Genomic DNA, 144,179 nt, shown 5'->3' with positions numbered 1-144,179 from the left:
CTTTCTACTGTTCCCTCCACCGCTACTCCCTTCTCACGCTTAGGCCTCAAAGATGACTTCTTGATTCACTGCTCCTCCACACCCACATTCATACGTTCTCTTGGCCTTCCCATGGGAAGACCCCGACACACATACCTCAGGACAACTGGCCTGGACGGTCCTGCCTCAGGGACTCCAAGGATAGTCCCCATCTCTTTGGCCAGGCCCTTTCTAGACATCTCCAACAATGCTCTTTCACACAGAGCACGCTCCTCCAAGAAGTCGATGACCTTCCCCTTTGTAGGCCCTCCCGACCTTCCTCACAGGAAGACACTGCTCTCCTCCTCAGCTTCCTTGGTTCTAAAGGGTACCCGGTCACTCCCTCCAAAGCGCAACTTTGCACCCCCACGGTTACCTATCTGGGTATATCCTTAACCCCTACACCTCGAAAACACTCACTGGAGACCGCCTCCGCCTACCACAACGCCAGCATCTCCGGCCTCCCCTCTCCCCGCCAGAACGCCGACAACCTTCTCTCTTTCTTGGCTCTCGTGGGTTTCCTCTGGTACTGGATGCCTGACTTCGCTCTCCTGGCACGACCCCTCCACAGGGCAGCCAAACCAACCCCACGGGGGCCACGGACAGACCCCTCCCCTGTCAAACACCTTTTCTCCAAACGGGAAGACTGCCTTACTCTGGGACCCGTTTCAGCTCTTCCAGATCCCCCAAAACCTCCCTACTTATTGACTGATGAACGTTCCCGCTCGGCCCCTCGCCTCCTGGTACAGCCAACAGGACCAACGGAGCGGACACGGGCGTACCTCTCACAACAGCTAGATGTCGCCGCTCAGGGCTGGCAACCATGTCTCAGAGCCCTGGCTGGGGCCGCCTCCCTGACAAAGGAGGCCCTTACACTCACTCTACAAGGCCCCTCACCGTTTTCTCCTCTCACCGCCTGGGACACAGATCTACTGAGCCAGAAATCTGTTTCTCATCTGGACCCCTCTAGACTCCAACTTGATCTTCTCCTCTTCATCGAAAACCCGGACATCTACCACCCACCAACCTCTCGTCTAAATCCTGCTCCCCTCCCGCGGGTGGGTACTCCCCCCGCGACTCACTCAGAACCCTCCCGTTCCTGCCCTCAACTCCTGCAGGGGCTGACTCCTCCACGTCGGGACTTTCCTATCAAGCCCTCCCGAAGCCTGACCGAATCCTCTTTGTGGATGGTAGTTCTCTCGTCGCCCCGGACGGCCAGAGAGAGACACGCGGCCTACGCCGTACTTGCTTACCCTCGATGCCGTCCTGGAGGCGGCTGCCCTCCCCCTCGGGACACCACATACACTGCCTCCAAATACGCCTCCCTCATCACACACACACATTCTGTCCTCTGGCAAGAGCGAGGGTGTCTTACCACCAAGGGTACCACCCATAATCAATGGGCACCTCATTTCACAACTACTGGAGACCCGCAGCCCAGACCCTCAGACCCCACAACCTCACTCAAGTAGCCACTGTCCACTGTCGTGGACCGACCCTCCGAGGACCTGGTGTCCCGAGGCAACAACAAAGCCGACTCTCCACTGCCCGACCCACTGCCTTAGACCCCCACCAGCTCCCCTCCTCTTCCTCCACACCCCACAGTCCCCCTCTTACACACACCAGGAAACTCAGACAGACACCCAAGAGGATGGGAGGAATCGCCAGGGACAAAGGCCGCATCTTCATTCCAAAGAAACTCGCTCTTCCAGACCTTTCAGCCCCCATGATCGTTTCAGACATACGGCAGTCCCTACACGTCGGACCCAAGGCCTTACACCAGTTCCTACAACCCCTTTTCCACCCTCCACATGTGCCACAGGTTACCGGAGAGGCGCCGAAGTCTTGCAAACCCTGCTCCACGGTCAACGCTCGAGGGGGAATTCGCAGGCCCGGCGGGGCCCAATCCCCAGCTCTGCGCACACCAACCTGGCGAGGACTGGCAGCCTGACTTTTCCCACGTGCCACGCCATAAATCCTTTCCCTACCTGTTAGCCTCAGTGGACACCTTTACACGGTGGATAGGGGCTTTCTCCATACCTCGGGACACTGCGGAGGCGGCGGCCACCATAGCCCTCCAACACGTCATTCCGAGGTTCGGCCTCCCGCGGACCCTACCATCCGACAACGGCCCGGCCTCATCTCCAGCATCACCCAGCAAGTCTCCGAGAGCCTACATATTACCTGGAAACCCCATATCCCATACCAACCCCAGTCTTCGGGTAAGGGAGAGCGGGCCGACGGCCTTCTCGAGGGACGTCTCACCAAACTGCCCTTGAAGCCCGCCCGTCCTGGCCACCCTCCTCCCGCTGGCTTTAACAAGGCTCAGAGCTTCCCCTAGAGGGCCGTGGGCTCTAAGTCCCTTTCAGCTTCTCGTGGGCGGCCCTTCCTGCTCACTCAAAATCTTCCCGTCACCGCCTCCTCTGCTCCTATCTTGCCTACCTTACCTAACTCTTCTAAGAGCCCTCCTGCGGGCCCATGCGACTCAGTCAGCCCGACTCCAGGGGAACCCACAGCAGATACTCCCCAAGCCCTGGCCCCAGGGGATAGCGTCCTGCTACAAGAACTATACCCAAAAACCTTACAGCCTAAGTGCACCGGTCCCGATACGGTGGCCCTTACGACCCCCACGGCCGCCAAACTCCTAGCACACCACCCGCGGGGTACACAGCTCTAAGTGAAAGCGAGGCCCCTCACGACACGGATGCGCAGGACCACCTTTGGGACCTACTCCAATACTGCTATCGCTCCATCCTCCTCCTCCTGGTCCTACCTCCTGGTCACTCCACCACTGACCCTGGGTTTAGGTGGACGTTTACATGACAGAAACCTGGCACCGGGGAATGTCCACCACTGATTGTCAACCACTGGGTTGCCAGGCCCTCATCAATTTCCCCATCCCCAATTGCCAGTCAATTCCTGTATCCACATCTGATCCTAGAATCTCTTCCACCTACGATCAAGACCCATCCTACCTGCCAAACCTACCCGGTTGAAATCCACGGATGCTGCCCTTATCGCTACTGGAATATTCATCGCCTTGGCCACTTGTGCCGGGACCCTTTCGCCGGCACCTGTGCAACCAGTGACCCATGAGGCCGCTTCTACAGAACACACAGTAACTATAGCCTAACTATTCTGGACCCTTGGGATTCCCACTGGGCGACGGGGGTAACCGCAAAATTGTACCGCTGCCCCTTTTCCTCCTACCCTACCGTCTTCTCTCCCCGCATCTACACGACATACACACGTGCGGCTCTCACTTCCACCAATCCAACCCGACCGAAGGAACCAGACTCCCACCATACGTGCACAGGAGCAACTTCTCCAAAACCACCTACAGGCTACCCCAGCTCAGGCCCGGGGCGGGGCCCCTTCTCCTAGATGAAACTTAGCCAACAAGGCACTTACTTCCCGCTCCAGCCTTTCAGGCATGGGCAATCTGTCCCACTGTTTTATCTGTGCCGCCTGGGGCAAAGCCCCCCTCTTCCCTGGCGGCCGTTCCCCTCCCTAACGCATTGAACTGCGCCAACCTCACACCCGCACCTCCAGGGCATTGCATTCTCCCTCTCTCCTGGACAATGCCTTATTCACGGACCCTCTCAACCACCACTTCCCTTTGTGTTACTCCACCCTTAGGTCTTCCCTGCGTGTAGTCACCCTGTCAAATGTGACCTCTCATCACGCCCCGATCCGTGGTCTCTCTTGGCGCAACGGGCAGCCTTTCTGAATCTCTAGGTACCTCTGCCTCTCTCCTCTGTCTGCCTGTCTCCCTGGTTCCGCGACGAACTCTCTCTAGTCAGGCAGAAGTAGCCCTCCAGGCCAGCCTCCCGGAGAAGCACAAACGAGTGATCTTTCTCCCACTACTTATCGGGGTCTCCCCGGCTTCAACCCTGGTGGCCGCCCAAGGACACGTCACTGGCGAGACAGGACCCAGGTAGGAAACCTGAACCATACCTTACTTACCCAGACCCCATAGAAAGGCAGAAGCGCTCATCGCCCCGTACCGCTTCCTCCAGTCACATGCCCCAATGCCTATCAGCCCGTACAGACACGAGCCCTTAGCACGCCCCCTTGAAAAGCCGGCTCCCCCGGCTCTGCTCCCTCTCGGGGCCTGGGAACCTCGCCCCAGATGCGCCCACTGAAAGCCTCTTTTGACCCACATTTGCCTGGCCTCTCTAGTTCATTTGCCTACCAGTCGCATGAAACCTGAGATTTGGTGCCGAAACCCGGGAGGAGTTCGAGGCCCCGCTCTGGAGGGAGCCCCTCTCCTCTCACCACCAGGACCTGAACTGAACCCCACGCCTCGAGACGCCGGGTAGGCGCCCCCTGATTCCGTGCCCCTGTCCCGCTGGTCCTGCCGGAAGCCGCGGCCGCGCCAGGGCGACTCCACAGAGCCAGCGGGTGGCTCTCCGGTGCTCCCTGGGGATCAGGAGACGTCCTCATCCTTAGGGCCACCTCTGTTTCTCTGGTGACCCTGGGCTGCAAACGGGGACGCCTGTCTTCAGTCTCCGGGTTACCCGGTGCGAATCATGGAACTGCCCAATCCCAATGGGACCCCGAAACTCCGACGGGTTGTCTACTGTCCAATTTCAAAACCCGGGGCCGGGATCCCTGGGTGGCGCAGCGGTCTGGCGCCTGCCTTTGGCCCAGGGTCCGATCCTGGAGACCCGGCACCGAATCCCACGTCAGGCTCCCGGTGCATGGAGCCTGCTTCTCCCTCTGCTTGTGTCTCTGCCCCCCACCCCCTCTCTCTCTCTGTGTGACTATCATAAATAAATAAAAACTTAAAAAAAAAGAAAAGAAAGAAAACCCGGGGCCTTTCCCAGGACCTGAAAAGGCGCCGCCTCAGCCTCATTCATTTCTCTACGGTGGCCCGGCCCCAATATTACCTGGACAATCAGTCTCCACGGCCCCTGAGGGTACTTCTGACTACCAAATTCTCACGGCCCAGGACAATCTCTAGACCTCAGGGCAAGCGGACCAAGGTCCCAGACATGCAGGCTTTCTGGGACCTCCGCTCTCGCCCCTCTCTCTGCTCCCAATGTTCCACCCCCCAGGTCCTTTCGGCGCGGGAGCCGCTCCCTCCGCCCCCTCCACCCATTCCCTCAGCTCCAAGAGCCCCCGAATCCTTTCCCCCTTCCCCTGTCTCAGGGTCCCCTGACACCCTGGCCCGAACACCTACTAGGGGAACGCCAGCCCTGCCCCCTGCCCCCTTCTCCTCCTCCTGCCTCCCAACCACACACCTCCTTACCCGTTTCTGACCCCCAACCTTCACCCCCCTACCTCCCCTCCGATCCAGGTGCACAAGATCCCACAAGGTCTCGCCTCCCCTGACCTGGCCGGCCCCCTGCGACAGGTGGTGGGAGCTGAAGGGATCGTTCGGGTCCACGCTTTCTCCCTTCAGGACCTTTCCCACATGGAAAAGGGGGCTGGGCTCTTACTCTGCTAACCCGGGACTGCAGCCAAGAATTCAGTATTTGGCCCAGGCAGAGGGCTTGCTTGACTTGGCAGGATTTGCATCTGGTGCAGACCACCCCCCTTCCACCAGAGGACAGGGAGCGAATGCAGGCTGCCGCCCGACAACACGCCGGCCGGGTCCGTTTCACCGACGGGGCTGTGCCAATCGGTGCTCGGGCGGTTCCCGCCGAGGATCCCGCACGCCCTTAGCAGACGGGCCAGGAGCGGGGGGGCCGCCGCCGCCGCCCCACGTCCACTGTCTCCACGCTGGCACGCGGGCGGTCTCTAACAGGGCTGTCTGTCAACTACGCTAGGGTCCGGCAAGTCGCTCAGAACCCAGATGAGAAGCCTGCTCTTTGCCTTCAGAGGCTCGCTGAGGCTGTAACCCAGTACCCTCGCCTGGACCCTGCCTCCCCGGCCCCGTCCAGGGCTACTGTGGTGGCGACGCGTTTTCTCTCTCAGTCCTCCCCGATACCCGGAAAAAAAATTCAAGAAGGCCGAAGAGGGTCCCCAAACTCCCATTCCCGACCTGCTGACCATGGCATTGAACGTCTTGAACACCCGAGACGAAGAGCGGCTGAACCGCAGGGGCAGGCCAGACTGCAGCTGCAGCTGCAGGTGCAACTCCACACCCCAGCCTCGCTGGCAGCCCTGCGGCCGGCGGGCTCCGGGAGGCACACAGAGGGGCACCCCACCGCATCCCGCCTGGGGCTTGCGTCAGACGCGGCACCGAGGGACACCGGGCCCGTCAATGTCCCAGGATCACGGAGCCGACGCGGCCAGGCCCGCGATGTCGAGTGACGGGCCACTGGAAATCCGCCTGCCCTGGTCTCGGGGCATCCTCGGCGCCTCCACACGGAGGCAACCCTGAGCCGCAAAGTCCAACCTTCCGACTACTCGGACTGGACCACGACTCGCGGGGCCCAGACTCGGACACCCCCTAACCCAGGCCGAGCCTGCGGTGTGGGACCCAGGGAATTTAACAAAAATCCCCTGCCCCTGGACAAGCGGAGCAGGACTAACTCCATTTTCTGCTGCACCCGCCACCTCCTGCGATGACCCCCACAGGACCTGCTTATTGCTTAAGGCGCTGCCCCACCCTAGTCAAGCCACTGAGCACACCCTTACCCGAAATCAGATCATAAAAATGTAACCGCCGCTTGTGCCCCCCAACACTGCGCGCCAATTCTGACCAGAGTGATAGGCCAGTTCAAACGGTCACCATAGGGAGGGTAAACTGGGAGTCAACTGGCCCCCAGTTGCGGGCGGACTCACATGACTGTGCAACCTTCTGTGTGTGTTACAATCCCGTGGGCCACTGGCCCCCGGAAAGCTGCTACGCCTCTGAGCCCCGGGGTCCAAGTCCCTGCTCCGCCGTGTCGGGTATACTTGGACCCAAGCTCGAGCTTGTAAAGAAACCCTCGTGTGTTTGCATCGGTGTCGGCTCCTGGGGGCTTTCTCGGATTTGCTACCTGGGGCACAACGTGGGGTCCTGCTCCCGGGAGCGGGGAAGTCCGTCTCTTTCCTGCTGGACACGGGGCGACTGGCTCCATTCTGCCTTCCACTCGGGTGCCGGGTTCCCCTCTCCAGTGGTGGTGGTGGTGGGAACTGATGGCACCTCCATCTACTCCACGGACGGGCTCCCCTCTCACCCTCCTTCCTTACAACTCCTTCCTGCCCGGCTCCTCTCCTGGGCCGGGAGATCCTACACAAACTCAAGGCCACCGTTCGTCTTTCTCCCTCACTCACTGCCTCTGCTCACCTCGTCTTACCCTTCATTTCTCCTGATCCCTCCCACTCCACGCCCCCCGTCTCCCTCTACCCCTTAACCCCCAAGTCTGGGACACCTCTAAACCAATGGTGGCCACTCACCACCCCCCAGTCAAAACCCACTTAAAAGATCAAACCCCCCCGCCTCCTCTCCTTCTCAGCCCCAATTCTCCATTTCGGAAACTCACCGACGGGGACTTAAACCTAGTACAGACCGACTTTGCCAGCACGGCCTCCTGATCCCCAACAGCTCCCCGAGCATCACCCCCATTCTCCCTGCCAGGAAACCTTCTGGAGCCTATCGCCTAGTACAAGGTTGAAGACTCATCAACGAGGCTGCTAGCCCTCTCCACCCGCTGGTGCCCAACCCATACGCCCCACTTTCTACTGTTCCCTCCACCGCTACTCACTTCTCACGCTTAGGCCTCAAAGACGCCTTCTTGATTCACTGCTCCTCCACGCCCACATTCATACGTTCTCTTGGCCTTCCCATGGGAAGACCCCGACACACATACCTCAGGACGACTGGCCTGGACGGTCCTGCCTCAGGGACTCCAAGGATAGTCCCCATCTCTTTGGCCAGGCCCTTTCTAGACATCTCCAACAATGCTCTTTCACACAGAGCACGCTCCTCCAAGAAGTCGATGACCTTCCCCTTTGTAGGCCCTCCCGACCTTCCTCACAGGAAGACACTGCTCTCCTCCTCAGCTTCCTTGGTTCTAAAGGGTACCCGGTCACTCCCTCCAAAGCGCAACTTTGCACCCCCACGGTTACCTATCTGGGTATATCCTTAACCCCTACACCTCGAAAACACTCACTGGAGACCGCCTCCGCCTACCACAACGCCAGCATCTCCGGCCTCCCCTCTCCCCGCCAGAACGCCGACAACCTTCTCTCTTTCTTGGCTCTCGTGGGTTTCCTCTGGTACTGGATGCCTGACTTTGCTCTCCTGGCACGACCCCTCCACAGGGCAGCCAAACCAACCCCACGGGGGCCACGGACAGACCCCTCCCCTGTCAAACACCTTTTCTCCAAACGGGAAGACTGCCTTACTCTGGGACCCGTTTCAGCTCTTCCAGATCCCCCAAAACCTCCCTACTTATTGACTGATGAACGTTCCCGCTCGGCCCCTCGCCTCCTGGTACAGCCAACAGGACCAACGGAGCGGACACGGGCGTACCTCTCACAACAGCTAGATGTCGCCGCTCAGGGCTGGCAACCATGTCTCAGAGCCCTGGCTGGGGCCGCCTCCCTGACAAAGGAGGCCCTTACACTCACTCTACAAGGCCCCTCACCGTTTTCTCCTCTCACCGCCTGGGACACAGATCTACGGAGCCAGAAATCTGTTTCTCATCTGGACCCCTCTAGACTCCAACTTGATCTTCTCCTCTTCACCGAAAACCCGGACATCTACCACCCACCAACCTCTCGTCTAAATCCTGCTCCCCTCCCGCGGGTGGGTACTCCCCCCGCGACTCACTCAGAACCCTCCCGTTCCTGCCCTCAACTCCTGCAGGGGCTGACTCCTCCACGTCGGGACTTTCCTATCAAGCCCTCCCGAAGCCTGACCGAATCCTCTTTGTGGATGGTAGTTCTCTCGTCGCCCCGGACGGCCAGAGAGAGACACGCGGCCTACGCCGTACTTGCTTACCCTCGATGCCGTCCTGGAGGCGGCTGCCCTCCCCCTCGGGACACCACATACACTGCCTCCAAATACGCCTCCCTCATCACACACACACATTCTGTCCTCTGGCAAGAGCGAGGGTGTCTTACCACCAAGGGTACCACCCATAATCAATGGGCACCTCATTTCACAACTACTGGAGACCCGCAGCCCAGACCCTCAGACCCCACAACCTCACTCAAGTAGCCACTGTCCACTGTCGTGGACCGACCCTCCGAGGACCTGGTGTCCCGAGGCAACAACAAAGCCGACTCTCCACTGCCCGACCCACTGCCTTAGACCCCCACCAGCTCCCCTCCTCTTCCTCCACACCCCACAGTCCCCCTCTTACACACACCAGGAAACTCAGACAGACACCCAAAAGGATGGGAGGAATCGCCAGGGACAAAGGCCGCATCTTCATTCCAAAGAAACTCGCTCTTCCAGACCATTCAGCCCCCATGATCGTTTCAGACATATGGCAGTCCCTACACGTCGGGCCCAAGGCCTTACACCAGTTCCTACAACCCCTTTTCCACCCTCCACATGTGCCACAGGTTACCGGAGAGGCGCCGAAGTCTTGCAAACCCTGCTCCACGGTCAACGCTCGAGGGGGAATTCGCAGGCCCGGCGGGGCCCAATCCCCAGCTCTGCGCACACCAACCTGGCGAGGACTGGCAGCCTGACTTTTCCCACGTGCCACGCCATAAATCCTTTCCCTACCTGTTAGCCTCAGTGGACACCTTTACACGGTGGATAGGGGCTTTCTCCATACCTCGGGACACTGCGGAGGCGGCGGCCACCATAGCCCTCCAACACATCATTCCGAGGTTCGGCCTCCCGCGGACCCTACCATCCGACAACGGCCCGGCCTCATCTCCAGCATCACCCAGCAAGTCTCCGAGAGCCTACATATTACCTGGAAACCCCATATCCCATACCAACCCCAGTCTTCGGGTAAGGGAGAGCGGGCCGACGGCCTTCTCGAGGGACGTCTCACCAAACTGCCCTTGAAGCCCGCCCGTCCTGGCCACCCTCCTCCCGCTGGCTTTAACAAGGCTCAGAGCTTCCCCTAGAGGGCCGTGGGCTCTAAGTCCCTTTCAGCTTCTCGTGGGCGGCCCTTCCTGCTCACTCAAAATCTTCCCGTCACCGCCTCCTCTGCTCCTATCTTGCCTACCTTACCTAACTCTTCTAAGAGCCCTCCTGCGGGCCCATGCGACTCAGTCAGCCCGACTCCAGGGGAACCCACAGCAGATACTCCCCAAGCCCTGGCCCCAGGGGATAGCGTCCTGCTACAAGAACTATACCCAAAAACCTTACAGCCTAAGTGCACCGGTCCCGATACGGTGGCCCTTATGACCCCCACGGCCGCCAAACTCCTAGCACACCACCCGCGGGGTACACAGCTCTAAGTGAAAGCGAGGCCCCTCACGACACGGATGCGCAGGACCACCTTTGGGACCTACTCCAATACTGCTATCGCTCCATCCTCCTCCTCCTGGTCCTACCTCCTGGTCACTCCACCACTGACCCTGGGTTTAGGTGGACGTTTACATGACAGAAACCTGGCACCGGGGAATGTCCACCACTGATTGTCAACCACTGGGTTGCCAGGCCCTCATCAATTTCCCCATCCCCAATTGCCAGTCAATTCCTGTATCCACATCTGATCCTAGAATCTCTTCCACCTACGATCAAGACCCATCCTACCTGCCAAACCTACCCGGTTGAAATCCACGGATGCTGCCCTTATCGCTACTGGAATATTCATCGCCTTGGCCACTTGTGCCGGGACCCTTTCGCCGGCACCTGTGCAACCAGTGACCCATGAGGCCGCTTCTACAGAACACACAGTAACTATAGCCTAACTATTCTGGACCCTTGGGATTCCCACTGGGCGACGGGGGTAACCGCAAAATTGTACCGCTGCCCCTTTTCCTCCTACCCTACCGTCTTCTCTCCCCGCATCTACACGACATACACACGTGCGGCTCTCACTTCCACCAATCCAACCCGACCGAAGGAACCAGACTCCCACCATACGTGCACAGGAGCAACTTCTCCAAAACCACCTACAGGCTACCCCAGCTCAGGCCCGGGGCGGGGCCCCTTCTCCTAGATGAAACTTAGCCAACAAGGCACTTCCTTCCCGCTCCAGCCTTTCAGGCATGGGCAATCTGTCCCACTGTTTTATCTGTGCCGCCTGGGGCAAAGCCCCCCTCTTCCCTGGCGGCCGTTCCCCTCCCTAACGCATTGAACTGCGCCAACCTCACACCCGCACCTCCAGGGCATTGCATTCTCCCTCTCTCCTGGACAATGCCTTATTCACGGACCCTCTCAACCACCACTTCCCTTTGTGTTACTCCACCCTTAGGTCTTCCCTGCGTGTAGTCACCCTGTCAAATGTGACCTCTCATCACGCCCCGATCCGTGGTCTCTCTTGGCGCAACGGGCAGCCTTTCTGAATCTCTAGGTACCTCTGCCTCTCTCCTCTGTCTGCCTGTCTCCCTGGTTCCGCGACGAACTCTCTCTAGTCAGGCAGAAGTAGCCCTCCAGGCCAGCCTCCCGGAGAAGCACAAACGAGTGATCTTTCTCCCACTACTTATCGGGGTCTCCCCGGCTTCAACCCTGGTGGCCGCCCAAGGACACGTCACTGGCGAGACAGGACCCAGGTAGGAAACCTGAACCATACCTTACTTACCCAGACCCCATAGAAAGGCAGAAGCGCTCATCGCCCCGTACCGCTTCCTCCAGTCACATGCCCCAATGCCTATCAGCCCGTACAGACACGAGCCCTTAGCACTCCCCCTTCAAAAGCCGGCTCCCCCGGCTCTGCTCCCTCTCGGGGCCTGGGAACCTCGCCCCAGATGCGCCCACTGAAAGCCTCTTTTGACCCACATTTGCCTGGCCTCTCTAGTTCATTTGCCTACCAGTCGCATGAAACCTGAGATTTGGTGCCGAAACCCGGGAGGAGTTCGAGGCCCCGCTCTGGAGGGAGCCCCTCTCCTCTCACCACCAGGACCTGAACTGAACCCCACGCCTCGAGACGCCGGGTAGGCGCCCCCTGATTCCGTGCCCCTGTCCCGCTGGTCCTGCCGGAAGCCGCGGCCGCGCCAGGGCGACTCCACAGAGCCAGCGGGTGGCTCTCCGGTGCTCCCTGGGGATCAGGAGACGTCCTCATCCTTAGGGCCACCTCTGTTTCTCTGGTGACCCTGGGCTGCAAACGGGGACGCCTGTCTTCAGTCTCCGGGTTACCCGGTGCGAATCATGGAACTGCCCAATCCCAATGGGACCCCGAAACTCCGACGGGTTGTCTACTGTCCAATTTCAAAACCCGGGGCCGGGATCCCTGGGTGGCGCAGCGGTCTGGCGCCTGCCTTTGGCCCAGGGTCCGATCCTGGAGACCCGGCACCGAATCCCACGTCAGGCTCCCGGTGCATGGAGCCTGCTTCTCCCTCTGCTTGTGTCTCTGCCCCCCACCCCCTCTCTCTCTCTGTGTGACTATCATAAATAAATAAAAACTTAAAAAAAAAGAAAAGAAAGAAAACCCGGGGCCTTTCCCAGGACCTGAAAAGGCGCCGCCTCAGCCTCATTCATTTCTCTACGGTGGCCCGGCCCCAATATTACCTGGACAATCAGTCTCCACGGCCCCTGAGGGTACTTCTGACTACCAAATTCTCACGGCCCAGGACAATCTCTAGACCTCAGGGCAAGCGGACCAAGGTCCCAGACATGCAGGCTTTCTGGGACCTCCGCTCTCGCCCCTCTCTCTGCTCCCAATGTTCCACCCCCCAGGTCCTTTCGGCGCGGGAGCCGCTCCCTCCGCCCCCTCCACCCATTCCCTCAGCTCCAAGAGCCCCCGAATCCTTTCCCCCTTCCCCTGTCTCAGGGTCCCCTGACACCCTGGCCCGAACACCTACTAGGGGAACGCCAGCCCTGCCCCCTGCCCCCTTCTCCTCCTCCTGCCTCCCAACCACACACCTCCTTACCCGTTTCTGACCCCCAACCTTCACCCCCCTACCTCCCCTCCGATCCAGGTGCACAAGATCCCACAAGGTCTCGCCTCCCCTGACCTGGCCGGCCCCCTGCGACAGGTGGTGGGAGCTGAAGGGATCGTTCGGGTCCACGCTTTCTCCCTTCAGGACCTTTCCCACATGGAAAAGGGGGCTGGGCTCTTACTCTGCTAACCCGGGACTGCAGCCAAGAATTCAGTATTTGGCCCAGGCAGAGGGCTTGCTTGACTTGGCAGGATTTGCATCTGGTGCAGACCACCCCCCTTCCACCAGAGGACAGGGAGCGAATGCAGGCTGCCGCCCGACAACACGCCGGCCGGGTCCGTTTCACCGACGGGGCTGTGCCAATCGGTGCTCGGGCGGTTCCCGCCGAGGATCCCGCACGCCCTTAGCAGACGGGCCAGGAGCGGGGGGGCCGCCGCCGCCGCCGCCGCCGCCCCACGTCCACTGTCTCCACGCTGGCACGCGGGCGGTCTCTAACAGGGCTGTCTGTCAACTACGCTAGGGTCCGGCAAGTCGCTCAGAACCCAGATGAGAAGCCTGCTCTTTGCCTTCAGAGGCTCGCTGAGGCTGTAACCCAGTACCCTCGCCTGGACCCTGCCTCCCCGGCCCCGTCCAGGGCTACTGTGGTGGCGACGCGTTTTCTCTCTCAGTCCTCCCCGATACCCGGAAAAAAAATTCAAGAAGGCCGAAGAGGGTCCCCAAACTCCCATTCCCGACCTGCTGACCATGGCATTGAACGTCTTGAACACCCGAGACGAAGAGCGGCTGAACCGCAGGGGCAGGCCAGACTGCAGCTGCAGCTGCAGGTGCAACTCCACACCCCAGCCTCGCTGGCAGCCCTGCGGCCGGCGGGCTCCGGGAGGCACACAGAGGGGCACCCCACCGCATCCCGCCTGGGGCTTGCGTCAGACGCGGCACCGAGGGACACCGGGCCCGTCAATGTCCCAGGATCACGGAGCCGACGCGGCCAGGCCCGCGATGTCGAGTGACGGGCCACTGGAAATCCGCCTGCCCTGGTCTCGGGGCATCCTCGGCGCCTCCACACGGAGGCAACCCTGAGCCGCAAAGTCCAACCTTCCGACTACTCGGACTGGACCACGACTCGCGGGGCCCAGACTCGGACACCCCCTAACCCAGGCCGAGCCTGCGGTGTGGGACCCAGGGAATTTAACAAAAATCCCCTGCCCCTGGACAAGCGGAGCAGGACTAACTCCATTTTCTGCTGCACCCGCCACCTCCTGCGATGACCCCCACAGGACCTGCTTATTGCTTAAGGCGCTGCCCCACCCTAGTCAAGCCACTGAGCACACCCTTACCCGAAATCAGATCATAAAAATGTAACCGCCGCTTGTGCCCCCCAACACTGCGCGCCAATTCTGACCAGAGTGATAGGCCAGTTCAAACGGTCACCATAGGGAGGGTAAACTGGGAGTCAACTGGCCCCCAGTTGCGGGCGGACTCACATGACTGTGCAACCTTCTGTGTGTGTTACAATCCCGTGGGCCACTGGCCCCCGGAAAGCTGCTACGCCTCTGAGCCCCGGGGTCCAAGTCCCTGCTCCGCCGTGTCGGGTATACTTGGACCCAAGCTCGAGCTTGTAAAGAAACCCTCGTGTGTTTGCATCGGTGTCGGCTCCTGGGGGCTTTCTCGGATTTGCTACCTGGGGCACAACGTGGGGTCCTGCTCCCAGGAGCGGGGAAGTCCGTCTCTTTCCTGCTGGACACGGGGCGACTGGCTCCATTCTGCCTTCCACTCGGGTGCCGGGTTCCCCTCTCCAGTGGTGGTGGTGGTGGGAACTGATGGCACCTCCATCTACTCCACGGACGGGCTCCCCTCTCACCCTCCTTCCTTACAACTCCTTCCTGCCCGGCTCCTCTCCTGGGCCGGGAGATCCTACACAAACTCAAGGCCACCGTTCGTCTTTCTCCCTCACTCACTGCCTCTGCTCACCTCGTCTTACCCTTCATTTCTCCTGATCCCTCCCACTCCACGCCCCCCGTCTCCCTCTACCCCTTAACCCCCAAGTCTGGGACACCTCTAAACCAATGGTGGCCACTCACCACCCCCCAGTCAAAACCCACTTAAAAGATCAAACCCCCCCGCCTCCTCTCCTTCTCAGCCCCAATTCTCCATTTCGGAAACTCACCGACGGGGACTTAAACCTAGTACAGACCGACTTTGCCAGCACGGCCTCCTGATCCCCAACAGCTCCCCGAGCATCACCCCCATTCTCCCTGCCAGGAAACCTTCTGGAGCCTATCGCCTAGTACAAGGTTGAAGACTCATCAACGAGGCTGCTAGCCCTCTCCACCCGCTGGTGCCCAACCCATACGCCCCACTTTCTACTGTTCCCTCCACCGCTACTCCCTTCTCACGCTTAGGCCTCAAAGATGACTTCTTGATTCACTGCTCCTCCACGCCCACATTCATACGTTCTCTTGGCCTTCCCATGGGAAGACCCCGACACACATACCTCAGGACGACTGGCCTGGACGGTCCTGCCTCAGGGACTCCAAGGATAGTCCCCATCTCTTTGGCCAGGCCCTTTCTAGACATCTCCAACAATGCTCTTTCACACAGAGCACGCTCCTCCAAGAAGTCGATGACCTTCCCCTTTGTAGGCCCTCCCGACCTTCCTCACAGGAAGACACTGCTCTCCTCCTCAGCTTCCTTGGTTCTAAAGGGTACCCGGTCACTCCCTCCAAAGCGCAACTTTGCACCCCCACGGTTACCTATCTGGGTATATCCTTAACCCCTACACCTCGAAAACACTCACTGGAGACCGCCTCCGCCTACCACAACGCCAGCATCTCCGGCCTCCCCTCTCCCCGCCAGAACGCCGACAACCTTCTCTCTTTCTTGGCTCTCGTGGGTTTCCTCTGGTACTGGATGCCTGACTTTGCTCTCCTGGCACGACCCCTCCACAGGGCAGCCAAACCAACCCCACGGGGGCCACGGACAGACCCCTCCCCTGTCAAACACCTTTTCTCCAAACGGGAAGACTGCCTTACTCTGGGACCCGTTTCAGCTCTTCCAGATCCCCCAAAACCTCCCTACTTATTGACTGATGAACGTTCCCGCTCGGCCCCTCGCCTCCTGGTACAGCCAACAGGACCAACGGAGCGGACACGGGCGTACCTCTCACAACAGCTAGATGTCGCCGCTCAGGGCTGGCAACCATGTCTCAGAGCCCTGGCTGGGGCCGCCTCCCTGACAAAGGAGGCCCTTACACTCACTCTACAAGGCCCCTCACCGTTTTCTCCTCTCACCGCCTGGGACACAGATCTACGGAGCCAGAAATCTGTTTCTCATCTGGACCCCTCTAGACTCCAACTTGATCTTCTCCTCTTCACCGAAAACCCGGACATCTACCACCCACCAACCTCTCGTCTAAATCCTGCTCCCCTCCCGCGGGTGGGTACTCCCCCCGCGACTCACTCAGAACCCTCCCGTTCCTGCCCTCAACTCCTGCAGGGGCTGACTCCTCCACGTCGGGACTTTCCTATCAAGCCCTCCCGAAGCCTGACCGAATCCTCTTTGTGGATGGTAGTTCTCTCGTCGCCCCGGACGGCCAGAGAGAGACACGCGGCCTACGCCGTACTTGCTTACCCTCGATGCCGTCCTGGAGGCGGCTGCCCTCCCCCTCGGGACACCACATACACTGCCTCCAAATACGCCTCCCTCATCACACACACACATTCTGTCCTCTGGCAAGAGCGAGGGTGTCTTACCACCAAGGGTACCACCCATAATCAATGGGCACCTCATTTCACAACTACTGGAGACCCGCAGCCCAGACCCTCAGACCCCACAACCTCACTCAAGTAGCCACTGTCCACTGTCGTGGACCGACCCTCCGAGGACCTGGTGTCCCGAGGCAACAACAAAGCCGACTCTCCACTGCCCGACCCACTGCCTTAGACCCCCACCAGCTCCCCTCCTCTTCCTCCACACCCCACAGTCCCCCTCTTACACACACCAGGAAACTCAGACAGACACCCAAAAGGATGGGAGGAATCGCCAGGGACAAAGGCCGCATCTTCATTCCAAAGAAACTCGCTCTTCCAGACCATTCAGCCCCCATGATCGTTTCAGACATACGGCAGTCCCTACACGTCGGGCCCAAGGCCTTACACCAGTTCCTACAACCCCTTTTCCACCCTCCACATGTGCCACAGGTTACCGGAGAGGCGCCGAAGTCTTGCAAACCCTGCTCCACGGTCAACGCTCGAGGGGGAATTCGCAGGCCCGGCGGGGCCCAATCCCCAGCTCTGCGCACACCAACCTGGCGAGGACTGGCAGCCTGACTTTTCCCACGTGCCACGCCATAAATCCTTTCCCTACCTGTTAGCCTCAGTGGACACCTTTACACGGTGGATAGGGGCTTTCTCCATACCTCGGGACACTGCGGAGGCGGCGGCCACCATAGCCCTCCAACACATCATTCCGAGGTTCGGCCTCCCGCGGACCCTACCATCCGACAACGGCCCGGCCTCATCTCCAGCATCACCCAGCAAGTCTCCGAGAGCCTACATATTACCTGGAAACCCCATATCCCATACCAACCCCAGTCTTCGGGTAAGGGAGAGCGGGCCGACGGCCTTCTCGAGGGACGTCTCACCAAACTGCCCTTGAAGCCCGCCCGTCCTGGCCACCCTCCTCCCGCTGGCTTTAACAAGGCTCAGAGCTTCCCCTAGAGGGCCGTGGGCTCTAAGTCCCTTTCAGCTTCTCGTGGGCGGCCCTTCCTGCTCACTCAAAATCTTCCCGTCACCGCCTCCTCTGCTCCTATCTTGCTCCTATCTCTATCTCCTACCTTACCTAACTCTTCTAAGAGCCCTCCTGCGGGCCCATGCGACTCAGTCAGCCCGACTCCAGGGGAACCCACAGCAGATACTCCCCAAGCCCTGGCCCCAGGGGATAGCGTCCTGCTACAAGAACTATACCCAAAAACCTTACAGCCTAAGTGCACCGGTCCCGATACGGTGGCCCTTATGACCCCCACGGCCGCCAAACTCCTAGCACACCACCCGCGGGGTACACAGCTCTAAGTGAAAGCGAGGCCCCTCACGACACGGATGCGCAGGACCACCTTTGGGACCTACTCCAATACTGCTATCGCTCCATCCTCCTCCTCCTGGTCCTACCTCCTGGTCACTCCACCACTGACCCTGGGTTTAGGTGGACGTTTACATGACAGAAACCTGGCACCGGGGAATGTCCACCACTGATTGTCAACCACTGGGTTGCCAGGCCCTCATCAATTTCCCCATCCCCAATTGCCAGTCAATTCCTGTATCCACATCTGATCCTAGAATCTCTTCCACCTACGATCAAGACCCATCCTACCTGCCAAACCTACCCGGTTGAAATCCACGGATGCTGCCCTTATCGCTACTGGAATATTCATCGCCTTGGCCACTTGTGCCGGGACCCTTTCGCCGGCACCTGTGCAACCAGTGACCCATGAGGCCGCTTCTACAGAACACACAGTAACTATAGCCTAACTATTCTGGACCCTTGGGATTCCCACTGGGCGACGGGGGTAACCGCAAAATTGTACCGCTGCCCCTTTTCCTCCTACCCTACCGTCTTCTCTCCCCGCATCTACACGACATACACACGTGCGGCTCTCACTTCCACCAATCCAACCCGACCGAAGGAACCAGACTCCCACCATACGTGCACAGGAGCAACTTCTCCAAAACCACCTACAGGCTACCCCAGCTCAGGCCCGGGGCGGGGCCCCTTCTCCTAGATGAAACTTAGCCAACAAGGCACTTACTTCCCGCTCCAGCCTTTCAGGCATGGGCAATCTGTCCCACTGTTTTATCTGTGCCGCCTGGGGCAAAGCCCCCCTCTTCCCTGGCGGCCGTTCCCCTCCCTAACGCATTGAACTGCGCCAACCTCACACCCGCACCTCCAGGGCATTGCATTCTCCCTCTCTCCTGGACAATGCCTTATTCACGGACCCTCTCAACCACCACTTCCCTTTGTGTTACTCCACCCTTAGGTCTTCCCTGCGTGTAGTCACCCTGTCAAATGTGACCTCTCATCACGCCCCGATCCGTGGTCTCTCTTGGCGCAACGGGCAGCCTTTCTGAATCTCTAGGTACCTCTGCCTCTCTCCTCTGTCTGCCTGTCTCCCTGGTTCCGTGACGAACTCTCTCTAGTCAGGCAGAAGTAGCCCTCCTGGCCAGCCTCCCGGAGAAGCACAAACGAGTGATCTTTCTCCCACTACTTATCGGGGTCTCCCCGGCTTCAACCCTGGTGGCCGCCCAAGGACACGTCACTGGCGAGACAGGACCCAGGTAGGAAACCTGAACCATACCTTACTTACCCAGACCCCATAGAAAGGCAGAAGCGCTCATCGCCCCGTACCGCTTCCTCCAGTCACATGCCCCAATGCCTATGAGCCCGTACAGACACGAGCCCTTAGCACGCCCCCTTCAAAAGCCGGCTCCCCCGGCTCTGCTCCCTCTCGGGGCCTGGGAACCTCGCCCCAGATGCGCCCACTGACAGCCTCTTTTGACCCACATTTGCCTGGCCTCTCTAGTTCATTTGCCTACCAGTCGCATTAAACCTGAGATTTGGTGCCGAAACCCGGGAGGAGTTCGAGGCCCCGCTCTGGAGGGAGCCCCTCTCCTCTCACCACCGGGACCTGAACTGAACCCCACGCCTCGAGACGCCGGGTAGGCGCCCCCTGATTCCGTGCCCCTGTCCCGCTGGTCCTGCCGGAAGCCGCGGCCGCGCCAGGGCGACTCCACAGAGCCAGCGGGTGGCTCTCCGGTGCTCCCTGGGGATCAGGAGACGTCCTCATCCTTAGGGCCACCTCTGTTTCTCTGGTGACCCTGGGCTGCAAACGGGGACGCCTGTCTTCAGTCTCCGGGTTACCCGGTGCGAATCATGGAACTGCCCAATCCCAATGGGACCCCGAAACTCCGACGGGTTGTCTACTGTCCAATTTCAAAACCCGGGGCCGGGATCCCTGGGTGGCGCAGCGGTCTGGCGCCTGCCTTTGGCCCAGGGTCCGATCCTGGAGACCCGGCACCGAATCCCACGTCAGGCTCCCGGTGCATGGAGCCTGCTTCTCCCTCTGCTTGTGTCTCTGCCCCCCACCCCCTCTCTCTCTCTGTGTGACTATCATAAATAAATAAAAACTTAAAAAAAAAGAAAAGAAAGAAAACCCGGGGCCTTTCCCAGGACCTGAAAAGGCGCCGCCTCAGCCTCATTCATTTCTCTACGGTGGCCCGGCCCCAATATTACCTGGACAATCAGTCTCCACGGCCCCTGAGGGTACTTCTGACTACCAAATTCTCACGGCCCAGGACAATCTCTAGACCTCAGGGCAAGCGGACCAAGGTCCCAGACATGCAGGCTTTCTGGGACCTCCGCTCTCGCCCCTCTCTCTGCTCCCAATGTTCCACCCCCCAGGTCCTTTCGGCGCGGGAGCCGCTCCCTCCGCCCCCTCCACCCATTCCCTCAGCTCCAAGAGCCCCCGAATCCTTTCCCCCTTCCCCTGTCTCAGGGTCCCCTGACACCCTGGCCCGAACACCTACTAGGGGAACGCCAGCCCTGCCCCCTGCCCCCTTCTCCTCCTCCTGCCTCCCAACCACACACCTCCTTACCCGTTTCTGACCCCCAACCTTCACCCCCCTACCTCCCCTCCGATCCAGGTGCACAAGATCCCACAAGGTCTCGCCTCCCCTGACCTGGCCGGCCCCCTGCGACAGGTGGTGGGAGCTGAAGGGATCGTTCGGGTCCACGCTTTCTCCCTTCAGGACCTTTCCCACATGGAAAAGGGGGCTGGGCTCTTACTCTGCTAACCCGGGACTGCAGCCAAGAATTCAGTATTTGGCCCAGGCAGAGGGCTTGCTTGACTTGGCAGGATTTGCATCTGGTGCAGACCACCCCCCTTCCACCAGAGGACAGGGAGCGAATGCAGGCTGCCGCCCGACAACACGCCGGCCGGGTCCGTTTCACCGACGGGGCTGTGCCAATCGGTGCTCGGGCGGTTCCCGCCGAGGATCCCGCACGCCCTTAGCAGACGGGCCAGGAGCGGGGGGGCCGCCGCCGCCGCCGCCGCCGCCCCACGTCCACTGTCTCCACGCTGGCACGCGGGCGGTCTCTAACAGGGCTGTCTGTCAACTACGCTAGGGTCCGGCAAGTCGCTCAGAACCCAGATGAGAAGCCTGCTCTTTGCCTTCAGAGGCTCGCTGAGGCTGTAACCCAGTACCCTCGCCTGGACCCTGCCTCCCCGGCCCCGTCCAGGGCTACTGTGGTGGCGACGCGTTTTCTCTCTCAGTCCTCCCCGATACCCGGAAAAAAAAATTCAAGAAGGCCGAAGAGGGTCCCCAAACTCCCATTCCCGACCTGCCGACCATGGCATTGAACGTCTTGAACACCCGAGACGAAGAGCGGCTGAACCGCAGGCGCAGGCCAGACTGCAGCTGCAGGTGCAGGTGCAACTCCACACCCCAGCCTCGCTGGCAGCCCTGCGGCCGGCGGGCTCCGGGAGGCACACAGAGGGGCACCCCACCGCATCCCGCCTGGGGCTTGCGTCAGACGCGGCACCGAGGGACACCGGGCCCGTCAATGTCCCAGGATCACGGAGCCGACGTGGCCAGGCCCGCGATGTCGAGTGACGGGCCACTGGAAATCCGCCTGCCCTGGTCTCGGGGCATCCTCGGCGCCTCCACACGGAGGCAACCCTGAGCCGCAAAGTCCAACCTTCCGACTACTCGGACTGGACCACGACTCGCGGGGCCCAGACTCGGACACCCCCTAACCCAGGCCGAGCCTGCGGTGTGGGACCCAGGGAATTTAACAAAAATCCCCTGCCCCTGGACAAGCGGAGCAGGACTAACTCCATTTTCTGCTGCACCCGCCACCTCCTGCGATGACCCCCACAGGACCTGCTTATTGCTTAAGGCGCTGCCCCACCCTAGTCAAGCCACTGAGCACACCCTTACCCGAAATCAGATCATAAAAATGTAACCCCCGCTTGTGCCCCCCAACACTGCGCGCCAATTCTGACCAGAGTGATAGGCCAGTTCAAACGGTCACCATAGGGAGGGTAAACTGGGAGTCAACTGGCCCCCAGTTGCGGGCGGACTCACATGACTGTGCAACCTTCTGTGTGTGTTACAATCCCGTGGGCCACTGGCCCCCGTAAAGCTGCTACGCCTCTGAGCCCCGGGGTCCAAGTCCCTGCTCCGCCGTGTCGGGTATACTTGGACCCAAGCTCGAGCTTGTAAAGAAACCCTCGTGTGTTTGCATCGGTGTCGGCTCCTGGGGGCTTTCTCGGATTTGCTACCTGGGGCACAACGTGGGGTCCTGCTCCCGGGAGCGGGGAAGTCCATCTCTTTCCTGCTGGACACGGGCGACTGGCTCCATTCTGCCTTCCACTCGGGTGCCGGGTTCCCCTCTCCAGTGGTGGTGGTGGTGGGAACTGATGGCACCTCCATCTCCTCCACGGACGGGCTCCCCTCTCACCCTCCTTCCTTAGAACTCCTTCCTGCCCGGCTCCTCTCCTCGGCCGGGAGATCCTACACAAACTCAAGGCCACCGTTCGTCTTTCTCCCTCACCCACTGCCTCTGCTCACCTCGTCTTACCCTTCATTTCTCCTGATCCCTCCACTCCACGCCCCCCGTCTCCCTCTACCCCTTAACCCCCAAGTCTGGGACACCTCTAAACCAATGGTGGCCACTCACCACCCCCCAGTCAAAACCAACTTAAAAGATCAAACCTCCCCGCCTCCTCTCCTTCTCAGCCCCAATTCTCCATTTCGGAAACTCACCGACGGGGACTTAAACCTAGTACAGACCGACTTTGCCAGCACGGCCTCCTTATCCCCAACAGCTCCCCGAGCATCACCCCATTCTCCCTGCCAGGAAACCTTCTGGAGCCTATCGCCTAGTACAAGGTTGAAGACTCATCAACGAGGCTGCTAGCCCTCTCCACCCGCTGGTGCCCAACCCATACGCCCCACTTTCTACTGTTCCCTCCACCGCTACTCACTTCTCACGCTTAGGCCTCAAAGACGCCTTCTTGATTCACTGCTCCTCCACGCCCACATTCATACGTTCTCTTGGCCTTCCCATGGGAAGACCCCGACACACATACCTCAGGACAACTGGCCTGGACGGTCCTGCCTCAGGGACTCCAAGGATAGTCCCCATCTCTTTGGCCAGGCCCTTTCTAGACATCTCCAACAATGCTCTTTCACACAGAGCACGCTCCTCCAAGAAGTCGATGACCTTCCCCTTTGTAGGCCCTCCCGACCTTCCTCACAGGAAGACACTGCTCTCCTCCTCAGCTTCCTTGGTTCTAAAGGGTACCCGGTCACTCCCTCCAAAGCGCAACTTTGCACCCCCACGGTTACCTAGCTGGGTATATCCTTAACCCCTACACCTCGAAAACACTCACTGGAGACCGCCTCCGCCTACCACAACGCCAGCATCTCCGGCCTCCCCTCTCCCCGCCAGAACGCCGACAACCTTCTCTCTTTCTTGGCTCTCGTGGGTTTCCTCTGGTACTGGATGCCTGACTTCGCTCTCCTGGCACGACCCCTCCACAGGGCAGCCAAACCAACCCCACGGGGGCCACGGACAGACCCCTCCCCTGTCAAACACCTTTTCTCCAAACGGGAAGACTGCCTTACTCTGGGACCCGTTTCAGCTCTTCCAGATCCCCCAAAACCTCCCTACTTATTGACTGATGAACGTTCCCGCTCGGCCCCTCGCCTCCTGGTACAGCCAACAGGACCAACGGAGCGGACACGGGCGTACCTCTCACAACAGCTAGATGTCGCCGCTCAGGGCTGGCAACCATGTCTCAGAGCCCTGGCTGGGGCCGCCTCCCTGACAAAGGAGGCCCTTACACTCACTCTACAAGGCCCCTCACCGTTTTCTCCTCTCACCGCCTGGGACACAGATCTACGGAGCCAGAAATCTGTTTCTCATCTGGACCCCTCTAGACTCCAACTTGATCTTCTCCTCTTCATCGAAAACCCGGACATCTACCACCTACCAACCTCTCGTCTAAATCCTGCTCCCCTCCCGCGGGTGGGTACTCCCCCCGCGACTCACACAGAACCCTCCCATTCCTGCCCTCAACTCCTGCAGGGGCTGACTCCTCCACGTCGGGACTTTCCTATCAAGCCCTCCCGAAGCCTGACCGAATCCTCTTTGTGGATGGTAGTTCTCTCATCGCCCCGGACGGCCAGAGAGAGACACGCGGCCTACGCCGTAGTTGCTTACCCTCGATGCCGTCCTGGAGGCGGCTGCCCTCCCCCTCGGGACACCACATACACTGCCTCCAAATACGCCTCCCTCATCACACACACACATTCTGTCCTCTGGCAAGAGCGAGGGTGTCTTACCACCAAGGGTACCACCCATAATCAATGGGCACCTCATCTCACAACTACTGGAGACCCTCAGCCCAGACCCTCAGACCCCACAACCTCACTCAAGTAGCCACTGTCCACTGTCGTGGACCGACCCTCCGAGGACCTGGTGTCCCGAGGCAACAACAAAGCCGACTCTCCACTGCCCGACCCACTGCCTTAGACCCCCACCAGCTCCCCTCCTCTTCCTCCACACCCCACAGTCCCCCTCTTACACACACCAGGAAACTCAGACAGACACCCAAGAGGATGGGAGGAATCGCCAGGGACAAAGGCCGCATCTTCATTCCAAAGAAACTCGCTCTTCCAGACCTTTCAGCCCCCATGATCGTTTCAGACATACGGCAGTCCCTACACGTCGGACCCAAGGCCTTACACCAGTTCCTACAACCCCTTTTCCACCCTCCACATGTGCCACAGGTTACCGGAGAGGCGCCGAAGTCTTGCAAACCCTGCTCCACGGTCAACGCTCGAGGGGGAATTCGCAGGCCCGGCGGGGCCCAATCCCCAGCTCTGCGCACACCAACCTGGCGAGGACTGGCAGCCTGACTTTTCCCACGTGCCACGCCATAAATCCTTTCCCTACCTGTTAGCCTCAGTGGACACCTTTACACGGTGGATAGGGGATTTCTCCATACCTCGGGACACTGCGGAGGCGGCGGCCACCATAGCCCTCCAACACGTCATTCCGAGGTTCGGCCTCCCGCGGACCCTACCATCCGACAACGGCCCGGCCTCATCTCCAGCATCACCCAGCAAGTCTCCGAGAGCCTACATATTACCTGGAAACCCCATATCCCATACCAACCCCAGTCTTCGGGTAAGGGAGAGCGGGCCGACGGCCTTCTCGAGGGACGTCTCACCAAACTGCCCTTGAAGCCCGCCCGTCCTGGCCACCCTCCTCCCGCTGGCTTTAACAAGGCTCAGAGCTTCCCCTAGAGGGCCGTGGGCTCTAAGTCCCTTTCAGCTTCTCGTGGGCGGCCCTTCCTGCTCACTCAAAATCTTCCCGTCACCGCCTCCTCTGCTCCTATCTTGCCTACCTTACCTAACTCTTCTAAGAGCCCTCCTGCGGGCCCATGCGACTCAGTCAGCCCGACTCCAGGGGAACCCACAGCAGATACTCCCCAAGCCCTGGCCCCAGGGGATAGCGTCCTGCTACAAGAACTATACCCAAAAACCTTACAGCCTAAGTGCACCGGTCCCGATACGGTGGCCCTTACGACCCCCACGGCCGCCAAACTCCTAGCACACCACCCGCGGGGTACACAGCTCTAAGTGAAAGCGAGGCCCCTCACGACACGGATGCGCAGGACCACCTTTGGGACCTACTCCAATACTGCTATCGCTCCATCCTCCTCCTCCTGGTCCTACCTCCTGGTCACTCCACCACTGACCCTGGGTTTAGGTGGACGTTTACATGACAGAAACCTGGCACCGGGGAATGTCCACCACTGATTGTCAACCACTGGGTTGCCAGGCCCTCATCAATTTCCCCATCCCCAATTGCCAGTCAATTCCTGTATCCACATCTGATCCTAGAATCTCTTCCACCTACGATCAAGACCCATCCTACCTGCCAAACCTACCCGGTTGAAATCCACGGATGCTGCCCTTATCGCTACTGGAATATTCATCGCCTTGGCCACTTGTGCCGGGACCCTTTCGCCGGCACCTGTGCAACCAGTGACCCATGAGGCCGCTTCTACAGAACACACAGTAACTATAGCCTAACTATTCTGGACCCTTGGGATTCCCACTGGGCGACGGGGGTAACCGCAAAATTGTACCGCTGCCCCTTTTCCTCCTACCCTACCGTCTTCTCTCCCCGCATCTACACGACATACACACGTGCGGCTCTCACTTCCACCAATCCAACCCGACCGAAGGAACCAGACTCCCACCATACGTGCACAGGAGCAACTTCTCCAAAACCACCTACAGGCTACCCCAGCTCAGGCCCGGGGCGGGGCCCCTTCTCCTAGATGAAACTTAGCCAACAAGGCACTTACTTCCCGCTCCAGCCTTTCAGGCATGGGCAATCTGTCCCACTGTTTTATCTGTGCCGCCTGGGGCAAAGCCCCCCTCTTCCCTGGCGGCCGTTCCCCTCCCTAACGCATTGAACTGCGCCAACCTCACACCCGCACCTCCAGGGCATTGCATTCTCCCTCTCTCCTGGACAATGCCTTATTCACGGACCCTCTCAACCACCACTTCCCTTTGTGTTACTCCACCCTTAGGTCTTCCCTGCGTGTAGTCACCCTGTCAAATGTGACCTCTCATCACGCCCCGATCCGTGGTCTCTCTTGGCGCAACGGGCAGCCTTTCTGAATCTCTAGGTACCTCTGCCTCTCTCCTCTGTCTGCCTGTCTCCCTGGTTCCGCGACGAACTCTCTCTAGTCAGGCAGAAGTAGCCCTCCAGGCCAGCCTCCCGGAGAAGCACAAACGAGTGATCTTTCTCCCACTACTTATCGGGGTCTCCCCGGCTTCAACCCTGGTGGCCGCCCAAGGACACGTCACTGGCGAGACAGGACCCAGGTAGGAAACCTGAACCATACCTTACTTACCCAGACCCCATAGAAAGGCAGAAGCGCTCATCGCCCCGTACCGCTTCCTCCAGTCACATGCCCCAATGCCTATCAGCCCGTACAGACACGAGCCCTTAGCACTCCCCCTTCAAAAGCCGGCTCCCCCGGCTCTGCTCCCTCTCGGGGCCTGGGAACCTCGCCCCAGATGCGCCCACTGAAAGCCTCTTTTGACCCACATTTGCCTGGCCTCTCTAGTTCATTTGCCTACCAGTCGCATGAAACCTGAGATTTGGTGCCGAAACCCGGGAGGAGTTCGAGGCCCCGCTCTGGAGGGAGCCCCTCTCCTCTCACCACCAGGACCTGAACTGAACCCCACGCCTCGAGACGCCGGGTAGGCGCCCCCTGATTCCGTGCCCCTGTCCCGCTGGTCCTGCCGGAAGCCGCGGCCGCGCCAGGGCGACTCCACAGAGCCAGCGGGTGGCTCTCCGGTGCTCCCTGGGGATCAGGAGACGTCCTCATCCTTAGGGCCACCTCTGTTTCTCTGGTGACCCTGGGCTGCAAACGGGGACGCCTGTCTTCAGTCTCCGGGTTACCCGGTGCGAATCATGGAACTGCCCAATCCCAATGGGACCCCGAAACTCCGACGGGTTGTCTACTGTCCAATTTCAAAACCCGGGGCCGGGATCCCTGGGTGGCGCAGCGGTCTGGCGCCTGCCTTTGGCCCAGGGTCCGATCCTGGAGACCCGGCACCGAATCCCACGTCAGGCTCCCGGTGCATGGAGCCTGCTTCTCCCTCTGCTTGTGTCTCTGCCCCCCACCCCCTCTCTCTCTCTGTGTGACTATCATAAATAAATAAAAACTTAAAAAAAAAGAAAAGAAAGAAAACCCGGGGCCTTTCCCAGGACCTGAAAAGGCGCCGCCTCAGCCTCATTCATTTCTCTACGGTGGCCCGGCCCCAATATTACCTGGACAATCAGTCTCCACGGCCCCTGAGGGTACTTCTGACTACCAAATTCTCACGGCCCAGGACAATCTCTAGACCTCAGGGCAAGCGGACCAAGGTCCCAGACATGCAGGCTTTCTGGGACCTCCGCTCTCGCCCCTCTCTCTGCTCCCAATGTTCCACCCCCCAGGTCCTTTCGGCGCGGGAGCCGCTCCCTCCGCCCCCTCCACCCATTCCCTCAGCTCCAAGAGCCCCCGAATCCTTTCCCCCTTCCCCTGTCTCAGGGTCCCCTGACACCCTGGCCCGAACACCTACTAGGGGAACGCCAGCCCTGCCCCCTGCCCCCTTCTCCTCCTCCTGCCTCCCAACCACACACCTCCTTACCCGTTTCTGACCCCCAACCTTCACCCCCCTACCTCCCCTCCGATCCAGGTGCACAAGATCCCACAAGGTCTCGCCTCCCCTGACCTGGCCGGCCCCCTGCGACAGGTGGTGGGAGCTGAAGGGATCGTTCGGGTCCACGCTTTCTCCCTTCAGGACCTTTCCCACATGGAAAAGGGGGCTGGGCTCTTACTCTGCTAACCCGGGACTGCAGCCAAGAATTCAGTATTTGGCCCAGGCAGAGGGCTTGCTTGACTTGGCAGGATTTGCATCTGGTGCAGACCACCCCCCTTCCACCAGAGGACAGGGAGCGAATGCAGGCTGCCGCCCGACAACACGCCGGCCGGGTCCGTTTCACCGACGGGGCTGTGCCAATCGGTGCTCGGGCGGTTCCCGCCGAGGATCCCGCACGCCCTTAGCAGACGGGCCAGGAGCGGGGGGGCCGCCGCCGCCGCCCCACGTCCACTGTCTCCACGCTGGCACGCGGGCGGTCTCTAACAGGGCTGTCTGTCAACTACGCTAGGGTCCGGCAAGTCGCTCAGAACCCAGATGAGAAGCCTGCTCTTTGCCTTCAGAGGCTCGCTGAGGCTGTAACCCAGTACCCTCGCCTGGACCCTGCCTCCCCGGCCCCGTCCAGGGCTACTGTGGTGGCGACGCGTTTTCTCTCTCAGTCCTCCCCGATACCCGGAAAAAAAAATTCAAGAAGGCCGAAGAGGGTCCCCAAACTCCCATTCCCGACCTGCCGACCATGGCATTGAACGTCTTGAACACCCGAGACGAAGAGCGGCTGAACCGCAGGGGCAGGCCAGACTGCAGCTGCAGCTGCAGGTGCAACTCCACACCCCAGCCTCGCTGGCAGCCCTGCGGCCGGCGGGCTCCGGGAGGCACACAGAGGGGCACCCCACCGCATCCCGCCTGGGGCTTGCGTCAGACGCGGCACCGAGGGACACCGGGCCCGTCAATGTCCCAGGATCACGGAGCCGACGCGGCCAGGCCCGCGATGTCGAGTGACGGGCCACTGGAAATCCGCCTGCCCTGGTCTCGGGGCATCCTCGGCGCCTCCACACGGAGGCAACCCTGAGCCGCAAAGTCCAACCTTCCGACTACTCGGACTGGACCACGACTCGCGGGGCCCAGACTCGGACACCCCCTAACCCAGGCCGAGCCTGCGGTGTGGGACCCAGGGAATTTAACAAAAATCCCCTGCCCCTGGACAAGCGGAGCAGGACTAACTCCATTTTCTGCTGCACCCGCCACCTCCTGCGATGACCCCCACAGGACCTGCTTATTGCTTAAGGCGCTGCCCCACCCTAGTCAAGCCACTGAGCACACCCTTACCCGAAATCAGATCATAAAAATGTAACCCCCGCTTGTGCCCCCCAACACTGCGCGCCAATTCTGACCAGAGTGATAGGCCAGTTCAAACGGTCACCATAGGGAGGGTAAACTGGGAGTCAACTGGCCCCCAGTTGCGGGCGGACTCACATGACTGTGCAACCTTCTGTGTGTGTTACAATCCCGTGGGCCACTGGCCCCCGGAAAGCTGCTACGCCTCTGAGCCCCGGGGTCCAAGTCCCTGCTCCGCCGTGTCGGGTATACTTGGACCCAAGCTCGAGCTTGTAAAGAAACCCTCGTGTGTTTGCATCGGTGTCGGCCCCTGGGGGCTTTCTCGGATTTGCTACCTGGGGCACAACGTGGGGTCCTGCTCCCGGGAGCGGGGAAGTCCATCTCTTTCCTGCTGGACACGGGGCGACTGGCTCCATTCTGCCTTCCACTCGGGTGCCGGGTTCCCCTCTCCAGTGGTGGTGGTGGTGGGAACTGATGGCACCTCCATCTACTCCACGGACGGGCTCCCCTCTCACCCTCCTTCCTTACAACTCCTTCCTGCCCGGCTCCTCTCCTGGGCCGGGATATCCTACACAAACTCAAGGCCACCGTTCGTCTTTCTCCCTCACCCACTGCCTCTGCTCACCTCGTCTTACCCTTCATTTCTCCTGATCCCTCCACTCCACGCCCCCCGTCTCCCTCTACCCCTTAACCCCCAAGTCTGGGACACCTCTAAACCAATGGTGGCCACTCACCACCCCCTAGTCAAAACCCACTTAAAAGATCAAACCTCCCCGCCTCCTCTCCTTCTCAGCCCCAATTCTCCATTTCGGAAACTCACCGACGGGGACTTAAACCTAGTACAGACCGACTTGGCCAGCACGACCTCCTTATCCCCAACAGCTCCCCGAGCATCACCCCCATTCTCCCTGCCAGGAAACCTTCTGGAGCCTATCGCCTAGTACAAGGTTGAAGACTCATCAACGAGGCTGCTAGCTCACTCCACCCGCTGGTGCCCAATCCATACGCCCCACTTTCTACTGTTCCCTCCACCGCTACTCACTTCTCACGCTTAGGCCTCAAAGACGCCTTCTTCATTCACTGCTCCTCCACACCCACATTCATACGTTCTCTTGGCCTTCCCATGGGAAGACCCCGACACACATACCTCAGGACGACTGGCCTGGACGGTCCTGCCTCAGGGACTCCAAGGATAGTCCCCATCTCTTTGGCCAGGCCCTTTCTAGACATCTCCAACAATGCTCTTTCACACAGAGCACGCTCCTCCAAGAAGTCGATGACCTTCCCCTTTGTAGGCCCTCCCGACCTTCCTCACAGGAAGACACTGCTCTCCTCCTCAGCTTCCTTGGTTCTAAAGGGTACCCGGTCACTCCCTCCAAAGCGCAACTTTGCACCCCCACGGTTACCTATCTGGGTATATCCTTAACCCCTACACCTCGAAAACACTCACTGGAGACCGCCTCCGCCTACCACAACGCCAGCATCTCCGGCCTCCCCTCTCCCCGCCAGAACGCCGACAACCTTCTCTCTTTCTTGGCTCTCGTGGGTTTCCTCTGGTACTGGATGCCTGACTTCGCTCTCCTGGCACGACCCCTCCACAGGGCAGCCAAACCAACCCCACGGGGGCCACGGACAGACCCCTCCCCTGTCAAACACCTTTTCTCCAAACGGGAAGACTGCCTTACTCTGGGACCCGTTTCAGCTCTTCCAGATCCCCCAAAACCTCCCTACTTATTGACTGATGAACGTTCCCGCTCGGCCCCTCGCCTCCTGGTACAGCCAACAGGACCAACGGAGCGGACACGGGCGTACCTCTCACAACAGCTAGATGTCGCCGCTCAGGGCTGGCAACCATGTCTCAGAGCCCTGGCTGGGGCCGCCTCCCTGACAAAGGAGGCCCTTACACTCACTCTACAAGGCCCCTCACCGTTTTCTCCTCTCACCGCCTGGGACACAGATCTACGGAGCCAGAAATCTGTTTCTCATCTGGACCCCTCTAGACTCCAACTTGATCTTCTCCTCTTCACCGAAAACCCGGACATCTACCACCCACCAACCTCTCGTCTAAATCCTGCTCCCCTCCCGCGGGTGGGTACTCCCCCCGCGACTCACTCAGAACCCTCCCGTTCCTGCCCTCAACTCCTGCAGGGGCTGACTCCTCCACGTCGGGACTTTCCTATCAAGCCCTCCCGAAGCCTGACCGAATCCTCTTTGTGGATGGTAGTTCTCTCGTCGCCCCGGACGGCCAGAGAGAGACACGCGGCCTACGCCGTACTTGCTTACCCTCGATGCCGTCCTGGAGGCGGCTGCCCTCCCCCTCGGGACACCACATACACTGCCTCCAAATACGCCTCCCTCATCACACACACACATTCTGTCCTCTGGCAAGAGCGAGGGTGTCTTACCACCAAGGGTACCACCCATAATCAATGGGCACCTCATTTCACAACTACTGGAGACCCGCAGCCCAGACCCTCAGACCCCACAACCTCACTCAAGTAGCCACTGTCCACTGTCGTGGACCGACCCTCCGAGGACCTGGTGTCCCGAGGCAACAACAAAGCCGACTCTCCACTGCCCGACCCACTGCCTTAGACCCCCACCAGCTCCCCTCCTCTTCCTCCACACCCCACAGTCCCCCTCTTACACACACCAGGAAACTCAGACAGACACCCAAAAGGATGGGAGGAATCGCCAGGGACAAAGGCCGCATCTTCATTCCAAAGAAACTCGCTCTTCCAGACCCTTCAGCCCCCATGATCGTTTCAGACATACGGCAGTCCCTACACGTCGGGCCCAAGGCCTTACACCAGTTCCTACAACCCCTTTTCCACCCTCCACATGTGCCACAGGTTACCGGAGAGGCGCCGAAGTCTTGCAAACCCTGCTCCACGGTCAACGCTCGAGGGGGAATTCGCAGGCCCGGCGGGGCCCAATCCCCAGCTCTGCGCACACCAACCTGGCGAGGACTGGCAGCCTGACTTTTCCCACGTGCCACGCCATAAATCCTTTCCCTACCTGTTAGCCTCAGTGGACACCTTTACACGGTGGATAGGGGCTTTCTCCATACCTCGGGACACTGTGGAGGCGGCGGCCACCATAGCCCTCCAACACATCATTCCGAGGTTCGGCCTCCCGCGGACCCTACCATATGACAACGGCCCGGCCTCATCTCCAGCATCACCCAGCAAGTCTCCGAGAGCCTATATATTACCTGGAAACCCCAGTCTTCGGGTAAGGGAGAGCGGGCCGACGGCCTTCTCGAGGGACATCTCCCCAAACTGCCCTTGGAGCCCGCCCGTCCTGGACACCCTCCTCCCGCTGGCTTTAACAAGGCTCAGAGCTTCTCCTAGAGGGCCGTGGGGTCTAAGTCCCTTTCAGCTTCTCTTGGGCGGCCCTTCCTGCTCACTCAAAATCTTCCCGTCACCGCCTCCTCTGCTCCTATCTTGCCTACCTTACCTAACTCTTCTAAGAGCCCTCCTGCGGGCCCATGCGACTCAGTCAGCCCGACTCCAGGGGAACCCACAGCAGATACTCCCCAAGCCCTGGCCCCAGGGGATAGCGCCCTGCTATAAGAACTATACCCAAAAACCTTACAGTCTAAGTGCGCCAGTCCCGATACGGTGGCCCTTATGACCCCCACGGCCGCCAAACTCCTAGCACACCACCAGCAGTGTACACAGCTCTAAGTGAAAGCGAGGCCCCTCACGACACGGATGCGCAGGACCACCTTTGGGCCCTACTCCAATACTGCTTTCAAAGCTCCATCCTCCTCCTCCTGGTCCTACCTCCTAGTTACTCCACCACTGACCCTTGTTTAGGTGGATGTTTACATGACAGAAACCTGGCACCGGGGAATTTTCAGCACTGATTGTCAACCACCGATTCTCAACCGCCCCTGGAATGGCCAGGCCCCTACAGACTGAGTTACTGCGGGAGATGCCCTGGCCGCTGCTTCTGTTGTTCCTCCTAGTGTCACTTAGTACCTCGGACAGATAGGGGCCGCCAGTGAGCAGAGGCCTCACGGGATAAACAGCTCCCACGGAGGCTTGCACCTGCTAGGGGGCGAAGCATGTCCCACATGTGCACACACCTGAGAATCAGCATGGCCGGTCCCTCCCCCAGAAGACCAGCTGGAAGGACAGGGGAAGAGCAAGTTCCTGTCCAAGCAGCGCTAGAAGGTTCAAGGCTAAGTCTAGGCACTTACAGTATATAAAATCAGAAGATACCCCTTCTTGTTTTTTGTTTCCCGCCCCCTTTCTTCTTTTTCCTGTACTAGTTGTTTTTAGCTAATCTGCACTGAGCAAAATGACTAGGAGGAAGGATTCACCACAAAAGAAAGAATAAGAAACAGTCCTCTCTCCCACAGAGCTACAGAATTTGGATTTCAATTCATTGTCAGAAAGCCAATTCAGAAGCACAATTATGAAGCTACCGGTGGCTCTGGAAAAAAGCATAAAGGATTCAAGAGACTTCATGACTGTAGAATTTCGATCTAATCTGTCCAAAATTAAAAATCAATTAAATGAGATGCAATCCAAACTGGAGTTCCTATCCTGCTAAAAGATGAAAGGGTCAACCAAGAAATTAGAGAATTAAAAAAATTCATGGAAGCTAATGAGAATGAAGATACAACCACTCAAAATCTTTGGGATACAGAAAAGCAGTTCTGAGGGGGAAATACATCACAATACAAGCATCCATCCAAAAACTGGAAAGAACTCAAATACAAAAGCTAACCTTGAACCTAAAGCAGCTGGAGATGAACAGCAAATGAACCTTCCACCAGCTGAAGAAGAGAGTTAATAAAGATTTGAGCAGATCTTAACAAAATAGAGACCAGAAGAACTGTGGAACACATCAACAAAACCAGGAGCTGGTTTTTGAAAGAATAAGATAGATAAACCATTAACCAGCCTTATTAAAAAGAAGAGAGAAAAGACCCAAATTAATAAAATCAGGAATGAGAATGGAGCGATCACCAACACCAAGGAAATACAAAGGATTATAATAACATATTATGAGCTGAGCAGCTATACACCAATAAATTATGCAATGGAGAAGAAATAGACGCATTTCTGGAAAACCACAAACTACCAAAACTGGAGCAGGAGGAAAGAGAAAACCTGAAGAGGTCGATAACCAGGGAGGAAATTGAAGCACTCATCAAAATCCTCCCAAGACACAAATACGAGGGCCACATGGCTTCCCTGGGGAATTCTATCAAATGTTTAAAGAAGAAACCATGCAGATTCTACTAAAGCTGTTTGAAAGATAGAAAGAGATGGGATACTTCCAAACTCGTTATATGAGGCCAGCATCACCTTAATTCTAAAACCAGACAAAGACCTGTCCAAAAAGGAAATTACAGACAAATATCCCTGACGAACACGGATGCAAAAATTCTCAACAAAATACTAGCCAATAGGATCCAATGATACATTAAGAAGAGTATTCACCATGACCAAGTGGGATTTCACCGCGGAACGCAAGGCTGGTTCAGCACTCCTAAAACAATCAATGTGATTGATCATATCAGCAAGAGAAAATCAAGAACCATAGGATCCTCTCAATAGATGCAGAGAAAGCTTTTGACAAAATACAGCATCCATGCCTGATCAAAACTCTTCACACTGTAGGCATAGAGGGAACATTCCTCAGCATCTTAAAAGCCATCTATGAAAAGCCCACCCCAAATATCATTCTCAGTAGGGAACCACTGGGAGCCTTTCCCCTAAGATCAGGAATACGACAGGGATCCTGAAGTGGGATTCAAATCCAGAACCCGAGGATCATGAACTGAGCCAAAGGCAGATGCTTAACCGCTGAGCCACCCAGGCGTCCCTCATCTCTCACTTTCAACCAAAAGCTAGAAACAATTAAACTTAATAGGCATGTTGAATCCCTAGAGAAGAGGTCAAAAGCTTGGTGTGTTGTGCCAGTGAGCCAAATTGTGAATGTAAAGGAAAAGTTCTTAAAGGAAATTGAAAGGGCTATTCCAGAGAACACATAAATCCTAAGAAAGCAAAAGAATCTTACCACTTATATGGGGAAAATTTTAGTGGTTTGGATGGAACATCAAACCAGCCACAATATCTCAACGCAAAACTTAATGCAGAGCAAGGCCCTATCGCTCTTCAATTCTGGGAAGGATGAGAGATATAAGGAAGCTGTAGAATAAAAGACTGAAGCTAGCAGAGGTTGGTTCCTAAGATTGAAGGAAGGAAACCATCTCTATAACATAAAAGTGCAAAGTGAGGCAGCAAGTACTGATGCAGAAGCGGTAACAAATTACCCAGATCAAGCTAAGACAACTCATGAGGGTGCCTACACTAAACAAATTTTTTTTAAGATTTGAGAGAGAGAGCACCCACCCGCACACTCGTGAGTGCACAGTGGGGAGGGGAAGAAGGAGAGTGAGAGAGAAACTACAAGCAGACTCCACGCCGAGCACAGAGACCAACACAAGGCCCAATCTCACAGCCCTGAGATCATGGCCTGAGCAGAAACCAAGAGTAGGATGCTTAACAGACTGAGCCACCCAGGAGCCCCACAATAAATTTTCAACAGAGACCAAACAGACATATGGGGAGAAGATGTCATTTGGGACTTCATGGCTACACAAGAGAAGTCATGGCAGGCTTCAAAGGAGGGGATGACTCCCTTATTAGGAGCTCATGCAGCTGATGACTTGAAGTAGAAATCTAAGCCCATTTACCATTCCAAAAATCCTAGTGCCTTTATGAATTATGCTAAGTGTACTCGACAAATGGAGCCTGGATGACAGCACACCTGTTCACAACATGGTTTACTGCATATTTGAAACCCACTGTTGAGACCTACTGCTCAAGGGGGAAAAAAAAGATTCCTTTCAAAATATCACCGCTGACGATACACTTGGAGACACATTCTGATGGGAGTTGTACAATGGCATTAATGTTTTCCTGACTGCTACACATCTGCTCTGTAGTGCATGGATCAAGGAATAAGTATGCCTTTCAGGTCTTATTATTTAAGAAACAAATTTTGGAGGTGCCTGGCTGGCTCAATTGGAAGACATGTGACTTGATCTCAGGGTTGTGAGTTCAGGCCCCATGTTGGGTCTAGAGATTTCTTTAAAAAACCTAAAAATAATAATAAATAAATTTGTAAGGCTACAGCTGCCACAGTGATTCCTCTGATGGATATAGGCTAAGTAAACTGAAAACTTCTGGGAAGGGTTCACCATTCTAGATGCCATTGAGAACACTCTCATGGTACCAATGCAGGAAAAAAATCCAGAATAGAGACACAAAAGATGAAAGCAAATTACTATCAAAAAAATGACCAAATAATAAAGACAGCAAAAGACAAAGAAAGGAACACAATAGCAAAAGAAAACAACCAAAATGGCAATACTAAGTCTTCATCCATCAATAATTATTGAAATGTTAAAAATTAAACTTTTTTATTTTATATTTTAAAGATTTTATTAATTTATTCGTGAGAGTTAGAGAGAAGGGGGCAGAGATACAGGCAGAGGGAGAAGCAGGCTCCATGCAGGGAGCCTGACATGGGACTCGACCCTGGGTCCCCAGGATCACGCCCTGGGCCGAAGGTGGCGCTAAACTGCTAAGTCACCGGGGCTGCCCATAAACTCATTAAAAAAAAAAAAAAAAGAAAGAAAGAAAAAGATGTATTTTTCCAGAGAGAGTGCACATGCATGTGAGCAGGTCAAGGGCAGAGGGAGAAGAGAGAGAGAATCCCAGCAGACTCTCTCCTGAACGCGGAGCCAGACATGGGGCTTGATCTCCTGACCCTGAGGTCAAGATCTAAGCCAAAACCAAGAGTCAGATGCTCAACCGACTGAGCCACCCAGGTGCCCCAGCATTAAACTCTTTACTCAAAAGCCATAGAGTGGCTGAATGGATAAATAAAACAAGAACCAGTAACATGCTGTCATAAGAGACTTGTGGTATATTGAAGAATACACACAGACTGAAAGTGAAGGAATGGAAAATATTCCATGCAAATGGTAACTAAAAGAAAGGGTGGCTCTGCTTATGTCAGACAAAATGGACTTTAAGTTAAAAATGGTCTCACGAAACGAAGAATGCCATTATGTAATGATAAAAGGGTTAACCCAGAAGTAAAACATAAGACTTGTAAATATACATGCACCCCACATCATAGCATCACAGTGATAGACAGTAATCCCCCTCACCCATGGTTTTGCTTTCCATGGTTTCAATTACCTGTGATCAACTGTGATCTGGAAGCAGATGACCCTCCTCCTTCTGAGGTAAGATCAGAAGATCAACAGTAGCCTAACACTACGTCACAAGGCCTACGTTATTCACCTACTTCATCTCATCACACAGGCATTGCGTCGCCTCACATCATCATAAGAAAAGGGGTGCGTACGGTACAATAAGGTATTTTGTGAGAGAGAGACATTCACATAACTTTTTTTAGGCCATGTTGTTACAATTTTTTGTACATTAGCTTTATCGTTAATATCTCACGGTACCTAATTCATAAAGTAACCTTTATCATAGAAATAGATGTTTAAGAAAAAAACAGGATATGCAGTTGATCTGTGAACACCACAGGGTTGAACTGCATGGGTTCACTTAAATGTAGCTTCTCAAAGAGCTGCCAACATTAAGCCACAAGGCATTTATTTACAACCGCATAGGACCAAACTGAAGGCCTTTAGCACAGACGTCCCATCTGTTGTTGCCTTCTGAGTACCTAGAGAGGCTCAGTGAGGCTGCCAGCATCCGCCCACCACAGGAGGTCCCAGGACTGGGCAGGTCACATCATGTACTAATGGGGTGATTGGGCTGAACTCCTGGGGCTGGCAGGTAGAAGGCTGGGCTAAAGTAGAAAGTGCCCAGAGGGCAGAGACAGTGCCGCAAAGAGAGCCCCACACCCCTGGTGCCCTCATCCCTCCCAAGTCCTCCATGTAGTAGGTGTGACTGCAGGCCTTGGGCTCCTCCTGGGCTGGGTGTGGACTCCTCCTCCTAGTGGTGCCCTGGCCCCATGGCCTCCTGGAGGCCAGCACACTCAAGTTTGGCTACAGTAGCTGTTGACCATGGCTTGTGGTACACCAGCAGGCAGATGGGGCATCTATACTGAACCTCCAAGATATTGCTGCCACCTTTAGACCCACCCAGTGACCTACTGATGAGCCAAGGCTACCAGGCTGCAGGACATGGCCATCTCGGGGCCACCATTCCTGTCACGAGCCAGTACACTCACGTAAGTATGTATACAGTACCCTGACCCTATCTTCTCTTTTGTATTAGAGTGCAGGTGGGCAAGTTGCGGGAGGGAGTGGGAGAGAGGATCTTAAGCAGGCTCTATGCCCAGCATGGAGTCTACACTGGGGCTTGAATTCATGACCCTGAGATCATGTATGGTCTACGTTGAAATCAAGAGTCAGATGCTTAACTGAATCATCCAGGTGCCCCCACACCCTTGAAGGTAGACTCCATTGGGCGTGGAGCCCAATGCAGGGCCTGAACTCATGACCCTGAGATTGAGACCTGAGCCGACATCAAGAGTTGAACTCTTAACTGAAGGAGCCACCCAAGCACCCCTATTTTCTCTTCTTTGTGATTTTTTTAATATTTCCTTTTCTCTAGTTTACTTTACTATATAAATACAGTATATCATACATATAACATAAAATATGTGTTATTCCTGTCGGTAAGGCTTCTCACAATAGTATGCCATTAGTACTTACGTTTTGGGGGAAGACAAAAGTTATATACAGATTTCTCACTGTTGGCATCCGTATCCACCATGCTGTTCTCAAGGGTCAACTGTACTAACAAACTAAATTCAACAGCACATCAAGAGAGTCCTATACCCTGACCAAGTGGGATTTATCCTTGGGATTCAAAGTTGGCCTCACACATGCAAAATCAATGCAAATCAATGTGAGACACAATACAAACAATGAGACACAAATATTACATCATCATCATTTCAACAGACGCAGAACATGTGACAAACTTCAACACCAACTCATGTTCAGTAAAACTTCTAAAACCTCAACACAATAAAGCCCATCTGTGAAAACTCTACAGCTAATATAACCAGTGCGTTAAACCTGAAAGAACAAGGCAACGATCTCCACTCTCACTACTGCTACTCAACACTGTTCTGGAAGTCCTAGCCTGAGCAATCAGGCAAGACACAGAAACACAAGGTATAGAAGTCATAAAGAAAAAAGTAAAATTATCTATTCACAGGTGGAAAGATCATATATGTAGGAAAGTGTAAAGACTTTCCACAAAAACCTACTAAAATTCAGTAAACTTACACAATATAAAATCAACATATAAAAATTGGAGACATTTCGAAAGACTAACAATGAAATACCTAAAAAAGAAATTAAGAAAACAATTCCATCTACCATAACAACAGCAAGAATAAAATACTTAGGAACCAAAAGAGGTGCAAGACTCGTATGCTGAAAATTATAAACACTGATGAAGGAAATTTTCAAAGACACAAATAAATGGAAAGACATTCCAAGTTCCTGGATTGGAAAAATACTGTTAACCTATCCATACTACTCAAAGTGAAGCCTCCATCTCCTTGACTCCTTCTCACCGTCTCTCTCATTTCTCCGCCTGAGAGGGGTGTCCCCAGCTCTCCTCATATCTGGGTGCTTCTCAACACTCACCTATGAGTCATCAGAAGGTTCACACAGAAGCCTCAATTCCCTGATCTTCCCCACCACAACCCCCCTCAAAAAGAATAGGGGCTATAAAGGAAAACCCCAGTTCTGTCTACCTCCTTCAAAGGGAAAAACCTGGGGCTTCCCTGCTGGGAGTCTCTCCTGTGTCTCCGTTACTCTTCACACAAGTGACTTCTGACACTTTAGGCGTGAGGCGATTTTTCCCTGCAATGAGAACTCAGTCACATCACATCTCTGATACCATCCACCTGGAGATAGTGGCGGATCCCAACTTACCCGCCCAGTCCCACAAGACCGCCCCCGCCCTACTTCAGATGCCAATAGTAGTTAAGTCCCCAGGTTATACAACTTGTCTGATCTGGATGCAAATCAGAGGCTCCCATGAGCACCCCCTCGGGTTGGAGTAATTTGCTACAGTGGCTCACAGATCTCAGGAAAACACATTTACCAGTTATAAAAGGACAAACAATACAGATGAAGAGCCGGATGAAGACTTACACAGGGTGAAGTCCTGGCGGGGGGAGGACGTGCAGGAGTTTCTGTCCTTGTGGTGTTGGGGTACATCTAGGTGGAAGCTCTCCAAATCCCCTATGACTGGGGTTTTAGGGAGGTCTCCTCACATAGGCATGATCAATCATTCCATTTCCAGCCCCTCTTCCCTGCTCTGGAAGATGAGGGATGGGGCCTAAAATTCCAAGCTCGTAATCATGGCCTCATCTTTCTGGGGACCAGTCCCATCTGGGAGCCATCTGAGAGCACAGCCTGAGCCACCTCATTAGAACAAAAGATGATCCTAGCACCCTTATCACTTGGGAATTTATAAAGCTTTCAAGAGCCCTCTGGGGACTCCTGGGTGGCTCAGTGGGTTACCCTGCCTTTGGCCCAGGGCGTGGTCCTAGTGTCCCAGGATCCAGTCCCACATCGGGCTCCCTGGGCGGAAGCCTACTTCTCTCTCTGCCTGTGTCTCTGCCCCTCTCTCTCTCTCTCTGTCTCTCTCATGAATAAATAAAATCTTAAAAGAACAAAAGCCCTCTGTCAGGGATGGGGGTCAAAGACCAAATGCTGGAACAGAGGATGTTCCTAGTGTTATTACTTAGGAAATGACAAGGTTTCAGGAGCTCTGTGCCAGCAACTGAGGGCAGAGACTGATGCATATTCTCAATCATCTCATAGTGCTCCTAACTCCAATAAGCCCTCATCAGACTGGTATTCCTTCTGTCATTCTTACAGCGCTCCTTTGAAACCAGCTTTCTTACGGGTCTGCTGACTTGGTTTAGTGGGCCCCATCCTCTTTCAAAGCTAAGTTCTTGGAGAGCAGACACCCCGAATGTTTACACCGTCTTCCCGGTGAGAGCAGTTTCTGAACAAAACAGGAAGTCAACAAATATTTGAATAAATAGTTGAATGAACGCTCCGTGTTGATCGTATCACGTTCACCTATTCCTTTGATGAACATTTCATTGACCTCACTTTATAAACTAATGTTTTGAGAATTCACTCACCCAACTGCGTGTTGTTCAAAGTGGGAATACTGAAGCATAATGAAAGGGAAACTGGGTAAACAGACTAGAAGTACCAGTGTCAGGCGAAGTTGTCCTTTTATACGCAGCATCAGAACACTTGCACAGTGTCCATGTTTGACCAGTGCTTGTCGATTTCATGAAGAATTGAGCCCCAGCTGGATCCAGAAACAGCAGTCCCCACTGGAGCGTTGGTTGTGTTTTCTTGTTTTGATAGTTTTCCTTGAAGCCACACCATCCGGGAAATCCACAACCACAGCTCCAGGACAGATGCTGCTCCTCTTCCCCATCAGGTCAGCTGTGCGTTTTCATTGTCAGGCCACTGAGGTAGAATTAGTTGACTCCATGTCGGCCCGCTGGGGTGGTTGCAACATTTCCTGCAACTTGGCGTGCACCCGGGCAAGTTCCACTCTGTTGAGCTTCCCCCACCTGTATTCATCCAAGTATACAACACATTCAGCAGGAACAGGGGACTGCACACGCTTCAGCTCCTTCAACCCTCCTAACTGTTGAAGCACGTTCGTGATGCCCGATGTGGAGATGACATTGTCGTAGAACACGAGCGAGGGGAGGCTCGAGCAGCAGCACAGAGCAGGCAAGCAGGGTTCGGAGCTGGGCTTCCTTCAGCCGGCAGCTGCACAAGTTCAGGTGCTGTAGAGTGCCAGACACCTCCCCCAGCAGAACCTGGAGGGGCCCAGGAACCGTGTGGGACAGGTTATTGCCACAGAGAACCAACTCCTTCAGGCAGGTGGCACGAATGCTCTGGGACAAGTAGGTGATGTCATTCTCAATGAGCCTGCATCCATTGATCACCAGCGTCTCCAGTGGTTTTGCAGGCCATTGTGGACAGACAGACACAGTCACTTCTTGGAAACTCGAGTGTCCCACTAGATACATTTGGGAAAGATCCAGAAATCTGGCCTGAGAAATTGGCACAATGCCTACCCGAGTCTGGATGCACATGGTGGGAGCCAGGCTTCTGTAGTGGTTAAGACCACAGAGTGTGGAGTGAAACCCATCCCCGCTGGCCATGGGACCTCTCTGTTTGCAGACTATGGAGTCAGGCACCTCTCAGCCTTAGCTTCCTAATAAGCCCCATCAACACAATTATCGCACATGCTCCACAAAGTGTGGCTGAATTAATGAAATTTAGCTATAGCTCCTACACATGGTAAAGCATAGGTTTTACTGGCTGGAGAATTTGGGAAGATGGTTCCCCATGCTTCTATTTACTCAAAGACCAGGCCCCAGGAGAACAGCTCTGTATTCGGGGGGGTAGGGGGGGCAGGCTACAGAGAAGTCTGTGAGACACAAAAGAGAGGAAGGAGTTCATCAAATCAGCTGAGCTTAGACATTGGTGAGGGGGCAGTTCCCTCCCTCAAACACCACCCTGACAACCTACCATCCTGGTTCACTTTCTCTACATAAGCTCTAGGAAGACGAGACCCTGAGTTTGGTCAGAGTTTCATATCCATTCTTAGCTGTCTGCTTGGCACGGACTGAGTGCGTGAAAATGAATGAAAGAGTGAATGACAGGCCAATTTCAGACCTGCATCTTTCTCTTCTATAGCAATCGACAGCCACTGGCTGGTCCAAGACCTCAGCCTTGCAGTCTGTGTCCTCAGTGACTCTGCGGCCTCACAGGATTGGAAATCCAGGCTTGTCTCTGCTCCGACGCAGCGGGGTTCAGGGACGACTCCAGGGATCCTGGCCCCTGGCCCTTCAGAGGGACTTGTCACACACTCACTCAGCATCTTATGCAGCTGGCCCGAGAGACAGCCAAAGATGAGATGGAGCTTCTAGAGGCGGCCCAGTGGACTCAGCAAAAAGAAACAGTCTGCAGGGAAATCCCAGGGGATGTCGTTCATGATGAGGTTGCCCAGGTTGCTCATTTACCCTTGCGCGGGTAAAAAAACTGGATTAGGTCAGAACGGGAGCAGAACGTACTCCTGTAATGAAGCCTCAGCTCCCGGATGGTCTCCAGCTCCAGCATCCCCAGGATCTCGACAAGGCTGAGGAATGGCACTTGGACAATGACCAGTGTCTGACAGTGGAGGCGCAGACTGCCATGGTTCTTCTCGACTCTCTGGAGTATGTACGAGGGGAACCCAGACAGGTGGAAGAAGCCGAACAAACCACCTAGGAAAAGGTCTCTGTGTATTTCCTCGGGTTCTCGGTGATGCTAAGGCTGTTCTTTGTAACTGGGTGTCAGCTTGTCCGCCTCCGGCTCTTCTAGCATGTGAGTGATGACAAAGGGTGCAGGAGTAGCCTCCGAGCACTCCTCCCAGTTGGAGTGCTCAACGTCATGGGTAAAATCCAGCACCTTCAGCTTTGATCTCCTGTGGGGAATGAGGAGGAGAGCAGACATGAGGAATTTCAGGCCTGTAGAGCGGGGCCGGCAGGAGACCAGCAGCAGTGGCAGACCCTGGGGACCCACCACTGTGCCAACCAGCAGCCCTGCCCTCTGCCGTCCACTACGCCTTCTAGGTGCCCTCCTTGCTTCCCCACATTATATGTTGCCGGGATACCACCCAGGAACCCAGCCACACTCTTAACCACCTCAGTAGCATGATCAGCTCTGAACTATGCCAGGACTCTCTTCACGGAGGGACTCTGACAATGGCCTCAGGGCCTCATGATGACAGATGCTGCACCACCAGGAGAGGCTAGCACATGCTTGGACTCCACATCCCTGAATCCAGCTCCCACTTCTGCAATTCACTGTGCCCCTACCAGCACCCCAACTCTCCAGTTACCTGGGCCAAACTGCGTTAGGAGGAACCAATTCCAGCCCATCCAGGACGGCTTCCAAGAGGTCTTGAGTTCTTGACTGATCTCTTAACGGTCCCAGACGGAGGCAGGGAAAGGGCCAGGCCTGCACCATTGCTGTCACAGTCTTCGTGTGTCCCCCATCAAAGGCTGCTGTGGACAGAGTTGGGAAAAGGCCCACAGGGAGCTCTTCCAGGTCACGTACAGCTGAGGCCTTCTCATTCCGCAGGCTCTGTGCTGCAAGATCCAAGAGATTGAGAGGGTCTTGTCCACTCATCTCCACCAACCTGGCACAAGGTTAAGGGAAAAGCCTAAGTAGATTTTCACAGTGCTCAGCCTCCTCCTGTTGGCACAGGACACTCAGCCTCAACCACCCATCTTAGCAGGAAGTGAGACCCTAGGCGGTCCTCCACCTCTCCTGCCATCCTACAACTTCTAGTCCTAAATCTTCAGCTCTTTCTCTGCTAGGTTCACCCAGTGTCCCTTAATACCAGCTAAGTGAAGGAAAACAATTACGGCTTCATCTCCATTCTTTATTGGACTTCAGAGAGTATAAATTGTTCCAAACCTAATTTCCTGAACTTTCCCAAAGATCATCACCATCTCCAAGGTGATTTCAAGGAGCCGGACAGAATAACCCATCTCTTACCCCAGTCCAGTGGTAAGAGGTCGGGTCCTGAGGTTTTGTTTGCCTTCTCTGGCAAGCAGAGCTTCTAAAACAGTAACGGCAACTTTCCACAAGTTCAGATCTGTCCTCCTTCCTGCTCTATGGAATACGTTCCTATTCACATTCTACCAAGCTCAGAGCAGTTCAGAGACTAGAAAATTATTTTTAAAAAATCAAGACGACATAAAAAACCCCTCTTATGGGGCTAGTGAATTTTTGACATAAAATGTCAGAAAAAGACAAGAGAAGGGAAAATTAAAGCACCATCGTGGGGTGCCTGGGTGGTTCAGCTCTGCGGCTGCCTTCAGCTCAGGTCATGATCCCAGGGTCTTGGGATTGAGCCCCAAATGGGGCTCCCTGCACTCAGCGAGGAGTCTGCTTCTCCCTCTGCCCTTCTTTCCCCGCTTGTCCTATCTCAAGTAAATAAATCTTCTTTAAAATGTACCATCTCAAGTATAAGTAGATACAAAGGTCGTTACTAAAACATTACTAAGAAGAACTAATTGGTGTTCTTTGAACAGAATCACAAAGCATTTCTTCTAGGAACAAGAGCAGACTGACACATTTGAGAATCTCTCAGTGAACTTCTGATGACACATGGACAACTGAGCCTGAGTGCTCTCAGCTGCCTCCTGAAACCCTAAATGAAGTAAAGGAATAGCTAAGACCAGAAAGTCAAGGAGAATGAATTAGCCCCACTCTTCAAGAAAAGCCAACTTTTAGAATCTGAAAAAGGTGGATTGGGAAACTAGTGTGCAGACTACAGAAGCCAACACCTAAGCCTATACAGGTGGTGAAATCAGAAATCAATTGCAGAACCCACGAGGCCTCAGGAGCAACAGCCGCAGGCAGGGCCCCAGGCGAGGGCCAGAGCCACCCGCCAGCACTGTGGTACTCGAGGAGGATCTACAACCACATGCGTTTACCTCCACCACCAGCACGGCCAGCAATCCACACCCGGGCCCGACCTTCCTCTACTTCCCACCCCGACTGCTCTGCTGCTCCCTGGAGCAGTGCTCAGCCCTCACATCCCATGGCAGGCTGCTCTTCTGTGGGGCACAAGGGGAATGCGCTGGGGCAGGTTTGGTACATGAGCATTTAGAACCACCAAAACACTGGACTATGACCCAACTGAGCATGCTCCACTTATGTATGAGCAGGAAGGGGCACCTGCTCAGAGCTGAGGCCCGGGAGGCAGCTTATGGAGCAGGCAGGACAGGAGGGCACACCAGGCCCCTGTCACAACCACCAACTGTTCTGATGGCAGAGCTCCTCGGAAGCAGGAGGGCCCTTGCTGCAGAAGTGGCTGTGTGTGAACCCTCCCCTGTGCTTCTGAAATGTCCCATTTCTCTGAAGGAACAGCCCAAGAAGAGCCACATGCCTGGAACCCAGAGGGGTGTCTCTGCCCTTGCCCCTCCCTCATGCCCCTCTCACTCAGCAAAAAAGTCAGTCCAACTACTTGACTCCTCATGAGGGATGTATATTCTACTGATGGCTGCAGAGGACACAGAAAAGAGGTTCTCCAAAGGTCGACAGTGAGAACTCCCACACTCTGAGGCGACCTCCATTGCCCTCCCCCTCAGCCTGTCAGCCTTCCTCCCAAATGCCTTTCTGAGGAGGAGCCATTCCCACCTACAGCTGCTCCCACCTGAAGCCACTAAGCATCTCCCCGCTGCGCATCTGCACCTGAACGATCCTCATCAACCTCCCTCTGTAGTTGAGGTGGCTGTTTAAGCACAGTCTACTTGTCACACTGACTTCTGCTTTCTCCCTTTGTGGAGATTCTCAGCCCAAGGCCTCGGGCCTCTGCCCAGCAGGTAGGAGGAGATGAGGCCTCTGGCTTCTGAGTGCAGCCAACAACGGGTCACTCCTCTTCTCCTCCACAAAATCCAGGATCTATTGCTGGCCAACTGACCACGTGCACCGCCTGAATGCACTTCACCTATGTGGGAAGGGTCTCCCCTGAGATTCCAGTGGCCTCTAATCCTGGGGAAGACTCAGAAGAGGAAGACCAGTGAGTAAATGATGGCCTTGGCCACTGCAGCTGGTCTTGGGCTATGATGGATACTCATCTTGTCCTCCCTGCATTATTTGTTGCAGATTCCCCTCAAGGTCCCTACAAACTCTGCTGTCCTCCTCGCTAAGTTGCCAGGTGGCCTTCCTCACACCTTCATCTCTAAAATTTCTGAGCCCCAGCTCACCAGGCCTCTTTTGGCAAGGGTTGTGGCACTTGTCTTTTTACTGTCACAACGGGGCAAGGGAATACCAAGAGGGTCCTGGATGAATCTCCTGGGAGTCAAACTTATTGCTCTTTATGCCCTGGTTTTAATTTTTTTTTTCCGATTTTATTTATTTATTCATGAGAGACACAGAAAGAGAAGCAGAGACAGAGGCAGAGGGAGAAGATTTCCCTCGGGGAGCCCGATGTGGGACTTGATCCAAGAAGTGCAGGATCACGCCATGAGCTGAAGGCAGATGCTTAACTGCTGAGCCACCCAGGCGTCCTTCTATGTCCCGGTTTAAAAGCAGCCCTATCCTTTCCTAACCTGGGTCATTCACTCCAACCAAGAATGGGGGCTCCTTTGCTTGCCAACTCGGTGCTAGACACAAAGAGGATAAAGTCTTCAGGTGGCAGCCGTGGCTTCTAACTCTGTGGGACTCCTCCGCTCACCAGTGGATAGTTGTGGAACCTAACCAACGTTATCACTTGGTGGGTTTGACAGAACTTACCTCACAAGATGCAGTTCTGGGCATGCGGTCATGTCATGTCCAACGGTCTTCCACCAGGGCCCAGCAGCATTACAGGAACGGCTTTATGAAACATATCCGAGCCACCTCTGTGGACAGCATGGGTTTGCTCCAGACTCCTGGAAGGTATCGTTCCCTACCCATGATACACCCAATCTTCTGAGATCTGCTCAGTCTTATGCCCAAGTAACAAGGCTGCTTTCAACTGCAGCTTAGACTCTGCTGCTCTGCAGAGAACTTTCCTATCCTGGGATACACTCAAAAGTCGAAGTCTTTTTGGGTTCAGTCAGTTAAGAGTCTGACTTTGGTCAGGTCGTGATCTCAACGTCCTAGAATGGAGCCCTGCGTTGGGAACTTTGGCTCAGGTTGTGATCTCAATGTCCTGGGATCGTGCCCTGTGTTGGGATCCGTGCTCAGCAGGGAACCTGCTTCTCCCTCTCCCTCTGCTCCTGCCCTGTGCTCTCCTTCTTTAACAAATAAAACCTTTTTTTTTTAAGTGGCAGTCTTTTGTGTCACCTGGTATACAAGGCAGAGAAGTGTTCTGAGATGTGGAATATGTTGTCTCCAAAACCTGAAAAGTCCTCTCAGGCATTGTGCTTCCTTCTCTGCAGGAGATTCAAGTGGTAAAACTCATGTTTTACTTTGGATGATAGGACCCAGCATGTCCCCAACTGTTGGGGCACTCAAAATTGTTCTCATGTGGCAGATAATTGAATCTTCACAGGCATCTTCTCCAACAATGGAATGCACGTTTCTTACCAAGGCTTCCAATGTGCCAGACATTTCCTGTAATCTAACTCCATTGACAAGCTATCAGAGGAGCAAATCGGCACAATGTTCTTCAGATACCCAGGTGGTATGTGAACTATGACAGACTGGAAAGGTACAACCCTGGAGCAATGGGAAATGCATACTGTTGTCTGCTCCATGTGAATCCAAACGGTATCTGATAGGGATAGAAAGAAACACATTTGCCAACTAATGTTTGTATACCATGTACCTGAGAAGTCATGAATCTGGCTTGAGCGAAGAGACTACATCTGGCATAGCAGCCTCAGTTAGGGCTACTATCTGGGTGAATTTATGGAAATTTCGGCCAACCTCCAGGATGAATCTGGTTTCTGCAGGGGTAGACAGGTGAATTAAATGGAAATGTGACAAGGACCATCACTTGAATCCTTTATATCCTTAAGAGGAATAAAATTAGGGATGCCTGGGTGGCTCAGTAGTTGAGCATTTGTCTTAGGGTCAGGGAGTGATCCTGGGGTCCCAGGATCCAGTCCCACATTGGACTCCCTGCATGGAGCCTGCTTCTCCTCCCTCTGCCTATGTCTCTACCTCTCTCTCTCTGTCTCATGTGAATAAATAAAATCTTTTTTAAAAACAAAGGAATAAAAAAAACACCAAACAAAACAAAACAACAAAAGAGTAATAAAAATATCCGTCATTCCTCCTAGATTGTGATATTGTTTTATACTTACTATTTTGACCAGGGATGGAAACAGGTACAGAGGCCTCCACTTGGCCTCCACAATCATGATAGTTCTGATCCTACAAATGAAAGACGCAATGTGTGTTCTGCATGGATTTTCAAACATTCTATTCCATTACACATCTGCAAACTGAGTAATGTCACACGGTTACCATTGTGAGCTGGATCCTGACCTGGGATTCTATTTATTTGGCTCCCCATAGGCCCCATCCTAACAGTGAGCCACGATTATGTTTTGTACATCCAGAAACTAATGTTAACTCTGACCCTACATCCAACAATATTAAAATTCTTGGTATATTCCCCCTTCCCCAGTCCACTCCTCAAATTACTCCTAGAGTCCAATCCCCCTTGTTTATTTACATTTACCCAAATGTGGTAGGCAGCCTCCCAAATGGCCACAATGATTCTAGCCTCCTGGTATTCAGTCATTCCCTTGTGAAGTCCCCTGCCTCACTGAGTAAGGCAGACCTGTGACAATCTGTGACAATTGCAATGTGTGACTTCCAACGTTAGGTCATAAAAGGCATTGTGACTTCCGCTTTGCTTCCCCTGGATCACTTGCTTTCACGTCATGGAAACACCCAAGTAGCCTTATGGAAACATCCATGAGGCAAGGAATTGAGGCCTCTGGTCAAAAACTTACTGGCCGGGCACCAGGGTGGCCCAAGTCATGATCCCAGGGTCTTGGGGTCAAGCCCCACATCAGGCTCTCTGTTCAGCAGGGAGCCTGCTGCTCCCCCTGCTTGTGCATGTGAGTAAGCTGCCTTGGAAGTGGACATCCCAGGCTCAGCTCAACCTTCAAATGACTACAGCCCCAACCCACATCTTGTGTGCATTCTCAGAGACACCATGAGCCAGCACTATCTGGCTAAGCTTTAACTAGATTTTTGACCCACAGAAACCACGTGAGATAACAAAAATAGTCAATTATGCTACTAAGTTTTGGGGTAACTTATTGCACAGCTACAGGTAAAAGATATGCTGAATAACTGTACGAAAATTCCTGGAAGAATATTTATCCCCTTGCCATACATACATGGTCCTTTGTTCTGGGGACCTGGCCTCCTCTTCAAAGACTAGACAGTCCCAGGCCTGAACACTGACTAGAACTTGGCAAGGGATCATGCCTTTGTATTGAGCCGTCTTCAGCCTCCCATCATCCAGCCTTGATTTCTTTTGATAATAAGAGTACTACTCCTGGTGGCTGACCTTCCATTTTGTACGAAAAACACTGGGCTCTTCAAACCATTTCTGGAACCCTTTGTGGGTTGGTGCCTTGGCTGCCACTCCAACCTCATGGCTCACAGTAAATGGTGTAAACCTGGCCTCTGATGGTTCAATGCCACCGCCTGACCTCAAGTGCTGCAGGGTCCTGTCATCCGTTTCTATGACAGCCACTCTTACTGTTTGTCAGCACTGGCCTATGCACGTACCCCACCACTGAACTGTTTAACGACGCTGCTGTCCCTCTCATCATCATATTCCTAGAGCCTTGGTAAATGATGTGTTTGTCGGTGCTTCCTGTGGAATATATCCATTTGCTTGGGTTTTCTTACCTTAGAAAGTCATCATATGTATCCCAGCTTCACAATCCCTGAGCGGTTTAGCCTTCAGCTGCCATCTGTCAGGGGTCCAGCAATTTCAACCTCACTGAGCACGGCCGTAGCTTCCTTTCATGCTTCTAGAAGCCATCCTTGTAGCAAGTTCACACAAACTCCTGCGGTCCCTGACAGAATGTCAAACCTTGTATCTCAGAAGAATACTCCCAAAGCAGTAAATTCACCCTACCCAATCTGAATCCCCCTCTCCTTTATCAAGCACCTATACTCCAGTCCCAAACACAGTCCCCAAGCTGGTACTTGCTGGTTAGGTCGTTCAGCCTCCTTAGGGTGTAGTACCTTCATCTGCCTTCTCAGCCTGAGCGCATCTCCTGCTCTGTTATGCTGGAACATAGCCCCAGTTACACACAAGGGGAGAAACTGGAGAAGAGGGCAAGAAGAGCAAATTCTGTCTTAGTGAAGGATAGCTCTGCAAGTATTCAAATAAAAGACTTTGATGGGGTTTTTGTTTCTTAGGGGGATGGTTTTTTTGTTTTGTTTTTGGTTTTGTGCTTTGGTTGTTTTCTTTTTAGGTAGGCCTGATGCCGAGTATGGGGACAGAACTCACCCCCCAAAGTCAAGAACTAAGCCAAGATCGAGTGCAATGCTTAACCAACAGAGCAACCCAAGTGCCCTAAAGATTTTAGCTTTGCTCGTTTTGTTTTTAAGATTTTATTTATTCTTGAGAGAGACAGAGAAAGAGGCAGAGACCTAGGCAGAGGGAGAAGCAGGCTCCGTGCCAGGAGCGCTATGCAGGACTTGATCCCAGGACCCCAGGATCAAGCCTTGAACAGAAGGCAGATAGATGCCCAACTACTGAGCCACCCAGGCGTCCCAAGATTTTAGTTTTTAAGAGAGTGGGAGGGCAGCCCGGGTGGCTCAGTGGTTTAGCCGCCATCAGCCCAGGGCCTGATCCTGGAGACCCGGGATCGAGTCCCACGTCAGGCTCCCTGCAAGGGGCCCGCCTCTGCCTCTGACTGTGCCCCTCTCTCTGTCATAAATAAATAAAATTTAAAAAAAACTAGAGTGGCTTGGCCCACTCAGTCCCATGGGCTCAGGCAAGGGGCCTGCCTCTGCCTCTGACTGTGCCCCTCTCTCTGTCATAAATAAATAAAATTTAAAAAAAACTAGAGTGGCTTGGCCCACTCAGTCCCATGGGCTCAGAGGGTTAAGGACGATTTCAGATCACAGGGGCCTCAATGCAGGTAACTCCATCGACACGCCCAGGGGCCAGTCTTTCCCGAACGGGAGGACTTTAGCACAGCAAACCCGCCGTGGCTGGGAGTTGAGGCTTCTCGGGAACTCGGCTTCCCTGGTCAGTAGGTCCCAGGCAGACCCTTAGCTGCTCGGCCCGCATCCCCCGCGCCCACCAGCCGAGAGGAAGGCGTCCTGGCCGCTCCCCAGCAGCTCCCGAGGCGGGCTCTCGATCGCCAGTGGGCTCCCTGCCTCCGTGCGCCCGGCCCAGCACAGCCGTCCAACGCCGGGGTCCCCCTCGCTAACCACTTACTCGTCAGGACGCTCCCCAGAGCGCGTGATGTGCGCGGGCTCGTGCCCTCCGTCCGCGGGCCGCCCTCCCGAGTCAGCGATTCAGCGCCGCTGACGCCCTGACCCTGACCGTGGGGCCTGCGCATCCGCAGCCCGAGGCGAGGCCCCGCGGGGGGGGGGGGCGGGGGCGGCTGCGACCGGGCCTAGCACGTGCCCTCGGGCCTCGGGTCAAGGCGACCAGGCCGCGCAGGTGGCGCAGGCGGCTGGAGCCCGAGAGAACGGCTCCGCCGGCCCGGCCCGTGGTGCCGCCGCCCGCACCCCCGGGGCCGACCGTCCGCCGTCCCGTCACACCCGGGGGCGCGGGGAGCCTGGGCCAGGCTGCGGCACACCCCGCCGTCCCGCGGCCTCGCAGGTGGGCTCGGGGCTCCTGCTCCACGTGGCGAGGCCCGGTGACCCCGGAGCCCCCCGCCGCTGACCATGGCGACGTGGGGACCCGAGTCGTCCCAAGAGCCCGGAACGGAAGGCTCAGAGCCTGACCGCGGCGCCGCGAAGCTTCCTCTGGCTCCCACGGCGGCGCCGGGAGGGGCGGCTTCTCCCTGAGTCACGTGGGGTGTGGGAGGGAAGAGCCTGCGCCCCTCCCCGGGTCACGCGGTCGGCAGCGGGCACAGCCCCGCCCCTTCCGTGGGGCCCCTGCGGGGAGGGCCTGCGCTTGTGGGTTCTTTGGTGGCCAATTAGCCATCATAGAGCGTAACACCCAGTGCTCATCCCGTCAAGTGCCCCCTCAGGGCCCGTCGCCCAGTCACCCCCACCCCCGCCCTCCTCCCCTTCCACCTCCCCTAGCTCGTTTCCCGGAGTTAGGAGTCTTCATGTTCTGTCTCCCTTTCTGACGTTTCCCACACGTTTCTTCTCCCTTCCCTTCTACTCCCTTTCACTATTATTTATATTCCCCAGATGAATGAGAACATACACTGTCTGTCCTCCTCCGACTGACTTACTTCACTCAGCATAATACCCTCCAGGTCCATCCACGTTGAAGCAAATGGTGGGTATTTGTCGTTTCCAATGGCTGAGGAATATTCCATTGTATACGTAGACCACAGCTCTTGACCGGAGGCTCCTTCCATAGTTTGGCTATTGTGGACATTGCTGCTAGAAACATCGGGGTGCAGGTGTCCCGGCGTTTCATTGCATCTGAATCTTTGGGGTAAATCCCCAGCAGTGCAATTGCTGGGTCGTAGGGCAGGTCTATTTTTACCTCTTTGAGGAACCTCCACACAGTTTTCCAGAGCGTCTGCACCAGTTCCCATTCCCACCTACGGTGTAAGAGGGTTCCCCTTTCTCCACATCCTCTCCAACATTTGTGGTTTCCTGCCTTGTTAATGTTCCCCATTCTCACTGGTGTGAGGTGGTATCTCATTGTGGTTTTGATTTGTATTTCCCTGATGGCAAGTGATGCGGAACATTTTCTCATGTGCGTGTTGGCCATGTCTATGTCTTCCTCGGTGAGATTTCTCTTCATGTCTTTTGCCCATTTCATGATCACATTGTTTCTTTGTTGTTGAATTTATTTTTTTTAAAGATTTTATTTATTTATTCATAGAGACACAGAGAGAGGAAGAGAGAGGCAGAGACACAGGCAGAGGGAGAGGGAGAGAAGCAGACTCCATGCAGGGAGCCTGACGTGGGTCTCGATCCTGGGTCTCTAGGATCACACCCTGGGCTGCAAGCGGCGCTAAACCGCTAAGCCTCCAGGGTTGCCCGCTGTTGAGTTTAATAAGTTCCTTATAGATCTAGGATACTAGCCCTTTATCTGATACGTCATTTGCAAATATCTTCTCCCACTCTGCAGGTTGTCTTTTAGTTCTGTTGTTTCTTTTGCCTGCAGAAGCTTCTTATCTTGATGAAGTCCCGATAGTTCATTTTTGCTTTTGTTTCTTTTGCCTTCGTGGACGTATCTTGCAAGAAGTTACTGTGGCCGAGTTCAAAAAGGGTGTTGCCTGTGTTCTCCTCTAGGATTTTGATGGAATTTTGTCTCACATTTAGATCTTTCATCCATTTTGAGTTTATCTTTGTGTATGGTGCAAGGGAGTGGTCTAGTTTCATTCTTCTGCATGTGGATGTCCACTTTTCCCAGCACCATTTATTGAAGAGACTGTCTTTTTTCCAGTGGATAGTCTTTCCTCCTTTGTCGAATATTAGTTGACCATGAAGTGCACGGTCCACTTCTGGGTTCTCTATTCTGGTCCATTGATCTTTGTGTCTGTTTTTGTGCCAGGACCACACTGTCTTGATGACCACAGGTTTGTAGTACAACCTGAAATCTGGCATTGTGTTGCCCCCAGCTCTGGTTTTCTTTTTTAATATTCCCCTGGCTATTCAGAGTCTTTTCTGATTCCATACAAATCTTAAAATAATTTGTTCCAACTCTGTGAAGAAAGTCCATGGTATTTTGAATGGGATTGCATTAAACGTGTGCTTCTTAGGTAGCCAGAGCGTGGGAAGTGAACCAGGGCCTGCTCCCTGAAGTCCTCTCGGGCGGCCGGATGGGGCCTGATGGCATCACACTGGTCACCTGGGCAGGACTGTGGGCAGGGTCTGGGATCACTTGTCTGCTCACCCCCGTGTTGCGGGTGGCCAGCGTGCTGGGCAGGAGGGAGGAGCACCAGCATGGGCCTGGATACCTTGAGGACTGAGATCGGGCCGTGGACTGGGCGCCCAGACTCTGGGACTGGCTTGTAGCCAGCCTGGTGTGACGAGGAGACGGAGGGGGGGGTGACCCTGGAGGACCCCAGAGGCAGCTAGACCCTGGGAGGGTCCCTCTGGGAATTGGGCAGAAAGAGCTTCTGAACCCGAGGGAGGGATCCTTGCACGCAGAAGTCCCAGCACTTGGTGTAAGTTAGGGGCTGCAAGGCTGTAGTCTGAGGGACCAACATATAATAGGCAACTGAGGCATATTTTAAGTGCATTACAAGAGCAAGTCTGCACATTGTAAGCTCACCACAATCCCACTGATTGAGCTTAGGGTGACAGAGGATGGAGGTTTTCTTTCTTTTTTATTTATTTATTTATTTTTTATTGGTGTTCAATTTACTAACATACAGAATAACCCCCAGTGCCCATCACCCATTCACTCCCACCCCCCGCCCACCTCCCCTTCCAACACCCCTAGCTCGTTTCCCAGAGTTAGCAGTCTTTACGTTCTGTCTCCCTATCTGATATTTCCCACACATTTCTTCCCCCTTCCCTTATATTCCCTTTCACTATTATTTATATTCCCCAAATGAATGAGAACATATAATGTTTGTCCTTCTCCGACTGGCTTACTTCACTCAGCATGATACCCTCCAGTTCCATCCACGTTGAAGCAAATGGTGGGTATTTGTCATTTCTAATAGCTGAGTAATATTCCATTGTATACATAAACCACATCTTCTTTATCCATTCATCTTTCGTTGGACACAGAGGCTCCTTCCACAGTTTGGCTATCGTGGCCATTGCTGCTATAAACATCGGGGTGCAGGTGTCCCGGCGTTTCACTGCATCTGTATCTTTGGGGTAAATCCCCAGCAGTGCAATTGCTGGGTCGTAGGGCAGGTCTATTTTTAACTGTTTGAGGAACCTCCACACAGTTTTCCAGAGTGGCTGCACCAGTTCACATTCCCACCAACAGTGTAAGAGGGTTCCCTTTTCTCTGCATCCCCTCCAACATTTGTGGTTTCCTGCCTTGTTAATTTGCCCCATTCTCACCGGTGTGAGGTGGTATCTCATTGTGGTTTTGATTTGTATTTCCCTGATGGCAAGTGATGCAGAGCATTTTCTCATATGCATGTTGGCCATGTCTATGTCTTCCTCTGTGAGATTTCTCTTCATGTCTTTTGCCCATTTCATGATTGGATTGTTTGTTTCTGTGCTGTTGAGTTTAATAAGTTCTTTATAGATCTTGGAAACTAGCCTTTTATCTGATATGTCATTTGCAAATATCTTCTCCCATTCTGTAGGTCGTCGTTGAGTTTTGTTGACTGTATCCTTTGCTGTGCAAAAGCTTCTTATCTTGATGAAGTCCCAATAGTTCATTTTTGCTTTTGTTTCTTTTGCCTTCGTGGATGTATCTTGCAAGAAGTTACTATGGCCGAGTTCAAAAAGGGTGTTGCCTGTGTTCTTCTCTAGGATTTTGATGGAATCTTGTCTCACATTTAGATCTTTCATCATTTTGAGTTTATCTTTGTGTATGGTGAAAGAGAGTGGTCTAGTTTCATTCTTCTGCATGTGGATGTCCAATTTTCCCAGCACCATTTATTGAAGAGACTGTCTTTCTTCCAATGGATAGTCTTTCCTCCTGTATCGAATATTAGTTGAACATAAAGTTCAGGGTCCACTTCTGGGTTCTCTATTCTGTTCCACTGATCTATGTGTCTGTTTTTGTGCCAGTACCACACTGTCTTGATGACCACAGCTTTGTAGTACAACCTGAAATCTGGCATTGTGATGCACCCAGATATGGTTTTCTTTTTTAAAATTCCCCTGGCTATTCGGGGTCTTTTCTGATTCCACACAAATCTTAAAATAATTTGTTCTAACTCTCTGAAGAAAGTCCATGGTATTTGATAGGGATTGCATTAAACGTGTATATTGCCCTGGGTAACATTGACATTTTCACAATATTAATTCTTCCAATCATGAGCATGGAATATTTTTCCATCTCTTTGTATCTTCCTCAATTTCTTTCAGAAGTGTTCTATAGTTTTGAGGGTATAGATCCTTTACATCTTTGGTTAGGTTTATTCCTAGGTATCTTATGCTTTTGGGTGCAATTGTAAATGGGATTGACTCCTTAATTTCTCTTTCTTCAGTCTCATTGTTAGTGTATAGAAATGCCACTGATTTCTGGGCATTGATTTTGTATCCTGCCACGCTACTGAATTGCTGTATGAGTTCTAGCAATCTTGGGGTGGAGACTTTTGGGTTTTCTATGTAGAGTATCATGTCATCGGCGAAGAGGGAGAGTTTGACTTCTTCTTTGCCAATTTGAATGCCTTTTCTGTCTTTTTGTTGTCTGACTGCTGAGGCTAGGACTTCCAGTACTATGTTGAACAGCAGTGGTAAGAGTGGACATCCCTGTCTTGTTCCTGATTTTAGGGGAAAGGCTCCCACTGCTTCCCCATTGAGAATGATATTTGCTGTGGGCTTTTCATAGATGGCTTTTAAGATGTCGAGGAATGTTCCCTCTATCCCTACACTCTGAAGAGTTTTGATCAGAAATGGATGCTGTATTTTGTCAAATGCTTTCTCTGCATCTAATGAGAGGATCATATGGTTCTTGGTTTTTCTCTTGCTGATATGATGAATCACATTGATTGTTTTACAGGTGTTGAACCAGCCTTGTGTCCCAGGGATAAATCCTACTTGGTCATGGTGATAATTTTCTTAATGTATTGTTGGATCCTATTGGCCAGTATCTTGTTGAGAATTTTTGCATCCATGTTCATCAGGGATATTGGTCTGTAATTCTCCTTTTTGGTGGGATCTTTGTCTGGCTTTGGAATTAAGGTGATGCTGGAATCATAGAACGAATTTGGAAGTACTCCATCTCTTTCTATCTTTCCAAACAGCTTTAGGAGAATAGGTATGGTTTCTTCTTTAAACGTTTGATAAAATTCCCCTGGGAAGCCATCTGGCCCTGGACTCTTGTGTCTTGGGAGGTTTTTGATGACTGCTTCAATTTCCTCCCTGGTTATTGGCCTGTTTAGGTTTTCTATTTCTTCCTGTTCCAGTTTTGGTAGTTTGTGGCTTTCCAGGAATGCGTCCATTTCTCTTAGATTGCCTAATTTATTGGCGTATAGCTGTTCATAATATGTTTTTAAAATCGTTTGTATTTCCTTGGTGTTGGTATTGATCTCTCCTTTCTCATTCATGATTTTATTAATTTGAGTCTTCTCTCTCTTCTTTTTAATAAGGCTGGCTAATGGTTTATCTATCTTATTAATTCTTTCAAAGAACCAACTCCTGGTTCTGTTGATCTGTTGACCAGAAGACCACAGTTCTTCTGGTCTCGATTTCATTGAGTTCTACTCGAATCTTTATTAATTCCATTCTTCTCTTGGGTGTAGGATCTATTTGCTGTTTTTTCTCTAGCTCCTTTATGTGTAAGGTTAGCTTTTGTATTTGAGTTCTTTCCAGTTTTTGAATGGATGCTTGTATTGTGATGTATTTCCCCCTTAGGACTGCTTTTGCTGCATCCCAAAGATTTTGGATGGTTGTATCTTCATTCTCATTAGTTTCCATGAATCTTTTTTTTTTAATTTTTTAAAATTTTTATTTATTTATGATAGTCACAGAGAGAGAGAGAGAGGCAGAGACATAGGCAGAGAGAGAAGCAGGCTCCATGTACCGGGAGCCCGACGTGGGATTCGATCCCAGGTCTCCAGGATCGCGCCCTGGGCCAAAGGCAGGCGCCAAACCGCTGCGCCACCCAGGGATCCCCTCCATGAATCTTTTTAATTCTTCCTTAATTTCCTGGTTGACCCTTTCATCTTTTAGCAGGATGGTCCTTAACCTCCACGTGTTTGAGGTCCTTCCAAACTTCTTGTTGTGATTTAGTTCTAATTTCAAGGCATTATGGTCTGAGATTATGCAGGGGACGATCCCAATCTTTTGGTATCGGTTCAGACCCGATTTGTGACCCAATATGTGGTCTATTCTGGAGAAAGTTTCATGTGCACTTGAGAAGAATGTGTATTCAGTTGAGTTTGGATGTAAAGTTCTGTAGATATCTGTGAAATCCATCTGGTCCAGTGTATCATTTAAAGCTCTCGTTTCTTTGGAGATGTTGTGCTTAGAAGACCTATCGAGTATAGAAAGAGCTAGATTGAAGTCACCAAGTATAAGTGTATTATTATCTAAGTATTTCTTCACTTTGGTTAATAATTGATTTATATATTTGGCAGCTCCCACTTTCGGGGCATATATACTGAGGATTGTTAAGTCCTCTTCTTGGAGAGATCCTTTAAGTATGACATAGTGTCCCTCTTCATCTCTCACTACAGTCTTTGGGGTAAATCTTAGTTTATCTGATATAAGGATGGCTACCCCTGCTTTCTTTTGAGGACCATTCGAATGGTAAATGGTTCTCCAACCTTTTATTTTCAGGCTGTAAGTGTCCTTCTGTCTAAAATGAGTCTCTTGTAGACAGCAGATAGATGGGTCCTGCTTTTTTATCCAGTCTGAAACCCTGCGCCTTTTGATGGGGTCATTAAGCCCATTCACATTCAGAGTTACTATTGAGAGATATGAATTTAGTGTCATCATGATAACTATTCAGTCCTTGTTTTTGTGGAATGTTCCACTGAACTTCTTCTTAAAGGGGAATTTTAAGAGTCCCCCTTAAAATTTCTTGCAGAGCTGGTTTGGAGGTCACATATTCTTTTAGTTGCTGCCTGTCTTGGAAGCTCTTTATCTCTCCTTCCATTTTGAATGAGAGCCTTGCTGGATAAAGTATTCTTGGTTGCATGTTCTTCTCATTTAGGACCCTGAATATATCCTGCCAGCCCTTTCTGGCCTGCCAGGTGTCTGTGGAGAGGTCTGCTGTTACCCTAATACTCCTCCCCATAAAAGTCAGGGATTTCTTGTCTCTTGCTGCTTTAAGGATCTTCTCTTTATCTTTGGAATTTGCAAGCTTCACTATTAAGTGTCGAGGTGTTGAACGGTTTTTATTGATTTTAGGGGGGGATCTCTCTATTTCCTGGATCTGAATGCCTGTTTCCCTTCCCAGATTAGGAAAGTTTTCAGCTAGAATTTGTTCAAATACATATTCTGGCCCTCTGTCCCTTTCGGCACCCTCGGGAACACCAATTAAACGTAGGTTTTTCTTCCTCAGGCTGTTGTTTATTTCCCTTAATCTATCTTCATGGTCTTTTAATTGTTTGTCTCTTTTTTCCTCAGTTTCCCTCTTTGCTATCAACTTGTCTTCTAGGTCACTCACTCGTTCAACCACCTCGTTAACCCTCGTCGTTAGGACTTCTAGTTTGGATTGCATCTCATTCAATTGATTTTTAATTTCTGCCTGATTAGCTCTAAATTCTGCAGTCATGAAGTCTCTTGAGTCCTTTATGCTTTTTTCTAGAGCCACCAGTAGCTGTATAATAGTGCTTCTGAATTGGCTTTCTGACATTGAATTGTAATCCAGATTTAGTAACTCTGTGGGAGAGAGGACTGTTTCTGATTCTTTCTTTTGAGGTGAGGTTTTCCTTCTAGTCATTTTGCTCAGTGTAGAGTGGCCAAAAGCAAGTTGTATTGGGAAAAGGAGAAAAAGGAGAGAAAGAAGGAAAGAAAAGAGAAAGAGAAAAAAAAGGAAGAAAAAGAAACGAAAAAGAAAAAAAAAGGGAAGAAAAAGAGAAAGAAAAAGAAAGAAAGGAGAAAAAAGGGGGGTGGGGGAAGGAAACAAATCAAAAAGCAAAAAAAAAAAAAAAAAAGAACCACGGGGGAGTATCTTCTGATTCTGTGTACTTTAAGTCCCTTGGCTTCCCCTGGAAGTTGTCAGTCTAGCTGGTCTTCTGGGGGAGGACCCTGCTGTGCTGATTTTCAGGTGTTAGCAGTTGGGGGAGCTGCTCTGCCCCTGCCTGGTGCAGGGCTCAGTGGGGGTTGTTTACCCCGTGAGGCCCCAGGAGCAAGAGCCCTAGTGGCGGGGCAGCTCTGGAAACCTGGATTCAGCCCCCGCAGGAACTCCGGAGTGTCTGCAGGGCCTGAGGCTCCGGGGCGGGGCCACTGATCTGCTCAGCTCGGGGCAGGAGCGTCCTTGCTGTCCTGGGCCCTCCCGGCCTCTGCCTGTCCCGGGGGGGAGGCCGGATCCTGGGCTGTGTCCCGGCGCCCTGTGCTCCGGAGCCTGCGCTGTTGGATTCGCGCTCCCGGGCCGCGCAACCCCCTCCGTGGAGCCGCCGCCCGAACCTTTCCGAGCTGCTCCGGGTCCCGCCGGGTCCCGCCGCGCGCTGCAGCCCTTAGGGAGCTCGGCGCACTCTCCTGGGCGCGCAGTTGCTCTGTTACTGTCCCGGGGAGCCCGAGGGCATCCCCGCCCTCCTGGGTCCTGCTCCAACTCCCTGCGAGCCCCTTTCCCCCGGGAAGGTCGGTGCAGCTCCTGCTTCTCCGGGACGGGGCTCTCCTGTCCTGGGGACACTCCCCCGGCCTCAGCCCGGCTCCTCGCGGGGCCCCTCCCCCTTGGAGGCCTTTGTTTCTTTATTTCTTTTTTCCCGTCTTCCTACCTTGATAGAAGCGCAAACTCTTCTCACTATAGCATTCCAGCTGGTCTCTCTTTAAATCTCAGGCCGAATTCATAGATTTTCAGGAGAATTTGAAGGTTTTCTAGGTAATTTGGTGGAGACAGGTGATTTGGGGACCCTACTCTTCCGCCATCTTGCCCCTCCCTCCACTGTTCCTGTTTTAGACACCAGGAAACAGGTTCCTAGAGAGGTTTGTTGATCCTACCCTGGGTCACGTGGTGTGAAGGGCAGAGCCGGGCTTGCAGCAGACTACACAGATTCAGACGCTGCAGCATCCCCACTGTGCAGTGCTGTCTCCACTGCCTTGTCACCAGTCAATATCTGTCCTATTCACCAGGTGCAAGGAGGTGTGTGCAGCATGACCAGGTGAGTAAGAACTTCAAATTATCTGCCATCTTTGATCCTAATCATTCTCAGGAAGACACACATAATATACCCACACGATAAAAAGTCACCCACTAGGAGATCCATCAAACACATCACCTGGGCACAGCTCTGCTCAAGGAGATCTTGGGGTGGGGGAGGCTTTCTGGGAGGGGGCAAACAGTGCCTCCATCGGAGGAACACATTCAGGGTACCTGGAGCATAGCCTAGGTCATGGCTGGGCCAGGCAGTAAGGGAGACGATGTCTCTTGCAGAGGAGATGGCACTTGGATGGAATCAGGAGGTGGCAATGAAGACCACTTGCCACACACACAGCTGAATGATATTGATGTTTTCAATGGTCTCCAGGAAAACCAGACAAACATCAGCCACATCCTCCTGATGGCTGGAGAGAGCCTTTGGGCAACTGGGGATGATTTGTATGTATTTTAAAGATATAATATGGCTTTACAATGACTGGAAGCTTTACCTCATATCATGGAATCCCTGCATGTGTTGTTTCTTTTTCATCAAGTGCAAGCCTTATCAACATAGTATTTGATGAAACATCCATGACCAAAAATAGTTTTTTAACTGTATCCAAAACAGCTCTTTTCTGTGAAGATTAATTAAATAAAAAAGTATTTACTTATTTATTTTTAAGTAAGTAAATAAATTTTTTGTGGAAGAAGTTGTACATAAACAAAACACCAAAATCCACCACTAAAAAATTGTACCTATAATAAGTTTAAATTTTTTTAAGTTGGAGGAGGAATACAATCCAACATAACTGTGTCTAACTCAGGATGTTTACAGTAGGCTGTTGTCCATATCAGCCAGAGGTGCTATGTCCTAATATTCAGTATACAATTCTTAACACAATTTCTTTTTAAAAGACACTAACCTCGAAATAAGTCAATTGGAGGACAAACATTATATGGTCTCATTCACTTGGGGAATATAAAAAATAGTGAAAGGGAATAAAGGGGAAAGGAGAAAAAATAAGTGGGAAATATTGGAAAAGGAGACAGAACATAAAGACTCCTAACTCTGGGAACGAACTAGGGGGTGCTGGAAGGGGAGGTGGGCAGGGGGTGGGGGTGACTGGGTGGCGGGCACTGAGGTGGGCACTTGATGAGATGAGCACTGGCTGTTATTCTGTATGTTGGCAAGTTGAACACAATCAAAAAAATAAATTTATTTTAAAAATGACACTAACCTCTATTTTTACCATGAATGTCATGTATGTGACCTAACAGTATCATGTGACTGCATGTGGCGTTTCACCTGAGATGATTTTTGTTTACCCCAGGGATCATGACCATGGCCTGAGAATATTCAAATGAATACGGTTTGGTCACTGACTAAGGTGAAAATGGCAGCTTAGAGACCTCCCAAAACTCTCTCTTCCAACAAAGCAATCAACGTACTGGCAACAAGTGCCACCATCATTATTTTCAGAATTCTGGCAATTAAACAAAACTTGCAGCAGTAGGGGAAATACTGAATCCAGGAAACAAAAGTTTAAAAAACCCAGCTAAGCCACAGTCAGAAAGACGCATGAGATTTCTGCTGTTGTCATTTGCTTAGATCCCATTCCCTCCCCTGCAGTCTCTTGACAGTTCAGAAAAATGAGCAGCAATGTTCACAGTGCAAGTCAGCAATGTGGGATACCTGGGTGGCTCAGCAGTTGAACCTCTGGCGTTGGTTCAGAGTGCGATCCTGGAGTCCCAGGATGGAGTCGCACATCAGGCTCTCTGCATGGAGCCTGCTTCTCCCTTGCCTGTGTCTGCCTCTCTCTCTCTCTCTCTCTCTCTTTCTGTCTCTCATAAATACATAAAATATTTGAAAAAAATTTTTAAAAAGAAAGTCATTCATATGGCAGCCACTGGAGAGAGCAGAGCTGGCCTGGAGCCCCCTCACCACCTCCCTCCTGGAGAATTATAGTAAATGGGCCAATCTGGTGGAAACTGTGTAAGACCCAATCTCTTCAACTGTCCACATTGAGTCTGACTGGGAAGGTGCCCAGAATTAAAAGCCTTTCCCTGGCATAACTGTCAAAAAAGACATAAAAGAGAAAAAGAAGAGGGGCAATTGTTCAACTTGTGATTGCTTAAAGTGATGGATAACAATTTGAGCAAACAATAGGCTAACAAAAGCCTTAAGCGAGCACTAAGGGGCTTTGAGAAGCTCCAACTTCTCAGGAATCCAGAACATGCACCTTGTAGGGCTGTGTGCATGCTCCGCAAACCTGACAAGCTCCCCTACACTGGCACCTCTGGCTGACCCTGATGCTGTGCACAAGCAAGAAGTGAGGGTTGCAGCAGAGTTTTCAGCTGTTGGCTCACTATGAAAGGCCCCTTGGCACAGATGGAGCCACTCCTCTGTTTGAGGCTGCTAATGCATACCCTACCCAGTCACCGACTGACCACCAGCATTCAAGCCAGGCCTACAGTGGCCACGCATGAGCAATTTGCCAGCTTGGAGAATTAGTTTAGAATAGACACTAATATCTTATTAGACAGCAATGACAAAAAGCAGTAACATCAACTCCGGGGGAGGCATAAGGTCTGATACCAAGAGTTTCCAAGTTCTATTATTTATTATTTTATTTATTTTTTAAATATTTTATTTATTGATTCATGAGAGACACTGAGAGAGAGAGAAGCAGTGACACGAGCAGAGACACAGGCAGAGGGAGAAGCAGGCTCCATGCAGGGAGCCGGATGTGGGATTCGATCCTGGGACTCCAGGATCACACCCTGGGCTAAAGGCAGGCACCAAACCACTGAGCCACCCAGGGATCCCGCAAGTTCTATTATTTTAAAGCCCAGCCTATACTTCCCTGCCTCTGGGACAACAAGAGATCTGGAAGGGAAATACAAATTCTGGCTCTATGTAGAAAAGCATTGGCACAGAGGATTGAGATTGCCTTCCTTACACAGGCCTGGCTCTTAGGTTGGCCGCCAGCTATGTCCAGTTGTAGGAGGGGCTCTGTTCCCAATGAAAGAGCTAGGGAATTATCTGTCTTTGCCTTTTTCTAGTTTTTGGTGTTTTCTGGAAACTCAGGGCTTTCCTTGACTTGAAGCTGCAGTATTGCCATCTCTGACATTCCATGCCCTTTGTCTCCGTGTCTGTGTTTCCAAACCTACAACAGCCTACATTGGACAACCTGTAAGGACAACAGCCATTCAATTAGGGCCCACCCTAGTCCAGTGTTAACTGTATCTCAACTGGATTATATCTGCAAAGATCTTATTTCCAAATAAGAACACATTCACAGGCACTGTGGGCTTTGACTCTTCTATATGGTTTGGGGGTGGGGGAGGACACAATTACAGCTATAGCAGGGCTGAACAGCAGACTTGAGCAGGAGGAAGACAGAACCAGTAAATTTGAAGGTAGGTCACTTGACATCCAGTCTGGTAAATGGCACATTAAAAAAAAAAAAATCTAAGAGCACGGGAAGAGAATGAGTGGAGTCCCAAAGCCCAGAGACCTGGGTACTACTATCAAGCATCCCAACACAGGCACTGAGACAGTCCCCAGAAAAATAAAAGTCAGGAAGGGATACTGAGAATACATGAAGGAGTAATAGCCCAAATCGTAGCACATTTCATGCAAAACAGTCATCTAAACATTGAAGAAGTTCAACAAAGATAGGATAAATCCATCCCCTAGCACAATGTTTCAAGGCCAAAGACAAAAGCTGAATCACTGGAAGTGGCAAGAAAAAGGAAAGCATCATCATGTAGAGGCTCCTCAATAAGGTGAATGACTTATTTTCATAAACTACAGAGGCCAGAGGCATCAGGGTGACACAAAAAGGTTCTGGAGGGGATCCCTGGGTGGCTTGGCAGTTTGGCACCTGCCTTTGGCCCAGGGCATGATCCTGGGGTCCTGGGATTGAGTCCTGCATCGGGCTCCCTGCATGGAGCCTACTCCTCCCTCTGCCTGTGTCTCTGCCCCCATCTCTCTCTCTCTCTCTCTGTCTATCATAAATAAATAAATAAATAAATAAATCTTTTTAAAAAAACAAAAAGGTTCTGGAGGAGAAAATCTGTCAAGCAACAAATGTGCACCTAGCACAGATATCCTTCAGCAATGAAGGACATGTCAAGACCTTCCCAGATAAATAAAACCTGAGAGAAGCCTCTGCCGTCACCAGCTCTACAAGAAACGTTAGGGGGGAGTCCTTCAATCTGAAAGGAAAAGACAACAGAGTACCTCAATTCTCCACAGAGAAATAGTCACAGAGGGAAACATACAAGCAAGTATAAATGCCTAGGAGGGTAAGATGTATATGGAATAAACATATAAAAATATATTCTTCTGATTTTCAAGAACACTACATAAAGTAAATAAAAATGGGTGTTGATCAGCACACAAGGTAAAATGTAGGGTGTAGGACAATAATGGCACAGGGAAGGGATATCAATTGGCTAAGGTCGATGAATGCCTTGGAAATGAACCTGGTCTTAAGCCAATTAGACTGTCATACATAAAGAAGTTAACTGTAATGCCCAGGAAAGCTACTAAAACTATAAGCCACAACACATGGGAAAAGCAACATGGGGATTTAGTAATTCCTCTAGAATAGAACACCAAGAAGAGCAATAATGTAGGAATGTGAGAACAAAAAGACATAATGCATAGAAAACAGATGGAAAAAATGAGAGTATGCAACGCTACCTGAAAAGTAATTAGGTAAATTTACACAGTCCATTAAGAGGCAGAGACTGGAAGAGGGAATAAAAATCTGTCATCTCTCTGCCATCGTCCAGAGTCCCCCTTTACGTCCAGGACACAAGTAGGATGAGGCTTAATGATGGGAAAATGGGCACGAAGCAGATATTAACCCAAAGAACTAGACCAGCTTTGTTAATATAAGACAAAACTTATGGCATTTTTTACAGAAAGGAGGATGATTTATAGTAACAAAAGTGGCCACTCTTCACGAATTACGAACGTGTCACACTTAACGAGAAGGCTCCAAAATACATGACATGAAAGGATAGAATTGAAGAGAGGTACGGACCCCTCAACATAATGCTTGGAGGCTACAATACTTGACTTCTGACAACTCAGAGACTGTTATTTCTTGTTATGCTCACATCAGCACCATGGGGTGGGCAGAGTGTGGGGCTGGGGGCCATAATTTAAGGTGAAGGGCACAGAAGCTTGGAGAGATGAAGTGACTTGCTCAGGGTTGCAGCACAGATGAGGGAGGGTTCTGAGGTGGGGGCAGCAGATGGTTCCCTGGTCACCTGGATATGAGCTCATACCCTGTGCACCAAACCAAGCCCTGCCCTCACTTCCTTGTCCACATCCTCCTGCCCAGCACTGTTGCAAGGACTGCAGCTGCCCAAGAGAATGGCCCAGATCCCGAGCCATCTCTTGGTTCTGCATTTCAATTCCTGACACAAATGCAATGTCTTTCCCCCAAAGAAGACCCCCTAGTGGACTGAGGGGAATCCAAACATGTCTCCACCTCCTTCTCACTTAACTCTGCACCCACACAAGTTGATTCTCTCAGCAGCCCTGCTCTGAGAATTCCTGATTCGGGTGACCACCCTGGATGACCAGTAGTGTTCCTGACTCCCAACTGTCGTAGAACCCAGGACATTCCAAACCAACTGCACACATGACAGTTCCCCAGAGAATTAGCTTGGATCTTCAACTGACCAAACCTCATTGTGAATCCATTAATGAACGAGGACAGGGGCTCCTGGTCAGGCTGGTGTTCGGTGGCTTACTGCTTGAAGTCTACAAGCCCCCATGTCTTCTAGACTAAAATCTGTACAGCCTAGACTCAGGCCTTGTGAGAAGGCCTCGTGCAGGAAGTAGCTGCACTAGCTCTGAGTGGGCACCTTCCCAGCTCCTTCTTTCATCCCAGCGTCTAGGCTCTGCTGCACAAACTAGTTACTTCTCTCGAATCTACATACTGATTTACCCCCACAGTACCTTCAAAGCTGCAGTCAGTGGAAGTGATACTCGTGGCTCTCCCTTGTTGATGGCCAGATGCCCCTGTGGGTGCTGTGGAACCCACTGATGGGGAAATCCAGTAGAATTTATTGGCTGCAGGTGGTTATGCTGTGACTCCCGTGTTTCAACTTTATGATCTTTTTCTTCTCATAACAGGAGTCATGATCCTGGAAAATACACCAAAGATAGAACCATTAACATGCAGCTCGGGAAGACTGAGGAGGCAGGTCATCAGGGTGCCTAGGGCACGTGTGTGTGAAGCAGGCCCATCCACACCTTCACACAGGCCTCGAGGTCCCCTGTGTCCATGGAGGGTCTCTAGGGCAGCTGCACAGGGGCCTCTCTTCCACGGAAACACGTTCACACATCAGACTCTGGAGGGGTGTGCAGGCTGGCATGAGCTAAGGGACAGGGGAGCCTATGTAGTGACACCAGAGGAAATATTTGTTAACATCAACTACTCTGGGAGTCGTCTTTCAGGTCCAGCAAACAGGACAGATCCATGAAGTTTTGCACAAAGGCCTGTAAATCACAAAGGGGAGAGTTTACCTCTCCACCATCTCCTGGCTCACACTAGAACTCAGCCTCCGGGTTCTCACATACAAGAGAGGGGGGCTGTGGCCCTCAGGTCACGTCCCCTGTAGGTCAGTGACAAGCCCTACAGTCTCCCCAGCACAAGTCCCAAGAAGCTTCACCAAACAAACCCCACTTGGACATGTGGTAGTGGCAGAGGGAGGGAAGTGCAGACCTGCTGAGACCGATAATTTTCAAATAGCAAGAAAAGATGACTCCAATATAGCACAGTCAAGCTCATGAATCCAGTTCCTCTTACAATTACAGCATTCAGAAAAGTGACAGGAGAAAATCAGAGTTCTGCACAAATTTCCACTACCTTTGGGATTTCTTATCCACCTTCCTCAGCCTCCAGAGGACTATGGTCCACCCCACTGTCCCAGAAGTCCTGACCCACTGCCTGCTACCTGAGGGCTCTTCTGATGGTGAGTTAGAATGCACCCTGACTTCTGTCATTGCACTAATGATGCCCTTAATACATTTAAAATTGTTCTTTGAAATAGAAAACACGAGGCAGCGTTTTGGTAGCTTTCTCTGAAGTATACAGCACTGATATAACGATAGCAATTATCCTTGAAGTGATGAGTCAACCTCCGCAGTACCTTCATCTCTTTCAGTTTATGGGGTGTACCCGGGTGGGTGTACAGAAGCGCATTTTCTTGAATTTCCAACTGGAAGGGAGAGATGTGGCTGTGCAGGACTGCGTGACTTCTGTCTCCACCCCAACACACGTCCTGGGAAATGCACAGCAATAGGGAGCAGTGTTGGCCTACTCACTAGTGTGCTATAAGGAGGCTAAATGGGGTTTGCTACAAGTAGGGCCTGGAGCCCAGGCAAGGATGTGTGCTTCATAATTTCTCTGTAGATGTGTAGCAATTGAATGACTGGTTAAGGAGTTAGACATCTGGTCATGGGTGGATCTAGAAAGCGGGCTTGGATGGCTCCCCAGCACGGGAGGTGAAAAGATTATGAAGTTTTCCTCTGATCTGTTAAATTGTCCCACTCCAAAAGTTTATCTTCTTCTTGTTTTGTTACTCAAGCTGGAACCCACTGGTCAGTACAGAGGCAGCGTGCTGCTGACAATGCTGCCAACCACCTGTCCTCTAAGTCACTGTGTGTGGTAGAGATCTTCAGGGATGGCCTTGGAGACGATGCTGCTTTTGGATGATGTTTTGAGAGCTGCTGAAAAGACCTCCTACTGCTTCCTTCTGCCACAAATCACACAATTCAGAACATAATCTGTAAACATTGGGGTGCAGGTGTTCCAACATTTCATTGCATCTGTATCTTTAGGGTAAATCCCCAGCAGTGTAATTCCTGGGAATCAATGAGGGTGACAAAACATGAGACACTCCTAACACTTGGAAACAAACAAGGTGTGGTGGAAGGGGAGGTGGGCGGGTGGTTGGGTTAACTGGGTGATGGGCACCAAGGGGGGCACGTGGTGGGATATGCACTGGGTGTTATGCTATATGTTACCAAATTGAACTCCAATGAAAAAAATAGAATAAGAAGGGAAAAAAGGGATCCAAGTCATTTAGAATCAGTAACAATTTTGCAGTCTTGTCAAATTTCAAAACAGTAACACTTCATTTTTATTTTTTAATTTTTAAATTTTTAAAAAAACTTATTTATGATAGTCACAGAGAATGAGAGAGAGAGAGAGAGAGACAGAGAGAGACAGAGACCTAGGCAGAGGGAGAAGCAGGCTCCATGCACCGGGAGCCCGACGTGGGATTCAATCTCTGGTCTCCAGGATCGCGCCCTGGGCCAAAGGCAGGCGCTAAACTGTTGTGCCAACCAGGGATCCCACACTTCATTTTTAAAATGAAAAAAAAAAAAAAACCACACAAACTTTTTCAAGTACTGAAGACTTTTCATCCTGAGTTTGTTACAATATGAACACCCAGGATAGAAAGCAGCTGTCATCCAAATATTACCGAGGTGCCCTCCTGCAGCCACTGGGGGGACAGGTGGAAAGACCCGGTGGATTCATCACCACTGGGCCTTGGGGAAGAGCTCACAGCAAGTGGGCATCGCCAATGGCTGTCGACACCTGCTCTGGTTCAGAGGGACAGTGGCTCCTGTTGGACATGGCTGTGAAATTCTCAGGAAAGAGGAGGGGGAAGGCAAAGACATTTGGAACTGGTGAGCATCTTCCTGTGGGATTGATCTTTGTCTTTCCCAAGTGATTTATAATCTGTCCCACCTGCCTCTATGCTCACATGCCAATCGCTGTTTTTTTTTAAGGACAGTTAGGATCTTGTACCAAAGCATCTGGTACAATTTCATTCTCCTACATGCCAATGTGGAGACACTGCCCCCTCTCAGACGTCGTGACCCTCTTGCTCAGCTCTTGCTCTGCGTCTGCAAAGTGTGTTGACCACAGTGGGGAAGAAACAGTAGAGCCATTCTGTGAAATGCTTAATTTCCACTTACCATATGAGGGGCACACCTCAGGGCCCTGAGGGGCACACCTTAGGGCCCTGAAACACTGGCCTATGGTAAACTGTGTACAGACCCTGTCACGGAGATTAGAGCTGTTTACATCGTTAGGCATAAGTTACATCATGACCTAAAGGATGGAACCGAGCCTCTCCTTTGCCTTCCTGGGCTTCGCTTTCAGCCCAGAGGGGCAGTGCCCCCCTCTGACTATGCCTCTAGGGTTCCTTGCTTGGCTAATGGACAGTCAGACGGGCTCTCCATCAAGAACAGATCACACATTCCCTTTGTCACATCCCTGCCTCCTGACATCATCTTGTGGAGTGAGAGACATGTCCTCTTGCCATGCGAAGGGGTTAGCTAGCACTGGAGTCCTCTGGTTCCTTGGACCCCTGTGTTCTTCACCATTGCAGACCTTGAGACATTGGAGCACATATCAAAAATGAGCTTGCCTTTTTAATGTGTTTCCTTTCAGTCTTGGTTAGTCCTCTGGGGTTGGAAAGGAATGTTTGTATATGCCGCCCAGCTAGTTCAAAGACATACAGCATTGTACTTCCTTTGTGGTATCTCACCCCCTTGTGATTTCCTTTTTTCTTTTTAAAAATATTTTTTTATTTATGATAGTTACACACACACACACACACACACAGAGAGAGAGAGAGAGAGAGAGAGGCAGAGACATAGGCAGAGGGAGAAGCAGGCTCCATGCACCGGGAGCCCGATGTGGGATTTGATCCCGGGTCTCCAGGATCGCGCCCTGGGCCAAAGGGGATCCCCAAAAAACAAGTCTTATCAAAGTATGAAGAGATTTTAAATGCTACTGATGATTAAAGAAAGTGAACACAGGGATCCCTGGGTGGCGCAGCGGTTTGGCGCCTGCCTTTGGCCCAGGGCGCGATCCTGGAGACCCAGGATCGAATCCCACATCGGGCTCCCCGTGCATGGAGCCTGCCTCTCTCTCTCTCTGTGACTATCATGAATAAATAAATAAAATCTTTAAAAAAAAAAGAAAGTGAACACAAAAGCATACGAGAGCATCAGGCCGTGTTCAGCGCGACATCATTTGTTCTTCCAATTTCGATTTCCTAGAGTTCTGCTCTAATATTGTTATTTCTCTTCTGCTGCGTGGTTTTAGCTCCCATCGCTGTTCTTTCTCCAGCTCCCATAAGTGTGCAGTTAGCTTGTGTACTTGAGATTTTTCATTTCTTGAGGCTTCTATTGATATGTCCTCCCTCTAATACCACCCTTGCTGCATCCCAGTGGTTTTGAACCATTGTGCTTTCATTTTCATTAGTTTGCATGAATCTTATACATTCTTCTCAAATTTCCTGGTGGACCTATTCATTCTGAAGGAGTAGGCTCTTTAACCTCCAAGTGTTTGTGTTCCTCCCAAATGTCCTCTTGGCAAGGAGTTGAAGTTTCAAAGCACTGAGGTTTGAAAAATACACAAGGAGAAGTCACAGTCTTGCATCAGTTCATGAACGCTGATTTGTGACCCAGTATGTGATCTACTCTGGAGAAAGTTGCCTGTGCAGCTGAGAAGAAGGTGCACTGTGCTGCATTAGGATGGAATGTTCTGTATCTATCTGTGAAGTCCATCTGGTCCAGTGTGTCATTCAAACCCTTGTTTCTTGGTGATCTTCTGCTTGGTGACATGTGTGTCCCTTGCTGAGTGTGGAGTATTGACCTCTTCTACTATGAGGGTTTCATTATCTGTGTGTTTCTTTAATTTGGTTATTAATTCTATTGGAAAAATCAGGCATCAGATGACCTGAAGGAGGAGGAGTTGCAAAATCTGAATAGACAGAGCTGAAAGTTGGATTATTAGTCAGATCCGAATCGGACAACACGTGTGCCTATGAACAATCTACCTAATTGCCTAAAGGAAAAGGCATAAAGTGGAGAAACAGTTCTTTTTTCTTATACCAATCTTTTTTTAAAATAAATTGATTTTTTATTGGTGTTCAATTTACCAACATACAGAATAACACCCAGTGCTCAACCCGTCAAGTGCCCCCCTCAGTGCCCGTCACCCATTCACCCCCACCCCCCACCCTCCTCCCCTTCCACCACCCCTAGTTCGTTTCCCAGAGTTAGGAGTCTTTATGTCCTGTCTCCCTTTCTGATATTTCACCCCACATTTCTTCTCCCTTCCCTTATATTCCCTTTCACTATTGGAGAAACAGGTTTTTAATAGCATCATTCAAGCTTACAACTTCTAATTTTGCCTCCATCAGGAATTTGTCTACTGAGCCTCTCAAATATCCATCCACCTTCTAGGTTGGTAGGTCCACTTCTAGGTCTCCAAATGTTTCATCTCTGGGTGGTCAGAAGGAAACTAAATTGCAACCCCTTAATAAACAAGGTTTCTCTTCTAGTCTCTCCTACATCAGCAAATGACTCAAAAGTTATCCAGTAATCAAACCAGAGGACTGAAAGCTTCTTTTTTAAGCTCTTTTATCAGGACACCTGGGTGAATCAGTGGTTGAGCATCTGTCTTTGGTTCAGATAGTGATCCCAGGATCCTGGGATGAAGGCCCACTTCAGGCACCCCACAGGGAGCCTGCTTCTCCCTCTGCGTATGTCTCTGCCTCTCTCTGTGTGTCTCTCATCAATCAATAAATAAAATCATTTAAAAAACCCTCTAATACATTACCACCCACATGCAATCAAGACATTTTATAAAATTAATTATAAAATATATATTTCAAGTCCAGGTGCTTCTCTCGACAGCCACCACTTTAATTTTAACCATCATTTTCTAGTCAGGACCACTACTCCAAATCCAGCCAGTACAAACTGAAAGAGACTTGTCAGGCAGGAACTGGGATGGTATGTTGGGAGACACCCTATTTTCTTCTACACAGATATATAAAAGATTAATAAAATATTTTTAAATGATGACACATGGATGGGAGCACAATCATGAGAAATACATGTATCAAAAGGCAAAAGGAAACACCAATGTGAGCAAGGCTTAATCCACGTGCATAATGCCCACTGTATTATGAATAAGGTGAAGTTTACTGAGAGCTCAGGTCTACAGGGAGATAAAACTGAGTGATCCAGGTGAGATAGTCCGTCAGATGCAAGCTCCATGTTTAAAACCAAGGACCACAGGAAGATTCTCACTCTGATGAAAGCAGAGGTGCCAAAATGGATGCAGATAACTTTGCAGGGCTACAGGAGGCTTAGAGTAGCATCCTGGGATTTTTATGGTAACCACTAGAAGCATGATTAAACTAGAAATCCAGCTGATCCAAGATGGTGATGTAGACAGACCTGAACTCACCCTGTCTGTGGACACATATCTCTACCAACAGCAAGAGAGACAGATACATGCTCATGAAGGGAACCCCCAGTCCTGATACAACAATCTACAGTGGGGAGGGATAGTACTGAGGGGCCATGAGCAGATTTGTCAGCACTGGGGTACAGAAGAAAAGCTGGAGTTGAAAAGAGCAACTAGAATATAAAGGAAACTGTCTTACAACCCTGACAAATGGCAGGGTGGTGGCTGGGACTCTCTCCTTGTTGGAGGCGCTGGCAAGTGCTGTGGTTTACAATATCCCTCCCAACTTGACAATGTAGACAGGAGCATGAGCTGGAAGTCCTAGCACACCTACCAACCCGGACTCAGGCTCCCAGCCCACACCAGTCCCTGCCTGTCTAAGAAGGCAGCCTCAGAGCAGCACACACTGAGAAGCCCTGATCAGCACTCACTACATATCCGGTTGTCTTGCCAAGGTGCCACAGGTGTAGACAACCTCAGAATAGTCCACGTCCACAGAAATTTCTCTCCAAAAGGCTTGCTTGGGCCCTCCTCGTGTGGAGTGCCCTGAGACCTCCTGGCTCCTGCCTGCTTGGCTTCAACCATCCAGGCAGGAAGCTTTCTTCATCCAGCACCTCAGTTTCCTGGCATGAATCCCAACCCCAGCCACTCCACTAGGGTTTCTTCTCTGGGGAGCACACTAGGACCCCCCCTGGCTTTCCAATCTAGCCGAATTCCCACACCAGGGTGACCCTGGTGCTGAGTGCACTGACAGACACCAGTTTGCAGCCAGTTCACCTTCAGCTGCCTTACTAGGGTGCCCTCTGAACAGAGAAACCTGGGACCACCCTGGCTCAGACCCCTTTCAGTTCCAGCTATTCCTCTAGGCAGCCCCAGTACAAAATGCCCTACGCCTCCCAGCACATGCCATCCATAGCTCCATCCAGACAATCAGTCACCAGGTGCACAGTCTACACAGGGAATGACCATACACAAGACCATCCCTTCAAGTTAGGAGAAGATTTTATATTTATTTATTTATTTTTTTTGAGAAGGAGATTTTAGGCCTAATTGTTTTTTTTAATTTTTAATTAATTAATTAACTAATTTATGATAGAGAGAGAGAGAGAGAGGCAGAGACACAGGCAGAGGGAGAAGTAGGCTCTATGCACTGGGAGCCTGATGTGGGATTTGATCCCGGGTCTCCAGGATCGCGCCCTGGGCCAAAGGCAGGCAGTAAACCACTGCGCCACCCAGGGATCCCCTAGGCCTAATTTTTAAAACAACAACAACAATGACAACACAGGAAGTCGAAATGAGGAGAAAGAAATATGCTTCAAATGAAAGAACAATAAACTTCAGAAAAGAAACTAAATGAAACAGAGATAAGCAATAGGTCTGTTAAAGAGTGTAAATTAATGATCATAAGAGATGATCACTGGATTGGATAGGAAAGTGGAAGAACTCAGTAAGAACTTCAACAAAGAGAAGGTATAAACTAAAAAAAAACATTAAAAGGACTCATACATTTGGAGAATATAAAAATTAGTGAAAGGGAATAAAGGGAAAGGAGAGGAAATGAGTGAAAGTATCAGTGAGGGTGACAAAACATGAGAGACACCTAACCCTGGGAAATGAACAAGGGGTGGCAGAAAGGCAGGTGGGCGGGGGGACGGGGTCATTGAGTGATGGGCACTGAGGGGGGCACTTGACTGGATGAGCACTGAGTGATATGCAATATGTTGGCATATTGAATTCCAATAAAAATATACGAATATATAAAAAAATGAAAAAAGAGCTAAAGAATACAAACAGATACAAAAAATACAATGGAGAGAATCTAAACTAGATTTGTGGGTTCCAAAGAACAGATTGGCAGTCTAGAAGACCAAGTGATGGAAAGCTTGGAAGCTGATCAGTGAAAAGAAAAAAATAGGTATACAATATGAGGATAGATTAAGGGATTTCTTTTTTTTATAATAAATTTATTTTTTATTGGTGTTCACTTTGCCAACATACAGCATAACACTCAGTGCTCATCCCCTCAAGTGCCCCCCTCAGTGCCCATCACCCATTCACACCCCCCCACCCTCCTCCCCTTCCACCACCCCTAGTTCATTTCCCAGAGTTAGGAGTCTCTATGTTCTGTCTCCCTTTGTAATATTTCCCACATATTTCAGATTAAGGGATTTCTTGGGCATCATGAAGCAAAGAAACTTTCACATTATTGTGGTCCCAGATGGAGAAGAGAGGGCAGAAAACATAGTTGAAGAAATATTCTATGAAAACTTCTTTCACAGACATCCAGATTCAGGAAGAATGAAGAGCTCAAAAAAAGCAATCCAAAGAGACCCACACCTGACAAAATAATGAAAATGTCAAAAGTTAAGGATAAAATAGACTTAGAAATAGCAAGAGACAAAACAACAAGTGCTATGTAAGGGAAATGCCTTCCGGCCATCAGTTGCATTTTTCAGGAGAAACCTTGCAGCCCAGAACAGAGTAGCAAAGGAAAAATCCTACAGCCGAGACTACTCCACTCAACAAGTTGATCATTCAGAATTGATGGAATTGAAGAGTTTCCCGGACAAACAGGACTCAAAGGAGATTATCGCCCCTAAAATGGCACTACAAGAAATGCGAAGGGACTTCTTTTATGTGGAAAAGAAAAGGTCATCACAGACTTAAGAATATTAGGAATATCTTTTAAAAAGGAGAAAAAATGAGTGGGAAATATCAGAAAGGGAGACAGATTATGAAAGACTCCTAACTCTGGGAAACGAACTAGGGGTGGTGGAAGGGGAGGTGGGCAGGGGGTGGGGGTGACTGGGTGACAGGCACTGAACTGGGCACTTGACGGGATGAGCACTGGGTGTTATTCTATATGTTGGCAAATTGAAAATTATTTTTCCTCCCTGCCACACTCCAGGCACTTGGCTGGTTACCTCTCTAGAATAATCGCAGCCCTGGTCAGCTTTTGATTCATTTCCTCCTCCTCATTTCCCCATGTATCATTGGCTCCAAACTCTTTCATGATCCCTCTTCTCCCTCAAACCTGTCTTGCTCTCCAGTCAACTCTCTGCCTCCTTCATCACTGGATTCCACGGATTCCATGTGCCAACCATCTGTTATTCCCTCTTGTAGCCTTGATCATCAACCCCTGCTACACCTTCATCCAGGATACTGCTGCATCTAGTCTCTTTCAAGAACCATACTGCACATTCCCACTTCACCTACAGAATATCTGTATTTGAGGTAAACAAACAAATATGTAGAGGATTCCCACTCAGCAAAGTTGTGAGAACAAACTAGCTCACTATGTATTTCCTCTACTGAAGTCCATTGCAATACTGAGCTTCTGTTCACATGAGTGAGGTTGGTGCATTACAGATTTTGAAATATGCCACTTAATATTTTCTTCTACATGCCAACTTGCAAAACAGTACAATATGATGGCATCTCATTTGTGTAAAGATGGCATACACATGGTCAGATAGGGGTACAATGATTGAAGGAAACAAAGACTGAAAACAACCCTGTAGAAAACTGCTTATATAGCTAACAGGATTAGCAGGGACATTAACTTTGCTTTAAATGTTGCATATATATCAGTGTTTTTTGGATTCATTGCTTCATAATCTAGATTGCTTACATTTTACGTACTACCTGCACTCAGGTCAGAAATATTTAACAACAGAAGAAAAATATAGAGAATCAACTGAGACCCTATAGTTGTTCACAGGACTTTACCACTGGAATGAAAATCTACATAATTTATCTGCATCTGAGAACTTCACTACTGACTAACATCATTAATTAGAGTATCATGACTAAAGAAATGAAATTAAAAGTGAAAATATTTTATGCAGTGAGAATCACACTTTTCCTTACATTTAAACGATGATGTCCAAATAAAAGATTTCACAGAATGGCAAGACATATCAAGGGCAAAGTCTCAGAACATGTAGCTCAAGGCAGAAATTAAGAATGAGGGAGAGAACCAGGATCCAACAAGTTTGATGGATGCCTTTTCTATTAGCGATTTTAGTTTTTAGCTTCACTGCAGAATAATATATGTGCCAATGCTGCACATTGAATATGTACATATTTAGGAGCGAGAACATAACACACTCTGATGCGCGAGTGGAGAAAGCAGTTTCTCCACAGACCAACGGTTAACGTAGGCAGACATTGGGATATAAACATTCTGTAAGGCTGATCTAAATGTGTCCACTTCACCAACAGCTCGTAATAGTAGAGGCAGGAGTCCAACCCACCTTGGCCTTCCACTAGGCCCTCATCCAAAGGGCTATATGTCCTGCACCACAGACTTTGGAGGGCTAGCATGGCTGGCGAGAAGCTTTAAGACTTTATATCCATGAGGCAGGATAAATACTGGCTTGTGATTTCTTGGATGTTCCTCCCATTGAGAGGTGGGGATACGCACTTCGCTGTAATCAAAGAGGAAATTGGCGCTTACTTGCCACTGCAAGGTCCCCTGGACACAACATGGTGTAACATTCAAGTTTATGCTGCAAAAGCTCATCGTTTCCATTGGCCACTTGGGTCACTGCCCTGAGGAGCCCTCAGCCATCAAGTTAGAGGTTGGCTTGCTCTGAAGAAGCCCTGACAGTGGCAGGGCTCCTGTAGGCCTTCTAGCCAAATGCAGCCTCAACGACAGACATGGAGGGAGTCACCTCCAGAGGATTCCAACCCATAGCCAGAGAGTCTTCCTTACTGAGACTCCCCCAAATCATAGAACAGAAATCATGCATTCCCAAACTATGCCCTGTTTGATTTCCTCACCATGACCAGAGTAAAGTGGGTGTCTCATGCCACCAATTGGAAGGGGGGATACGTTAAAGCACACTTTTTATAATAAGGTCGACAAAAATAACACACATCTAGAAAATATAAATGCTATCATAGACCATACACTGACATCACAGTTTCCCTTCTGCTCCTCTCTGCTGCCTTCCAGGTTCTCCTGCTGGAAGCAACAACCATTGCCCTTCTGGACATCCCTCCAGATGTATGAATTCAGAAATTAGTAGCTATGACACCACAACAAGTATTACCTAAAAGCCTCTGCTTCATTGCGACTGTTCCCCCCAAATGAGAGTAGAGTCTGAACATTTTTTCATTGCTCTTTTAATGCTGCTCCTCTGGTCAGATGATTACACTTTCTTAAGTTTCCTGTAATTGATTTTCGTTTATTCCCTCAAGTTCTCTACACAGGCACACACTTTTTGATCTAGCTGAAGATCATATAAACTCCCTCATTCCTTTCTTTCATTCATCTTTTCAGTCATTTATAAAGAATTTCAGGTAGTCCTAAAAATATTCTAGCACTATGAGTCATATAATAGATGCAGAGTATATATATTCCATGATATAACCAATTGGAATTGAGTTAATTCCTCGCATTACCTAACTGGAAGTTTGCTCATCTGATAGTACTTCAGATGGCAGTGTGGCTGCGCTTGCCCTTACTCCTGTGTCCCGCTGCCACCCTTTGTCCTTCACTCAGATCCGTATGCCTGGCTCAGTTGTCATGAGATCGTCCTTAGAGGGCACTTGCAATATCGAATCCAGCTATGGGAACTTGGGCAGATTGCCTGTGGAGAAAGAAAAATGCCCTATTCTGGATTCTCCTACCACATGTGGCTGCCACAGTGGATTTTACCATCGACACCCCGATACAAGAGTGGTTTGTGTGTGTGTGTTTGTTGCCCCTGTTCTGGCTCTTGTGTCACATTTACTCCATTCCCAGAGACCAGCACAGGGTCTGCCTAGGGCACATTAGCAGATGGGTTTTCAGTGAGTGATTCATACTATCCTCATGTGGAATACAATGTAAGCACAGCATTCCTTCTGCCATACATGGGATACTATTTGGAACCAATTTTGCGACTTACTGGCAGCTATGAAGAACCACGTCTCCTACAATAGGTCAGTTCAAGCTCCTATCGGCCCATGCATCTTGGCTCTTTGGCTGGGGACCAGGCACTGCCCAATGCTGCCACTCCGTTGGATGGGTGGGGAAAAATCAAAAGACTTGAGGCCGTGGCATCATCAGGTATTAGGTACAGAGAAGCTCCCTTGCAAATTTTAAAAAAGAAAACCGTATCTGGGGGCATCACAATGCCAGATTTCAAGTTGTACTACAAAGCTGTGGTCATCAAGACAGTGTGGTCCTGGCACAAAAACAGACACATAGATAAATGGAATAGAATAGAGAACCCAGAAGTGGACCCTCAACTTTATGGCGAACTAATATACGACAAAGGAGGAAAGACTATCCATTGGAAGAAAGACAGTCTCTTCAATAAATGGTGCTGGGAAAATTGGACATCCACATGCAGAAGAATGAAACTAGACCACTCCCTTGCACCATACACAAAGATAAACTCAAAATGGATGAAAGATCTAAATGTGAGACAAGATTCCACCAAAATCCTTGAGGAGAACACAGGCAACACCCTTTTTGAGCTCGGCCACCTTAACTTCTTGCAAGATACATCCACGAAGGCAAAAGAAACAAAAGCAAAAATGATCTATTGGGACTTCATCAAGATAAGAAGCTTTTGCACAGCAAAGGATACAGTCCACAAAACTCAAAAACAACCTACAGAATGGGAGAAGATATTTGCAAATGACGTATCAGATAAAGGGCTAGTTTCCAAGATCTATAAAGAACTTCTTAAACTCAACACCAAAGAAACAAACAATCCAATCATGAAACGGGCAAAAGACATGAAGAGAAATCTCACAGAGGAAGACATAGACATGGCCAACACGCACATGAGAAAATGCTCTGCATCACTTGCCATCAGGGAAATACAAATCAAAACCACAATGAGATACCACCTCACACCAGTGAGAATGGGGAAAATTAACAAGGCAGGAAACCACAAATGTTGGAGAGGATGTGGAGAAAAGGGAACCCTCTTACACTGTTGGTGGGAATGTGAACTGGTGCACTGTTGGTGGGAAAGGGAACTTGTGCCGCCACTCTGGAAAACTGTGTGGTGGTTCCTCAAAGAGTTAAAAATAGACCTGTCCTACGACCCAGCAATTGAACTGTTGGGGATTTACCCCAAAGATTCAGATGCAATGAAACACCGGGACACCTGCACCCGATGTTTCTAGCAGCAATGTCCACAATAGCCAAACTGTGGAAGGAGCCTCGGTGTCCATCGAAAGATGGATGGATAAAGAAGATGTGGTTTATGTATACAATGGAATATTACTCAGCCATTAGAAATGACAAATACCCACCATTTGCTTCAATGTGGATGGAACTAGAGGGTATTATGCTGAGTGAAGTAAGTCAATCAGAGAAGGACAAACAATGTATGTTCTCATTCATGTGGGGAATATAAATAATAGTGAAAAGGATTATAAGGGAAGGGAGAAGAAATGTGTGGGAAATATCAGAAAGGGAGACAGATCATAAAGACTCCTAACTCTGGAAAATGAACTAGGGGTGGTGGAAGGGGAGGAGGGCAGGGGGTGGGTGTGAATGTGTGACGGGCACTGAGGGGGGCACTTGTCGGGTTGAGCACTGGGTGTTATTATGTATGTTGGTAAATTGAACACCAATAAAAATTATTTTATTAAAAAAATAGAAAGATGAATGGAAAAAAAATAAAATTCTATGTTTAGAACAATGTCCTATTACCTGCTCTTTCCCACCCAATCACCCCTCAATGAGGTAATTGTTAGAGAAAATAGAGAGCCATGAGTACTAATGCAATTTTCTGTGTACTTCCTAAATGACCCAATGATTCCTTAGTTCTAGATGCTTGGAATGAATCTGCAATGTCAGAGATTTGTCTCATAGCATTCTGTAGTGTCGTGTATCTCCTTCATTTTAAATTATGGCAACTCCCTCGGTGTATGCTGCAATGTTCACTTCTTCTATTTTTTGGGCACTGGTCACTTACATCTGTATGGCGGGGACTTGTGACCACAACACGAGGATGGGGTTACTTTCTGATGCATGATGAGTGTGAACACAAAGATAACCCTAGAGTTTCGTTAGCTAACATGCTTCGATGAAAGAAAGGACTGACCCTGTGTTTTCATGGAACCCTCCAGTGAGGCTATTTGGAGTCTCGTTTTCTTACTCGCTCAGTGAATAGTAGGTCATCAATAGGCATAGCACCAGGGAAATACTCAAGCAATTCATAGCGATTGAGATAACTAAGTGTACAAGTTAAGTTACATACTAAGGAAAAGGATAAAACTTAATAGAATAGGGGACTTTATCTAATTTGATAATTATGTGTTGAGAGGGAGAAAATGGCTTTTTAGGTTTTGAAATTCATTTATTGATTTATAATTCAAAATTTATTTTAAATTCTAGTTAGTTAATGTATATATAGTGTAATATTGCTTTCAATTGTAGAATTTAGTGATTCATCACTTAGATTTATCACGTAGGACTCATCAAATGGAAAGGATTTTAAAAACTCAATTCAAATTACTGTTCTCTATTGCTCTTACAGCAAATGTTAATGTTGTCTCTAAAAGTGTCTGATAACTGAGGAATAGCAGATATGGGAGGAAGGAGGATTTCTAATCAAGAAAGGAACCTCTTTTGATACCTAATATGATTGATCCCTCTTGACCTTGCAAGTTTTTACTGTCACCTCTATTAGAGTGTGGGTCACTTTCTCTGCTATCATTGTTCTCACAAACAGGGAACAGGGTGTTGGCCACCTTCCATTTTTGAGAAAAGACATGTCCTCTTAATGCCACACTTGGTCTGTGAGGATACCACTGGGCCAGACAGCAGCATCTGGAGCAGCACGTGCAGACCTGCCTTCACTCTGAAAGTTCTATCATGACCCATCACCACGGTGATGTGATGATGCTCACCTTTAATTCCAACTGTCACTCTCTGAGCCAATCAAGTGCAGTTTTGTAGCAGGTGAGACGCTCCCTACAATGGGAAATCTGAAATGCTGTTTTAAAGGTATGTTCATTCTGATTTTCTGAATTCTGTTCTCTCAAGTTGGCTTGCTGACTGGTTCAGAAACTCTTCTTCTTCTTCTTCTTTTTTTTTTTTTTTTGCATTTTCATTTCCACTGTCCCATTTGTCCACATTGTAAGATGAATGTATTTTTCTGGTTTTCCTGCATTACTTAATTTTGATTGTTTGATGAAGCTGGCTTCCTTATATATCTTCTACATTTAAAAGAATGTCTACTTCTATATGTCAACTTTGTCCATATTCTTATAAAGAACACACTCAGGAAACACACCACACTGCTCTTATGGATCACCTGGCAACATATGACGGGGAAAGGTCAGCTCTTCTCAGTGTAGATGTCAAAATCTGAAAGCAAATGTGAGCAGTCTAAATCCAGACATCTTCAGATGGAAGGAAACTGGGATTCCCTGTGGTATTTTCAGGGGTTGATGTGGATGCTTTCAGTGGCTGTCTGAGCAATGCCTTGGAGTGAATGAGAAGGGACCTGGCCATCGGGGAGGTGGAGTGAACATCTGTAGGCGAGTCATGGATGGTTGGATGGTCCTCAAAGAGAGTCCTGGGATGGAGTCTCGAGGCCGTGCATAGGCAGGGGACTGTCTAAGAGGAGACAGGAGCCTGTCCCCTGCCCTGACAGGGTCTAGAGAGGATGAAGAGAGCTGGGAGTAGAGAGAAGGTGTGAAGGAGGGAAGAAGGAAGGAGCAGGGAGGCACTCCCTCCAGCCAGGGTAGCTACATTTACCCTTGGACAGGCTTTATTCCAGGTCCCTAGACCATACCTTAGATCAAATGCAGAACAGTCAGCATCATGAGTTTAATTCCTGTCCATGATCCATCACACAACAGTGTGGCCACTCTGGAAAGTTCCCTCATTTCCCTATCTATCAAAGCCTACATTGTAAACCATGAGTTATCCCCCTGCTTCCCCTCCTGATGGTGCTACTATGGGCATTCCAGCAGCGGGTTGTCACGTGGCCTCCATGAGCTCTAGAGCGTCATTTCCATATGAAGGCTAAAGAGGGAACTTCCATCCTTCCATGCTGTGGAGCCATCTGAGTCCCCTGTCTAGATCCACCCAAGACCAGACCTCTAACTCATTCTGTAGCCATTTGAGTGCTGCATACCTACAAAGCAATTGTGAAGCATCCAACCTTCACTGTGCCCAGGGCTCTACTTGCAGTCAATCCCATTTCGCCTCCTAACAGCACTCCAGTGAGTAGGTGGTATGGACACTTCCACATCTCAGAACAGGGAACCGAGGCACATTGGGCTTTCTGGAACTCTGTCAGGTACGTGCACCTTCTAAGTAGGATGAGAACCCAGGACATAAGGCCTGCTCATGGTGCTTTGCTGCGTTGCTTTTTTGTTTTTTTAAACTTTTATTTATTTATGATAGTCACACACACACACAGAGAGGCAGAGACACAGGCAGAGGGAGAAGCCGGCTCCATGCACCGGAAGCCGGACGTGGGATTCGATCCTGGATCCCCAGGATCGCACCCTGGGCCAAAGGCAGGCGCTAAACCGCTGCGCCACCCAGGGATCCCTGCTGCGTTGCTTTAATGTCTCTGATAAATCGGGGTATTTGCCCACAAAACCTGTCTATGGGGGTGGTTCAGTGCACACCTCAATGCAAAGTCTTCCTAAGTCCAAGTTGGAGGCATGACACTCCATGGGGCAACAGTTGTGTAGGGGGAATAGAAGGCTGAAACAAGAGTCAATTTGGACTAATTCCCCATGGACTTCTGCCCACAAGATGCCAACACTGCTTTCTATTGCTATGCATTTCCCAGGAACCTGTGGGGAGGATGAGACAGAAGCTGCCCAGTCCACTTCGAGAAAGAAGAGATTTAAGAAAGTGCGCTTCTCTCTGCACAACTGGGTATACCCGATCAGTGACACAGAAGAAGGTATTGTGAGAATTTACTCATTAAGTGGATTTAAGAATAATTCTTTCACTAGTGACATACAAATAGCAGAACAGTACAAAATGCAGTGACACATTTTTCCATGACTTCAAATGTACAAATTTAACTGTTTCAAGTCGATCACCTTACTATAACCATGGAAGTCAACATGCATTTCCAAGTGTAATCTGGGCACCCATGTTCGCGACAGCAGTCTTCCTAAGAGCTAGAGATAGGCACAACCCCCCAATCCAGCATGGGATGAAAGGACACCTAAAATGTGATATGCACACAGGACAGAATGTAACTCAGCCATAAAAAATCCCCAAATGGCTCAATATGCTACAAAACGGATAGATCTTGAATAACCAATATGCTGTTTGAAAGAAGGCATAGGGAGAAAGAAGTAAATTACTTGACCCCACTTAAGGGATCAAATTACAGTAGGCAAACCCATAGACCCAGAAAATCGACACTCGGATGGCTGGAGGCAGGAGGTGAGGGGAGGAGGAACATTCATCTCTTTATGGGGACAGAGATTCCTTAGGATGGAAAGGTTTGGATGTAGATCAGATGGCAGTGCTAAGTACACAGCACCATGACTGTAAACAGGGCTGCGGAGCATTACTTACTTATTAATAATAGCATCAACAACGTCTATTTCATCACACAAAAATAACCATCCAAAGGAATAGAGGACACGTACGTAGCAGTATGTGTGAAGGCATGGAAGCTGAACTGGTCCTCTGACAGGTGAAGAAGTGGGAAGGTGGCTGGCCTTTACAGTGGGAAGGATGACTCAGGGGACACAGTCATGAAATGCAGAATGCATCGAATGTTTTGCATTTTGAGACTGACAATTGCTCACTATATAGATCCATTAAGCTTGAAAGCAAAGTCCAGATTCCTTTTCCTTCTTGCTCATCTGCTCTTCATTTCTTTGTCCATCGAGGAAGTTAGCCCAACAGCAGGTCGGGTCTTGCTTGCTCACTGTTCACACCTGAGCACCGTGTCCCCGTGTTCACCTCAAGCAAAACTCCCTAGGCCATTCCTGGGCAGCAAAACCTATTTCCTGACAGATACCCTGTGTCCTTAGATCCCACGGAGGGACCAGCCGAGGACCTTCCCACGGACGAGGCAGAGGAACGTGCCTCATCTCTCCCTGAGGTAAGCTTGCCTCTCTTTCTCTGAGAAGGAAGGTTGCTTCATTGGTTTCTACTTCAAGGAACACAGGACCAAATTTGGATAATACACCTGAGGGATGAGACAAGCAATCTCCTTTGTGGGGAGAATGGTGAATGAAAGACTATTGCCAATGACAGCAGACACAAAAAGGGGGGTATAACAGGGCAGCCTGCCTTACAAATTCTGTGGCATACAGCACCCTCAACAGCAGAAAGTACTTCCCTCTCAAAAAGAATTTTGGATCAGTTGATCAGATTGGATTTCAGAGATCTGTTATTGAAAGCTCAAGCATCTTTAACAGGGTCCTCTTTCACCGGAGCGGGGGAACACTGACCCAACCTTTGTGCTCCACCCAGTCTCCTTCAGTTCTCACCAAACAAAAGAGCTCTGCAAACAGGGTACATGATGGTGTGATCCTCACTGTTTTTCTCTTTTCTCCAATCGCAGGTGGATGCTGAGACTATCCAAAACTGTATGTATTTTAAAGTAACATTTTTGGCAGTGAAATCTCGTGTCAATAGAAGTGTGGCCTCTGATCCCGGATTCCTCCTGGGAATGAGGGTCCGGGTGTGGTGAGAGAAAACTGTCCACTAAAGCTGTGAGACCATGTTGTACAGGGCCTGGAGGAACTATGGCATGTAGGAGGTGATGGTTTGTGTGCATGTGTGTCAAAGGGCGTCTGTGTCCACACTAGCGAGTATGTGTGTGTCTGTGTATCTATGTGGTATGTGAACGTGAGTGTGTGATTTCCCAGGAGGTATTCCCACACTTGCAGCACAATCGAGGGGTCAGCTTTCCAAAGTCATCTCATCACTGTGACACCCCTTACATGCTCATCCCTCCCTCACCACAGCTATATCTGGAGGATGCTTCCATTTACTTTCCTGAGAAGGAGATGGGGCAGAGATGAATGACCCAAACCCTTGACCCCCCCCACGTTGACAGCCAAGGTGGGGGAACCCAGGGGTTGGTCCGAATGTGGCTCTGGGCTATTGATGCTCACTAATCACTCAGTCATGGTGTCATTAGCTCTCAAAGTAGGCAGCAAAGGAGATCCAGCAACTGGGTCCTTCTCTCAAAACACCGATTCTACCAAAGCCCCCTACACGGCCCAACATTACCCAGAGGCCTCCATGGTCATGTAAACAAGGGCAGCTATAGGTGTACATATCAATGATTTGGGCCTGTCACTGGTGTTGAGTGCATATAGGAAAGGCCACATATTCCTGGAGAGCCCACAGATCCTGGACAGGGTGAGGCCCCATAGAGGGGAGCGCAGTCCGTACTTCCTAGCCACCCACATGCACACACTTGACTCCTGTCCTCATCCTTCCAAACTCCCTGACAAGTTCCCAGGCAGCCCCTCCAGCATCCTCACGCTGGCTCTGTGTCCTCCTAGCTCCAGTTGAGTCCCTGACTCAGGAAATTCCCAACTCAGAGGCGGAAGAAGAAACCTCAGCTCTCTCAGGTAAAGTCATTTTCTGCATAGGAAATGCAATTGATGCTTTCTTTCCATTTCCAAGGAATTAATTTCCTTGGCACTGCCAGTTAGTCCCGAGTTTCAATCACCCCCTGATACCAAATTTAGAGGGGCTTTTAGAACCATCACCATTGGTTACACAACAAATGGCATCAAGCATTTTCTAGGAGTTGCTTTTCCTTCATGTCACATAGCTTGTTTGCTGAACAAAATGGAGCTATGAGATCTGACATTCAAATTTGGAGCCTTTCCTGCAGGTCACATTTACTACTTTTTTGTGATCTTTGACTCGAGGACTGTACTCCAAGTCACTTGCTAATGTCACCAAGAGAACAAAAGTCATGTGCAGATGTGCACAGAGGGATGTGATCCTCATAGTGTTTCCCTTTCACTAACTGCAGGAGGAGGGAGACCAAGATGGTTTCTTTATCAGACACTTCTCGAGGAGGAATGTGACTGATGCACAAGGTGGGTCTTTCCCCTCTGCTTTGGCCTGGAGAGCCTCCCTGATCCTGGGTTCCTACTGCGATGGAGGGTGGGGTGGTGGGAAAAAATGACTGTCCAGTAAAAAAAAAGGTTGACTATGTTCTACAGACTCTGGAAGCAAGCAGGTCATTTAGGTATTGTGGCTTGTGTGTATGACGGCTGGGGGTTGGTCCTATGTGAGTGGATGGGACGTGACTGTGCCGGTCAGTGCGTTGAGTGTGTGTGTTCCTTCACGAGACATTTCCCAATTATGCAAATCAACCCTAGTGTCCAGTGATCAAAAGTAAACCTCACCCCCACCGGGCACACTGCTTAGGATGCCACATTCCTCCCTCACCACAGCTGCACCTGGAGGTTTGCTTAGTATTCCCTTTCCTCAGAGGGGGATGAGTCAGTAACAAAGGGCACAACATCAGTCCTAGCTGGGGATGTGTCTCATGCAGGGTCCAAGCAGAGAAGATTCAGGAAGATATTTCAGAGTATTTCCTAAGAGCTTCGTTATCCTTAAAAATAATGCTTTCAACTTATAAGCCCACACTGAAGTGTGAGGGGCAAATAGGAGCTCAAAGTAAAGCTTTGTCATTAACTTGGTGCCCAACACCAAGTTGTTGCAAATCGCCTACATGGCCTGGGCCAGGGCCAGGTAAAAGTACGCCAGTGCTCATGACAGGTGCCCCCACACCCAGTCACACACTTGCCACTGGCTGGGTGGCTCCTGAGTGAAGGGATCCCCAGTGACCTGAAGGACACCGGCATTTTGCAGAGAAAAGGACTGGAAAGAAATAGGATGTAGGCCTTGTTAAAATGCAGGGATGTCGGTTGGTTGAAAGCTTATATACTTAATTTTCCTTATGATGAATGATTAATGAACAATTATAAAACTCAGCGGAGGTTTCCTTGGATTGAATGAGCCTGCAGCAAAGTGTCTTTGAATCAATTCCCATCTTATGGATGAGCTGAGATGCAGGTAGGAACGGTGCCTGTTGAACCGGAGCAAAGCAACGGTCTTGAAGAGGTCCGCAACGCAGTGGAGCTTTGCTGAACTTCAAAGCGGCGCCGGGCTCACAGGACTCTGTCCGTAACAGGCCCTGTGCGTTTGGGGTGTACCCTCTTTCAGACAGACTATTTCATAAGGATTCGATTCCCTGTAGGAAGGAGTCAGAGGCAGTGTTTCTACGCACTTTCCTGCTCGTTTCCTCGGACCTCCTTCCTCCAGCAAAGATCGCCTGGCATCAGCTCGGTCCATCTTGATGACCTCCCTGCCTAATAACATACAAAGCCTCAAATTATCTACATCCTCAGGAGCATTGCTGTGGGGTTCACTTTCGGGATGCCTTTTCATTCTGTTCCCTGTTGAAGAGGGTATCCTTTACCCATCCTGTGGTCTCCTCAAGGATTAACAAGGCATGAACGAGTGAATTTATTCTGGAACTCTCTATTCTGCTGCAGTGTGTCCCTACTTTTATGCCAGCACCGTGCTGCTTGCCTAGTACAGCTGTCTCAGGTACTTTGAAATCTGCAATAACCAAGCCACCACCTTCTTCTTGTTTCTCAACAACGTTTTGGCTATTTGTGTTCCTTTGTGGTCACATTTGCATTTTAGCAGGTTTTCCATTTTTTTTAACGTGACATTGTGACTGAAGGCTGTGACATCGCCTCTGGGGGCCATTTATCCTAGAAACGAGGTGTTCACCTCAGCCTTTTAGTGTTCAGTGGGCTCACATAGTGCCTGGCACCTGTGTGTGTGACCAGGACAACCTACACGTGGATGTTGCTAACGGGCCAGCAGTTAAAGCAGGAGGAATGAGCAGGGGTTATGTCTTGCTCGTTGTTGGACGCTAGTGCTCTGCAGTCCAAGGGGAGTCTGTCTATACTCCATCTGTCACAATCATTACCTCGATAACTACATGAAAACGATTACAGAAAATAAACCCTCCAATGCTCACTCACCCTAGCCACATGTCAGGGGTCTCCATAACTGGTGGAATTTCACATGCCACATTTGGAGGGGAACAGTGTAAAGGGCGAGTAGAATGGACATGATGAAGTGGATTCCACAGCTGCTTGGTCTCACTGCAAAATTCGAAACTGTGATCTCTGCCCCGTTGAAGGTCTCTGACTCCCCTAAGCACAGTGCACATCTGAGAACACACCAGAAAGGTCAGGCAGGTAGATGCCGCATGACCCGCAGAGAACTCAACTAGAGTAGGATGAATGGGTGAGCCCCTCCCTCCAATAACAGGATTGCTCATGCTTGTGTTCCTACAGATTTGTGTCTGGAGAGCATAGACGGCTCCAGCAGTGGGGAGGAAGACTCGGCAGGTAGGGAACAGGGCTCAGGTAGGGAACAGTGGCAGAGGGCTCCTGGGAACCTGGGGTTGCATCTCCTACTCTGGAGAATGCAGAGGGTGGGCAAGAAATCAAAAATGAAAGGGAAATACTGGCTAGCAATCTGATTCGTTCATCTCCTATTTTACTGACGTCATAGGACCAGAAATTGTGTCCAGGGGCCTTCGGTGTGTGCCGCATTTCTAATCCCCCTCCCTGGGTTTGCTGTCTTATGATCTATCCCATACAATGTGCACTTCCCACCCTTCTCTGCTGCCAAACGTCAAAGCTTGGTTTTGTTGCCCAGCACCACTCAGCAGTCGTGTGGCAGAGATTGGGTATCGTTCTTGTCATTGCCCTATGATGGACATGACCTGGGTGCCAGAGCAACCCTCTCCCAAATCTGAGAACCAGGAAACTAAGTTGTCATGTGAGCTCAGAGGTGGATGAGAAGGAAACTCTGTCCCGTGTAAGATACATGACGTGTAATGGACCTTCATGCTCCTGACCCATTTCCCATACCTTAAAGTCGACTCCCAGAGTTGGAGATGTTAAGGGGCATCTCCCCTATGGTCACTACATACATGCCTGGGTTGCTTAGGTCATGCCAGCTTCACCACACAAACCAGTCTGTCATAAACATGCTTCCATGAGTGAGAGGCCACATACTGAAGACCTGGAGATGCTCCTTGGCCACAAGGCACCTACCGGCCTGTGTGAAGGTGTGGCTGGGCCCGCTTCTCTCTCTCTCTCTCTCTCTCTCTCACACACACACACACACACACACACACACACACACACACAGTCTTTCCCAAGCATCCCTCGGACCTGTCACCGAGAACGGCCGAGGCTGAGGACAGAACATATGCTAGCAGGGCTACAGGGTCACTGTTCTTCTCACCATCCAATTCTCCAGCCTCACAGCATAGGCCTTGTCCCCCTACACCCTCCTGATGCCCACCCCGTCACCTGTCCTCAGACCTGCACCAGGGCCCTACCACCCTACCCTCCCTGTAAGGTTCAGCGCCAGGCCTGGCTGGCACCATGTGTTCAGTGGGCTACCCTATTGGATATTTTCCAGCACTTCACTTGAAAATTCAGGGGGAATTTTGAAAATTGACTACCCTCTCATTTCCACTTCTGCTCTATAACACTTCTGGGAACAGATGAGGTTGCTTAAGGCGGGCTCGTGTGCCAAGAAAGACCATCTTGTCCCAAGAGCAAACACTGGATATGTGGACACGTGTGGCACCGTCTCATTCAAGTTCCCCAGCCATCCCAGACCAAGATAGTTTCTCCTCACACAGAGGGTTCAGGGGATTGACTGAGTGGGTGCCAGTATATCTCCTGCCAGTCCTTGGCTACCAATATTTAAGAACAATATGATTGTTGGAGGATGGAAAGGGGAAGGAAATGGAGAGTTGTTAGGAAAGGAGGAAGGGGAGTAGGGAGAGAGAAAGGTCATGTCCTGGTCACACTGTCACAGGGACAGTACCTCCCAGAGGAGGGACAGGATGACACACACATCATTCCTAGGCATGGAGAGAACCTACGGGTGGGACACGCAGCTGGGAGACGAGAGACCCACTTCCACCCTGTAGACATGAAGGGACTAAGTGCAGGGAGGCCCCAGGGCTGAGGATCCATCATCTTGAGGTCAGAGTCCCTCATCCCAAGGGGAGCAAGCCATGGGTTCTCACCCCTGCTAAGTTTCCATTTCCTTTCCCATGGCCATGCCAACCTCATTGCTGCCCTGCGCACTGGAAGACAACTCCACGGATACCGGGGATTCACGTGAAAGGAGCAACACTGTGCCTGTAATTAATTCTTCTCCTCCACTCTCTCTTTCACCTCCTCGCTCTGCTGCTCATAAGCACTTGTTCCTAGCTCTTCCCCAGCTCCCACCTTGATGATGCCCACCCTGAAGACCATTGTCTGCTGCAGGCATTGGGTCTTGGCACCTGCTCCGTCTATGGAATGATGCTACAGCCCTCTTTACCCCTCTTTCAGCATCACACTGACCCTTCACCACTGAGTCTGGGGATCAGACCTGAACAGCCCAGCAGGGAGTGGGGCTGGGGTCAGCAGGATGGAGTCCACCCTGTAGGAGAAGCCTAGGGAAGGGTACCTGCTGGGTGACCCCACTCAGTGTCCCCACTCCCTGATTGGTTATGTGGTCATGCCCGATTCTGCCTCCCTTTCAGCTCTCAAGAAGCATCCCTTCCACGGACATCAGGGAAGCAGCGAGGGAAGAAATATTTAAGTTGGAAGAAAAGGAGGAACTAGGAACAAGGTGAGTTTGGCAGAAATAGAGGAAGCAACACAGGCACATGTTCTCTATCACCTCCCTGACCTACTTGTTGGCACCTCAGGAAAACCACCCAAAAAGCCTGGGTGCTGCCCTTCTGGGCTGAGCAATAAGAGGAGACAAGAGGAAGGCCATGATCCCTACAGGCGCTGAAGGATGACCTGAGTACATCTTACAGGGAATGGGACTCAACCCATAGAGGCCCTGAGGGGGCTGAGCCATGACCAGCAGAAGCTGCTGAACCTGGAGGGACAGGACTCAAGAATGTCTGTGCACTGCACCCCTGTAGCAGAGGGCCCCCAGAGTTGTGCACCCCCTTGTTGTGCAGGACCCAGCCCTGCCCTTCCTACTGCTAATGGCAGCAGACAGGTTGCCCCAGAACATCATTAGTTGGGGTGGTGGCCTGATCCCACACTTCAGGTGTCTGAGGAATGAGTGAACATCACACAGAGCCCCAGGGCCATGCGAGCAGCACAACTCAACTCGACTAGGGGTGCATCCCTGGGGCACAGAGCAGACCCGGGCATCAAGCAGGGACATGTGGATTGCCACTCAATTGGGAGCTGCCCATCTCCCGGGGTCTCCTGAGCCTCAGCGAAGCCTTGGAGGATGTTGGGGGGTCACCTCATGCACCATTTCACCATGTGAGTGTGAGGCTCTATCGATTGTTCTCAATCTGCAGGCGGCCATCGGGGTGAAGGACCCGCCGTCCACTCCCAATTTCACCCATGTCCATCCCTCAGTGTGAGCACCGTGCAAAGTCACTTCCTGTGCGAGACCAGAGCACATCATCCCTGCCAGGCTGCCTGCAATGCTCATGGGCACAAAGTCTCCTCCACGAAATGGGCAGGTTGAGGGCTCCCCAAGACAGTGGGAAAGGCACAGCTAAGCAGGAGGAGGACCCGGCAGTCACAGTGGGCCACAGTCAGGGAAGGGGCCCCCGGGACACTGGGGATATAGCCTTCATTTAGCCCCGGGGGCCTGGAGGCTTCACTTTGCTCATGCCACACATGCGTCTTGCAGGCAACCTCCACCCCCAAATCCTCAGAAGGCAGGTCCAACAAGAAACCCTAGACTCCTAGGTAGAGCTGCCCCAAACAGCACAGCACTCCATCTCCTACAACTGCCCCTGATGTTTCCCGCAGCAGCACAGCAGGACAGTCTGACCTCATCCCAGAAGCTCCAGATTCGCCTGAGGTCCTCAGAGACGGCGAGCCACGAGATGCCTCGGCCTAGGTATGCAGCTTCGGTGGGGATTCAGAGGCTGGAAAGGCGTGAACTGGATGCACCTGGACAGAAGGAGAAGAAACACGCCTGGAGGATCTGTTCCCCTGGACGTGACATGGCAGGCCTCCACAACAAAAGACCTTTGTGCTTCTCACAAGCAGAATGGATCCCAGAGGACATGACAAAGGGACCCTCGGAGATGGACACCACACCCAGAGCGGGGGGTCCTCATCACTGCTGATGATGGACACTCTGAAAAGGAAGCAATGATACAGGCTGTCAGGCATGCATTTTTGGGGTGAGACTGGCCACCTGGAACTGCGTTCAGCAAGCAGCCCTCCTGGCTTTCCGCCTGTCTGCTGGAGGGGCTGTTCCTCCTCCAGCTCTCCGGTCCTCCCCTGGGGGGACCTGTCCTCGCAGTGAGCGGCGGCCTGGCTCCCATGGTCGAGGGCCAACCTGTTTGCAGGGTGGCCACTAAACGCCTCCCGTCTGGGACACATGTCTGCCTGCCTTGATTCCAGAGGCTGTCCCAGGATCCTTCTCATAACCATCACTTACCTATCCCGATACAAGCTGGTATTTTGGCAACTAGTAAAAAAGATCACTGGCTAACTCATCGGTTGGGGAAAGAGCGTGCAATACAGTGGAAGCTGCTGGACAACAAGTCTTGTCTGACCCCACACCCCCGTTGGAAAGTCCCGAGTCTCTGACAGTTTGGGTAACTCCTCACCCTTACTTTCCTTATTTTCTTTGACAATGTCACAGCAGGGAAAATACTATCATTTTCAATGTTTATTAATGTATTCCTCACACAATTTTAATGATTATTAATAGAACTATGAGTTAATACACTTGATTAATGTGATTGTTTCTGCTTTTATTTGTAAGGCCTTTTAAATAATAAGAATATCCCAAATTGCAAAAAAAAAAAAAAGGCGGCAGGTGGGGGTGACTGGGTGGCGGTCAGTGAGGTGGGCACTTGGGATGAGCACTGCGTGTTATTCTGTATGTTGGCAAATTGGACACCAATAAAAAATAAATTTATTATGAAAAAAATAAAAAAAATAAAACCCTTAAAATAAATAGATAGATAAAACTCAAGCAAGCAAACGAAAAGCTGATTGGGAGGAGAAAAAAAGTAAACAATCTTGTGGAGCCAAAGACTTATTAATGTACATGGAAAGAGGACAAAGATTTAGTTTCTAACTCCAAGTATCAAAATACCTTCTCCATGAGGCAGTCCTGAAATTTTATTTTATAATCTTGATCTTTGTGGTATTTCAAGAGATGACATCTCTTAACTTTAAGAATGTCACAGAAGATTAATCCCATTTACACAAGATGAGTACTTCTCTGAGCAGTCGGTTTTCAACCTCAAGTCTTTTGGGTAGCTGAACCAACCCATAATTAAAGCGGTCTTTTCTCTGACATCGTAACTTTAGTTTTCACATGAATAATCCCATAAAGTTGCTTAGCTCCACTTGGGGGGACAGACACCGTAGAAAAGCCAAACTCAATGCCAGATACCATCCTTGTTACATTGGACTATTTTGAAGGTTAGAGTTATCAGTACTGGTAGGAGAGAGGACTAGGAGTAGGGTCGGGCTGTCCATTGGGGTGTAAGGAGCCCTGGGGCCAATTTCACTTAGTGACCACCCCAGAGAGGGGTGATGTAGAGAAGGCTCGTTCAAATTATCCTTGAAGTGATAAAGATTGGGGATGTCACAAGAAGACTAAAATTATCCTAGGGGATGGACTTTGAGGGTAGTATACAACTCTCTCAGCTTCTATTTGAAGCAAAATGGTCTGCCCCTGGCCCCCAACAATAGAGAACCAGTGCCTTGGTGTGTTGGTACAGTGCAGCTTTGAGCAGCACACATGCGCATTATACATTTAGGGAAGAGCATGCTAACTACCTTGGATGTTTCGGGAGATGCCAGCACTATGTGCTCAGCCCACTGGATCTCATGCCACTAGACACCAGGGGTGGGATCTACATGTCTCACAGGGTCAGGGGACAAGGTGCTAGTCCAACTAGCAGACTCCTTTCAGCTCCAAATGAAAATTATGGAACTGAGATACTGTTTCAATTCTGCTGTTTCAATTCACATTTCTCTTTAGAGATCACTCTAATGACTTTAAGATGCCTTGAAAGCCTAGAGCAGTATATTCTTAAATTGAGGGGTTATGAGAGGTTGATTGGTCTTTTGTCCGAGTTTAAGTCCCAGTGTGCAGCCAGTCCTCTAGGGATTCCAGTTCTGGCAATGGGTGTAGTGCATCTGTAGGTGGGCTCTGAAAAATATGCTGCTAAGAACAGACTGTCTACCCTGAACTGATTCATTTCATATGTTTTTAAAGATACTATTTGTTTGAGACAGAGAACAAGAGAGAGAGAGAGAGAGACCTTGAGCACAGAGGGGGAGAGAGAAGTAGACTTCCCACTGAGCAGGAAGCCTGACTCAGGGCTTGATGACCCATGATATTATGACCGGAGCCACCCAGGCTCCTCTAGTTTCAGATCTTTACCAACAGGTAATCTCATTATCATTAAAAGCCAGCTGCGTCCTTGATCATGTGGTATGGGAGATGAAAGCCCGTCCCCTCCTAATTCTAACCAATGTGTCATTCTCACGATTTAGGTGGTCAAGAGAAGAAAGGGAACGAACTTTTTCTGAGTGTCCACTAAGAGCCCATCTCTGTGCCAGGAATGTTATATATGATACCTTGTTCCACCTAATTTAATTATCGTGATTTTTAACCATAGTCCACATATAAGAAAACAGAGGCTCAGAGATATTAAGTAAATCATATAGAGTCATAGTGGGCAGGTGACAACAACAGGATTTGAAACCATGTTTGGCTGACTCCAAGACCATGACTTTATGGATAAATAGCAATGACTTCTCAGGAGTCCCTAGCAAATGCTACCAAGGAATTATAAGAAGGGGTCCTAGCTTTGCTAACTGAGAGGACCAATGAGAAAAACAACAGGCTTTTAGCATCTCTTAGCATCATTCTTGGCTCCCGTGCCCGACTGATACTGTTGGTGCCTTTTGTTGTTTCAGTGGTGTTGTTTCCACGATCCATTTGAGCCACCCGGGCACCCCAGGATATTTTTCTTTAACCCAGTGTACCTCGGTGCCAAATTCCCAACTTACCTCACTGACCATATATCCTTTACGTCTTTAGCGTGTTTCAGGGCTTTGGTCTGTTTCCCAGCATGATGGTGGGGTCTCTCTTTGGTGGCAAGTTCAACATAAAGATACTAAATGATCAGAGAATAGGGATCAGATGTTATAGAGACAAAACATTTGTTATTTAGTATTCAGTCATTTTCATTCACTTCTAACCCTTAAATGGGAGTGTCTACTTGTTTTCGTCCTGATGTTTTCACGTATGATATGCATTTCTTTTCATTTGTTTCCCTCTGTTTCACATTCGGAAACACATACACACACATCCGAGTCACCTAATACCCTTACTGTTGAGTGTGGCCTGATCTAAATCCATGTGATAAAGAATGCCGATGGAAGAATGAGAGGATTCTAACAAAGCTCTCAACACATTCTCCCCCCATTTTGTCTGAATGCATAAAAGTGGTCACGAACAATAGATGGGTCCTACAGAAGGAATCAAGCAGTTCGGTCCACAGACCGTTCATCCACCCAATGACGAAAGTTGTACACGATTTAGAAAGACAGACGTGGTATTGCTTGCTTAGGTAAAACACAGCCACAGTTATGATGGCCCCAAAGAGAACTGCTTGAAGTTAAGGGCCACGAGGCTGCATCAAGGACAACCCAGTGTGACAATCTGTTGCTGGGCTGCAGTGGGCAAGTATACATAACCACCCACTGTGACGCCAGCGCTGCAGGTTTGTGAGGCTCTGCTTATGAATCTCGCCTGACTCTGAAGCTTCTGCCCTCGCTTGGCTCTTCAAAGATCAGGAGTATCAGGAACTGAGGTGAAGACTGACTTCTGCTTTTTGCCTGCAGCCCTGTACAATACCTGGACATAAAATAGTCATTATCATTATTTCTGCTTTATTTGCATGTTATGGTCTCTGCTGAGAGATGCCTTTACTGCTTACTTCATAGAGAAATCGGGGATTGTCCTACTGTCCTACTGCAACAATCTTGGTTGCTGCTCAAAAAACCAATAATATATTTACCTCCTTAGCCCTCCCTTTCTTTTATCCTTTTTTTTCTTTTCTTTTCTCCTTTGTGTCAAACGAAGACACATTCTGTAGCTTGCCCATGATTCAAGCCTCCTACTGTGTTCTTGGGTCCTGCTCTCCCCTGTCCCATTCTAGGAGCCTCTGCCAGCAATTATCCGCTTCCCCTCTATATCTTCTCTATATCTTCGACCTTCCTGTTTCTTCAGTCCTTCATCTGCAAACAAAGTTTGCTCCCTTCCTTCACTAAGCCTTTTCCAATCTCTACCAATGATTTTGTTTCTTTCTACCTTTCACAGCCAAGCCGACTACGTATTTCTTCTTTTTCTCCTTAATTAATTTCTCAAGGTAACAGTATGGCTTCCGTGCAACCACACCAAGGTAGTCACTGTCCTTAGGACCGCCAAAAACTTCACAACGACCAAATGCAAGAAAGGTTCTCTGTAGCAACTGAAACTGCTCAGCTGTTTCATTCCTGAAAATGTTCTTCCCTGCTCCCCATCCTGGTGCTCTCTCCTAAGTGGCCTTCCTAGGAACTCCTCCATCTATGGTTCTGCCCTTCCCCAAGGTTGCCACTAGCTGGAGTCAGGGTTGGCTTCTTTTACCGGATACGTTCCCCTTGGGTAATCTCGTCTGTTCCTGTGACTTCAATGATTAATGTGAGATGGAGGATTTCCAAATGGATATATCCAGTGTTTCTCCTAAGTCAGGCCCAAATTTTCTTTTCTTTTCTTTTTTTTTTATTGGTGTTCAATTTACTAACATACAGAATAACCCCCAGTGCCCGTCACCCATTCACTCCCACCCCCCGCCCTCCTCCCCTTCTACCACCCCTAGTTCGTTTCCCAGAGTTAGCAGTCTTTACGTTCTGTCTCCCTTTCTGATATTTCCCACACATTTCTTCTCCCTTCCCTTATATTCCCTTTCACTATTATTTATATTCCCCAAATGAATGAGAACATATAATGTTTGTCCTTCTCCAACTAACTTACTTCACTCAGCATAATACCCTCCAGTTCCATCCACGTTGAAGCAAATGGTGGGTATTTGTCATTTCTAATAGCTGAGTAATATTCCATTGTATACATAAACCACATCTTCTTTATCCATTCATCTTTCGTTGGACACCGAGGCTCCTTCCACAGTTTGGCTATCGTAGGCCCAAATTTTCAAAAATGTTCTGAACTTAACCATGTTCAATGCAGAATTTTTTATATTATCTCCATCTCCAGCCCAATTTGCTTCCTTATCTATTTTCTCTACCTTGCTAAAAGACTCCTTGATCTCCCCGTCATGCAGACCAGACACTTGGGGGAGTCATCCTAGACTTTTCCCTCATTCCCACAACAAATGATCACGAGTTCGGGGCTCCTAACTTTGTGACAGCCTTTAAGTCTGACCCACCTTCTCCTTTTTCACAGATACAGCCCTAGTTCGGCCTCTTATATCATTTCTTCTCAACACATCTTCAAAAGCCTCCCAAAACACCTCCTCCGTTGGACCACTCATTCATCTTTCACAAGTCTGAGAAGGAGATTTTCTTAAGGCTCTGATCTAATCATATCTTAATGCTCAGAAAGAATTCTTTTTTAATTAATTAATTAATTAATTAATTAATTTATGATAGTCACACACACACACACACACAGAGAGAGGCAGAGACATAGGCAGAGGGAGAAGCAGGCTCCATGCACCAGGAGCCCGACGTGGGATTCGATCCCGGGTCTCCAGGATCGCGCCCTGGGCCAAAGGCAGGCGCCAAACCACTGTGCCACCCAGGGATCCCGCTCAGAAAGAATTCTAATTCCACATATGAGAAAGGTCATATGATATTCGTCTTTTTCTGTCTGCATAGTTCACATTGCTTATGGCCTTGAGGTCCATTCAAGTTGTCACAAAGGGCAAACTTTCATTCATTCTGATATTTGTAGCTGCCTCCTACAGGACACCTCTTAGTCACTTGGCTCTGAAGGTCAAGGAAGCTTGTGCTCTTGATCCCATGAAACTCTTATAACAAAGAACACCCAGAAAGGAGCTCATAGCCCTGTCTGGGGTCTGATTTTTAAAACTGTAACCAGGAGACACCCCTCTAAGATCTAGGTCTGGTGGCTGGTATGGCTTACTCTTGTGGGTCCCCTAGGACTGTAACCAATGGAGAAAGAGTTCTTCAATAGCAACCACCCCCCAGGGCATAGCTAGAGAAAACAGAGTCAGGAGCTCAGTCTTCCTGTAAAGGAGGCGTGTTAGCTAATCGTTGTGACTGCAGCTTGAGGGGCAGGCTTCTAATTAAAAATGCATCTTGGGGCGGACTATAATCCTTTTCAGAGAATTTAGAGGACATATTCTATCATCGTCTTTAACCCTCTGGTGTGCTTCACAGTGCCAATATATCCTGGAAGGAAGATTTCTACACACCTGGTCCCTGGTTTATGCAGCTGCCACAGGGGATACCCCTTGATTGCCTGTCACTGGTAGCCTGGGGGGCTTGTATTCCTGAGTTCCACAGGACTATGGTAATTGGAAGGACAGTTTTTAGCAGGCTACCACCCCAAAGGCACTGCACAGACAGCATACTCGGGCAAATTCCCAGTCTTTCTGAGCAGGAGGCCTCTTTTCTTGTCCTAGATCTTTGGCCTGAGGGGTAGGTCTTAGGTCTGACACACATCTAGTGGTCAATAGAGCTGCTAAAAAGGAACGCAGGTTGTTGAATGACCTACAGTATTCATTCATGAATGAATGAATGAACATAGTAAGAATGTCACAAGAAGATGGAAAATATAGGAAACTATGGAATAGAAGACACAGAGCTGAATAATACAAAACTGAGCTGAAAAATACACTAGAGGGTTTCAACAGAAAATTATAGATAGGGCAGAAGATCAATTAACTTGAAGATAAGACAGGGAGCTCACCTAATCAGAACAGCAAAGGAGAAGGAATGAAAAAAAAAGTGAAGATAGCCTTATAAACTTGTGGATAGCATAAAATGGACTAACATTTGCATCATAGGGCTTCCCAAAGTAAAAAGAGAGAAAGGGACAGAAATCTTATTTGAAAAAATAATGGCTGAAATACTAAATTCCCTAACCAGGAGAAAAAAAACAGACATCCAGATCTAGGAAGCACAGAGGGTTTCAAATTAGGGGATCCCAAAGAAATAAACACCAAGACACATAATAATTAAAATGTTAAATTTAAAGACAAGAAGAAACCATTAAAAGTACCAAGAAAAAAATAATTCGTTACATACAATAGAACACACCCCTCTCCCTGCGGCTCCCCCCCCCCCCCGCCATAAGAGTATCAGGTATTTTTCAGCAGAAACTTTGCAGACCAGAGGGAGTAACACAATACATTCGAACGGCTGAAAGAGAAAACCTTCTGACCGACACTAGTCTACTTGGCAAAGTTATCATTCAGAAGTGAAGGAGAGAGACTTTTCTAAACAAGCAAAAGCTAAAGGACTTTCTCACCATTAATACAGCCTTACAAAGGATGTTAAAGAAAAAAAAAGCAGAAACAACCCAAGAGATGCTAAAGAGATTTCTTTCAATTGAAAAGAAAGGGTGCTAATTAGTGTTTAGAACACATATGAAGAATAGTTCTCACTGGAAAGGTGCATATGTGGTAAAAGACAAATAATAAAAATAACTGATTACAATTAAGTAAGGGATACACAAAAGAAAAACATGTAAAATGTGACATCAGGAACATAAAACATGGGGGGAAATAATGTTGAGCTTTACAATGGGATCAAACTTAAGTTGTTATCAACTTAAATAGACTGTTATAGAAGTTGCTTCACGATAGCCATAAAGGAAAAACCTATAGGAAATATGCAAAAGATGAAAAGAAAGAAATACAAGCATACCACTAAAATAAATCAAAGCACAAAGGAAGAGAGCAAGAGAGGAAGAAAGGAAGAGATCAAGACTATACGAACAGCCAGAAAACAATTAATAAAATAGCACTAAGCCTATAATACATAATCAATAACTAGTCAAAATGTAAATAGACTCAATTCCCCAATCAAAAGACAGAGTGGCGAAATGGATTAAAGAACAAAATCTACCAGGGCACCTGGGTAGCAAAGTCAGTTAAGCATCTGATTTTTGGTTTAAGCTCAGGTCATGATCTCAGGGATGTGGGATTGAACCCCAAGTCAGGTTACATGCTTGGCACAGAAACTGCTTGAGATTCTCCCTCTCCCTCTGCCCCTCCTGCTCACGCTTGTTTGCTCTTTCTCTAAAATAGGTGAATAAATCTTTAAAAAATAAAATAAAAATTAAGACCTATCTGTATGCTGCTTACAAGAGACTCACTTTATATGTAAGGACACAGAGAGACTAGAAGTGAAGAGGTAGGAAAAGATATTTTGTGCAAATGAAAACCAAAAGAAACGTGGAGGAGTAGCTATACTTATATGGACAAGACAGACTTTAATAAGAGACAAAGATGGGCATCATATAGTGATAAAGGAGCCAATTCAACAAAACATATAACATTTGTAAATATGCACCCAACATAGGAGCACCTAGATATATAAAGCAAATACTAACAGACCTAAGCAGAGAAACAGCAATACAATAATAGCTGGAGACTCTAATTTCGCACTTATGTCAATGCATAGATTATCCAGACAGAAAATCGATATGGAAACACTGGCCATACAGTAGACCAGATACTTAAAAATATTCCATCTAAAAGCATCAGAATACACATTCTTTTCAAGTGTAGGATACTGAACAACAACGGGACAAAGAAGAAATCAAAAGAGAAATAAAAAAAAAATCTTGAGACAAATGAAAATGTAACATACAAAAACTTACGGAATGCAGTTCTAAGGCGAAAGTTTATAACAATGCCTACCTCTAAAAACAAGGACATTTTCAAAAAGCAGCCCAACTTTACACCTAAAGGAACTTGAGAAAGAAGAATAAATAAGCCCAAAGTTAGAGAAAGGAAGGAAATAAAGATCAGGGAAGAAGTAAAATACAAACTAAAAATACAATGGAAAAGATCGATGAAAGAGCTGGTTCTTTGAAAAGATAAACAAACTCGACAAACCTAGACCTAGACTCACCAACTAAAAGAGAAAAACTCAGAATGAAAGAGGAGATGGAATACTGGATACCACAAAAATACAAAGTATCAAAGAGATTCCTATAAACAATGATGTGCTACACAAACCGGACAACTTGAAAGAAATAGATAAATTCCTAGAGGCATACAACACCCCAACACTGAATAATGGTGAAATAGAAAATCTAAACAGACCAATGATGAGGAAGAAGATGGAATCAATCATCAAAAACCTCCTAACAAACAGAAGTCCAAGATCAGAAGGCTTCATTGCTAAATTCTACCAAACATTCAAAGAATGAATACCAATCCTCTCAAAGTCTTTTAAAAAATAGAGGAGGTGGCTCAGTATTTTATCATGCTCACATCATTGTTCCAGTGAGGCAAGTGTGGGAGAAAAGGAATGACTAAAGGATAGCCAGTCTTATTCCTCAATGTGGATGCACAAGACACACAAAATCCTAACAGGAATTGGGAAAAGGAGAAATGGAAGATTTAAATAATTCTGAATCCAAATAGCCAAGAAAAATAAAGGTATTTCAGAGATCCCAATAACCATCTCAAGTTACCATACAATGTTTTACGACGTGGTAGCTGGAGGACAGGCGTGCTACTTAAAGCAGTGCTTTCCAACACTGGCTGCATATTAGAATCATTATTAGAATCATGGAGCAGCTAAAAGCACGCAGATGCCTACATGCAGAGAATCAGAAAGTCTGCTGTGAGGCTGGGGAGTCAGAGCCCACTCAAGGGGAGTTTAGAAATACTTCCCAGGTGGTTCTAATATATGGCCAGTGCAGAGAAGCACTTTGCTGAGATACAAGAACCTAGGCATTCCTGGCTAAGTGCTGGTGCCAGGGGAAGGGACGCAGGTAAGCTTTCAGCAAAGCAAATGGGCTCAATTTAGCATTTATGAAAGCTAAAGAACTTATCACCCTCTGCCGCTAGCTCACTAGGAGTGTAGGAAGCTGCACACCCCCACCCCCTCACTGCAGGCAACCTTTGGTGTGCCAGGACATCTTTAAGTCTAAGAGCATAAGTGATTCCTAATAGGCAGCCACTAAAACTATTGAAAATGGGGAGTCAGTCAAGTGGCCTGACTGCCAATGTGTGGCTTCGCTCAGTGAAGTCTGATGAAGCTACACGACAAAGATGAGTTGAATGAGAATAGCCAACTCATCTGTAATAGGAAAAGCATTTACATTTGTGGAACGCCCTTACCTTTAGAAAGCACATTTAATCACTGGCCAACATGGACATCTATTACAGCCAAGGCACTATGGGACACACATCTAAATAAGACGGGGTCCAACCCTCAAGGAACGAGGAATGGAGGGGAGAGCACAAGATCTATACCCAACTAGCTGTGATAGACTGGAAGCCCCGAGGCCAACTGACAATGAAACAAAATAGTTCAGAATTTGGTGTGTGGGCTGCAGAGCAGGGAGCCATGAAAGACTTTTCAAATGGCACCACCAAGGTTAGGGTTTCTGATGACAGGGATTAAAGAGCAAGTTTTGAAATAAATTAAATAAATTTGGTTTGGAGACCACAACAATAGTGTAACATAGGCCTTTCCAATTTATAAAATTAACTCTCTGCAGCTCCAGTCACAGGTAGTCAAGTACCAACATCCTTATCTTACCAAAAGGGGACAAAATAAGGAAACTGAGGCAAAACAAGGTCAACTGACTTGCTTAGTTAGACACGGTAGGCACTCCATAATTACATCAGAGGGGAGACTTTTTTTTTTTCTAAGCGCAGTTGCCTGTTTGACAGAGGAATAAGTCAGTTGCAGTGACAGGTTCAGCATCCTTACCTCGCTCAGCTGTGTCTTCAGTTCCTGTACTTTTCTGTATTCTGGAGTGTCAAGCACCACTTGGTATCTGTCTCACATCTTCCTCGCCTTATCAGTGTACAGGTAGTTAGACCTAAAGAAAAAAAAGAAAACAGAAGCACAAGTTAATCAGTCATTGAAAGAATTATATTGAGGCTGGTGACGTGGTAATGGAAGCTGTGCCAGGGTAGCTATGTGTCATGAAGATGTGCACTCGCCCAGAACTTGCGCACGTGCCGGCAGCAGACCATGTCAGGAATGTCACACAGGAAGCAGCCCAGTCCCGAGGATCTGCAAGTCCTCCTTATATTAAATCTGTGTGGCAGAAACAGAAATAAAGCTGGCCAGGATTAAATGCAAACCAGGAACCAATAAGAGTAGTGAGACCTTCATGTTGATACAGGTTTCATTTTGGTTGAACACGTCCACCCTATACTCTTAGTTGGCTTGCACTCAAATGAATCACAGGTTTTTAAATTTAATCCTGAGCTAAGGAAAATATTGCTATTTGTTGTTCTTATACTGATGGGAGGAAAGCATGGATTGAATGGAGTGGCCTTTCAGGAGATGGAAACATTTAAGGAGAAACAAACATGGGAGGAGGAAGTTGCTAATGAGGATGGGCGTGGGGATGAGCAGGAGAAGGATACTACATGGGACCCAGGACGAGACGAGGTAGGGTGAGGGGCCGGTCATGGTTCAGTGTTGAATTCAGAGTGGTGGCCAGCAATGCTTGTAATTCCTAAACGTTCTTCCTACTACTGTTTCCGTGGTTGGAGAAATGCGGGGTCCCGCTTCCACACAATTTCACCTCCAAGCTGTATACCCAGTGTAGAAGGACTCAATGCAGCAGGCAGTTCAAAGATCACCAGTTGGCTTACATGTACACAGCCCCTTGGTATGAGCTTTTCTGAAAGACCCAGACGAGATGCTTACGTCACTGGTGATGTCTCCCACGTAGCGGCAACGGATCACTTGGGGTGTGTAAGGCAGTGAGATCACGTGGCCTTGCATCTTGAAGAAGTCTGATTTGTAGATCAACTGAAAAAATGGCCCAAAACACACACATCAGAGACCACATGGCTGACATTCCTCCCGGGGTGCCACAGCCTGCCCTCTCTCTTAAGAAAATACTCACCTCACTGACAGCCTCTTGTGTCTTCTTGACTTGGCGGATTTCAGGTGTATCAGGAGTTGTGTGAATCTTGTCTTTCAGTCTGTGGTACAATTGTCCATACACGTGGATGGAACTGGAGAGTATGATGCTGAGTGAAATAAGTCAATCAGGGAGGACAAACATTTTATGGTCTCATTCATTTGGGGAATATAAAAAATAGTGAAAGGGAATAAAGGGGAAAGGAGAAAAAAATGAGTGGGACATATCAGAAAGGGAGACAGAACATGAGGGACTCCGAACTCTGGGAAACGAACAAGGGGTGGTGGAAAGGGAGGTGGGTGGGGGGTGGGGGTGACTGGGTGACAGGCATTGAGGGGGGCCCTTGATGGGATGAGCACTGGGTGTTATGCTCTATGTTGGCAAATTGAACTCCAAAAAAAAAAAAAAACTGTCGATACTATCTCTACACTGGAAGCAAAACCACTGCAGGTATTTAGTGTGGGAAGATGAGGGCAACTGTTGACTAATCAATAATCAAATATTCTACACAAAGAGCCATTAGAGGAGCAATTAAGGATCAAGGAAGTGTCTGACAGGAAAAAAGAGGAAATGGTACTTATTTTAGTTAGGTGAAGAATTCTGAGCATAAAGTCTTCCACATTCTATCAGATGGTTGGATATGGTCAGATATACAGGCCAACCATGTATATAGAAAACCAGGGTCACGAATTAGACTAAAATGCAAATTCATTAGTAAATGTTTCATAACGAATCTCAAAAAAGGAATTAATTTACATCATAATCTGTGAATTGGGATTGACAATGGCATTGCCAAATACAAAAAGACGTCACCGATGGATACAAACACCAAAATGGTAACAAAAAGGACCCTCTCATTCCTTGATGATACAGAGATTTCTAACTAACATATAGTACAAAGCCGTGGCCTCTGAAACTCAATACCCCCCCCCGCAGAATCAACATTCACTGTACCTCACTGGTAACATTGTTCACCCTCTGGACATGGACAAATGGGATTTCTTTAGGGCCAAGTGTGTATCTGTGTGCCTTGATGTGTTCCCACTCTTCTCTGTATTTGTACTGGGAAGGCAGAGTCAGAACGAGTTCGCTGCTGGGTCACAAAGAGTAGCTGTACATTCCTCACACAGGAAGGAGCTGCTGCTTACATTTGAAAATCACTCTCCATGGATTAAGTACAAGAAAAAGTCAGGGACAAAATGTCACCAGTAAACAGGACCTTGGCAATTATTTTCTTGGCTATATAAGCCAGGTGCAGAGAGGAATAAAATTCAGTGTTGCCTAGAAAAACCTGTTGGCAGGCAGCTATGAAAATAAAAGGGAAACCGTGTGTTTTTATGTTTTTTAAAAATTTTTTCTTGGTGTTAAATTTGCCAACATAGAGAATAACACCCAGCGCTCATCCCATCAAGTGCCCCCGTCAGTGCCTGTCACGCAGTCACCGCCAACCACCGCCCACCACCCCTAGTTCGTTTCCCAGAGTTAGGAGTCTCTCATGTTCTGTCTCCCTCCCTGATATTTCCCACTCGTTTTTTCTCCTTTCCCCTTTATTCCCTTTGACTATTTTTTATATTTCCCAAATGAATTAGACCGTAGGATGTTTGTCCTCCTCCGACTGACTTAATTCACTCAGCATAATATCGTCCAGTTCCATCCACGTTGAAGCAAATGGTGGGTATTTGTCATTTCTAATGGCTGAGGAATATTTCATTGCATACATAGACCACATCTTCTTTATCCATTCATCTTTCGATGGACACCGAGGCTCCTTCCACAGGTTGGCTATTGTCGACATTGCTGCTATAAACATTGGGGTGCAGGCATCCCAGCATTTCACTGCTTCTGTATCTTTGGGGTCAATCCCCAGCAGTGCAATTGCTGGGTCGTAGGGAAGATCTGTTTTTCACTCTTTGAGGAACCCCACACAGTTTTCCAGAGTGGCTGCACCAGTTCACATTCCCACCAAGAGTTCAGGAGGGTTCCCCCTTTCTCCACATCCTATGATTTGTAGTCTCCTGCCTTGTTAATTTTCGCCATTCTCACTGGTGTGAGGTGGTATCTCATTGTGGTTTTGATTTGTATTTCCCTGATGGCAAGTGATGCAGAGCATTTTCTCATGTGCATGTTGGCCATGTCTATGTATTCCTCTGTGAGATTTCTGTTCCTGTCTTTTGCCCATTTCATGATTGGATTGGTTGTTTCTTTGCTGTTGAGTTTAAGAAGTTCTTTATAGATCTTGGATACTAGCCCTTTATCTGATATGTCATTTGCAAATATCTTCTCCCATTCTGTAGGTTGCCTTTTAGTTTTGTGGACTGTATCCTTTGCTGTGCAAAAGCTTCTTACCTTGATGAAGTCCCAATAGTTCACTTTTGCTTTTGTTTCTCTTGCCTTCGTGGATGTATCTTGCAAGAAGTCACAGTGGGCGAACTCAAAAATGGTGTTGCCCATGTTCTCCAGGATTTTGATGGAATCTTGTCTCACATTTAGATCTTTCATCTGTTTTGAGTTTATCTTTGTGTATGGTGCAAGAGAGTGGTCTAGTTTTGTTCTTCTGCATGTGGATGTCCAATTTTCCCAGCAGCATTTATTGAAGAGACTGTCTTTTTTTCCAGTGGATAGTCTTTCCTACTTTGTCGAATATTAGTTGACCATAAAGTTGAGGGTCCACTTCTGGATTCTCTATTCTTTTCCATTGATCTATGTGACTGCTTTTGTGCCAGGACCACACTGACTTGATGACCACAGCTTTGTAGTACAACCTGGAATCTGGCATTGTGATGCCCCCAGCTGTGGCTTTCTTTTTTAATATTCTCCTGGCTATTAGGGGTCTTTTCTGATGCAACACAAATCTGAAAATAATTTGTTCTAACTCTCTGAAGAAAGTCCATGGTATTTTGCTGGGATTGCATTAAACATGAAAATTGCCCTGGGTAACGTTGACATTTTCACAATATTAATACTTCCAATCCGTGAGCATGGAATATTTTTCCATCTCGTTGTGTCTTCCTCAAATTATTTTAGAAGTGGTCTGTAGTTTTTAGGGTGTGGATCCTTTATCTCTTTGGTTAGGTTTATTCCTAGGTATCTTATGCTTTTGGGTGCAATTGTAAATGGGATTGACTCCTTAATTTCTCTTTCTTCAGTCTCATTGTTAGCGTGTAGAAATGCCACTGACTTATGGGCATTGATTGTGTATTCTGCCATGCTCCCAAATTGATGTATGAGTTATAGCAATCTTGGGGTGGAGTCTCTTGGGTTTTCTATGTAGAGTATCATGTCATCAGCAAAGAGGGAACGTTTGACTTCTTCTTTGCCAATTTGAATGCCTTTTATTTCTTTCTGTTGTCTGATTGCTGAGGCTAGGACTTCTAAGACTATGTCAAATAGCAGTGGTGAGAGTGGACATCCCTGTCTTCTTCCTGATCTAAGGGGAAAGGCTCCCTGTGCTTCCCCATTGAGAATGATATGTGCTGTGGGCTTTTCGTAGATGCCTTTTAAGATGTTGAGGAATATTCCCTCTATCCCCACAATCTGAAGAGTTTTGATCGGGAATGGATGCTGTATTTTGTCAAATGCTTTCTCTGAATCTATTGAGAGGATCATATGGTTCTTGTTTTTTGTCTTTCTGATATGATGAATCACATTGTTTTATGAGTGTTGAACCAGCCTTGCGTCCGGGGATACTTCCCTCTTGGTAATGGTGAATAATCTCCTTAATGTACTGTTGGATCCTATTAGCTAGTATCTTGTTGCGAATTTTTGCGTCCATGTTCATCAGGAGTATGGGTCTATAACTCTCCGTTTTGGTGGGGTCTTTGTCTTGTTTTGGAATTAAGGTGATGCTGGCCTCGTAGAACGAGCTTGGATGTATTTCATTTCTATCTTTCTGAACAGCTTTAGTAGAATAGGTATGGTTTTTTTTTTTTTTTTTTGGTTTCTTCTTTAAACGTTGGAATAAATTCCCCAGGGAAGCCATCTGGCCCTGGACTTTTGTGTCTTGGGAGGTTTTTGATGACTGCTTCAATTTCCTCCCTGGCCTGTTCAGTTTTTCTATTTCTTCCAGTTCCAGTTTTGGTAGTTTGCGGCTTTCCAGAAATGCGTCCATTTCTTATAGATTGCTGAATTTATTGGCGTATAGCTTCTCATGTTTTTAAAATTGTTTGTATTTCCTTGGTGTTTGTAGTGATCTCTCCTTTCTCATTCATGATATTATTAATATGAGTCTTCTCGCTCTTCTTTTAATAGGGCTGGCTAATGGTTTATCTATCTTACTAATTCTTCAAAAGAACCAACTCCTGGTTTTGTTAATCTGTTCCATAGTTCTTCTGATATCTATTTCATTGAGTTCTGCTCGAATGTTAATTTGTCAAATCTCTTCTTCTGCTGGGTGTAGGATCTATTTGCTCTTTTTCATCTAGCTCCTTTAGGTGTAAGGTTAACTTCTGTATTTGAGTTCTTTCCAATTTGTGGATGGCTGCTTGCATTGAGATATATTTCCCCCAAGGACTGCTTTTGCTGTATCCCAAAGATTTTGAATGGTTTTATCTTCATTCTCATTAGTTTCCATGAATCTTTTTAATTCTTCCTTAATTACCTGGCTCACCCTTTCATCTTTTATCAGGATGGTCCTTAACCTCAACGTGTTTGAAGTACTTCCAAACTTCTTGTTGTGATTTAGTTCTAATTTCAAGGTATCATCCTCTGAGAATAAGCAGGGGATGATCCCAATCTTTTGGTATCGGTTCAGATCTGAGTTGTGATCCAGTATGTGGTCTATTCTGGAGAAAGTTCCATGTGCACTTGAGAAGAATGTGTATTCAGTTGCATTTGGATATAAAGTTATGTAGTTATCTGTGAAATCCGTTTGGTCCAGTCTATCATTTCGAGCTCTCGTTTCTTTGACATGTACTTAGAAGACCTATTTAGTGTAGAAAGCGCTAGATTGAAGTCACCAAGTATAAGTGTATTATGATCTAAATATGTCTTAACTTTGGTTATTAATTGATTGATATATTTGGCAGCTCCCACATTCGGGGCATATATATTGAGGATTGTTAAGTCTTCTTCTTGGATAGATCCTTTAAGTATGATACAGTGTCCCTCTTCATCTCTCACTACAGTCTTTGGGATAAATTTCAGTTTATCTGATATAAGGATGGCTACCCCTGCTTTCTTGTGAGGACCATATGATTGGTACGTGGTTCTCCAACCTTTTATTTTCAGGCTGTAGGTGTCCTTCTGTCTAAAATGAGTCTCTTGTAGACAGCAGATAGATGGGTCCTGCTTTTTTATCCAGTCTGAAACCCTGTGCCTCTGTATGGGGTCGTTAAGCCCATTCACGTTCAGTTACTATTGAAAGATATGAATTTAGTGTCATCATGATACCTATTCAGTCCCTGTTTTTGTGGATTGTTCCATTGGACTTCCTCTCCAAGAGGAATTTTAAGAGTCCCCCTTAAAATTTCTTGCAGAGCTGGTTTCCTGGTCACATATTCTTTCAGTTCCTGCCTATCTTGGAAGCTGTTTATCTCTCCTATTGTGAATGAGAGCCTTGGATAAAGTATTCTTGGCTGCATGTTCTTCTCATGTAGGACCCTGAATATATCCTGCCAGCCCTTTCTGGCCTGCCTGGGTCTCTGTGGAGAGGTCTGCTGTTAATCTAATATTCATCCCCATAAAAGTTAGAGATTTCTTGTCTCTTGCTGCTTTAAGGATCTTCTATTTATCTTTGGAATTTGCAAGCTTCACTATTAAATGTCGAGGTGTTGAGCGGTGTTTATTCATTTTAGGTGGGGGAAGGCCTGTGTTTTTAGTCCCAGCACAGCTTGGAAGTTAGGACCTGCAGGGAAGAGAGGAGCGACTATTTTTGAGGCCAACAAGTGGCTTTCCAGATGGATTTACCAGAAAAAAAAGACATATTAGGTGGTTGGATCTGCAAGTGTCTGATTTGGATACTGTAGGTTTGGGTCTTTGGTTTTGTGTACTGGCTGGCCGGCAAGCTTGGGTCCCAAGACTCCGAAGGCAGCAGAAGAGGGCTGCAGGCTGTGTGCAGCACCCCCGGGCTCTGCCCTGCATGGGGCTCCCTAGCATCCCCAGCATCCCTGCAGGGTGGTGGGAGCCACTGGGCTAGGAAGCCCCAGATAGCAGGAGCCCCTTCACCCCCAGCTTTCTGCTCAGTGTGCAGAGGGCATGTGGTGGGGCCAGTATCGGAGCCAGCTAGCCCACAAGCAGTCCTGTCTGCCCAAGGGACGCACACAACATCCTGTCCCCAGGCAGCTGCAGCCGCCCATGGGGTGCCTGGGGTCACAGGGATGCTCCTACGCTTCTTGAAGCAAAGGCGCCGTGATGACCACACTCAGCGGGGGCCTCCACACACACCCCCGGCCCCCAGGGGCCCAGGTCAGCGCCCCTCCCCTGGCAGGCCGTGGTGCGGGGAGGCACCTACATAGGTGATCTGGTAGTGCTTTTCCCTGGAATGCTGGAAGGCGGCTGTGTCACCAGGGAGCCGGTATCCTGTGCGCTGGTCACGTCGGCCGGCACCTGGGTACAGGTCCTGCGGAGGGCGAGGGGTCAGGCTGCGCCGGGGCCCATCGAGTCATGCGCATCGCACGCGGCCCATGCCAGGCTTTCGGTCGGGATGCAGCGTGTTCTTGTTTACCAGGCCGATGTCATGAGGAGTCAGAGGAGTTCAAAGGGCCAGGTAACTAATGCATCATCCTTGACCCCCTGCTTCGAAACCGACAGGTGCCTGCGTGCTCCACTGCCCAGGCCTTGGGCTCAGGTCACATCTCTGAGCCCATCAGTCTCCCTGCTCGACCCCCACCCTCCTCGCTAATGCTCCCTCGCTTCCACTCTGTCGAGTAAATAAACCAAATCTTTAAGAGAGAGAGACAGAGAGTGAGAGAGATGCCTGGGGGTGCTCAGGGTGTGACGCTGGGTCATGGGATTGAGTCCCCAACGGGTTCCCGCAGGGAGCCTGCTTCTCCCTCTGCCTGTGTCTCTGCCTCTCTCTGTCTCTCTCATGAATAAATAAAACCTTAAAAAAGAGAGTGAGCGAGTGAACGATGAGTGAAGGGGCCCATAGGAAATAATTCTTCTATGTTTTGAACGTATGCCCAATTACCTGCATGGAATCGAGCAAGAAAACGGGAGCAGTAGAGGGAACAGGCAGTCAGTGCCGCCTGTGTCGTGAACCCTTAGATGGCATTCACATCATCACAGTCCCGGAGACAGTCATAATGATAAGGCACATCCCTGGAACCCCATTCCTCCAATAAACACAGTGTCAGGCCATGAAGAGGTCACGATTCCCCAATCCCTGGCAGATGGGGGAAAGGAGTTTCTGACCATGATCCTAAATAGCCTGTCTTTGGGGGGGAGATCCAGGAGTAGGAATAGTATCAGAGACATCAAAGAGCAAATGTTTTTCAATATTCAGTACAGGAGAGTGACATCAAAGAGGGAAACCAATGTTGCCTGAGCAGGTAACACCCAAAAGGGATATTAAGTAAGTGAGTGGAATCCAGGTCTTTCTCTTCTGAATTCCAACAGTAATTTCTAGCCCTTTCTCTTACTACTAGTAGTCCCTTATGATTATGTGTCTTCTCTTTGTCATCTTGGTTTTAAGTTGTTTGAGAAAGGTTGGCTTTCTTTCTCCCTCGTATCTTGTAAATGTAAATGCAATGTTGCTCTAAGAATGCCCATTGCTTGCGTGGTGTAAGAATCCCACCAACCAGGAGGGAAGACAGACTGTGTACTGTTTGGGTTTTTTCTTTGTTTTTTAACTCAGGTGAATGGAATAGCATTGACAACTGAGAAGGTCAGGCTGAGATAAAGCACAAGCCAAGGAGGTTTCTGCAAAAGCCAGTGGCCTGGCCCTCGGAGGCCGCCCCTTAGACTTCTGCTGCCCCCTGCACTGGGTTCTCACTGCTCACCTCACTCTGGAGCTTGTGTGCATGAAGGGCCCATCCAGTTCCATGGTTTTCATAGTTGCAGCCACCTTGCCTCTGACGCTATCCATGTAGTCATGGTGGTAGATGGCCTGTGTCAGATAGAAGAGGGGTCAGCTGATTCTGATCACAGCAGCATCATTGGAAAGAAGCAAAGTAAATGGAAACCTAAGTCTCTCTTAAAGGAAGGAAGGAAGGAAGGGAGGGAGGGAAAGGGGAAGGGGAAGGGGAAGGGGAAGGGGAAGGGGAAGGGGAAGGGGAAGGGGAAGGGGAAGGGGAAGGGAAGTAGGTAGGTAGGTTTCCCTTTGCCTCAACAACTGATCCATCATTGTCTTGTCCACAGGCTCGCAAGTGGCATGTGGACCCCGCAGCATGAGAGAAGCAGAGGACATGGCTCAGCAAAGGGAGGGAACAGCGGCTATGGTACGGCTCTAAGTTTCAAAACAATGGGTTTTTACATTCTAACTCGCTGGTGGGATTTGATATTTACTTACTAATTTGCGGGCTTAGTTAAAAGAAAATAAAAGAGCAGCCGTGTGCTGGCTCTGCCCCCCAAGTCAGAGAGTGGATGTGGCATGGGGCCGAGGCTTGGGCACCGGGCCTTCCCAGACCACGGACGAGGGGCCCCACGAAACCCACACCGCTCACTGCACGGCCTGCCCCCTCCTCACCCTGCCATGACCAGCTCTAATTTTCCAGAGGGCTGACCAGCAAGATACAACTGCTGCTCTTGACACGAGGCCTCAAAAAACAACTTTAAAGCAAAAAACTCTAAAACACTGAGTATTCCATAGTTATAGCATTTCTACCTCCACCTTGGGAACTGATTGAACACACCAGGTTTTAGGAAATATGAGCAGAACCATAAGTACTATCTAGGACACTAACTCTGGTCTCCCAGTTAGCAAAAGCCACTTACTTTTTCTTTTCTTTTTTTTTTTTTGCCACTTCTGTTTGAGTGGTGGCCCCATTTATTACTGTCCACACGACTTCCCCACGGGGACTTACATCACTCAGTTGTTTCCCACTTTTCACAGCCTGCACATAGACTTGTGTGTCTGTGACCAACTTGTAGCCATTCCTGGTCTTCTGTGTGTGAGATTTGTACTTGATCTGCCAAGAGGAATAAAAGAAGCCTGTGGTAGACCGTTTACGGTTCTAGAAATTGCTGCTTTCATGGAGGGTTTGGTTGCTTTTAACTCATGACATTTACTTTCATTAGCACATATTCAATCGACCAGGAGGCATTTGAATTTTAGGACAATCTGCATAATCGATGCTTATAGTCCTATGGAGCTTCTAGAGCCTTCTAGCAGGCTTGACAACTGCTCTTCTAGGAACATTTACGCATTTTTACTGAAACCTTTATTACAGTGTTAATTTGCTTAGCAAATTCTCTCTTTATAAATAGGTCCTGTCTATAGCGTCACAAACACCTCACAAGTGAGATTTCCCTAATAGGAGAATCATGTGCTTGATAGATCTGAAATAGTCCAAATGTAGAGAGAGGTTCCAGGGAAGGACAACAGGACAGCTCGACCGTGTTGTTGAATAGAGAGCTACGCGCATTCCAAGAAACAGCCGTTCCCTGCTCCTTAGCATTCTTCTCCAGATCAGCCATCCTCAACACCATTTAAGACATAGCTGGTCTGTGACAATGTACATAACTCCCCCTTTGACTTAGACTACGTAGAAAAGGAAATACACTTTAAAAAAAAAAACCATAAGATAGGGCAAACTCCCATGGTTACATAGAACATAAACATGCTTGGCATGAAGAATTTCAGGAATGTCCGAGATGTAGCATCCAATGCCCTTTAGCCAGTTGAGGTCATCCTTGTATACAATCTAAAGATTGCGGTGGATAGAGGGAATTAGAAAAAAGAAACTGACCGTAACTCAAACACCAAAAACACAGACACCCAGTGGGCCTGGGAGGACTTTATCGAATGACATTCGAAGGGTGTTATGCAATGAGGCTGTGGGTGCCGTGAAAACACTGGCACACAGAGCCCTGCTTCCAGGGACAGACCCATGGGTACAGAGGACAGCAACGCTGGAAGAAGGCCAGGGTACATGCAGGTGGGTCTGCTTCCCCTCAGGATGGGCATGTGGAGCCAGCGCGGGGGACCTTCACAAGCAGTGGGCTTACGTTGCTGTAGATCTGATCTGTGACTTTCCTGATGTGGCTGTTGACTTGCAAGTCAGGGTGGCAAATCCACTCACAGAGGTGTAGGCAGTAATCAATCTCACTGCCTTTCTTCTGAGATTCCTTAGCAGTAACCATCTCCACCATGTCAGGCACGATGTGGATTCTCATCTTGTTCTTTTCATAAACTGATTTATATAGGCGCTGGGAAGATAAAATAATATGCCAATTATGTAGGAAATTGTGCAAGGTCTCAAGGCAATCTGGTTCTTAAATCCTTCTTATACACCAGAGAAGTCGAGGTAAAGAATGTATGGCAATCAGGTGGGATCTGGTAAATATTAAATTAATTCCGTATACTGTCTAACAAAGTCTTTTACTAAATACGCATCTCTAGGCCAGAAGGCATTGAAAAATTTTATTGGACCACTAGCATTTAAACGAATGGAATAGAATTGAAAAGATCAGAGTGTATTGCCTTTAGTTTGGCAGTACATAGTCTTCTGTCATATGTCAGAAGGAAGTCACATAAACGTCAGCTGTGTGTGTGTGTGTGTGTGTGTGTGTGTGTGTGTACTTGATACAACATTCTCACTGGTAAAAAACAGGGTTTGAGAAATACTGATCTAAAATGCTATGTAAGGGACGCCTGGGTGGCTCAGCAGTTGAGCATCTGCCTTCGGCTCAGGGTGTGATCCTGGGATCTGGGATCGAGTCCCACATCGGGCTCCTTGTGGGGAGTCTGCTTCTCCTTCTGCCTGTGTCTCTGTCTCTCATGAATAAATAAAATCTTTAAAAAATAAAATAAAATAAAATGCTATGTAAAAGGTTCACAATTAAGAGGTAAAAGTCTCTAAAGGAGGTTAACTTCTGAAAGAGAACTAGCTTCTTAGGACTGCAATGAAGGTTATAGGTAATTTTACAATAAAAGGCTTTACTTAAGAACATTCTGGGCATAAAGGGTTGAAGTTCATAAACTTTTTTTTAATATATTTTTTATTTATTTATGATAGTCATACAGAGAGAGAGAGAGAGGCAGAGACACAGGCAGAGGGAGAAGCAGGCTCCATGCACCGGGAGCCCGACGTGGGATTCGATCCCGGGTCTCCAGGATCGCGCCCTGGGCCAAAGGCAGGCGCCAAACCGCTGCGCCACCCAGGGATCCCCGAAGTTCATAAACCTTAATACGATATCTAGATAGCTCATTGTAATTTTAGATTTTCTTTTACAATATACACAAACATATAATATATAAAACACATGTGGATGGAACTGGAGGGGATTATGCTGAGTGGAATAAGTCAATCAGAGAAGGACAAACATTATATGGTCTCATTCATTTGGGAAATATAAATAATAGTGAAAGGGAATTAAAGGGAAGGGAGAAGAAATGGGTAGGAAATATCAGAAAGGGAGACAGAGCATGAAGACTCCTAACACTGGGGGTGGTGGAAGGGGAGGAGGGCGGGGGGTGGGGGTGAATGGGTGGCGGGCACTGAGGGGGGCACTTGACAGGATAACCACTGGGTGCTATTCTGTATGTTGGCAAATTGAACACCAATAAAAAATAAATTCATTAATAAATAAATAAAACACATGAATCAGTAGAAAAATTCTAGGAGCGGAGAACTGGGGAAGGTAGAGGGTGGGTGAGAGGCCATCACAATGCACTTGACTTACATTGCTAGCCAGATGCTTCTGGTTCTTAGCATGCATCAGGGACATGGTACTGGTAGGCAGGATGTAGCTGGTGGCTTCACTCCATCCCAAGCTTCCTTGTACAGGTTCTACAGGGGTTATAAACCATTTTGTGAGTACAGAAAATGCACTCTGGTTGGATCTTTAGAAGGGGATTTTTCCTGTATCTTTTTTCAGACACTGCTTAACAACCCCTGATCTTCATACTCAGCAGGACCCAAGTCCCCCTCAGTAAATAATGGGTTTAATGCTGTGACCATAATTTTCTGGTCCATTATTCTGTTCTCTTCCATAGTACTTATTTCAGTTTGGCAGTTATCATGGAGCACTGCATCTTGACAACAGTGGTGAATGTATGAATATGCATTTGTACAGCTATAGTACTGTAGGCCACAAAGAGTGACATTTTACTGTATGGAAACGAAAACAAAGTTTTTGACGCTGTGTTCCTTTGCTCTAGGTCTAGGAATTCCTGAAGGGTGAAAACCACTAACTTAAAATCTATTTATCCTATCTTACATTTTTGTAGCTAGTGGGAGCTCAAGAAAGATTTCCACTCCTAGGTATTTATTTACTCAAGAAAACAAAAATTACATATGCACAAAAACCTATACTCAAATGTATATAGCAGCTTTATTCATAATTGTCACAAACTAGATACAATCCAGGTGTCCTTGGACTGTGAATGAATAAATTGTGGTATATTCATACAATGGAATATCACACTCTGCAATAAATCCAATAAACTACTGGTTTTTACAGCAATGTGTAGAGTACACATGTGGATTTTACTAAGACAAAGAAACAGACCTGACGGCTGCAGACTTCATAATCCCATTTGCAGGACATTCTGGAAAAGGTTTTTCAAAGTTTGTTTCTTTAAAAATAGGTCCAGAAAATGCTTCTATGGGTCTCAAAGAAGGAAAAGGAAGAGGGTAATTTTGAGGTGATAGATTTTCTGTGGCTTCACTGGGGTGAATACATGACTTTGCATTTGTTAAAAGCCATAGTCCAGAGGCACCTGGGTGGCTCAGTGGGTTAAGCATCTGCCTTCAGCTCAGGTCAAGATGAGCTTGGAGAACGCTGCTCAGAGGGAAGTCTGCTTCTCCCTCTTCCTCTGCCCCTCTTCCTGCTCATGCTCTCTCTCTCTCTCTCAAATCAATAAAATCTTGTTTTAAAAAACATCCTGTAGTACTATATACTACAAAGAGTGATTTACTGTGTGTAAATTAAAACAGAATCAAGCTGAATGGGGAAGAGGACACCAATGGAATAGAAATCATAACAAATAAACCTAACTGTGTTACAAATGCATAACAAGACTATGCTGAAGGAAGTGAGTTAGAAAACAATTTAGTTTATTTTTGAAAATGGTATTTTGACTCATTAAGCTATAGACAAAAATAACCAATAAGATACTGTAGTTACTACATTTGTTTCTCACAGGAATATGGGTTAGCAATTCTCAAAACTATGTGCCGATAAAAGTTGAACAAATAGGAGCGCCTGGGGGGCTCAGGGGTGAGTGTCTGGCTTCAGCCCAGGGCGTGACCCTGGGGTCCTGGGATCGAGTCCCGCATTGAGCTCTCCGCAAGAAGCCTGCTTCTCCCTCTGCCTGTGTCTCTGCCTCTCTCTGTCTCATGAATAAATAAATACAACCTTTAAAAAAGTTGAACAAATAAGCAAACATGTCATAGGTAATGAGGGCCAGGCTTTCTAGGAAAAAAAAAAGCCACAAGTTGGAAAAATAAAAGATAGAAGTCTAAAGTCTGTAGTGTTGAATGATATAGGAAGCATCAATAGGAACTCATGGTTCAAAGCACACATATAATTAGACAAATATAGAAATAAATACTGATATGTATGCATATAGAGGTTAGTATCCATAATATATTTCTAAGCTCTGTCCATAGAAGGGTCCCAGCAGCAGTGAGCACGCCTAGTGCTGAGATTTTTGCCTTTGAAATGCCAATCCTTAATACATAAACCAGGGCTCCTTGGAGAGGGGGTATCTGGAGCAGGTAAATACAAGATGAACATCTTGTGGTGCCAGAATGTAAGGAAGCACTCAAAAACAATGACAGAGTATGTTAAGTTCTTATAGGAGCCACCCTGAAAGGCACCCAATGGGGAAAGGTGAAATGATTTGAGCAACAAAATAAATAGCAGTATTAGACTACATCACGTAGAAGAAATTAAATATCCATGAGTTCAGATATAATTACTTACTGATACAAGTAAAAAAAAAAAACCCAAATGGTAGGAAGAAAGAGTGGTTTCTTACCGAAGAATTCCAATTGATAAATGTAGGAGGGATGAAAAAAAAAAAAACAGAAAATCACCAATAGGCATATTTTATACTAAAAGTTGTTTCAGGCAAGACCCATCAATAGATGGTAAAATACATGAGAGAACATTTGAAGAGAAACAGGCTATCTGCAAAGTCCCAAAATATCTCCCTCCATGATATGTATTAACAACAAAGGGAAAAATCACGACATTACAGTAGAGAAGCTCAGCAGCCAGCCACCTAACCAAGTCACCACGTTCAACATCACCAGTTACCGGCATCACGTCCCACCTGCCATGATGCCGGAGAGAAGCTTTTGTGTTAAACTCGCCAAAAATGGACTGTCTTGATCTAATCATAAGAAGACATCATATAAAACCAAATGGAGGGGCATTCCACAAAATAACCGGAAAGTATTCCTCAAAAGTGTTACAATCAGAAAAAGACAAGGGAAAACTGAGAAATGATCAGATTGAAGAAAGCTAATGAGTCATATGAATTAAATGCAAAATGGGATGACAGGCTGGCGCCTGACATAGAAAAGCACATTAGTGGAAAAACCCTGGTGAAATCTGGATGAAGTCTGTAAGTTACACTGCAACAAGGTTAATTTAGTTTCCATGATTGTATTACAGACAAAACTATGCTGGAATTCTCTGGACTCTTTCTGCAAGTTTTCTGGAAACCTAAAAGAGTTTCAAAATAAAGTTTTAAAAAGTTTGTTGAATTAACCAATTCAGAGGAGACAAAAAAAAAGTGTCTTTGTAGGCTGTACGCCCCTTGTCCCTGGAGAAGCCAGGGAAGGACAAGTCCAGGGTGAGGGTAGCCTAGTTTCAACAGTGCTCACCTGCAATAAGGAAGGAGCTCCCAAATCTGTGCCAATGCACAGCATGGTGTGATATTCCACTTCGGGCTCAATGAATTGTCACTAGGACTACTGAGGAGATAAAATAGGAAACTGGAAGTGCCTGAAAAAACCTGGGCGGTAAGGTGCTTATCCCAACTATTCCGTTATTGTCTCCAGGGAAGAAGAGAAAAATAACTCACTCTGCTGTAAAGATTCTTCAGGTTCTTGGTTCTGTCATAATCCACTGTTTCTAGGACTGTTGTATCTTTGTCCTTAATCTGATGATAATTTTCTTTACATTTCACCTACACACAAAAAAGATGGGTTATTCTTTTCTGCTGTTCAAAAATACAGAAGGACAGGAATGGCTTGTGTCGGGAGAGAAGTCCAAGAAGACGCACCTCACTGGCATTAATGCCACTTTGAAGAGCAGTCACCTAAAGTGGTGTATCTGTGACCAGGTTCTAATTCTGCAGATTTTCTTTACCTGCTGCCATGTACCCGTATCTGTAAAGAAAAACCAGGCACCGGAAATGGTAAAATACACGTCTGCCATCAGCATGAGCAGTTTGTGCCAACTTAGATGAGCCTTTACTTCATTCTGGGTTCCTGCTTTAATACTAACAGAGACACAGTCGTTCTGTGTTCCTGCCAACTTTGTAGGGTTGTCAAAACCTGGCTCTTTGCCAGATCTTCTTCACCATTTTGTTGCCTTTTCCATGCATGCACCCCCATCCCTGAGTGCCTCAACCGTCCGTGAACCTGCCCTAGGAGAGCTAAACCATATCCTGGGGACATTTTCCAAATATCTACTTTTTTACTTCAGAACTTACCTCCCAAAGGTCAAAGCATGCATTTGCATTCTACTCTCTGCAGGCTAACCTAAGCAACTTCCGTATAGATGCTTGAGGGTGGTTCACTCTGAAACACCTCACAGGAAACGTTCTGGGTAAACCTCAAATGCTTAAACCCCTGGAGAGACCAAAACCGAGAAGGTCCCACACCAGAGCAGGTCACCAGGAGAGGCTGTATCAGGCAGGGGCCTCTGGTTTCTGTGGCTCACGTACTGTTAGAGCAGCTTTCTCTAACCCGGGCACAGGGCTGGCCTGGTTGTCACCCCACTGAAAGCACCACGATTTCACTGATCCACAGAGAGCCAGTCCTTCTGGGAAGATCTCACCTGACTCTGGAGATCACAGGATTTCTTGGCCTGGAGGATCTGAGGCATATCCCAAATGTAGCATCCCATGCCTTTCAGCCGATTCAAGTCATCCTTATACACGTTCTGCAGGAAAGAAGGGATGATGAGAGGTGACAGGTACTAACTGAATTTACAATCGGGCATTTTGATAATTTCCCATCAGCCATTGGCTGTGCTGAGTGCTTAGCAGTCATAGGGTGGGCCCCGCACCAGCTGGAGGGCTTTCCCGCTCCGACCTAAAGAAGCCTAGGAGGAGAGGAAGAGCTAAAGTTTTGTCTGGAGTAAAAAACAGGTTAAATATTTAACACAGGGGTCACATGGCTCAGAGGGGATTCTCACACCAAAAAGTGGTTACGCGTGCCACTGTGCTTTAAAAAGCAGTACAATTTATGAAAACGGGGACACGTGGAGCATAGGGGGCCAAGACACGGTTGAGTGAAGGTGTAACTAAGTCAAGCTGCAGAAAGGGCATCGTACATTGCTCAGGATGTCCTGCATGCTGTGGGCCCGAATTACGCCGGGTTCTTCCGGGAGAGACATCCACTGGTGGAAGTAGTGTTGGTACTCTAGGTCACGGAGGATGTACTGACAGTGTTTGGCCAGCCCGTGATTCATCATATCGATGGGGATGTGCACATTTGCTTTGGTATCCGCATAATCTCTTCTGTAGTTCAATTAAGCCCCCTTTTTTTAAAGACAAAAAGAAGGATTAAAATGTTAATTATTCAGATCCATCTCTCTCGGGGTCTTATCCCTAGTATAGATCAGTACCTTTAGGATGAACAAAGGCTAAAGAAGATACTTTTTAAATAGATTCTTCATTCCCAATGTCCCTTCCTTTCAAAACACAGGGGTAAGTAGTCACCTTGTTGCTTTCTCCTTTTTCCAAACACAGGTACTTCACTGTGGGTTTGGAAGTGCAGAAGGGAAGGAAAGGGAGGAAAGCCCATAGTTACCAATGGTAACTGGCAGGGGTGGGGATGAATCTCAGGGAAGGAATGACTCCTTCCTCACCACCCCATGCCTCTCTCAACCGAAGAACGGGTCACAAACAGACCCCCTAATAGCACCCTCCAGGGTACAAATCCTCCGTCACAGTGAGCTTTGCTTTGCTTACTGCACTACTCGTCTTTTGGAAATCCAGGCACTGGACCACACCAGGGAACTCACTGATTTCTTTTCCAGCCAGGTAGTGGCCCTTCTGCTTCTCATATGTCTCTTTGTATTTAAGCTGTGAAGTAGGCACAACTTAGTTGAGAATCTCTGGGATTTTTGGACCAGCTCCCCAGAGAAGACTCTTAAATGCACGGAGGAAAAACCACCACTGACCTCGCTGTTCACATAGTTGGCATGCTTAGCTCCCACGATGGGAATGTAGCGCCTATGCAAGGTGCAGCCGTAAGCGTTGGTCCCTTCTCAAGCCCCTTTGTACAGTATCTGGAACAAAGGAATATGTGTCAGCAAGTTTGCAGTCAACTTCCTTCAGGTATTGCTAAAAAGAAAATGGTAAAACCAAGGTAAAATATTTATGTTTAAAGGCCAAGAGCCCTTACTGCGTCTACCTAAGAGTATGGGAGAATCTTCTATCTTACTGCAGATTGAATCTACAAACACCAGGGTGTTCTAGGACATCTATAACAGAGAATAACTGTATTTAAAGTTATGGTAAAAGTGGAAATACATTTTCACATAGGTAGAGAATCACCAAAGACTGCTTCCCATTGGGCATACACACAGACACAGGGCACGCGCGCACACACACACACATCATCCTTAAATCAGCTGAATTAAATTAGTCTTCCGTCTGTTGGCTGGAGATATTTATACATGACTGCCAGAGAGGGACTGGCCTTTCCTCTCTTTTCCCTGTTAGTGGGTGTTCAGTCCTCTGCGCACCTACAGCTGGTATAGCACCTGCTACCTTATTATCTATTTGCCTGTCCATCTCCCTCATTGGCATGGGCTCCTGAGGGGCTTCTCTTACTGAGTGTTAGCCCCGTAGCACTTCCTCCAATGCCTGGCCCATTACTGGAGCTCAAAAAGAAAAATACCAGCTGAATAAATGCTACTTCTAATAAACAACAGCAGTTATTTCTAAGAAGATTAAATGCAATGATAGGTCTTTTAAGTTCAGTTGTTCACAAAATCAGCCAAGAAGATGAATTAAGAGCTTAAAATTAAGAACTGAGTTGTAAATCAAATAAAATAGAACTTACAGTACTGTAGAGTTTTCTCATGTCTTTGGAGTGGGTGATATATGGTGTATCTGGAGAAAATAGATACTTGCCCTTCAATACTTTATTAAATGTTTCTTTATGTTTTACCTAACAAGAGAAAACAAGACAAAACCAATCCACATCTTTGGTCAATATAAATGCATATTTAAAGTTTCATAGTTTCGGGGCAGCCCGGGTGGCTCAGCGGTTTAGTGCCGCCTTCAGGCCAGGGCATGATCCTGGAGACCCGGGATCGAGTCCGGCATCGGGCTCCCTGCGTGGAGCCTGCTTCTCCTTCTGCCTGTGTCTCTGCCTCTCTCTGTGTATCTCTCATGAATAAATAAAATCTTTAAAAAAAAATAAAAAAATAAAGTTTCATAGTTTCTACCCAAAAAGATAATAACCAGTCTACATTTGGAGATTTAAAACAAACTAATTGGTTAGATTTCAGTTCATTTTGCCTAATACAATAATTTGGACAAGAATATGGATGCTTTTTAAAAGAAGAAATGGGTAGGAAATATCAGAAAGGGAGACAGAACATGAAAGACTCCTAACTCTGGGAAACAAACTAGGGGTGGTGGAAGGGGAGGAGGGCAGGGGTTGGGGGTGACTGGGTGACAGGTACTGAGGTGGGCACTTGATGGGATGAGCAATGGGTGTTATTCTGTATGTTGGCAAGTTGAACACCAATAAAAAATAAATTTATTATTTAAAAAAAAAAAAATAAAACCTGCATTCTCACTCTGAAAAAAAAATGTTCGTACAGTACATCTCTTACTAGGGACTTTAAAGACATGCCCACCAGAGATGATCTTCTAGTTTCCTGCCCCACTGTCCATTTTCTTACAAGCAGTTACCTGGAGGTGAGCAAATGCAGTCAATGACACACAATGAACTCCCCAGTCCATGCACACATCACTATACACAAAGAAAACTTACATCACTTTGACTGACTGAGTTAATCTTCACCAAAACAATCTCTGGAGGATCCACCACACTTGTGAAGTTAGGACAGTTGTCGAGATCAGCCTTCTTGTATTTTATCTGCAAGGAAACAGAGATGATTAAGACTGGTCTCCTTCCAGTGGGTACCTGCCCCCACATGACAGGCAAGGCGGCCAGGCATTAGGTAAGAACAGGGTTTGTGTACCTGATTCACCATTTCCTGGTTCTTCGTAACCCTCACGTAGTCCACAGAGTCCACGGGTATCCAGACAATGCCACGGAGCCACTCCAGGTCAGCCTTGTAGACATCCTGAGAGCAGGAAGAGAGATACAACGCAGGCATAAATGACTCAGGCACAGGATTCCAGACTGTAGGTCTGAAGCAACTTTTTCAGGAGCTTTTTAAGGATTTCCCTCTAGTGACTGTCATCTCTTGATGCAATCATGATTTCACCTGTTCACCAGAGAGGTATCCTGTGAGCCTATTATTATGAGCAAAGTACTGTACTAGGTGCTTTCAGAGATAAGTACAAAGGAATCTGGTGTGAAGAGAAGTCCTTTATAAGTGGAGAGTGTAACAGCAAGAACACTCAAGGGCTATGGGAGCTACGGGCAGGGAGCCATTGTATCTAGCATTGAGTCCAAGGAAGGGTTTTACCAGGGAGGGTGGGTTTTTAGAAGGATTTATATTTAATTACTTGGTACGTGGGAAATTTAGACTAACTACACAAAGGAAGTGATACAACTAAATGCTCCTGTATGGTAGAGTAGGGGACACATGCCCCTGGCCAGGCCTAGCTCTCCCCCTCCCCACCCCACATCAACCACAATGGAGCTGCTGATCTGGTTAAATGTCCATGACCATCGTTCTGCTGCAGCAACAGGGAGGTGGCAAGTTCAAGCTCACCACCTGGTGGCAGGCAGCCTCTGATTTCCTGTTTCCAAAGTGGTAATGAGAAGACCAGGTGGGTTAGCTCCAGGGTATGTCTGAGCATCAGGTCGATGCATGGAGTTTCTGTTCCTTAGGAACTGCTGGCGGCAGCTACACGTCTGGGCTCAGGCCTCACTGCAAGGTGGCCTAGGTCATGTATTCTCTTCCCTACCCTCACCCAAAGCTCTGTGCAAGCAGATTCTGGGCCCTCAGGTAGTTTATCAGGATTTTGTTTCTCTTTTGCTTTGATTCTTTGCAAGCAAGTCCTACATCAACGCCTGAAGAAGAGACGCTTGGCAAAGGGCATACCAAGGTCTTTGCCTACACTAACTACAACCCCCATTTACTCTCCATTCTCACCCCAAGCCATTTATTATTTTAAATCAGCTGATAATCTCCCAGGCCAATGTGAGATGTTCGTGATGTCAAAGATGATGCAAAAACAAAAAAAAACAACCAATGAAAAAAATTGGCTTTGAACGATACTCGGAAATAAGTCGTCAAAAAGGCAAAGCTGTGAATCACTGCTCCTGGTTTTTCTCTACAAAAGATTCAGCCTCAGTTCCCTTCTGGGAACAAATTCAGTATTTATGGCTCAAAGTTTCAAAGCCCGGTGCTTCCAGAGTACTGCCTGTAACTCTCTGAGTACACCATACATTCCTAGGTCATTAAGAAACAAAAATTACTTACATTGCTCTGTAGGTCAGAGGCTTTCCTTGCCTGGATAATGTCATTTTGGTCAGGATGACACATCCATTGGTGCAGGTAATTACGGTAATCAATATCACTGACGAGGTCCTGCCCATGCTTGGCAGCCAACACCGACACCATATCAGTGGCTATATATTGATCTTGGCCTTTGTTTTATGGTAGTCCTCTCTGTATAGTCTGTCATTCTGAATCTGGCCTGTGCGCTCAAACCAAACCAGTTTAGGATCATCTCTCATCGTCGAACACCAACATAATGACCTCTTTGTTTTACATGTTCAGCTTTGTAGTTCAGCTGGTGGGAGAAAAAAAAATAGAGATTCCATCGGTTGTGACAAGCTCTCAAGGAAAAGGGGAGCTTGAAACATCAGCACACACAGCCCCTCAGCCTTTTGTCACCTGCCTCCCCGAGAATAAAGAACAAAAAGCACTGACATAATAAATATGAAGAAATACAGATTTAAAAGTAGGAAAAATACATTCGTTTTCTAATTCTGCCTATGTTTTATTGGAAAGCTTAGAGATTTTAAGGAAGTGAGGGAATAGAAGAGAGTAAACACTCAGACCATAGCTTTTAAAGAAGCCAACAAAACAAACACTCTCAAAGCCCAGAGAGGACCAGAAGGGTAGAGGACTCCAAACATCCCCAGGCCTCCTAGCTCCAGGAGCCCCCAGCGTGCGCTCCTAGAAGGATAAATGACCTCGCTCTGAATGTCACCAGAGTGATGGGCGTGAACAAATGGTACGCGTCTAGAGGCAAAATGTAACCCGTAGCCCGTAGCTTTTTGTTTCTCCCAGCCTTCCTTGTAGAGATAGTAAAAGACAGAGAGCCACAACAGAGCTTAACCTAAGGAGTCAGAAGGGCGCTGGTCATGTGCATACATCTCCCCACTGTTACATTCCGGTCCTCGGTTCCCCCGCCCAGGAGTATCAGGCATCTGGCTGAAACCCATACCTGGTCCAGCATCTGGGCTGTCTCCTGGGCAGTGTGCAGCAAGGGGGTCTCGGTGAGGGTGTACTGTGATTTGGCATCATTCCAATCTTTCTGGTATTTACTCTGGAATTGAGAAGCCAGAGGTTTAACATACTTGATATTAAGAAATCATAATGTTGCTCGGGAAAATGCTAGCATCATCTCATGATTACAGTCTGTGTCTCAGACAATGACTGCACGCTGAGCTAAAGTAGGTGAAAATCTTTGGAAATGACATTTCATGATCGGGTAATTTTAGAATGACAGGTACTCACATCATTTAGGATCTCACCGCTTTGTTTTGCAGTCTCGTAATCAGCTCTATCATCCACGGGAGTAAAGTTGAGAGTTTCTATTTTTGGGCGGTATTTTTTCTATTGGAAAGAAAATATCTTTCCTCTCAGGCAGGACAAAGACACACTAGATTTAAGGGTCTTTCTCTACTAGAAGCACAGAGAGCCATATCTGAACGGCACCCTTCGAGACAATTTGACCTTTTTCTTACCATTTTATTTTATTTTATTTTATTTTATTTTATTTTTTAATTTTTTATTGGTGTTCAATTTACTAACATACAGAATAACCCCCAGTGCCCGACACCCATTCACTCCCACCCCCCGCCCTCCTCCCCTTCCAACACCCCTAGTTCGTTTCCCAGAGTTAGCAGTCTTTACGTTCTGTCTCCCTTTCTGATATTTCCCACACATTTCTTCTCCCTTCCCTTATATTCCCTTTCACTATTATTTATATTCCCCAAATGAATGAGAACATATAATGTTTGTCCTTCTCCGACTGACTTACTTCACTCAGCATAATACCCTCCAGTTCCATCCACGTTGAAGCAAATGGTGGGTATTTGTCATTTCTAATAGCTGAGTAATATTCCATTGTATACATAGACCACATCTTCTTTATCCATTCATCTTTCGTTGGACACCGAGGCTCCTTCTACAGTTTGGCTATCGTGGCCATTGCTGCTATAAACATCGGGGTGCAGGTGTCCCTGCATTTCACTGCATCTGTATCTTTGGGGTAAATCCCCAATAGTGCAATTGCTGGGTCGTAGGGCAGGTCTATTTTTAACTCTTTGAGGAACCTCCACACAGATTTCCAGAGTGGCTGCACCAGTTCACATTCCCACCAACAGTGTAAGAGGGTTCCCTTTTCTCTGCATCCCCTCCAACATTTGTTGTTTCCTGCCTTGTTAATTTGCCCCATTCTCACCGGTGTGAGGTGGTATCTCATTGTGGTTTTGATTTGTATTTCCCTGATGGCAAGTGATGCAGAGCATTTTCTCATGTGCATGTTGGCCATGTCTATGTCTTCCTCTGTGAGATTTCTGTTCCTGTCTTTTGCCCATTTCATGATTGGATTGTTTGTTTCTTTGGTGTTGAGTTTAATAAGTTCTTTATAGATCTTGGAAACTAGCCCTTTATCTGATATGTCATTTGCAAATATCTTCTCCCATTCTGTAGGTTGTCTTTGAGTTTTGTTGACTGTATCCTTTGCTGTGCAAAAGCTTCTTATCTTGATGAAGTCCCAATAGTTCATTTTTGCTTTTGTTTCTTTTGCCTTCGTGGATGTATCTTGCAAGAAGTTACTATGGCCGAGTTCAAAAAGGGTGTTGCCTGTGTTCTTCTCTAGGATTTTGATGGAATCATGTCTCACATTTAGATCTCTCATCCATTTTGAGTTTATCTTTGTGTATGGTGAAAGAGAGTGGTCTAGTTTCATTCTTCTGCATGTGGATGTCCAATTTTCCCAGCACCATTTATTGAAGAGACTGTCTTTCTTCCAGTGGATAGTCTTTCCTCCTTTACCGAATATTAGTTGACCATAAAGTTCAGGGTCCACTTCTGGATTCTCTATTCTGTTCCACTGATCTATGTGTCTGTTTTTGTGCCAGTACCACACTGTCTTGATGACCACAGCTTTGTAGTACAACCTGAAATCTGGCATTGTGATGCCCCCAGCTATGGTTTTCTTTTTTAAAATTCCCCTGGCTATTCGGGGTCTTTTCTGATTCCACACAAATCTTAAAATAATTTGTTCTAACTCTCTGAAGAAAGTCCATGGTATTTTGATAGGGATTGCATTAAACGTGTATATTGCCCTGGGTAACATTGACATTTTCACAATATTAATTCTGCCAATCCATGAGCATGGAATATTTTTCCATCTCTTTGTGTCTTCCTCAATTTCTTTCAGAAGTGTTCTATAGTTTTGAGGGTATAGATCCTTTACATCTTTGGTTAGGTTTATTCCTAGGTATCTTATGCTTTTGGGTGCAATTGTAAATGGGATTGACTCCTTAATTTCTCTTTCTTCAGTCTCATTGTTAGTGTATAGAAATGCCACTGACTTCTGGGCATTGATTTTGTATCCTGCCACGCTACCGAATTGCTGTATGAGTTCTAGCAATCTTGGGGTGGAGACTTTTGGGTTTTCTATGTAGAGTATCATGTCATCGGCGAAGAGGGAGAGTTTGACTTCTTCTTTGCCAATTTGAATGCCTTTAATGTCTTTTTGTTGTCTGATTGCTGAGGCTAGGACTTCCAGTACTATGTTGAACAGCAGTGGTGAGAGTGGACATCCCTGTCTTGTTCCTGATCTTAGGGGAAAGGCTCCCAGTGCTTCCCCATTGAGAATGATATTTGCTGTGGGCTTTTCATAGATGGCTTTTAAGATGTCGAGGAATGTTCCCTCTATCCCTACACTCTGAAGAGTTTTGATCAGGAATGGATGCTGTATTTTGTCAAATGCTTTCTCTGCATCCAATGAGAGGATCATATGGTTCTTGGTTTTTCTCTTGCTGATATGATGAATCACATTGATTGTTTTACGGGTGTTGAACCAGCCTTGTGTCCCAGGGATAAATCCTACTTGGTCATGGTGAATAATTTTTTTAATGTACTGTTGGATCCTATTGGCCAGTATCTTGTTGAGAATTTTTGCATCCATGTTCATCAGGGATATTGGTCTGTAATTCTCCTTTTTGGTGGGGTCTTTGTCTGGTTTTGGAATTAAGGTGATGCTGGCCTCATAGAACGAATTTGGAAGTACTCCATCTCTTTCTATCTTTCCAAACAGCTTTAGGAGAATAGGTATGGTTTCTTCTTTAAACGTTTGATAAAATTCCCCTGGGAAGCCATCTGGCCCTGGACTCTTGTGTCTTGGGAGGTTTTTGATGACTGCTTCAATTTCCTCCCTGGTTATTGGCCTGGTCAGGTTTTCTATTTCTTCCTGTTCCAGTTTTGGTAGTTTGTGGCTTTCCAGGAATGCGTCCATTTCTTCTAGATTGCCTAATTTATTGGCGTATAGCTGTTCATAATATGTTTTTAAAATCGTTTGTATTTCCTTGGTGTTGGTAGTGATCTCTCCTTTCTCATTCATGATTTTATTAATTTGAGTCTTCTCTCTCTTCTTTTTAATAAGGCTGGCTAATGGTTTATCTATCTTGTTAATTCTTTCAAAGAACCAACTCCTGGTTTTGTTGATCTGTTCCACAGTTCTTCTGGTCTCGATTTCGTTGAGTTCTGCTCGAATCTTTATTAACTCCCTTCTTCTCTTGGGTGTAGGATCTATTTGCTGTTTTTTCTCTAGCTCCTTTATGTGTAAGGTTAGCTTTTGTATTTGAGTTCTTTCCAGTTTTTGAATGGATGCTTGTATTGCGATGTATTTCCCCCTTAGGACTGCTTTTGCTGCATCCCAAAGATTTTGAACGGTTGTATCTTCATTCTCATTAGTTTCCATGAATCTTTTTAATTCTTCCTTAATTTCCTGGTTGACCCTTTTATCTTTTAGCAGGATGGTCCTTAACCGGAGGTTTTCTTTCTTCACTCATGAAGCATCAGGTTAATTTCAGGTCACTTATATTCTTTCCACGGCCTAAACCCTCCTTTCTTCCTAGGCTTCCTAGGCTTTCTTCCTACACTTCCTAGGGAAGTGTAGCCCCATCCCATTACCCTCCAAGGCCACCCAGGCTACAGAGCAGATCTTTGTGCTGTGACAGAGATTTTCTAGACCCGTGCTGTCTGATGTGAAAGCCATGAGACACATGTGACAACAGACCACTTGAAATGTGGCTCATGGGACTAACTCAATTTTTAGTTTTATTTAATTTCAATTAATAGCTACATGTAGCTACATGCTACATTTTTGGACAGTACAAAACTAGAATCTATAGAAGTCAGAGACAGGAAACATTCATTCGTAATCTCACCAAGCTATGAAATCCACTCCTATGATGCTATTATGGCGTTGGCAAGAAAACTGAGAAATATAATATGTCCCTTTTTAAGGAACAGTGAATATTGGCAATTATTGGCCAATCTCACTTTTGTATAAAGATATTTATTTATTTATTTATTCATTCATTCATTCATGAGAGACAGAGAGAGAGAGAGAGAGAGAGAGAGAGAGGCGCAGAAGCAGGCTCCATGCCAGGAGCCCGACACAGGACTCAATCCCAGGACTCCAGGATCACGCCCTGGGCCAAAGGCAGTTGCCAAACCGCTGAGCCACCCAGGGATCCCCTCACTTTTGAAGCTGGATGTAAAAGTCCTAAACAATGAAACACTGACAAATCGTTCTCTTAAAAAGATGATCATGTATGATTGATACCAGGAATGCAAGAAGGGTTAATGTCATTAATTATTTAACTGTGTCAATGGCGACAGGAAAATCAAGTAAGGGATAGGAAGAAAATTCCTGAACCTGATATTTAGTAGTGGTGTTCTATATACACTGCCTTTAAAGTCAAATAAGAGCCACCATTCACATCCTGCACACCTGATGCACCCTGCACGTCCAATTCAGGGAGTGTCACTGATCCAGGGCCCACCCTGTTGCCCACAAGAATCCCTGGCAGCCTGGAGCAAGGGCCACACCTCACATGTGTTGCTCTGCACCAAGGACTGCGTGCAACAGACTAGCTCCTGGGAGACACTTTGGTTTGAGGACTTGCCAAGGACTTTGCTGAACCTGCTTGAGAGTGCCTGGTGGATCTGGCACACTTCCACCTCACCTTGCCTCCCTAATTGCCTCATCGCCTATGTCCATCTGTAGCTCTCCAAGCCTTCCTTGGCTCCTTCCTCATTTTCCTTCATAGACAACTCCCCTAGTAAAATCCTTGCACATTTTCCTATCTTAGCATCTGGTTCCTGTGGGGCCTGGACTAACTCAGATGTCATATCGCCGCTTCTATTCAACACTGTACTGGACATCCTGTCACACTTTTACAAGGAAAAAGGTTGTATGAGAACAGGAAAAGAAGAAACAAAAGTGCTAATAAATGTAGATCATATGACTCTTTACACAGGAAATCCAAGACAATCCTAGACAAACCTACAGAATAATAGAGTTCAGCCAGGTTGTGTCACATAAGATTGACATATAGACATCAGTGGTGCTAGTATGTATCAGTAACAACCATTGGAAAAATGTAATCGTCATGATTATAAGGTCCCAATCACAAGTGTACTAGATGGTCCTTAATAAAAGCAACAACAACAACAACAACAACAACAAAATAAATAAATAAATAAATAAAAGCAACAAATGTTTCTCAAGATGTCTTTAAAAGATTTCAAAATTTTGGACCAGAGTATATATAACGTGACAATCACTTAAATTGACTTTTAACTTTCTTATAAGTTTTAGATAATAACAACCATAACACACAGATTGTTAAGACAGCAAAAGGACACTGCTGGGGGGCTGCATGGTGGTGCAGTCAGTTGAGCGTCCAACTCTTGGTTTCTCCCAGGGGTTGTGGGATTGAGCCCTGCAGAGGGCTCCAGGCTCTGCGCTCTGCATATAGTTTGCTTGAGACCCTCTTTCCCTCTTCTTCTGCCCCTCCCCACCACCCTCTTGGGCTCTCATAAATAAATAAATAAATAAATAAATAAATAAATAAATAAATAAAGTAATTAAAAAAGTACACTGTTGGTAGAAATAATTTTTTTTGGGGGGGGAGAAATAATTAAATAAAATCTCCTGTCAGGGGATCCCTGGGTGGCTCAGCGGTTTAGCACCTGCCTTTGGCCCAGGGCGGGATCCTGGAGTCCCGGGATCGAGTCCCACGTCAGGCTCCCAGCATGGAGCCTGCTTCTCCCTCCTCCTGTGTCTCTGCCTCTCTCTCTCTCTCTGTCTATCATAAATAAATAACTCTTTAAAAAAAATCTCCTGTCAACCCAGTACAACCCCTTCACAAAATGTAGACAAGAATGAAAGTTTTGTTATTAAGCATTAAACCAGACCATGATGCATATCACAGGCATTCAGCTAAAGAAATTGGAATGATAAAGAAATCTCACCCTTTTAGATAGCTAGGCAGAAACAATCCATTACATACATACAACTGTCTTAGTCCAAAGGAAAAATTAAAACTTGGAGCCAAGTGCTTGGACAAAACTTCCACAGAGTTAGGGAGACAGAACCCCACACTCCTCTGTGTTCACCTTTCACAGAGGTGGCTCCAGAAAGACACACCTAGAATGCAAAACTGGCAAAAGGCTTGTTCAGCTTTTTAAAAGATTACATATGTGTGAAAAGAACAAAGAAGATTAGGATCACAAATTTTCAAAAGGAAATGCTGGAAAGAAAAGCAGGGGAAGAAAGTGTTCTTTCCCTTTTGGCACGAGGGACACATCAAAGTTCTTGAGACTAAAGCAAAGTTATTTGTTTTGTATATTTTTTAATTGGAGTTCAATTTGCCAACATATAGTATAACATCCAGTGCTCATCCCGTCAAGCGCCCCCCTCTGTGCCCATCACCCAGTCCCCCCGTCCCCCCGCCCCTTCCACTACCCCTTGTTTGTTTCCCAGAGTTAGGTGTCTCTCATGTGCTGTCACCCTCTATGATATTTCCCACTCATTTTCTCTCCTTTCCCCTATAATCCCTTTCACTATTTTTTATATTTCCCGAATGAATGAAACCATATAACGTTTGTCCTTCTCCAAATGACTTACTTCACTCAGTGTAATACCCTCCAGTTCTATTCATGTTGAAGCAAATGGTGAGTATTCATTGTTTCTAATGGCTGAGTAATATTCCATTGTATACATAGACCACGTCTTCTTTATCCATTCGTCTGTCGATGGACACCGAGGCTCCTGCCACAGTTTGGCTATTGTGGACATTGCTGTAAAGTAAAGTTTTTAGTTAGAGGCAAATTCATAGTCAGATTCTTCAATTACTAAAGAACACCGAACATATAAACTCTACAATTCATTTAATAAGAATAAAATCAACCACAAAGGCAGCAGAAGAAAGGGCATAATTACGAGCACTTGAAGATAAAATAATTAGCAGAAAAACAGCATTAGGAGAAAAATAGGCAGACTGTAAAGAAGAGAAAAAGAACTAATCAGAATTAGAAATGGCAAAGTGACTATACCTATGGACACGGATCATATCATGAGAACCAAGAGAAACAAAGACAGAACGAGCAGCACTATCAGTATTTTGTTGATGTTTGAATTAGGACAAGCATACACACTATCAACATTGGGAAAGCTGCGGCCAATGCAATATGACATGTAATGCTGGTGCTCTCAATAGCAATTAAAAGAAAAAGAGATAGAAAAAAACCCATGTATTTCAGTGGAAAACTATGCATCCTTTATAATGTATACCCTTTTAGATTATCAGATTCTAGATTATCAGCTCAGATTCCTGTTCATTATCTTTGTGCGATTTTGTAACTCCTTGTATGTTGTAGGTAACTGATAGATATATAATTCTATCTAGCCTGGTAGTGACTTTCCGCTAATTTCCACCTGTGGAAAAGCAGTTTTATCTTTATTCATAATTCATCTCACCATCCCTTTATGTCATATAACTGCACTGTTTGGATTCTTCTTTTGAATTGGCTATAACATCTGCCTCATATATTCACTTTATAACTCTATATGAGAGTCATGATTCTACCTTTTTTACCAATAGAAAGCTAAAAGAAAAAAAAATTTTAAAGGCTAATATAATAAGAATATTTTTATTGATGTGACTGGATGGGAATGTTGAGTATATCCAGCAAGAACTGAATAGTAAATGTACAATGGCAAAGTAACTTAGACACATGAAAGAAACCACACCCTAACCAGGCTATCACTAGGGATGACATTAATAATAAATATGTGAAATAAAATTAAGAATAGCAAATTATTGATGTAATGGAATAAAATTAACAAAACTAAAGACTTGTCAATGGGCAGAAAGCAAATATTGAAAAGATATAAATTCTTAACTTATTGTTATAATCAGAATATTTTTGGTAATCTGTCTAAATAATTATAACTTTAATCTAGAAGAAACAACAAAATAAGAGAATGCTAAAAGATACTAACTTTACCAGATATTTGCATAAAGTAATATTGACCCAAGAACAAAAACCAACTGATGAACATAAATAAAGGAAGCTCTCCCAAGAGCTCACTGTATTATTGAAGGATCTAGTCTTCAGGGGATCCCTGCATGGCTCAGGGGTTTGGCGCCTACCTTCAGCCCAGGGCGCCATCCTGGAGTCCCAGGATCGGGTCCCGCATCGGGCTCCCTGCAAAGAGCATGCTTCTCCCTCTGCCTGTGTCTCTGCCTCTCTCTCTGTCTATCATGAATAAATAAATAAAATCTTAAAAAAAAGAAGGATCTAGTCTTCAGTATCCAGATTGTTGACTACAGATAGCTAAGACAAAAAGACGAGCTTCTTTGGAGAAGATTCCAGTGAAAGGTGGCTCAGCAAAGTGAGGGAAACTGCCTGTCACAGTTAAGGTTTAGGCAGCAGGAGAATCTGGCAGCTAACTCTTCGTCCTCCAACCTCCACTCTCAGAGCTTTCCCACAAATCCAGCAGCAACAAACCCTCCGCAATGCTTCCCTGTCTCAGGGACACCTGGGTGGCTCAGGGGTTGAGCGCCTGCCTTGGGCCCAGGGCATGATCCCGGATTCCCCGGATCGAGTCCCACGTCGGGCTCCCTGCATGGAGCCTGCTTCTCCCTCTGCCTGTGTCTCTGCCTCTCTCTCTCCCCCCCCACCCCGTGTCTCTCATGAATAAATAAAATCTTTAAAATAAAATGCTCCTCTCTTCACAAACATCGGATAGCTTTGAGAGAGATGAATTTGTAAGATGCGGGCAGCCCCGGTGGCGCAGCGGTTTGGCGCCGCCTGCAGCCTGGGGTGTGATCCTGGAAGCCCGGGATCGAGTCCCGCGTCGGGCACCCTGCATGGAGCCTGCTTCTCCCTCTCCCTCTGCCTGTGTCTCTGCCTCTCTCTCTGTGTCTATGAATAAATAAATAAAATCTTTAAAAAAAAAGAATTTGTAAGATGCATCACATAGGAAAGAAAAAAATCCACTACCAATAAAACACCCAGTGAGGGTAAGGCCCATACTGATTACTGAGATGCCAATCCCTGATGTATCCATGATGCACAATGAATAGGACTTTTTGGTAGGTGGACGTATAGCGTGAAAAAATAATTTTCTAGAGGGACACCTGGGTGGCTCAGCCGTTGAGTGCCTGCCTTCGGCCCAGGGCGTGATCCTGGAATCCTTGGTTCGAGTCCCACATTGGGCTCCCGGCATGGAGCCTGCTTCTCCCTCTGCCTGTGTCTCTGCCTCTCTCTCTGTGTGTCTCTCATGAATAAATAAATAAAGTCTTTAAAAAATAATAAATAAAGTATGTTAATTTCATTCATAAAAAAGTCTTTAAACACAGGCTAAACAACATTGGTTGGGGCTTAAGAATGCATTTATTTCAGGAATAGTTTCTGCTTGGGCATAACTGATAACATTCAAAAGGCAGAAAGTGATTTTTCCGTACAAATTATTATAACTCTAAAGTACCAAAGGCCATTCTGGAGATACTAAGACATTTGGGGATAAAAAACATATGTAGTTTCCATAGCTTGGCTTTATTCCTGAAAGACTCCCTCATCCTTTTGACAACAGAAATATCCCCCGCTCGCTAAGGCCAGTTGTATATCAAACACTCCCATATACAAAGACTGGCCCCATCCCCATCCACCAATTTTCCAGTGATAAGAGAAGCTACAGGAGACAGCAGGAAGCAGACCAATAGGGAGATCTCTCAGGAACTCCAATTTGCTTCGCTGGAATTTTCTTAACCGTCCAAATACGTCTTTTGCCAAAGAGCCATAGTTGTCAATAGCAGTCAGGGAATAAATGACGCCAGGGGCAACACAGTTGCTCCTTACTCCGTTCTGGCCTATTCTACAGCCAAGGATTTGGTGAGATTGTAAACACCTGCTCTGGCAGCTGCACTATACACAAGTCCTGGAAATCCATTTTAAACAAGGATAATATTATTCAGAATGGATCCTCCATGCTCTTTCATCCAGGAGTTGTAAACTGCTCTCCACATGTAGAAGGTGCTCATCAATTTGGTTTCGATCACAGCATGCCATCCCTTTGCACTGATGTGTTTTGCAGGAGACCTGAACTGACCTCCTCCATTGTTTACAAAAAATTGATCTTACCATAAATATCTAAGGTGGATTTGACCAAATTGTTCACCGCCTTTTCTTTGCAGATGTTGCATTTTATGGGAGTGACCTGAGCCTGGTGGGCTCAGTTCATCTGCAGTAGATTTTAGTCAATCAAAGTTACGTGACGCAATGACCACATTACACCCCAGCTGCAAGATCTTGGTCATGATGGCCTTTCTGATACCTGTGTCCCCTCTGGTGATGATGGCCAGTTGGTCTTGCAGCAAGCCAGCAACCAGCCAGCTCTTGCCCTTGTCCCAAGTGCCCATCTCCACCAAGCATCTGAGTCTTAGGAGTGCTAAAGTCACTTACATGGTAAAAAAAAAAAAAAATAATAATAATAATATTTTTTACTTTATTCTTGAGAGACACATACACAGAGAGGCAGAGACATAGGCAGAGGGAGAAGCAGGCTTCCTGTAAGGAACCCAATGTGGGACTCCATCTCTGACCCCGGGATCATGCCGTGACCCGAAGGCAGAAGACACTCCACTCCTGAGCCATCCGGGTGTCCCTACAGGAAAATTTTTATGTTTAAAAAAAAAATCAATAGCCTGTCTAAATTATCTCATTTTATTAAAAATAGATTATCATTTTAAATACTGATATTCCGTCAGAAGTCTCTTATTGACAGTTATTTTGAATTTCAAACTATAAATAACCCAGAAATAAATTTTGTTAAATGCCTTTATCCAAATTTCAGGTTATTGAGTATATGCTTCCTTTACATCTTTTTCTCCTTTATGGAGATGATCATGTGGGATCTCTTCCTCTCTTTTGTGTCAATATGGTGAGGTTTGGTTTTGTCTTTTTTAAAGACTTTATTTATTCATGTCAGAGAGAGAGAGAGAGAGAGAGAGAAAGAGAGTGACAGGCGGAGGGAGAAGCAGGCTCCATGCAGGGAGCCCGATACGGGTTCGATCCTGGGTCTCCAGGATCAAGCCCTGGGCCGAAGGCAGGCGCTAAACTGCTGAGCCACCCAGAGATCCCTAATATGGTGGGTTTTATTAAAAGATTTCCTCATATTGGACTATCCTTGCATTTCTAGTATTTCTCACTTAGTCACATGCTATTATGACTATCAATGCCATTGCACCAGTATTTATCAATGAGATTCGTCTGTAATTTTCTTTTAGAGACCGTTTTGTGAATTTGTGTTTGGGATTTTTTTTTTTAGTGAAATAGCTCTGTCAATTTTGATCTGTGTTGGACTTTGACTTGAATCTAGTGTGGTCTGGGGTGAATGAGCTGGCTGAATGACAGACCCTATCCTGTGATAGGTGGAAAGAGGATACTTCCGTGAAAAACTATGCATTGCTCATATCTTACTTGTTCAGTCTAGTCTTCACTATTTCCTAGTCTTTCATGGTTTTTAAGCTACTTCAGAAGACAAGTGATAGCAATGCAAAATAATTCTTGTCTCTGGACATGTACATTCTGTCCTATTCAATTGACTTCTCCTCACTAGCCGGTTAAATAAATCTTTAACACTTGTTCGTTTTTGTATCTGCATGAGTCATGATTTTATCATTTTTAAATAATCTATTTTTATTGTAAAAATATATTTATATTATGTATATTTATGTAAAATATACATAAAATTGCCATCTTAACCATTTTTTAAAATATGCGGGTCAGTGTTAAGCATTAAGCACATTATTGTGCACCCATCACCACCATCCATCCCCAGAACTCTTTCATCCTACTAAATTGAAATTGTACCCAGTAAATAATAACCCTCCATTCCTCTATCACCTAAGCTCCTGGGAAACCACCCTTCAACTTTCTGTCTTTATAAATTGGACCGCTCTACATATCTTTGTAAGTGTGCTAGGAGGAAACACTTCCTACCAATTCAGATGCAGTGATCTAGAGACTATTAATTAACTGACAGATTTGGGATCCCTGGGTGGCGCAGCGGTTTGGCACCTGCCTTTGGCCCAGGGCGCGATCCTGGAGACCCGGGATCGAATCCCACGTCAGGCTCCCGGTGCATGGAGCCTGCTTCTCCCTCTGCCTGTGTCTCTGCGTCTATCTCTCTCACTGTGTGCCTATCATAAATAAATAAAAAAATTAAAAAAAAATTAACTGACAGATTTACAGGAGAAAAGACAAGATTAATTTACACACTCACGCAGGAGCATTCAGATGAAGAGGCTCCCTAAAGAGCTGGAGATAGACGTTTATATACCAACTGAACAGGGGAAAGCGATGGAAAGCAAAGAAAGAGCTTCTCTGGAAAAGACTAAGGAGCTTTTAGGAAAACAAATGGAAAGTATAATATTGTCATGTTTGCCACTTCTCAGATGCAAGTGGTCCAGGCTGAGAGTGAAACTACCCCAAAGAGGGATTTATGGCAGCTTCTCTCTCAGAAGGATAAGCCTTTAGTCAGATACATGAGACCCAGAAAGGCTTCTGCATTTGCTGTGTCATAAATGACTTCAGTTTAAAATAACCTTGCTCCAACTCAAGGGGTATAAGTGGATCCATACAAGTGGAATCATATAGTATTTGTCCTTCAGTGACTAGCTTATTTCATTTAGCATAATGTCCCCAAGGTTCATCCATGCTTACAATGTGTTAGGAATTACCTTCCTTTTAAAGACTGAAATAAAATTCTGCTGTACTTATATATTACATCGTGTTTATCCGTTCATCCATTGATGGACACTTGAGTTCCTTCCGCCTCTTAACTATTGTGAATAAATGTGCTTATGAATACAGCTGTACAAATTCTTCAAGACCCTCCTTTCAATTCTTTGGGGTATATACCCAGAAGTAAAATTGCTGGATATATATTTTTTAAGATCTTATTTATTTATTCATGAGAGACACACACAGAGAGAGAGAGAGAGAGAGAGAGAGAGAGAGGCAGAGACACAGGCAGAGGGAGAAGCAGGCTCCATGCACCGGGAGCCCGATGTGGGATTCGATCCCGGGTCTCCAGGATCGCGCCCTGGGCCAAAGGCAGGCGCCAAACCGCTGCGCCACCCATGGATCCCCCAAAAGGTTTTAATATTTAAGTGTAAAGGTGGGCAATAAATCTAAATTGTGGTATCATTATGATTTTTTCTTTTTTAAAGAGTTTACTTATTTCTTTTAGAGAGAGAGAACACAAGTTGAGGAGGGAGAGGGACAAGCAGTCTCTGCACTGAATGTGGAGCCTGATGTGGGATTTGACCTCATGACCCTGAGATCATGCTCTGAGTCAAAATCAAGAGTTGGATGCTCAACCGAGACACCCAGGTGCTCCTCATTGTGATTCTTAAAACGAGAGATACACAGTGACTTATTTTTCATGGCAAATATTTTTAGATCCATAAAGCTTTATGGTAATTATCCATGTGTTATTTGTTTTGGTCATGCTGTCAAATTTGTAATAAAGCTTCTTAACCCAAAGGAAAAATAAAGTTATGTGTAGCAAAAAAATTTTTTCTCTCTGTAGTGTGTTTGAATCTATTAAGATATATATGCTCCAGGGGCATCTGGGAAGCTGTCAATTAAAATGTTTGCCTTTGGCTCAGGTCATTATGCCAGGGTCCTGGGATCAAGTCCCGTGTTGGGCCTGCCTGCTGCTCCCCCTACTATTCTTTCTCTGACTGATAGATAAATAGATAGATAAATAAATAATCTTATTAAAACAGATATATATGCTCCAAACAAACCTTAAAGAAAAAACAGCAAAATGTTATTGTTTTCACTCTTCACACACTGCTATAAACATTCTCATTAGCTCACACAGTCCTTCCAGCTGGCTTACGTATACTTACTTCCCTTCGGCTTCAGGGATTGGGGGAATGGCTGGAAGTGCACACGAGGCTCTTTTTGTGATAAATTGTAAGCAGGCATACATTCAGCCAGAAGCCTTCCAGACTGGTCATATAAAAACATGGAGAGCAAAAAGAAAATGGAACTGAATGACTACCAAATTTCTACTCAGTACAGAACATTTTAGACTTACAACAGTAACTCTAAAAGCTCCCATTAAGCACGTTCAATATTAGTTTATAACCATTATCTCATTTAATCTTCACACACATACAATTTATGTGGTATATAGCATCTTAATTCCCATTTCAGAGCTGAGGAATGCTCTGCTTGAGGTCATGCAGCTAGTAATTGGAGCTAGGGGTTCTTAACATTGCATACTCTTTTCACCCTGGGGATGCTACTGAACTCAAAGGGCAGTTCTGAGGATTAGATGTGCTGAGGCACATTGTTTCCTTAGCCTCCTGCCTGCCATGGAGTAAGTAGTCATTATATGATCGCCATTAGTATTGAATCATTACTATTTAATATTAAATTATATTAATACAAATAAAACAATTAAGTTATTAATTGTGCATATCTGGGTCCTATGTATAGGTTTTCCAACCGTTTTATTCAATTCCTGTACTTCAAGATCATATAGCACACAAGTGAGAATATCTCCAACTTTGTGATTATAAATTAATAAAGGGTTAAGACTAGGAATACAGAAGTACTCACAGTTCAAATTTTAACTCACCATTTGTGAAATTGTGGGTCAGGATGATGTTGTAATAGGTAATAGGGCCATCCTAGTTGCTGGACAATGTTCTGGTCAGGAGTCCATCGGCAGCACTTTGGGATGGGTACTCCATTCTGGAGTCTGACTTTCAACACTTGCAGTCCAGAAACTCAACTTAGTCAGTCTATGGAAAATTACTGAGGCTCTTGGAAATTATTAAAATGAACCAAACTAACCAAATAAGTAATCTTTAAATCATATTATCAATTGCGTATATATAATTAGAGACATAGCTCTCCTAGAAGGGGCTATTCTATCCCCTTATTGTCCTAGCAATGAGAACAAATTCTTGCTCACAGGTGGTCCATTGGAAATCACTTCCCTAACCAGAGTTAGGGAATCTCCCTAACCAGAGTTCTTCCTCCCCAAATCTCTCCCCTATTATGTGTTTTGTTTTCTGGTAGCAGTTATCACTACCTAAAATTATCTTACTTCCTCCTAGATTGTCTGCCTTCCTCCATTAGAATGGCAGGTTCTCTGATGTTTGTTCACTGCCATATCCCTAACTTCTAGAACAGAGCTTGACACATAGCAGGAACTCAATATATGCTTGAATGAATTAATGTCATCCGGAGGTTGTAAACCCAAGTTAGATGCAAGTCAACTTAAGCTTCTTTCCCTCAACAGGAAATAGTTGCC

General features: G+C 48.2%; 2 protein-coding genes, 4 long non-coding RNA genes and 1 pseudogene across 6 annotated transcripts; 2 read left to right on the top strand and 5 right to left on the bottom strand.

The window, feature by feature from the left end:
• Window positions 1–48,788: 48,788 nt before the first annotated feature.
• On the bottom strand, window positions 48,789–49,869 carry LOC144309508 (uncharacterized). The gene is made up of 3 exons (XR_013375472.1): window positions 49,790–49,869; window positions 49,410–49,550; window positions 48,789–48,874 (listed from the first exon to the last, which is right to left on the bottom strand). It is a non-coding gene; the product is annotated as an uncharacterized LOC144309508 (long non-coding RNA).
• Window positions 49,870–52,783: 2,914 nt separating this feature from the next.
• LOC144309507 (uncharacterized) lies at window positions 52,784–142,407 on the top strand. Its single transcript, XR_013375471.1, has 3 exons — window positions 52,784–52,918; window positions 53,458–53,548; window positions 142,095–142,407. It is a non-coding gene; the product is annotated as an uncharacterized LOC144309507 (long non-coding RNA).
• Window positions 87,459–94,355, top strand: LOC144309504 (uncharacterized). The gene is made up of 5 exons (XR_013375468.1): window positions 87,459–87,966; window positions 88,380–88,446; window positions 90,733–90,786; window positions 92,997–93,085; window positions 94,246–94,355. It is a non-coding gene; the product is annotated as an uncharacterized LOC144309504 (long non-coding RNA).
• On the bottom strand, window positions 97,507–123,328 carry LOC144309499 (nebulin-like). The gene is made up of 8 exons (XM_077890588.1): window positions 123,191–123,328; window positions 122,693–122,797; window positions 115,537–115,641; window positions 114,514–114,620; window positions 106,559–106,685; window positions 106,357–106,461; window positions 105,403–105,514; window positions 97,507–97,592 (listed from the first exon to the last, which is right to left on the bottom strand). The coding sequence occupies exons 1-7, from the start codon at window positions 123,326–123,328 to the stop codon at window positions 105,509–105,511; spliced, it is 693 nt and encodes a 230-aa protein (XP_077746714.1). The 3' UTR covers window positions 97,507–97,592; window positions 105,403–105,508.
• On the bottom strand, window positions 116,296–127,639 carry LOC144309498 (nebulin-like). The gene is made up of 11 exons (XM_077890587.1): window positions 127,499–127,639; window positions 126,083–126,187; window positions 125,872–125,976; window positions 124,930–125,037; window positions 124,043–124,150; window positions 122,693–122,797; window positions 121,914–122,019; window positions 121,713–121,817; window positions 118,358–118,464; window positions 116,681–116,881; window positions 116,296–116,376 (listed from the first exon to the last, which is right to left on the bottom strand). The coding sequence occupies exons 1-5, from the start codon at window positions 127,637–127,639 to the stop codon at window positions 124,130–124,132; spliced, it is 480 nt and encodes a 159-aa protein (XP_077746713.1). The 3' UTR covers window positions 116,296–116,376; window positions 116,681–116,881; window positions 118,358–118,464; window positions 121,713–121,817; window positions 121,914–122,019; window positions 122,693–122,797; window positions 124,043–124,129.
• LOC144309506 (uncharacterized) lies at window positions 135,305–143,635 on the bottom strand. Its single transcript, XR_013375470.1, has 3 exons — window positions 143,499–143,635; window positions 142,762–142,856; window positions 135,305–135,634 (listed from the first exon to the last, which is right to left on the bottom strand). It is a non-coding gene; the product is annotated as an uncharacterized LOC144309506 (long non-coding RNA).
• On the bottom strand, window positions 138,451–139,289 carry LOC144309497 (peroxisomal trans-2-enoyl-CoA reductase pseudogene; annotated as a pseudogene).
• Window positions 143,636–144,179: the final 544 nt, after the last annotated feature.

This window comes from Canis aureus, unplaced genomic scaffold, assembly GCF_053574225.1.
Source record: "Canis aureus isolate CA01 unplaced genomic scaffold, VMU_Caureus_v.1.0 NW_027326446.1_RagTag, whole genome shotgun sequence".
In the NCBI taxonomy this organism is placed as follows: domain Eukaryota; kingdom Metazoa; phylum Chordata; class Mammalia; order Carnivora; family Canidae; genus Canis; species Canis aureus.
Note: the sequence above shows the minus strand (reverse complement) of the source record. Positions and strands in the feature narration are given on the sequence as shown.

Coding starts and splice junctions, on each gene's coding strand:
- LOC144309498 (XM_077890587.1), bottom strand. CDS start 127,639: ATGGTGTCGGTGTTGGCTGCCAAGCATGGGCAGGACCTCGTCAGTGAT. Junction 125,977..126,082: donor ACCAGGAAATGGTGAATCAG/GTACACAAACCC, acceptor GTTTCCTTGCAG/ATAAAATACAAGAAGGCTGA. Junction 124,151..124,929: donor TGAGAAAACTCTACAGTACT/GTAAGTTCTATT, acceptor CCTTTGTTCCAG/ATACTGTACAAAGGGGCTTG.
- LOC144309499 (XM_077890588.1), bottom strand. CDS start 123,328: ATGAATCACGGGCTGGCCAAACACTGTCAGTACATCCTCCGTGACCTA. Junction 114,621..115,536: donor GTGGGAAACAACTGAGTGAT/GTAAGTCCCCGT, acceptor TATCTGACACAG/GCCATCTACCACCATGACTA. Junction 106,686..114,513: donor CACACAAGCTCCAGAGTGAG/GTGAGCAGTGAG, acceptor TATTTCACTCAG/CATCATACTCTCCAGTTCCA.